The sequence below is a fragment of the Telopea speciosissima genome, chromosome 4, assembly GCF_018873765.1.
Source record: "Telopea speciosissima isolate NSW1024214 ecotype Mountain lineage chromosome 4, Tspe_v1, whole genome shotgun sequence".
NCBI lineage: Eukaryota > Viridiplantae > Streptophyta > Magnoliopsida > Proteales > Proteaceae > Telopea > Telopea speciosissima.
The window spans coordinates 13,679,214-13,822,386 of NC_057919.1; the positions used below are offsets into that span (position 1 = coordinate 13,679,214).

Below are 143,173 nucleotides of genomic sequence, written 5' to 3' on the forward strand. Positions count from 1 at the left end.
GAGGATGTCAGATAGGTGGAGATTCTATTTCATTGATCTCTCCATATGGGGTGGGGTGGCACCCCAGGTGGATAGAAGATCCAGACTCGGTCAGCTCCCCCCTCCCCCACCCCATCCCTCCTCTCAACGATCTGACATAGGAATCAGAGGATGTCAGATAGGTGGAGATTCTACTTCATTGATCTCTCCATATGGGGTGGGGTGGCACCCCAGGTGGATAGAAGATCCCGACTTGCTCAGCTCCCCTTCCCCCACCCCATCCCTCCTTAGTCCTAATAAATCTCTCAGTTATTTTAGAACGAAACAAGCCCGATGAACCCACAAGCAACGTTGGAAGAAATCATCAGTAGAAGTCGAAAGGGCATCATCACCTTAACGTTTATAATTGGGTCTACTTAATTTTATTATTATTATTATTTGAAATAAAATTAAGGAATTCAATTCCTTAATATGATATTGGGAATTAATAATTCATTGTTTTTCCATAAAAGATGTGATTTTAATTCATGTAATTATAAATTAATATAATAAAATTTTCTTTCTTTCTACTTGAGCATTGTGTTTGTGTATCCATAAACAAGCATTTTTTTTCTTTTAATTAAAAAAAAATAAAAGAATAAAACTGAGCATTTCTTGTAAGGATTGAGCACCTTTGCACCACCATTGACCTTTGTAAAAGTACAGAACAAAAAATAAATATAGTGAGAGTTTCTCACCCTGGATGAAGAGAGAATCTCTCTCTCTCAAACAAAACAAAACAAAACCATACAAATCCATAGGCCTTGTTTTCCAACTAAAGTTATATATTAGTTATTAAAAATAAAAATTGACTAGTGAAAAGAATATAATTTTGTACATTCCTCTAAGATTGAAAATTGTATGAGAATCAAATGCCAAGCAATAGCATGGTAGTAAACAAAATAATAAAATTTGGACCTAAGCCTAGTTCATCAAACGAATTGGGTATTTTGGCATTCATAGACCATAATGGGGAAAATAAATTGCGAAATGAAAAGACAACGATTTATAAATAATTCTTCTATTCAATATTTCAATTTGAGTGGTTGAGGGACATGAATTTTCAAGGAAAAAGATTTAAACTACACACAAAGTACACGTAGTAAAAATAAAATATATTCAAATTCATTAGTTATGATGATGGTTAATACCATAATAATCATGTTTATTATTATTATTATTAATTGATAAAAAAAATTCAATAAAATTGCGTTCTATGTTGTTACATTTGTAAATAAGGCAATAATTGATCAACATGTGTAACTATAACTTCTTCATAATATTTTCCTTGCATGGTAGAGAAAACATTTTCTATCTGCATTCCAAGTTTCCCCAAGGACAAGTTCCTATCATGATCTTCTAATTGGATGCAAATCATAATTAGTGAATTCAACATTAGACTAAAAACAAAAAAGACCGTAACCAATGCACAAAGCTTCCGCGTTTAGCAGGCTCTGGGTAACAAAAAAACTTGAGGAAGATAAAATAAGTTGTGTTTGTTCAACATAATTAATGATAGAGCCAAAAGTATGACTCAATATATGTGAATGCATAAAATAATGCTACAATTATTTATAGGGATTTTCTTATTGACGCACTTCAAGATAACCTTACCTTTTTTGTCATTTTAGTATGATACACAATTTTTCCAATGAGAATAATAATATCATTTCACATGTATACTTGAAAAATATACAAGAAAATAGAATTTTTTGATAATGACATAGTGATATGCCATTTTCAAATTATTTTTGAAAAAGATTTTATACCTTTACCGTAAAGAAACTTTTAGAAATTTTTTAAAAGAAAAAAAATTTGGCAATTAGAAGAAGAATTTAGCTCTCCTCAAACCATGGCAGGAGTTGGAGGATTCAGCCCAAACAAAACAAGGGTGTTAGGGTCATTTCCCAGGTGAGCACCCCCTATGAAATGACCAAACCCTGTTCTCCAGCTCCCCCCATGGTTGGAGAAAAACAAGGTCCTTACTAGGTGTCAAGTTCTACATACACTTATAGATATTCTCCAACCAAATAGTGGGCTCGATGCAACGGTGAGATTACTCCATTGCAACCTAGTGGTTTGCACGGGTAAGATTGCATATATTATGACCCACCTCAGACCCAACACTGATAGGAGCCTCGTGCACTGGTAAACCCTTTTTTCTCTGCCCGGTAGAGAATGTTCTTTTGTCAAGTAGCCTAGGCTAAAATCTGGGAAGGAAAAGCTTGAAGCTTCCTTCCCATCAAGCGGATGGTCCATTGAACCCAAAAGAATTAAAACAGCATTGCAATGGTTTCCATTGAGAAAGACAACAAAAACAGCTGAGACCAAGGGGCACAGCAACCACAAGGCCTTGGCCTGCTCCCCTCTCTTCTGTGGATGGAATCTGAGGTAGGACGGGGAGAGAAGGCTGAGTTAGCGGCTGGGCCTTTGGTTCCCAATCGAGTGGCATGCCATGTCCCATGGGGGAGGTCAGGTCTCCTTTGCATTTCTTTCCTCTAATATTTTCGTTTTCTTTTCAACCTTTCTTGCAGAGTAAAAGAGATCAAGAGGGGGAGAGAGAGAGAGAGAAATACCTCTTCACCATATGCATGTTGGATAGAAATGCTTAAATGAGAAGATTTCAATCACTACTACGCCTTTGACTGTGTATGTATGAATACAATGGAGGTGAGCGTTGCCGCCTTTGCATCCATTGAGGAAAAGTGGCGTGTTCTTGGGACCAAATCTGTCTCTTCAGCCGAAAAGTTTGAACGTTCAAAGGAATATGATTTTCATTCCTCACCCACCATCCATCTCGCCCCAGAAAGTGAGGCGTGCTTCGCTGCTAGAATAGGTTAGCTGAGCTGTGGAGAGAAGAAGAAGAAGCAACACCACAACCACCAACGAGCTTCAGAACAGAAGAAGAATAAAGTTATTTGAGTATTTTGTTCTTCTTTCTCAATGAGGAATGGAGAAGAAGAAAGGACAAAAAAGGGAAGAAGCTAGAACCAGTAATGGTTCAATAGACATTCATAGAAATTGGTTGATGGATATCTTAAGTGCACTGGTTACTGGTCAATCATACAAACTATAAAGCATTTCCTCTTTATGATTGCTTCTTCTTCATGGAATTCTTGTTATTGTGCATCCAAACCTTAAGAACTTGTCTCTTCACACCAACCTCTTCACAAAACTGCTGAACCTCCAACTCATCCTGCTTCTGAATCTTCCATCCCAACTTCTCAGCGAACTCAAGCATCCTATCTTTCTGATGCTGCGTGAACTTCGTCCGGTACCGCTTCTTCGAAAGGGCGAACGATGGTGTTGGCTGCGAAGAAGAAATCCCCCCACCATTGGACTTGTAAACATTGAGATCCTCGCTTGATGACTCCGTCGCCCCTGCTCCGCCACAACCACCACCGTAACCCATCATCATGGGCGGCGGGATGGAACCCATAGATGGACTGGTGGGCAGTCCCAGATGGAATTTCTGGTTCGGGGGAACCAGTTGAGGATGATGATGATGATGATGATGATGATGAGGTGGATGAGTATGAGTAGGAGGGATAGGAGGTGAAGAGATTCTGGTGTTATAGCTGTTCTTGTGACCTGAGTCGTAGCAGTAATAACTATTGGTGGCCGCGGCGGTGCTCGATCTGGGCTCTCCTTCTACTTCTTTCCGGTGGAAGTTACGGTGGCAGGCGCACGCTGCACATTTTAAGACCTCCGAAGTCCCTTCCTCGCCGCTCGGCATAAATTCGCCGCAACCATCGACAACATGGCCACCAACGGTCGCTGCGTGGTTCTTGAGGCATTCCCGATAACGGACGATTACGGAGCTCTTAGGGGTTGGTGGTGTTCTTGCTGAGTTCGATCCACCTGCAACTGCTGCTAAACTAGTTGAACCACCAACAACGATTGCCACAGGAATTGGATCTGGGTCTAATTGTAGTTGATGATGATGCGGATGTAGCTCGTGATGGTGATCTAGGGTTTGAGACGATGGGTTGAGAACTGCAATTCCATTCCCAGTCCCATCTCTTCTTCTTTCATCACCTCCACCTCCTCCTGCTGCTGCTGTTCCTATTGAGGAAGAAGACACTTTCGCAGATGATTCTCGAAGAAGAGGATTATAACCGAAGGAGCTTGGCATCCCTACTTGCTTGTCTTGTTGACCTCTTAATTCCATTAATTTCTACAGTGAACCTTCTTTTTTCCCTTTTTTTTTTTCCTTGATCTCCCTTCTAAATCATCATCATCTTTCATGCAACCTTCTTAATCCATGGATCTTTTCTCTATTCACCACCTCAACTCATCTAATCAAATCAAAGACAAGAAGTAATTGAACATAGAAATCAAACAAACTAAAAGTTTTTAAAAAAAAATTCTCTTCAAAAGAATATGTTTTTTCTCCTTGATTATGACCTTATTGTTGCTAAAACCCACCCACCAATTTCACTAATTTAAAACCCTTTCCTAAGAGATAAGCATCTAATTGAGAGGTTGGTGTGGAAATATAGATGAGGAGAGATTAATTCCCTTGTTCCAAGGAGAAGGGATTTCTTAAAAAAAATTTATTAGAAATGGAGATTGGAAATTCAATGGGGCCCAACAAACACTTCTCTCTTACCTAATTAAAAAGAAGAAGAAAAACTCACTGTAGAGAAAGCAAAAGAGAACTCAAAGTTAATGACCATAACTATCAAACCTCATCTGGTTACTGTTAATGTGTGGGAATGGGCTTTGCTTCCCATTGCCCATCTAACTCCAACAAGGAAAAAGATTGGTTTGGTTGTGATGAGGGAGGAGTTTAGGAGTTATGAACATAAAAGACTTGAAACTGATAAAGATTTAGAGGAAGGGGGGGTCTTCTGCAAAACCACCGACAAGGTCATGTTCATCCTTTGCCCAGTTCCCACGCTCTCTGCTAAAATTGGTCCCATTCGTAATTATTGTATTTTGTTATCTAGTGTTGTGTTGCACACCCAAGAGAAAGAAAGAAAGAATGTTGACGCGATGTTGCCTGGAAGGAATCGCTAATCCCATAAACTCCACTTACTCCAAAATCATCAATTTAAACGTGCCCAAAACATTAGAGTTTTGACTGATTGGGCAAAATGATCGCAAACCCAAGTGAACTCTCACCTAATTAGATGCTTAGGCAGAGTAGAGAAAACGTTAAAGTGGAAATTTCTTTCTTGGTCCACAGCACATCACATGTCCTCTGCTAAGTTCTCTCTCTCTCTCTCTCTCTCTCTCTCTCTCTGCACCTTCTGCAAGGCTGCAAGCCTGCAAGCCTGCAACCCCAGCTCTTCGCTGCTGCAATTCATGCCCTAACCTTTCTTCTGTCTATACCTTACCTTTTTTTCACTCAAAACTCATTCTCTCTCTCTCTCTCTCTCTCTGTTGGCAATGGTGGCCAATAGGAAGCATGGAGAAGGAAGCGAGGGAGATTAGATCCATGGAACAGACTTCCTTATTAAGCTAGACACTGTACGAATTGACCCCTTCTCATCTCAAATCTCAGACCCTTTTCTTATTTCTTTTTATCTCCTTAAACAGTCTTAAGCTTCAAGTCTTTAACAGCATAACACCTTGTCTTTCATCATTCTCCTCTTTTTGCATGTTTTTTAATCTCTCACTGAAATCTAAATCCCTTTCTATACCATAATAATAATATTAATAATGGCCACCTATGCTCTTAGTTGATTTTAGTGTAATTAAGGTCCCAATGCATCCTCCTCTTTTGCAATAGCTTTGTTTATTAATACTAATTATTTAAATTAATCTGACTCCCTAATCAGTAAGTTTGACAATCTAAACTAATTGTTTTTTTCAGACAAATAAGGAAACAAACTTGTTAGCTAATCAGTGAAGAAGTAATTAATTAATGAGAAATACTTATTTAAACAAGTTTTATCAGCTAAGCCTAAGCAGCTCCTTTTTGGGTACAAGTTCCAAGTTACCAGATTAGTTAAAGAAAGAAGATTTAAAGGGTTCGTATATTATATTAAGGGTAAAACTAGGGACTAATGAAGTTAGACAAAAGATGCAATCAAGACTGCCACAAACACAAGAATAGAGAGAAGGACAGGATATTGAGAACACGTGGCTAAAACCCAACCAAGTCTGAAAGATTCCTTTGGGTTTTTTCCTCCTTTGGAGGTCAAGTCATCACTCATCAGTCGTCACTCCCTGAGCAAAGGCTATGTATGGTAAGGGAAAGGACCAAAGGCTGAGACAAAGAAGGGGTCAAGGGCAGTGGGCACCTAGGCAAGGCAGTCAAGCTCATAGCTCATCACTGGCAGAAGCAGCAGCAATAATGGAACTGGCGGAGTTTGCGGGGAAGGAGTACGACCAGACTACTACTAATGTCTCCAGATTATATATCGGTTATGAATCGTACATTCGCACGAGCCCTTACTCCCATCGTGCAAGCCATTCTCGAACTTGTGGGAGCGCGCGAGTGTGTGTGCAACTTTGTTTCTGCGCACAACGGTGTAATCGTGTGTGTAAGAGAAGGAGAGGAGAAGATAAGGGCTGAGGGAGTACGAACCATTAGGTTTAATGGCCGTAGGGTCAGGGTTTAATGGGCTAGACCCACAGATCCATATACAGAAAATTTCTACAAACAGCCCACATTGGAGTTGAAGAGCTTAACAATTTTGGCCCTGCAGTGTCCATTACTCCAGTCTCCCAGTTCCAGCACGCGTGACAGGACACATGAAGACTATGAAATGGACACGGTGGTAGAAGTGGTGGTGAATTTGTGATGGAAAAGGCCAAAAAGGTGAAAAGGAGAAGCGTGTTGCAGATTAGATTATGGGCATTGGGATTTGGGATAGGATGGTGGCACTGGCAACCCTAATCCTTCCATTAAGGAATTTAATTAACACTGATTTAAGGTTGTTGTGGGATTTTTATCTTTTTTGCTGTTTGTTTGTTGGGTTGGGTCCACCCCTATTGGGGGCCCACAATAACAGAGTCTCTTGGGTTTTGTGAAGTTTGAGTCGTTTGACCGACCGTCCATTACACGATTCACGAGGGGCTCTGCGTTTTCTCAGATTCAAAGTTCTGTGGTGTAGGACCCATTCAAATCAGATATTTTTGAATTAATTTAGGAATTATAGAGATTCTAACTCTTCTCAGGTTCTTGCTCGGTGAGGTTCGTAGGTTTCTCTCATAGATAGGCCTCATAGATAGGCCTGTAAACGAATTGGATTCAGTTTGGGATACGGATCGGATGTAATCGGATTTGAATATTTTTTGGTCGAATACGGATATCTTTAAACGGATTCGGATGCAAATTAAATTCGGATTTTCGATCATTCGTTTACACCTCTGTCTTCTAATGGATACAATTTACTCTCAATCCATAGTTTTAGAGCATGATTCTCTTTTCCTCATATTCCAGAACCTGTTGAATCTTCAAAAATGTTATTTATTTAATTTTTTATAATTAAGTATTTGGATTCGGATTTTTATCGAAATATTTGGATTTTTTTCCGGATGTCTCCAATCGAATATGGATGCCCCTAAACGGATATAGATGCGGATTGAATTTGGATTTCTGATTATCCATTTACAGCCCTACTCATAGGGGTCAAAAATGACGACCTCACACCCTGTCTGAACACACCGCCCTAGTGGGATGAGGTCATCATTTCCGCCCTCCCTATGAGAGGAACCTACAAATCTGACCGGATAGAGAACCTGAGAGGAGAGAAATTCGAGATTATAATAGACGAATCAAATGAGGTTATAGGAATTTGAGTGGAATCAATTAATGTGATTGACGTAGCCAATCGAACTCCAATTAGACCTGATTTAGTATGATTTCTATTTCAATTTCATGAGAATGGTTTTTATTTTGGAAGTTATTTTGTTTAATTTTTGTATTTTATTTCTGAAATAATTGAGGAATTATTGGGCAAAACAATAATTTCATGTTAAAAATAAAACACTAACCTTTTTCTTCTCGTGATGATCTTACCACCATCATGCCACCACCACCCCCCTTTCCGAAACAAATATAAAGAATTTATCCTCAAATTTGGATCAAAATAAATTCAATTTCTTGATCAAACATCTATTTGTTGACTATTTTATGAAATCAATTTGAAATTGAAGTAGAAATCATATGGTCTAAAACCATATACATATAAGTGGTTGGTTACACATCGCCACTGACCATAGTTTCACACATGACACAATCGAGCTATTTGAAACTAGGCTGAATTCTTAGTGTCGAGCTCCTCTATGATGAGTCCGCCACTCAGTGAATGTTCAATGAGACCTTCAACAGCTGGGTTGGCTGGCTGGCACACATCTCCTAGAATACACCAAGATGTATGTCAACCAACCCAGCCATCGGATGCCTCATTAGACACTCATTGAATGAATTTCTCATTGGAGAGGAGCCGGATCCAAATTATTAATCTTTTTGAGCCCGATCTGATTGGCCGCTCTGGACCAGTTTTCTTCAACTTCAATGGGTTTTTAACTCATGTGATTAACCCAAATTAAAGGAAACTCAATAGCCAAGATATTGATTATCAGGTCTTCTGCTTGTCAATCTTATAAGTATTATGTTTTGGCATTCATATCCCCTTTCTTATCAATGCTTTTGCCGGAACAAACACTTCTCCTTCTTTAAGTGTTATTAGAATTTTGATTACTTAGAAGAGTAAAAAAGAAATGCATCTCTATCACCCTATTAATATAGTACTTTAGAACAAAAATGGGTCCACATTAATAGGTCCTCTGAAAAAAGAAAAACGGAAATATGCATGGCTGTGTACCGTTTATTCGATTAGGATAACTTGGAACAGAGGAATAATTGTCTATTTAATGGGTGTGTAGTCTAGAACCAACAGCCATCTTGGGAGGGGATTTGGGTCCTCTGTACTACGACACAGTGTGTAACGCACCATCTAACAGTTCTATTTGTTTAGGCATGCAGCCCAACACATAGGTAGGGTGTTGAGTTATGTACTTGAACAAACAAGGCCATTGAATGTGCGCTACACATTGTGTCGTGCTACAGAGAAACCCAACACCCTAGGAGATTATTGGTTAATTATGATTCTCCTTTCATCTTTGGAGGTTAAAGAGCTCCAATTAATAGAAATTTTCTTCTAATTAAGGTCTCTTCTCAGGGCATCATTTGGGTTTTCAATTGTCACATTATTATGATTGACATACAGCTTTTGTCTTAGCCTTGTTTACACTTATCCCAAAAAAGAAAGGAATCGGGTTTTTCTTGAGCCACAGTGAATGGATTCCCATTCACTTTGGAGCTTTAGGTGTCCATGGAAGGATATCGGGAGGATATTTTACGAAATATACTAGAATAGGTGTCTTTTTGGATACATGCTGGGAGAAGTCTGCTTTGAGAGGAAATCAAAAAATTTCTTGACAATACATGATCAGTTCAATTTTTTTTTAGGTAGATGGTTAGAATTCATCTGGGTTTGAATCCCTCCGAAAGTTCCACCGAAGATCAAAAATTGTTGAAGAACGAATAAGACGTTTATTTATTTTCTATTTTAGACGCTCGAAAAATAAAGAAATGATTGATACATTCAAAATGTAATTACATATTTACAAAATACTATCTCAATTCATCCTATATCATTAGATCTGATATATATTAATTAGTGGACACTTACTTTATTACAAATATCAATAATATCTTTGTTCTCTGCTCAAAAATGAAGGTTAAGACCAGAGTTTTGTGAAAAGAGCCTCTTGTCCGATTTGGATGGATGACTTACTCTTACCATGTGGTGTGGTGAACCTTCACTCTCTAGTGAAGGAAAACTTTCTCCAAAAGAAAAACTCTCTTCTTTGGGTTAGGTGGTGGAGTTTGGAGATGAGCTTTATTCACAAAAGCAGCTAAAAACAGTCGTTGTGATAGATAAGAAAGTCAAAGGAAGAAGAAATAAAGAATAAAAAATAAACAGAATCGATTCTCCATGTGCCTCATGTGTTCCAATCATTACTACTAAGGCCTCTAAAGTGCAAACGGATGGGTTTCCCTTCTACTCTTGCGAATGTCCATGCATACCCCTCGTAATCCAATGCAACCTCTGGATAGTTCTGAAATTTTATTTATGTTTAATTTTATTATATGAGCAATTTGATAGAACTGAAACTTGACATATGAACAGAAACCGGGCCTTAATACAAATAAAAGTTTATCCCACATGATCTCTCACACTAAAATAAATTCTTATTTGCAACAAAATATTCTCTGTGATTTCAAATAAATCAAACAACTTTAGTTTATGCTTATTATAATTTCAAGGAGATGAAATCAATGACCTTGCTATCTCATGATTGAGAAGATTCTCATGAACGAGATTCTCCTACAAAATTTAGAAGGAAAATGCTAACATAAACATATATATTAAACGACACAGTTTTCTTCCACTCACAGACAATGGTTCATCTATCATTCTAAGGTTCACAAACCCTTCCTAGGTTTTTAGTATATTCCAAAACACCCTCCTGATACCCGTTTCCGCCCTCTCCCATCCCTCGGTGAATGAGACCCATTCACCATGGGTGAAGGGAAACTCGGTCCAACAACTTTTGGGAATAAAAAAAAAAAAGGTGAGGGCAATGAACAAAATAAGGAAAAAGAACTCTGTTCGAGAGTGTGGCTTAACAATCCCATGAGGTTGTCTCTCTCCTCCCCATATGAAAAGACACTTGTGCTAGCATAGGTCACACTCCCAGATAGAAAACTACTTCCCAAAAACATATTACTTCTTTGTACAACATTTTGGTGACAAGTTATTCCGATGCGTGAAATCTACTGTGAGTTTGATAATCTTCTTCAAAATTATGTTGAAACTTGAAACATTAGATAATGGGCGCGTCAAGGCTAGCCGACAAATTAATCATGCATATTAAGTACAATTAAGATCATTAATATTTAGTTTATTCAAACATTTTTTTTTAGATAAATCAAAAGAAGAAAAATTCAAACATATTCACTGGGCCATTGGCATAGTCTGATATGGCTACGTAATGTCATTATTGCTCACAAATGATGTTGATTACAAGAGAAGTCATGGCCACACACCGGCGGTTATTGTCGCCATCCCTTGAATTGGGTACCTCTCCAGTGTGGGACAGTGTGCAGCACACATCCGATGGCTGCAGAGCCACGATACGCACACCAGCACACATCCTGATGCACATCGTGGCTCTACAGCCGTCGAATGTGAAGAGAAGCCGAGAGTCCCCATCCCTATTGTTTTGAGAGGCCTGAGCTGAGAGGCATCTCCACTTACAAGCAAGCGTGGGAGGCTTGGAGTCCATCATTAGAATTATTTCATTTCAACTTTAATCAAGAGCATGTTAAGTAAATCTTTTTCTCTTGTTGGGGAACAAAAATGATTGCTAACCTTTGCAACTATCATCCATATAGATTTTCTTTTGTTTTTTTTAAACCTATCTCCCATATAGGCATATAGATTGTTTTTTATTTAAAGAAAAATAAATAGAATGAGCATATAGGATCGAGTTTCCCTTCATCCATTATGAAGGAGGCACCAGTATCGTCAGTTGGATGCTTAAGTATAACTTATAATCGAAATCATTGTATCGGATCAGTTTCAGGATCGATCTCACTATTACCCAAAATCAGGTTGGTTTAGACGTATTTTCACCCTTGCTTTTAAAATTTTTTTTTAAAAAAAATCAATTTTAGTAGCTTTTTTATTCTTGGCTACCAACAAATAAAAAGAACAAGTGGATACCAATCTAATCCAACCAGAGATTACACCAGCCCTAATGCTTCAGAAGGCTAGGGATCTCTCGGGAAATTATCCTCTCCAATTCCTAAATCTTGATAGTGAGGCAATGCTAGGTGAAGATGCCGACATACGACAGCTTGGACCATTGGATCCTCTTACTATCACATATCGGCATCTACAGCTAACACTGCCACACTGCCGAGTTTAAGGAATTCAAGAGGATAAAACTCTGCAATCTTTTCTTAAAATTTTCCAACTCTACATCTCTCTATCTGAAATGGCAACTTATACACTTTATTCAATTATATAAAGTGTTATGAGCTGAATTTCAGATGCTCCACTTAAAAACTTAATTTGGTACCTCCCACACAACACACACACACAGAAGAGAGAAACGATTACACCAGCTGATTGGAGAACTTTTTCCCCCCAGGAGCTGGTCTACCATTCAGATCCTTTAAGCCATAATTTCGTAGCCTTTCGCATCCATTAAATTCAGCGCAACATTCAAACATTCCTCACTCCAATACCTATCTAACCCAATTTCATATTCAATCCCGTCGTTGGGGAAAAGAATGCTACCTGATCTTGTGGCCCAGATGGCTCCTGTGCCTCGACGCCGAATCACACAAAAGTACCGCATTGCCCTCATAGAAAAGCAGAAATCCCTCCCAGGGCGATGCTTGCACGCGTTCCCATTGGCCAGCATGGGTGTGCAGTCTCTAGAGGCCCAGGCAGCGATCTCTCTTTCCCATTTTATCAATAGAGAATACATACAACCCCAAATGGCAGCACACTAATAAAAATATACAAAATTGAAAAATAAATACATAACCCTAAAAGAGGGCCTGCAGAGACTACATGTTTATCCATGTAGCCGATCCCTAGTTGCATGCTCCTTTGCAAGACATTCAGCCAAGCATCATCAGAGATTGACCTCCATTGGAATGAAATATTCCTAGAGTGGAAGTTAGATCGGGCCTACCCGATCAAATGTGAATAATTAACGAAGACTTCTCCAGTTCCTCAACTCATCTATCTAATCACTGAGGCTGTATATCCTAATTCTAAATGTGAACCTTCCAATAATCGGGCTTGCAATCCAGAACATAAAGCCTTTGTTCTGCCACTGTTTTGATGTTAAAACCAATATAAACCCAAAACTCAATTACAACCCAACTCAACTAAACCTTTCCCAACTAAATGGGGTCGGTTACACAAATTTTGCTCCACCATTCAACTCTATTTAAGATCATGTTAGTTGTCAAGCCAAGTCCATCCATATCAATAGCCTAAAGTCAACAGAACATGAAAAAGACAAGACAAGTCTTCCGCAAAAACTGCCCCACACACCTGCCCTGAGTTACTATAGGTCTGCCATCAATATTCAGTTTCAGTAAGCGGGATACGTGAGAAACTACACACTAAGGGGAAAGTCTGAGGGAAGTAGGTCTAGTTACTATTCCCGTAAAATGTACTAAAATGGAAGACCCTGAAATGTGTCAAGTATTGATTCCATCCAGCTGCCCTCAACATAATGATTTAAACCATCAATACACTGATTTTGTTTTTTCAAATCCTGTTAACCCTTTCTTTCCATATTGTCCAGATTCTCTCCAGTATCATAACTCCCATAGGAGTTCACCTCTTTTAGCAGGAAAACCAAGCCCAACAAAACAAGCTGAATCAGCAGGAAAAACCCAAAAGCATTCTAAAGAGGCAGCAAAGAAAAAGTGCACAAAATTACAATAGATGACCAAGTGCTTGAAAGATCCACCTACTATTTGGCACAGATAAGACACATATGGAGAAGGAATGCTCAACTCCCATAGATAACTTCCCAAACTAGAATTTTATACTTTTGAGGGGGAGGGGGGAGGGGGGATGTAGGACAGCAACTGTCCCAAAAGTAGCAGGCCCGCATACTAAATGAAAGGTAGAGAAGAGGCCCAAAAGATGAGAAGAGGTATCTTTAGAGCACCAAACACATAAGCAGCATAGTAAAACAACTCACCTGCATTCAATAAAGCAAATCATAATCCAACTAAGGTTGGACAACCCCCTTGCCCTCACGTAGGCTGCAATGCTTCTGAAAAATAGAAACCCTGTGACTGACATCCACCTCTCTAACATGCTAAAAATTCAAATTCAAAGAACATTACTCTTTCAAGCTTTGTGATCCATGATTCCAAGTAACTACTTTGACTAAAAATATAAATTTAGCAACTACCATGAGTAAACCCCCCCCCCCCCAAAAGACCCCAAATAAAGAAATAGAAACATTAAAACAAAAGGTAAACTAAAACAACCTTAAACTTCCTTTTTGTTCAAGCATATTAACTTCCAAAAGCAGAATTCTCACCTAAGCACTATACCCTCAATAAATTTGCCATAACCTCCCAAAAACACCTCAGAATTGCATGATGTGGCACTCGTTGGTAAGGTAACTCAATAAACTTTCAAGTGGGGCACCTAATCATACCTAATTGATAAAGTTCAACCTTTCAGAAATTGGCACTCAAAAGAGTGGTATGAAGCTTAAGATACTCTTGCAAGGAAAGGGGGGCTTTAGATTTTCCAGTCACCTAGACAGGGAAAGGTTTTTGGTAATTTTGATCCTAATGATTAGAAATACATGTATGGTAGAAGGATTTGGGGTGAGAATTTTCCACAACAGAGAAGGCACCAGATTATCCAATCTTGGTCCTCAAAAGATTTTAGATAAAAAAAAAATAAAGGAAAAAACTCCAAATAAGATAATTAAAGATGTGATTTTCTCAAGTTCAAAATCATTCAAATATCTCATACAAACAACGCCTCCCCCCCAATAAGACCGCTTATGTCCGACATAAGGGGGAGGGATTGGTGGTAACTAAATGAAAAGTATTTTTGTACTAACACCAAAATCAGGTATTACCTCGACACAAAGATGACAGGAGATGGCAAAGAAAATGGAAAATTCGGGATCTCGCTATATATGGATATGATCCCAAGAGCAGCTGATCTGCATTTTAGTGACTAGTTTGTCATTACTAATGATTGGATCACACATAACCCCATTTTCATAGTATAGATACATTAAGATTCAGGTTTCTCTGAACATTTTTCTAGATCTCCACCCAAAGGTTTTTCTTTTCTTTTCTTTTCTCTTTTTTTTTTTTTATGAATCACCCAAAGGTTTACTTTTACCATTAAGATGCTACTCAAAGAGAACATTTCATTAACCATGTCACAATTGATGTTTGAAGTTCCAAGCCCTATCACTCTTCCAGCAATATATGCAATTCTTAAAGAAGAACCAATTGACTGATGTATCTCATAGTAGTTATGGTCATATCACATATGGTAGTACAACCTCCTACCTTTCAAGAAACATAAACATAGAACTTTTTCTTTTTCCCCAACTCTAACCAGAGCACACTGCCAGGGCCATAGGTTCAAAGAAAAGAAAAGTATTATTTTGCCCATAAGACAAGACAAACATAATGCATAAAGACACTTGCACACACACCACAGAAGTTTTCAAGAACATCTGAACAGAGATCTATTATTTTATACAGATGTGCTTGTTGTTAGAATATATGTACTCTAGAATACCGTGGGGATATTCTGGTCCTTTTGGGGGTATTTTTATGTTATTAAGTGTTATTAGCTTATGTTGGCTATGTGGGTTTTAGTCCCATTATTTGTAACTTCCCCTCTATTATAAATAGAGGGGCCTTTCTCTCATTAATACAATCAATTCCATTATTTTACTTCCTCTCTGTGACCCATGGTTCAACCAACATGGTATCAAAGCTGGTCTGATCTAGGTTAGAGAGAAGAAAAACCCTAATTTCTCCCTCCTTCCTTCCAATCGATCTTCTCTTCTTCTCCTTTTTTTCTCGTTTTTTTTCTGGTTCTGTTTTTCTCCCTTTCAGCCCAAAAACAGGGGCAGCACTAATGAGGTAAACATATGTCGATGATTTAGTGCTGCCCCCCCCTTTTCCTCCCATCGATTTTTATTAAAAAAAAAACCTGCTGGAAGCTTTTTGCGATTTGGAGTTCCTCCTTCCTTGAGATCAGATTTCGATACACCTGATCCTCTAACAGAGGAACACCCTGTGCAGCCTTTTTCCAGCCATATATTACCCTATTCCTACACCTAACTCCCCTCTTTTCTTTCTCTCCATCAATTATTATTTTTTCTAGCCTAGATCCCCAAATCGATTTCACCTTGTCAGGGTTTTTCAAAACCCTGACTCCAATCGATGTTGGGGTTTCCTTTGTCAAATGTAGCCAATATTTCAGGGATATTTCCCACCTAATCCAAGCACTAATTAACCTCAGTTTGAACCCAATCTGATGGCTGGATCTGTCCCTACAGCAAAAACTTTTCATCCTGCCTTTTTTGGTCCCTGTGAAAACCCTAACTCAAATTGACATTAGGATTCCAGGTTTAAATACTTGCTGTCTTTTTGAGGGATGACTACTCCACCTTTAGAGACCACTCTACCTCAGGTTTTTTTTTCAAAACCCTGAGCCATATCGATTTTAAGGTTAGGGTTGTTTGCTATGAGAATTTTTAGTTGGTGTTTCTAACATCAAGGACATTCTACTTCAACTATTTATGGCTTGAAGAAGGTTTACTGCCCAAGATTGCTGCTACCCTCTTTTTTGCGATTTTTGGTGTTTCTCCCACATGAAGATCAAGTTTCCATTACCAAGGAGTTTGGTCATTCGAACTGGAGATCCATTCCAGCAGTGGTGGTCAGTATGTATTACAATATGCAGCACCTTTAACAAGTCATCCTCTCTTTTGTTGAAGCCCCTTCCCTACAATCGATATTCCCTTTCAGGTTTTTTACAAAACCTTGGCTATAATCGATACAAGGGGTAGGGCAGTCCACTATTGCTGATTTTTTAGGAGAGTTTTATCAACCTCAGAGGAGTATTCAGCCCATGATTCAGCATCTTACATCAGGTTTTTTAAGTCAAAATTACTGTTCATTCTGGTGGCTTGGATTCTTCAATTTACAACCTATTTCACTTAATTATTACTCTATGGCTGGCTGCTTCATAGGCATGTGTCTGGTTGTTTATCTTAATTTGCTGGTTATTTTGAGCTTCACTACCTACCTTGCTGGTGTTATTGATTGGCTTCTGCAAGCATGACTGGTTGATGTGTTATTGCTGCCTTCATGTGGAATCTTGCTGCCCTATGCTTATGACTGACTTTCATCTTATTAGAGATCGAATTACTGCCATTATTGAAGACTCGAATCTGCTACCCTGGAGATCAGCCTATTTGGATTACATCAGTGTTCCACGATTTTTTTGGTTGCACCCATGAAGTTATTCAGTTATGTGAAGCTTCTCTGGTTCAAATCCAGCATACTTTGGAGCTTGAATACTAGCATAGTTACTGATTCAGATCTGATCCAGTTTTGTTGAGGCTACTTCCATTCATTGCTGTCCGGATATCTTCTTAGTACTGTTTAGCATGTGGGAGTTTCTACCTTGGAGTCTTTTGCACAACTGCTCCTCCCTGTTTGAAGATTGAACAAGCCTTGACAATTGGAGCATTTCCTTACTTCAAATCAGATTTGTATCTTTTTTCAGATCTGAATATTGGAGTTAGGAGTTTCTCCCATGTAGGGATTTTCATTCGAAGTGTTTGTTTGATTGATGGAAGAAGGTTGGAGCTTTCTATGTTACCCGAGTTAATCCTACTCCATTATCCCACTACTGTTTTTCTTTCACCACCTCCCAAAACATACCTTTGGCATTACCCATAACACCCTTGGAAGTTAATGGTATTCTCTTCTTTACCATTTCTTCTTTTTCCATTACACTTGGCCGCCATTGAACCATTCTGGAATGTTATGTTTGGCCCTATCTCTAACCTAATCTCTCTTATGTCCACGTGCACTACACGTGAGGGGGGGATTATATACAGTATACAGTATACCTGCAGCCATTGCAAAGAGCAGAACATGCAGGGACACTTAATGCAAAACATAGAGAAGGTCAGAGGTTTCACCATTGCCAATAAGTATCTACCTTGTTATTGGGTTACGTTTACCGTAAGGGGGAGGCTGGTGTTAAAAGCTTTGAAGATGTTTGGTTATTGCCTGCCCATATGAGGTCCTACAGTTTGGTTGTTTCCGCTGCTTGCTGCCCTAGTTACTTACCTTCAAGATTATCAGTCAGAGATTCATCCCTGGACAATTGTTGAAGATTGGTAACAATTGATCAAGTCTCCCCAAGTTTGAAGGTCTATTTTTTTCAAGTTCTTGAAAGTCTATTTGGGAGCTGCATTCCTTTTGGAGTTGGATTCTGCTACAACTTATTTTTCTCATTTTATTCAAGTTAGGCCTTATTACCTTGTATGCGCCAACTTGAGGGGGAGTGTTAGCATTGTTATGGAGAGAGTTTTTTTCTTTAGTCCACGCTGGATCTTCCTTCTTTCATATTTGTATAATCCAGCGTGAGGGGGAGTGTTAGAATATATGTACTCTAGAATACCGTGGGGATATTCTGGTCCTTTTGGGGGTATTTTTATGTTATTAAGTGTTATTAGCTTATGTTGGCTATGTGGGTTTTAGTCCCACATCGCATAGCTTCTATTATTTGTAACTTCCCCTCTATTATAAATAGAGGGGCCTATAATAGAGGGGTCTTTCTCTCATTAATACAATCAATTCCATTATTTTATTTCCTCTCTGTGACCCATGGTTCAACCAACACTTGTAAAGACGAATGACTGCATAAGCTCTACCCACAGACTTTATGGAACACTCGACTTCAGGCCGGGGAACTAAACTCAGGAACTTCAACTCTAGCAACCCTCAAAATAATCTGATTCCTCTTTCAAACAAAAACCCACTTTGATGACGGTGGAAATTTAAAAAATCATGAAATTCCAGTATCTGTAAGCTATTCCTCTTAACTACAGATATGAAGGCCTTTCGATGCTCCAGTACAGAGGAGTGATTTAATTCAGATTGAAGGAACTAAAAGAGCCAGGGGCAGACCTAAAATGACCCTAGGAGAAATGGTGAGGAAAGACGAGCATAGGTTAGGCCTTGTATCAAGTATGACCTCAAATAAGAGCTTATTGGAGGGCAAGGATCCATGTAGCCAACCCCATTTAGTTGGGATAAGGCTGAGTAGTAGTAGTAGTAGTTGTTGTTGTTGTTGTTATTGTTGTTGTGTACTTGGGACAATTCTCAATTTCATCCTAAGGTTAATGATATATTATCTTCAATATAGTGGCAAAGGTCATAGAATAAAAGGCAGTACATTTATAGTAAACATTGAAAGCATGCAGTTCATTTACAGCTGGCTACAGAAATATGATCAACCATTAAGTAATGAAAGCTTTCATTAAATTAGTCCTTTCAGAACAGCTAATGATTTTAAATAGGCATCTTATGACTCTTGGACAACTGATGAGCATATGCACTTTTATTAAGAGCATACTAAAAAATAAAAACCAGAGCATGCATATCTAAAAACCTCTTAAGCTTGAATGCGCAAGCTTTCTCTTCCAATTCCTTGGATCAGTCTCTGTCAAAATATTTTGGAGTACTAACGATACTGATTGAAGGACAAAAGCGCAGCAGAAATAACAGTGCAGACACATGGACCGTCTCTCACTACCCTTCCCAATCAATTCCCCACACGCAGGCCCTACGACACACAGTATGCACAGAACAAGCATTTAAGCAATGCAAACATCAGGGAGATTGAATGAAAGATATCACTTCTTGCTTCATGAGGAATCTGAAATTTTGACAATGATATCACTGATATTTTAAGAAAGAGTATTAATTCTGGCAGGGAACCAGATATCAAACAGCAAGAAGATTTAATATATTAGTGGAGAAGATAAAGGATGAAAACCCTGACATATTATTAACTAACTCTGTAATCAATGATCCCTAGTAGAGAGCTTAAGCATGAAGCACACAAATTGAAAGAAAACACGCACACGCACATAAGCATTTGTGATTTAAATTCTTGAATTTCCACAGATGAGCCTCCAGCATTCTATTTCAAGCTCAAACAGCAAATATATTAGGTAAATAGGTCCAACAGAATATATGAAATTGATTGCCCACAAATATAGTTGTCAAGGCGATGCCTAGGCATGCAGGTACCTTGGTCACCTTGGTTGCCTAGGTGGGCCCCTTGGTCGCCTTGCGTCCAGGCCCCCTCGGCCCCTCCAACACCTTGGATAGCCTAGACGCCATGACAACTATGGCCAACATTGCAATAGGTGAAACCACTCGTGTGTTGATTTATCCAACCTTCAATGGGAGACTAACAATTAACATTATAGGAAAACGAAGAGGGGACACATTACAATGGATGCAGAATGGAGATCAAAGATGAGATGTGGATTAGTAAAACATGGAAACATTACAAATATCTAACCCTGCCAACTCCCTATTTATAACCTCCAACATCTGCTCATACCTCTGGAAACCATAAATGGTATAACATAAGGCCCTCAAGAAGCGTGCCATAATTTTTTAAGCGTTTCCGTATTTTTTGGAGCATTGTTCAATAGCAATTTCATTAAACCTGAAAACCAATGTTGTATAAGCAATTTCTCTCACATAGGACAATTCTCATTACTAAGTGTCATATTAGGCCTGCCCAGACCATAGTTGTCACGTCGTCACGGCAATCCAAGTCGGTGGAGGGGTGTCATGTTGATATATCGACATGTCGCCCGCCATGGCGATCATATCGACCATGTTTTATTTTTTATTTTCTCTATTTTTAGTGTCATTTAGTATGCTATAATATATACCCTATAACATCAAAAATTAACATGAAAGTGTACTACTAATCTACTATGGTTTAATTCATGAAAGTGTAATATCCATTAGTATATATGAAATCATGGATTATCAAATAATTGATAGCAATAGTCTTGCTGATAATAAAGTTGAAAAATCATGAAAGTTGAGATATGATTCATATGAAAGTGACTACAAAAGTAACAAAACAAAAAAACAATTACAAGAACGTAATTTATATTGAGTGAATAAAGCTAATAAACAACCCATCTAAATTATAAAAAAAAAATTTGCTGATGTGAATACGTGATTGTGTATTAGTCAATAGTGTATTAGTGTTTTCTGTTTGATGTTTTTTTAATTTTTTTTATGTTAAGGAAAAAGCATTAAAATAAAAAATGGTTAAAAAAAATTATTGTTAAAAAATTAAGTTTTATAATTTGAAACAACCATTTCGCCCTGTAGTGGTATAGCGTCCATGGCGGCGCCATGGCGACGACATGGAGGCCATATCGGTCGATATTCTTACATCATCCATATCGGTGGTTGATATGCCCACTTCTCCAGGCAGCGCCATATGGCGACACCATGACAACTATGGCCCAGACACTGTGATGCAATTGTAATACACCCTCCCAACAATTGGAGATGATTTGAGTACAGAATACGAGTATTTTTAAAGAGTTTTGGAGCTGTTAAGCTTGGCATACGGGACTGGTGTGCCAGACCCAATTTTTTCTCCTCTTCTGTTTTCTCTCCTCTCAATCTCTTCCTCACGACTTCTCCCTCCCCCTCACTCTTGTGATTTCCTTTCCTTCCCATCCTGCGATCTCTTTTCTCTCCTCAAGCACTTCTGCTTCCCACTACCAGCAGATCCATCTCTCAGATCTGCATTACACTGCAGCTAATATCTTCCAAATGGCGTTAGCTAATCTCTATCTCCAATGTAACAAGATATTCAGAGAGGAGAGAACTAAGCAACTCTGCTGAAGTTTGGATAGATGCCAATCAAATCAGCAGCCTCTGAAAAACCATCAAACCACTGAACCTGACTCACATCAAGAATCCTCAATCTGTTGAAAAGGTAGCCAAAATCAAATGCAAAGGAGCCTCCAAAGAACCATGGTACAAAAACTCGTTATATTTCGGTCGAGATCTCGAGATTTCAAGTATCTCGACCTTCTCGAAACGAAATGCAACTTCGAAACCAAAATATGCAATATTTCGGCCGATATTTCAGTCATTTCGTGAAATTTCGAGCTTTTGTAACATCTCACCGAAATATCGGCAAGATGTTACAAAGTCACGTTATAAATATACAATGACTCGTGATTCTCAATCGAAATTTCGACCGAGAGCTCACAAGACTGCATTTTTTCGAGTTTTTGGTCCTTTTGCCACATTCTTCACTCATTTTTAGTGATTTTTTGTTTGTTCTTTGAATCTTCGCTGCATCTACGCTGGAAGCACTTGGAGAACACAAGATTGAACCTTCTTAGCACATCTGTGAAGTCTTTCTACTATTTTAAGTAAAACCATTTTCTCCCAAAAAAAAAAAAAATTGAAAAAAACATGATCAATACATATTTGTTTGGGATGAAATTAATATATGTCAGCCACCGGAGGCCGATCTACAACCTCACGGTGTCGAAATTTTTTTCTTATATTTATATTTCTGCTTCAAAATTTTGATTTTCTTACAACAAAAATCTTTAAAAAAATAAGGGTTATGTACATTGTATGGTGATCAATTAAATATATGTTAGACACCATTGGCCGATCTACGGCTTCACGCACGGTGTCGTGGTTCTTCACAGTTTGGTGACCCATATCCTAGGATAGGTTACCTTCAGCATGTTGATGATGCAATTTACATGGCAACTGTGGATAACTACACTTGTTTCTTCTCCCAGACTATAACGTGGCATTCATATGTCCTACAGTCAGAGAACAATGCACGTCGGCTCCATCAGACTATAAGTGGGGTCAATCCTGGACGGCGGAGTAATTATTATTAGAATATTTGTAAAAATGTAAGTCACTTGATAACTACTTGACTTGTATTAGGAATTTGGGATATTGATAACATCTTGTTATTGACTTATTGTACTTAATATTATGACTGAGGTTGGGATAAGGTTATGATTGTTGTTGTTGTTGTATTATGACTTTCATTATGAGTCATTGACTTTATGTTTCCAAGTGAATTTACTAGTTTAAATTGCTTATTAATTATTAATTTATTATGTCCTCTAGTACTTAAAGTCTTAAACATTGTGTATGTGTAATTAACTAAGTAATAAATTAGGATTTGACCGTATACTGCCAATCAATGGTGCAAATCCAAAACACCACTTTGGGTGACTATGTTTGCAATTTGAACATTGAAATGTGTTTATATAGCCTAAAATAGGGTTTCCATGAAGTTTCAAGCCTTAACTTAGCCTAAAACCCACCAAAATGAACTACCTAAACCTTACAGAAAAAGTTCAATATTTCGATCGAAATATCCGAAATTATTTCGGTTCGAAATACCAAAACGAGATTTTAAACCTTGCGAAGAACCATCAAACCACTGAACCTGACTCACATCGAGAATCCTCAAATCTGTTGAAAAGGTAGCCAAAATCAAATGCAGAGGCCCAATGTACAACTCTAATGAGGATCATATCCACCATTATCTGAACTGTTAACTATAATGAGATCCTGTCAAATTTCTCTTTTCTCAAATGGGCCAAAGGATTGAAACAAGGGTACATCTCAGTACAATCCTTTCCCATTTCCATAAATATACTCCAAAATTTTATATTTAAATAATACTATTTAAGAATCTGTAATCCAAACCAAACATTTTCATGACAAAAGCACATAAGATGAGTAGAAGCTTCATCGATTAGCAAGCTCCCTAAGACATTATGCAGAAAAAGAGGAGAGGAATGTAGACCTTTGAAGAGCTACTTCACAACATTTAAATTTTTGTCTCAAACTCAACTCAAGTAAGCCTTATCCCAACTGAATGTGCTTGGCTGAAATTCACATCCCAAAACCCATTTGAAATATAAAATTAGGTAAGAAGTATATATATATATGTATAGGAGAACCATGTGACCAATGCGATGAGACTTGGTGGTGGAATGACGAGGTCCAAGCTACCATCAAGACAAAAAAGATTGCTTCAAGACATGGCAAAGGACTAATGAAACAGATGATAGAAACAGGTATAATGAAGCCAAAAACGAGGCTAGGAAGATTGTGGGGATGGCTAGGGCGAAGAAATATGATTGCGGAGCAGCTTGTAAATAAGACTAATCACGGTAGAAAGATGGTAGAATACATCTCTCTGTCATATTCTCATACGGTAGAAAGATGGTATGATCCGAGGTAAGCCCGTCCTCGTAAGAGCGATAGGCACAGGTAGTAAGGAATGTTTAAACTATCAACCTAAACACAAAAGATGGGGGAAAAGCTATTTATAAGATAGCTAAGATGAGAGAAGGAAAAGTAGAGATTTCAATCAGGTATTCAGGTGAGGTGCATCAAGAGTAATGAGGGAAGAGTGTTGGTAAGGAATGAGAACATTGTGAAGAGATGGGATGAGTATATTTGTGACCTATCTTGAGTAGAAACGAGCCAGACGACTATATCATTTAACAAGACACCACAAAAACCATAGTTATGTACGAAAGATTAGTGTGGTGGAAGTTAAAGAAGCCTTACGAAAGATGAAAGCAGGTAAGACACCAAGCCCAGATGAGATGCCAATAACAGTTTGAAAAACCCTAGGAGATTGTGGGGTCTATTGGTTAACCAAGTTGTTTAATAGGATTATGAACACAAGGAACATGTCAAATGATTGGAGGAGAAGCATTGTAGTCCCGGTCTACAAAAATAAAGGTGATATCCAAAGCTGCAACAACTATAGAAGCATAAAGTTAATGAGTAACACTATGAAACTCTGGAAGAAGGTTATTGAAGCCCGTTTAAGAAGAGAGAGTCATATCCCTGTGAACCAATTTGGCTTTATGCCAGGTAGATTTATGACAGAAGTTATCTACTTACTGAGGAGGCTCATCGAAAGATATAGAGATAACAAGAAGGATCTCCACATAGTTTTTAATGACCTGGAAAAAGCTTATTATCAAGTTCCTAGAGATTTAATTTGGAATGTACTAGTGAAGAGAGGGGAGACGAGTATTTATGTGGATGTAATTAAAGTTAGGGTTAAATACACATGCACCTCCTAACTCCTAAGTCGTCCACAAATTCCACATGCCCCCCTAAGATTCTAACAATTCCACACACACCCCTTGATAATTCCACGCGCACTCCCTGCTTTTCAAATTATTCCATATTTAAGTCCATGCCGTTAATATCAAGCGTTAGACGTTAAAAATTTTGTTTATTGGCCAAACTACCCTTTCTTCTAACCATCCTTGTAATTTGAAAAGACATTTTTGCCCTTCCCTATTTGTTCTTAAGAAACTAACCCCACCTGCTGCCCCGGCGACCACCTTCTTCTTCTCAACAGAACCAAGAAAAAAAAATCAGAGGAAAATGAAGAAATCGAAGAAAGAAATTTCCGGAGAGAGCAAAAGAGAGAGTGCGAGACGATCTTTCAGCGGATGTTGAGAAGGTAATCTGTGATGGAGTCAGAGCCTCTCTAAACATGTGAAAGATGATCTTTCAGATCGAGCACGCAAGTGCGACCCCCCAGAGCAAAGACACGAGCAAGAGTCATCCACGCATCGTGTGCAGTGGTTGCACTCACGACATGTGAAATTGCAGTTTCAGATATGGATTATATGATTCAACTGAGGATCAGTTGATCCTGCCGATCCCATAAGGAGGTGGCTGCAGACGGATTTGCAGAGGCTTAAGCAGCAAGATCAGCCGACTGTCAGGGAGCGAAAGGTCGATATAGCCGATGAGGTTGTAGCCTTTCAACAGTGGGATGAACTGTGCACGCCATAGCATATAATTTGTGGAGGTCAGTTTAAGGGACAACTGTGGAGAGACGATCAGAGCAATCAAAAACGATGATGGAGCAACATTGGAGACCTAACTCGTTTCAGCAGGAGGCGATGCCATGGGTTGCAGAGAAAATAAAAACAGATATATTACACACACACGTTGCCAGAGGAATCCTAACGAACTAACAGAATACACATGATTAGTTACAACGGTTTGTAGGAGAACGATGTGACCTAAGGTGGCTTATCCACGTAACTGGTTTCTTCTGTAGTTCAGGAGATCTCTATCAAAACACCCTTTCTCTAACTTACTATTCTAAATTTTGATGGGAACTTTGGGTAGAATTCTTGGAAAGGATGAATACTAAGAATTATAAGCAAAGCTTTGGCTCCCAAATGGACTGGTTCTATCCTATCTACACAACACTTTATGTGAGGCATCTAAATTTTTTTCCTGTAATTAGTCTCAGGCCTGAGATTCAATCTCTTTAAAAAGTCAACTGTTTGGGGAAGAAGAGGTCGAGTGCAGGCAGTGACTTCTCTGTAATCTCTAAGGCTTCCAATGGGCAGGGCCTTCTTTATACATCTTGAATATTGAATGGATCCTATGCCTTTCTTTTGGGCCCTCTGTATATCCTAGGGCTCCACACAGACTGACACAAAAAGATCATTTGGATCTCAGTTACCACTAGTCAACTAGCATCCCATTACTAGTACATTTAGTCAAAGGAATTCTGAACACAAAAAAATAATCACGAAAGCTAGATATCAAAACCAGTCTCTAGTTTCATGACCATTACATTTCTACATGACTTCCAAATTCTTCTTCACAAGAAAACAAATAATTACAGTAGTTCCTTAAATAGAACAGAGCTCCATTTTATCCTGCTTTTACTTCACAAACTAAATAATGCTTTACTCTGCAGGATCAGCACTAAGGGTTGAAGTCACAACAACCTAATAACTACGTCCTATAGTTTTAGTTCTTGACCAGTACCGAGATTGATGTTAGAAGAACCTAAAATCTATATCTATTTTAGTTCCAGCATCAGTGTTTTCGAGTTTTAGATGATACAAGCCATTCTAGCAATAGGGCCAACTAATGAGGATGAACCAGATTTTTTTTTTTTTTTTTGGTAAAAAGGATGAACGAGATAATAGAACAAAAAATAGAGAAGCAAACATAAAGGATGAAGAAGTAGAAAACGCAAAACAGTACCATAAAGTAGGATAACTGAGCTCATTGCTTAAAAATACACATATACACATACACACATACTCAGTCACACTTATTTGGAAAACAAGCATACTACAAATCACAAAGCAAGGTCAACTACCCGAGGCTTTCAATGCCATTGATCGGATCAAGATGCTGATGTTGCTGCGGCTGTGGCTGTGGCTGCTGTTGTAGCTGTGGCTGACCGGCACCAACCGCCACTGCTGTGGCTGAAGCTTGAGCCCCTTTGGCTTCAGCAAATCTCCACATGTACCAGGTCCCAACAGATCGATAAGGCCTCCACTTCTCACAGAGCTGTTCCATTTGGGAAGGCCGAGGTAATTGTTCAAGACCATAGAGGAGCTGGACCCCCTTGCGGACGCCAAGATCACCGATGGGGAGAACATCGGGTCGGTGAAGAGAGAAAATCATGAACATGTGCACAGACCAGGGTCCTATACCATTGACCATAGTGACCATTGCGAAAAGGGACTTATCGTCCATGTCAATAATCGAGGCATCAGAAAGGATCCCCTTGCGGTACTTGCTGGCGAGGTCATGGAGGTAGCTGGCTTTACGGGCAGAAACGCCGATTTGACGGAGTTGGTGGAGAGAGAAGGAGAGGACGGCGTCGGGGACTACACCAGCCTCACCACCGCAGAGAGAGATGAATCGAGTGTAGATGGTGGTGCCAGCCTTGTAGGCGAGCTGCTGGTAGAGGATACTCTTGGTCAGGGCTAAGAATGGTGGGTGAAATGTGTCAAAAGACGGCGGTTGATAAACGTCGATAACACGCGCTAGCAGTGGATCCGCGGTCCTTAAATGCCGAATGGCGGCAGCAACCTCTCCTGCGCAAGATAATGTCTTGCCCACTATTCTCGGAATTACCCTAATCGGTTGTACAAGGATCATGTTGCTGTTGTGCACGACGGTTGTGGTGGTTACCATCTCAGAGGTAGCGGCGGCGGCGGCGGTGTTGATGGTGGTGGGGGTGATTTTACTGCCCCTGCTGTTTTTCTTGTTACTAACGGCGGTAGCGTTGGAGGTGACGTTGGTGGGGGGAGTTTGGGTGGCGTTATCCCCGTCGACGGCTTGGGGAGCTTTATTTTCGGAGTTATCTGTAGAGACGTCAGCGGAGAGTTTCCTGATCTTTCGAGACCGAATGGGGATCTTAGATGCCGAAGAGGAATTCTGGGGAGGACAAGCAACGGCGGTTGTGGCGTCTACCGTTTGAGAGGTGGCGTCCGGCTGAAGCTGAGGAGTATTACCGGGCAGAGGCTGGGTTTGGGTTTCGGTTTGGGTTTGGGTCTGGAGTTCGGGCTGTGGTTGAAGCCGAGACTGAGGCTGAGGAGGCTGGAGCAGGGGTTGGAGTTGAGTCTGAGATTGAATTTGGGATTGTGACTGGATTGGGACTTGGGGTTGAGTTTGGGGCTGATTTGAGGGCTGAGACTGGGGGTGGGGTTGAGGATGATGATGAATTTGCGTCTGGACGGGTACTTGGGGTTCAGTTTGCTCCCCCATAGACGACGTTAGCGAAACGGAAACCAATACCGGAGGCAGAAACGGCGGCGGCGGCTGTGGCTGTTGCTGTTGGTTCATGAGGAGCAGCATTCAAACGCAACCAGTCTATGAACCTACCAACCCACATTTATCCATCTGTCAGTCTCCTTCCTTCACTTTATACAGGAAAGGGAAAAGAGACAGAGAAAGATTTCTGGTCTGGATTTCAAAATGACCGGAGATATGGTGACGACAACCTGCGGGCTGCGGTAGTGGAAACAGGAAAGTGAGACAGAGACTTCAACCCCCTAATACGTTATTGCGTAATTACTGAAACCTCTCCGGAGTCCCGGACGGCCGGACCTCACCTCATGAGCTGGAACTGGATGTCTATTCCTTGCTCACTCCTCGTTTTGAAAAAACGGGAGACGGAAAGCTCGCTTTCACTACTTCCACGTCACCACCTCGGCTAATAACAGTTTTGATAGGGCCACTTCAGCACAAATCCAAGTCAGCCTACACTTGGGCCCTGTGAGCCCAAATGTTTGGGTCAGTCCACCCCTGGCCCAGTAACATACATTTGACAAAAGATCACAAGGGAGTTCCATTTATTGGTAAGGGTGAGCTTCTTGGGCCAATCCAGCGAAAATTATCCTCTTCAATTCCCTATAGCCCCGGCAATGCGACAGTGCTAGTGTGGATGTCCGACATATGGCAGTTTAAACATCCAACGGTCTGAGCTCAATCTAATAGCTCATTTTTAATGATAATGGGGAGTTCTTGGGCTAATCAAACCGCCATTATAGTTTGGATCTTGTTTCTCTCATAATTGGGAATAGGACATTCCACATATGCACATTGGTAAACCAGATTCATTCCAAGTGGTCCTCAAGATCCTCTTCCTTGTCCATGTAATCATATGGTTGATGATGTGGCAATTTTCAACAAATATGAATAGATAGAGTCTCCCATAGATCAATTACAAGTTAAATTTTATGGTCAAATTTAGGTTGTGTTTGATATGTATTCTCGAAAAAGATTTTAGGTCTATAATACATTTTAAAATGAGAAAAATAAAAAAATCGAATTTATGACAAAAATTTCTTTGAAGTTCAATTTTCTTAAGAGGACTGCAACTCAACAAAGAGGATGATGGTGTTAGTCTGTTAAAGGTGCTCCAACAGATCACAAGATAAGATTATAGTGATGGAATTCATCTATGTTAAGCTTTGCAATAATAGCACATGTTTGATAACTACCAAAAGAGAATAGGGGGTAGGGAAGAGAGAGATATGATAAAATGAGAAACATCTCCAAATGTATTCATCATTATAGAATTCGGCAAGTATGTTTTGTTTTTATCCTATAAATTTGAACGTCTAAAAACAAATTGTGAATATCTAATAGCAAATATATGAGAATATTATAACTATAAATAATTTATGCAATAGATGCATAATCTAGCGAGAAATGTTATCATATAGAGTGTGTATTAATTTCATGTCATGAAAGTAAGTTATTTTATAATCTATGTAAAGGATTTTCTATTTGGCACCCCCTTAAAGTGTCCAATAATTTGTAGCCTTATTTCACCAAGTAGAGATCTTTTTCGTTTTTCCCTTAGTTTAACAAACATCTTCCTTTTAGTAAGGGGTAAAACTTATCATTTCACCTGTGTACTTGAAAACAGTGCAAAACACTTAATGCTCTTGAAAATGACATATGGTAAATAACTTTCAAAGAAATTTGAAAATCCTTTTTATTATGCTTGACTAAAGAAATTTTGAGAATAAGGTAAGGAACGATCAAAAGATAGTTATATATTCTAAATACACATATAGACTATCTACCAAAAAAAAAAAAAAACACATATAGATTGAATTTTTATCTCCTCCAATTCTGACACCCTCCAATCCCTCACATAAGAGTTAAAATGATAACCTCACCCCACCTTGGGCAGTGTGTTCAGGCAGTGGGTAGGTAGTCATTTCAACTACTATGTGAGGGATCAGAGGGAATTGGAGGGTGTCAGAATTGGAGGTGATAATGATCCAGACTAGACTATAGAGATGCAAATCATACAATCCCTTCATATAAATACTAAATAGTAAAAAGAAAGAAAGAGATCTTTCTCTTTGCAATCTCAAAAGTCAGTTAACCTTTTGGGATTGACGTGAGGTTTGGGTGATTACCAAAAAAAAAAATGTAAAAAGAAAGAGAATTGTGGTGGATTTTTATCCTCTCAAGTGTGGTGCATTGTCCATTGCACCTCACTGTAGTGCACCACATTTGAAAATTCAACTGTACATCTAACACCTTAGAAGATAAGAAGACATCACTACCCATGTTGTAGCGGTTGGATTCTTAAGTATGGTGCACTGTTGAGAGAATAAAAATCCAATTGTGATAGACCAAAAAAGACAAACCGTCTCTGAACTATTAAAACAAAAAATGAATTAAAATACACTAATCATATTTAATGTTAACTTTCTTTATTTTCCATTGAATTTTAAAACGAGACAAAAAGTACACATGGGCAATGTGTACTTTCCTCTCTCCTTATCTCTCCTTTCTCACATTTGCAATGTGTACTTTCCTCTCGCAATATCTCTCCTTTCTCCTGGTTAAGTATGTGAGTCTTCCTTGTAGGCACGTAAACGGATCGGCTTTGGCTTGGATACGAATTAAATGTAATCGGATTCAGATATTTATTGGTTGAATTCGGATACCTCTAAATGGATTCGGATGCGGATCGAATTCGGATTTTCGACCATCCATTTATACATCTGCCTTGTGTAACCCAAACCTTCCTCCCCCTAATGGATACAATTCACTCTCAATCCATAGTTTTAGATCATGATTCTCTTTTCCTCATATTCTAGAACCTGTTGAATCTTCAAAAACCCTCAAGATCATTATTTACTTAATTTTTTATAATTAAGTATTCGGATTTGGATTTTTATCGGAGTATTCGGATTTTTTTCCAGATATCTTTAAACGAATTTGGATGCTCTGAAACGGATATAGATGCTGATCAAATTCAGATTTTCGGTTATCCATTTACAGCCATACTTCCTTGTCTCACCTCATTAAATATACTATTTCGTTCTCCCTTTTAAAATTTAATTCAATCTACATTTGGATAGATAATAGGTACATTTTTTGTTAATAATAACATTAACGATAATAGAGTATTTTAATAATAAATTTTATACTTAGACCATATCAAATAAGGGCAAGAGATGGTTGCCCGGTCTTATGGCCCATGCATCAATGCGGGGACCAATGAGAGCACACATAGGGGCATCAACATAGATAGATTTTTTTTATTTTAGAGGGGGAGGGTGGTAATTTTGCACCGTCCTGTGTTTGGTCGTAGGATCCACACAATCAAGCAACATTCTTTTTGTTGCTTTTTCCCAATAAGATAACCATATCAAGGGAGAAAGAATGTTGCCTAGTTAGGTGGTTCTTGCGCCCATACAAGAACGCGCGAAATTACCGTCCCACCTCATGTGAAATAAAAAAATTCTATTCATATTGATGCCTCTACGCATACTCTCATTTGCCCAACATTAATGCAGGGGCTAAACGATCAGGTAACGTTCTCTAGCCCTTATATTAATACTATTATAAGAGATTATTATTTTGCACTACGTCTATGGTCTGTTGCATATATTTGTTATTACAGATTTACAGTCATGGTCTGAGGTATTGGATATTAGAAATACAATGGGTTTCATCGAAACCCCCAACCCCAGATCTCCGTATAAATGACTAGAACACAATTAGATAAATAAAGAAACATAAAGGGATGTGTACCTTGCACCAACGTATGTTGATGAAGAACAAATGAGAATAACCCGAAGAACAATAATAATCCGATGAAGAATGATTATGAATTTTTGAATAATCTTGGATAACCGTGATGAGGATCTTCCTCAGTCTCCCAGATTCCCACAAAGCTCTCTTTCTTGTGGAGAAAAGAGAAAAAAAAAATAGTGACTGCAGGGACCTCTCATCAGTTGTATTTATAATATTCCTCAAACCCTAACTCACTTCCACAATGGATCAGGTCGATCTGGTCCATCTCAATAAAATAAGTAGCAAGTTACGTCAGCCCATGTATTTTTTTATTCACATCAATGATCAACTCGATAATTAATCAAGCCCACACATTGCCGTTGAAAAATATCTAACATTGGATCCCCAGTATCATATTAATATCGCTAGCCATCGTCATGATACCATGCTAATCCTGTATCGGTAGAATAAGACAAACCAGGGGTTAAACAATTAAAATATCCAATTTTTAATGCAAACCATGGGCAAAACTGTCTGATACAGGGTGATCAGTCTCCAAGGTGACTAATACCTGAATACCGTACACTAAACCATGATTACAATGGTGGGTTGTACAATCACTATAAATACAAAAACACCCCTCGTCACTGAATGTAATTCTATAAAAACGAAAAATTATCCTCTAATTCCTTAAAGCTCGGCACTGCTAGGTGGCGACGATCCGAACTGTCATATGTGGCATCTGCACCTAGCAGTCCCGCACTTCCGAGCTTTAGGGCTTGGAGAAAATACTAATCCCTATAAAAACTGTCGTGATCAAAAGAGGAGCAGAGATTTGCCTCTCCTGTCCGACGCGGAGAATCTTGTCCACGACATGATTAATCATTAACCACCAGTCTTAAGCTTCATAGCTTGGTTTTCGTAATTCTGTTATTTTTTGTTTTACTCGGCTTCGTTTTCCTTCTTAACCTCCTGCACCATCACCTGCGGTGCTCACTGCCCATTTTCCGACGATTCCTTGCCTGAGCTCCCCAGCGGCATAAAGACACATTCATCGTCTGAATAAGAGAATAAGCCAAAGAGAAAGGAGAACTTGTTCGTTTGTGCTTGACACTAGAGAGAGAGAGAGGGATCGGACTCGGAAGAGAGGAAGGGCAGAGAAAAATGAGTTTGAGAGACGATAATGAGGAAGCAAAGGATCTCCGGAAACCATTCTTGCACACAGGGAGTTGGTATCGAATGGGTTCGAGGCAGTCAAGCATGTTCGGTTCTTCCGCTCAGATCCTCCAAGACAACTCCGTCTCCGTTGTGCTCTGCGTTCTCATCGTAGCCTTAGGTTCTATTCAGTTCGGCTTCACCGTAAGATCCTCCACCCACGCACCCACTTCAATTTCTCTCAATGCTGCTTCGTTTCGTCTCTGTTCATCAGGATTTCCCCTGATCTCTTCTTTATTTCATTGTTTTTGTTCTATCGTTCAGTGCGGTTATTCTTCCCCTACGCAACAGGGTATCATCAAAGATCTTGGACTTTCAATCTCCGAGGTTGAATATTCTTCTTATCATTTCAAAAAACAAAAAAAAAAATTGGATCTTCTATTTCTAACTCATTATTGTGGAGATTTCTAGTTTTCGGTATTTGGATCACTATCCAATGTAGGCGGCATGGTTGGAGCAATAGCGAGCGGTCAAATTGCAGAGCACATAGGAAGAAAAGGGGTATTCAAACTCAAATCATTTCTAATTGTCTTTTGGTGATTTAAATTGTCTTCTTTCTCTTTAACATAATCTTTGTTCTTCCCACATTTGAGTTGCAGTCGTTAATGATTGCTTCTATCCCTAATATCATTGGATGGCTCGCCGTATCTTTTGCCCACGTAAGTAATAATTTTCTTCAAACAGTTAATATTTTTGCTTTTCTTTTTCCCTGGCTGATCAATTTCAGCTTTTGTGATTAGGATTCTTCGTTTCTGTACATGGGAAGGTTAATGGTCGGATTTGGGGTGGGAGTAATCTCTTACACTGTAAGCTCGATTTTGATTTCGTCTCTCTCTTGTTGTTGTTGGGGTTAGGAAACTACTTTCTCTACCTATGTATGCAACGCACAAAAATGGAAAATGGAATGTGCAAAACAATCGTGAACAAAAAAAAAAAAAAAAAAAAAAAAATCACATTAATGACAAGAGATTTACGTGATTTGACAATGCTGTCTAAATCCATGAAGTGATTTGATCTTGCACTAAAAACAAAAGAAGAAAATGTATTCCTTGTGATTTGATACCGAATTCAAAGTCCCTTGTTCATTCTTTCTCTCTTCTATTTTTTCTTTTGGTGTTTTTACACCCTTTTCTTCTCTCTCTCTCTCTCTCTCTCTTTTATCCTTTTCTTCTCATTTTCTTCTTCTTCGTTCTCTGATCTCACTTCTCACTTGTTCTTAGTAGAAGATCGTACCACTAAGCAGATGTAGGCGGTATTGCTAAACCGCGTAAATCTCTTCTCTTGTGTGATTTTTTTTTTTTCTTTTGTTTGTTCTCATTGATTTTGCACATGTCGTTTTTGTACGTTTCTCACATCGAGAGAGTTGTTTCCCAACTCTAACATCTCTCTCTCTATATATATATACATATTACTAATCCAATTAATTATGTTTACATTCAATAGGTGCCTGTATATATAGCAGAGATAGCACCTCAGAACATGCGAGGAACCCTTGGATCAGTGAACCAGGCTAGTTATCTCTTCCTTGCTTCATACATGGTTTTAAATTTTAATACAGGATTCATGTCATTATTATTATTAGTCTCCAGTAACCTTGATTACTGCAAACTAACCAACAGGATTGGTTATTCTGTGTGTAGCTAGCACTTACAAGTGGAATAATGTTGGTTTATCTTTTGGGACTTTTTGTTAACTGGAGAGTACTTGCAGTTTTAGGTAAGCCTCTAATGATGACTTCTTACTGGTATGAGGAGATGTTTGAATCAGTATTTTAGCCCAAATGTTAAAGGGTCTTTGGAACATCTGTATTCTTATCAAATCGAATTTGGGTTTTATACTGATTTTCAGGCTATGCATTTTTGTTTTGAATCATTACATACGTTATTTGAAGATTGAAGTAATGTCATAAAATTGCTTAGATTGATTTCTTAAAATAAATCAATAAATAGTTTTTAAGTGAAGACATTGAAAATTTTTGTTGCATCAATTTAAAATATTTTAAGAATAAGAAATTCATTTTTGTAATTTAATTTTAAGAATTGATTCTCTCTATTTATGATAATAGTGATAATGGATAATAAAAATAAAAATATTAAAAAGTAATAATAATATGATTACAATACTAGTAATAATATAAAAAAATAATAATATTACTAGTAATGAGAGTGTCCCATTCATAGGAGAGGTCGTTTCTAAGAATAATATTACTAGTAATAATATCAAGAACTATAATAAAACTACTAAAATCAATAATAATACTAATAACAATAAATAAGGGAAAAAGAACGCTGCTTGGTTGCATGGCCACTACATCAGCGGTTGGGTCAATGGCAATGCATGCAGGGGTATCGACCAACAAGGACAAGATGGTCTTTGCGCACACCCATGTGAGAGGTTGTTGAGGGTGTGACCACTGACCAGGCAGTAAATATAAATTAAGGGAAAAAGAACAATGGTTGGTTGGGCCCTATACACCTCTTACATGAGCATGCAAAAAGACCACTCAACCCCTCCTGGTCGATGCACATGTGCACTGCCATTGGCCCAGTCCGCTGATGCAGTGGCCACACAACCATGCAACGTTCTTTCTCCCTAACAGGTTTTGTGCATGACCAAGCATAGAGTAGGATCATGTTTGCAACCGTTGAATGAGGATGAGAGACCGCGTACTGTACACGATCATGCCCATCCAACGGTTGAAGGCATGGCTATGTATGAAAACTCTCTCCTAAAGATAATAAACATAAAATACTAAAAAATAACAACAACAATTAAGGCTTTTAAGGCACCGTTGGATGTCGCATCTTCCATGTATTGAACTCTCAAGGTCCCATTGCAATGCACTGCAGAGGATTTTTTTTCACTCATCCCTGACTTTATTCTATCCACTTCGGAAAATTATCCTCTCAGGTTCCCGATCCGGTACAGTTTGCTAGTGTCTCTAATAAGAGGGAGGGTGGCTCCACCCAAGCAATGTGTTCCGACAGGGGGATAAGGTAGTCATTTCCACCCTCTATGAGAGGAATCGTACGAAATGTACCGGAGAGAGAACTGAGAGGATAAAGATCCACGTCTACTTCTCTCGTGCACATTTCTAACATTCCAAAATGAAACTAAACAGAAAATAAGAGGGAGGATTAAGAGAGAAAATAAGATCCGTAGGAGGTGGCTCTATTTTCAGTTGGACCATTCCAAATGCACCAGAATCACCATTATTCTTCTTGTTGTCCCGCCCTCCTTTTTTCTCCCCCATGTAGACGTCCCTTCCGTTGCTTTCTCCTTCATATTTCTGATTGTTCCGCTGGAAAAGAAATCAGATCTTCAGCATGGGTTGCGGCAACTGCTAATCGGCTCCTCAAGTTGCAGATGCAGAATCGATAATGACAGCAACTAGATGAATCTGATCGTTCAAGTCATGCAACAGCGAACAATGCGGATTTTTCAACCTCCAGAGTTCATGTCCTCTCTCTCTCTCCCTCTCCTGTTTTCTCGCCATTTCTCGACTCTGTGGCGAGAGTGTTTTTTTGGACCACGATAGAAAAAAAGCTTGAACCATACACCCATATCAGTGCATTTAAACTCATTGGCTTTAACTCTTTCTCGTGCAGGAATCTTGCCCTGCACGATTCTGATACCTGGTCTGTTTTTCATCCCTGAATCTCCCCGGTGGCTGGTGAGGATCTTAAATGATATTTCAATTAAAGCTGAAAGTCATGTTACATATTCTGATATGCTCTATTTCTCCTGATTTTCAGGCAAAAATGGGTAAAATGGATGATTTTCAAGCTTCTTTGCAAGTTATAAGGGGATTTGACATGGACATCTCCACTGAAGTGAATGAAATCAAGGTACCACATTTAAAAAAATTTCAGATAAATCCAACACAGTCCAGGTTTGTCCATAAATTGTCTTAAATCTTTGACCAATTAATTGGACAGGGATTTAATATAAAAATCTGTTAGTTGATATAGTTTGATTCACCCTAGTTTTTATATTATTCTCTATCAAATCACTTAGATTTTATTTGTAATTTTCTTTTTACAGAGGTCTGTGGCATCATCAAGCAAAAGAGCTACTGCGATTCGTTTTTCCGAACTGAGACGAAGAAGATACTGGTTTCCTTTGATGGTATTATGAATTTTTTAAAGTATACTGGTGTTGCTTTTCTTAAACCCAAAAATGGATTAATGAAAAAACAGAGGGGAAGTAAAAAAGGAAAAGATCTTGATGACAAGAAACCTAATTTACCTGGATAATTGATATCTTGCAGCTGGGAATTGGATTACTTGTGCTGCAGCAGACTTGTGGAATCAATGGTGTGCTATTTTATTCCACCACCATTTTTGAAGCTGCTGGTAAGCTCATGAGATGGTGATGTCTTTGTCTCTTTTGGATTATAATCATTCAAACATTTAGTGTCTTGTATATTCCAACTGGCATCTTTCCTTACAGTGGGACTCTAGGTAGTGTTTCAGAGTCAAAATTTGGTACTTACTGTTTACCTTGATTAGTTCCAAGAGAAGGGTTCAAGTCTGGAAACAGCCTCTCTGCAAAAGCAGGGGTAAGGCTGCATACATTATGACCCTCCCCAACTCCACAGTGGCGGGAGCCTCGGGCACTGGGTACGACTTTTATTAGTTTCAAGAGAAGTGATGTAAAGTCAATGGTGCTATGGAAATAAATTATTAACTGATACTTCAGTTTTTCTCATCACAGCTTGAAGTGTCCCGACGCCTGAGTCTATTTGGAATCAATTATTAACTGATACATTCAGTTAGCTGGATGTATGTTCACAGTACAATGTCATTATACATACTGAAGAATAGTGCTGTTGTTGATATATGATTGCCTTTATAGATGTTTCTAAATAGAAATCAAAGGCAAGGTATTCAAATGCTCAATCTTTCTATCTTTCTTGTCTGGGGAATCAAACAAAACATTCCAAATGAAATTATCTTTAAACCTATCAGTAGAATGAGTTCCTTTCTGAAATTTCCAAAACCATCATGAAACTACTAAATTCTAACTAAATGCTTGAATTTTTTTTCCTCCTTTATTTTCATGTATTTTCCTTGTATTTTTATAATGCTCCAGTACTAAATCTATAAATCAGAAGGAGAAATTCATTAGAATTCAATATTTGTTGCCAAAGTCAAATTCTAAAGAACCAAAGTTTCACTAATCTGTAATCTGTTCCAGGTGAAATGTTTAAAATTTAGGTTCCTGGACCTCTGAATAAAGACCAAAATTTTCTAAAATTTTGGCAATGTTTGAAGGAAGAGGGAACCAATATTGACAGTCTAGAAGGACATTCCCAGACTATCTCCTATTCCTGCCATGTGGATTGGTTTTATTATCCTAAAATATACTTAGACATTTCAAGTTATAAGCCTTAATTCTGTCTGATACTTCATGTAAGCCAATGTGAATCCCAGAAATGGAATCTTTGCCGGACCCTAGTTGCATACTTTGCCATGTCCAGGTAAAATTGTTTTCTAATTGTTGGATAGATGGGGAGTTCCTAGATGTGCCATATGTCAAATTTAGCTACCTATCTCTGCTAAATAGCTGACTGCTTTTATGGATTTTCCCATCATTTATTCAATAGTCCCTATTCTTTGTTTTTCAAACAAAATTGAGTTTTCAAACAATTTGCAAAGATTTATTCTGACGAGTGGTAATGTTGGATTGGACTTGAGGCATGATTAGATGATAATGTGGACAACATAGAATGGCTTCAAAGTCGAAGTACTAACAGATACTGCCACATGGCAAAAAGAGCCAATGGTCTGGGAATACCCTCCTGGAGAGTCATCTAGGTTTTCCATCCCTGTATTTGATATCCTATTTTAAGGAGTTAGTATACTTCATACGTAAACATGTAAAATGTAGAATTTGATCCCATCCTTCACACTATGAACATGAACTGAGTTTTTCAAAATTCATTCAAGTGTATAATTTTGAAAAAGGCTCAATTTGATCCTTCAAACAATGAACATGAAGTTTTTCAATAAAACATCACTGAATTAATAGCAAAACAAAATGTAGGAACACATAACATGTTAGAAGGGATATGTTATACAACATCTTTAGTAGATGATTGATGCAGGAAAACCAAGGTTCTGCTATGGAATGATATTTGATGTACGATTAGGGAAAAATCCACGTTCGCATAGAAAAGAGCAGAGAATATAAAGACCACATCCATTTTTAGAAAATAGCTGATACTCACCATATGTAATAGAGAATAAATGCAGGACACTTTGGCTCTACTACCTAGTGATATGATGTAAGGTCAGGGAGAAGTCAGATTTAGATTTTTATAAAAGAGACAGATGACTTAGGACTTGTTGATTAAGGAAACAGACTAGGAAAATTAAATTTTAAAATCTTGTCCACAATTATGGGTTAATCGTTATCAGTAAAAGGTGTTAAACTGATAATGAATGTGAAAGACTTTTTGGGTCAGTTATGAATGGTGGGAGTTCATTAAGGGGCCATTGCTTGGAGCGAAGGTAAAAAGTATGGGCTGCCAGGGTTTGTCTTTGCTAAGAATCAAGTAAATCTTGGCCTCAACCTGAATTAGGCACAATGTTCTAGATGCTGGGTACTTGTGCTCGAGGTTTTCAAGCATGTGTCAGGCTGTTTTTGTTTTTGTATTGGTTTCAGAGTAGCAAGATCACCAGAGCTTGATCCACCCTGATTTCCTGAATTTTCCTTCCAAACTTGGGCCAAACTTGGGAAAAAAAAAAAAAAAAACAGATCCAATTTTTAAATCCTTGCACATAAGCACACCATTTGTTCCATTCTTAGACTTTATCCTATTATGTTCTATTGTTACTTGTCAATTTGTGCTTAAGAAATCATGTGCTGCCCTAGTGGTTTGATTGATGGTGCAGAAGCTGAATTGCAACCAATCTTGATGGGGTTGGATTGGGCAACAAATGTTCTTACCCTTAATAGTTGAGGGATACTTGGAAGGTAATTGTTAGATGGATGTTATTATGTTCCCTAGGGACAATGGTGCTTGGCCGGCTTGATAAGATGTGCTATGGCCTTGGCTGCATCCATGAATGTTCACTCAACTGGGTGCAAAAATCTAAAAATTCCACTGCTGATGAACTTGGCAAGGCCAGAGCCTGGAGGGGCTTCTTGTAAATTGGGGACTATCCAGTGCCGGTGTAACTCCCTTTTCTTTGTTTGTGTTGTAACCTTTGAGGTTTTGGATGTCCTGTTTTAACTATCCTGATTTGTTCTTAGCTTTGTATAATTGAGTTTGCCACTCCCTTTTACATCAATAAATGTTTTTGCTGACGGAAAATGTAAATTTGATATAAATTTGGTTTCTTTTGGCTTTCAGACATACTTTATTCATTTTAGTTGCATCACATTTGAACAGGTATTTCCTCAAGTAATGTTGCAACATGTGGACTTGGTGCTATGATGGTACCTGAATCATTGTGTCAAAATATTTTATTTGTCCAAAAATTAAATTGCAACATTATATGAGCATTTTTCATCAGATCCATCTAATGAGAGGTTATCCTATGCTATCTAGGTTATTACTATTGGATTCACAACATGGTTGGTTGACAAAGCTGGTCGTCGGCTTCTTCTTTTAGTGAGTGAGAGCTGAATGGTTTGTTTTCGTCAGTGATGATATCTTCTTGGAATATGAACATTTAATGATTATATCACTTGCTGCAGATCTCCTCATCTGGAATGACTGCCAGTCTTCTCCTTGTTTCAGTATCCTTTTACTCAAAGGTCAGTTACACTGTGGAACAAATGGATTTTGCATGATGTGTAGATTTATATTTCAGGGCTAGCATCCCCAAGAGTTTATGAATTGAGCACAATATGTTTCTTCTTCTGCTGCAAACAGAACGTTTTCTCTGAAGATTCTCATTTTTATAGTTTGATGGGCATATTGTCGGTGGTGGGGATTGTGGTATGTCTTTCTTCCCTTCAAATTCTAAAGTTGTTTCTTGTTTACTGTCTGTTGTTACTGATTCACAGTTTAACCAATTATTTTCTGGCAGACCTTCGTGGTTACCTACTCTTTAGGACTTGGACCTCTCCCATGGATTATAATGTCAGAGGTATGCCCAGTTTATTCATCTTGTTTCTCTGCCAAGAGAAGGCAATCTTTGCTGCTTAATGGTACATCTGACGTTTTGCTCTAAATCACATTAGAAAGGTTTAATTTTTCATATGGAATTGATGAAAAGTATTCTTCCACTGGCATTTTAGGTTGTTGTAACTGCTGTTGCAAAAAGGCAGGGTAATATAAGTTGAGCTGGTGTCAAAGGATATATGCATAATCTCTTGAAACATAGTTCAAGATGCCTGGCTGATTGCTATCCAATGCTTTTGCAGCATTCTGTTAGAGTACTTAGAGGCTAGGACCTACAGGTTCTCTGGGGAAACGTAGTCTCTGTGCTTCTGTAAACCTTAGGTGCCATTTGAGAACGCTCCCCTGGGAGCGATTCTGGTGGTTTTTCAGTCTGGGGAAAAACTTTGAGAGTGGAATTGCGTTTGGCAATTCTGAGTTGATTTTGGGTTCCCACGGAATAAACCGGTCAAAAAAACTTTGAGAACAAAAAAAAATTAATTATTTTTTCCCGATTTTCTGTTCTCATAAGTCATAACAGATTTGGAGAAACTCGATCCGGTTATCTCTCTATCTCTCTAATCCTCACTCCCTCCCTCCCTCTTCTCCAGCCGCCCTCCACCATCTCTCTCATCTCTTTGCAACTCCCAGCCTCGAACTCACCACCAATCTCTCAGATGTCACGGCTGCTGCAGGCACTGGCAGCACCACCCCATCAGAACTTGTATAGACTCCAATTAGGGTTTCAAGCAATTCAAGAGTTCAGACAACAGACAAAAAATAATTCAGTCCAACCATGGATAGAAGAGTAATCAATGCACATCACCTGATTTTCTGTGCTACAGTGATGTGATACCCTAGGGTTTATGTAATTTTTGTGCCGTCTCATTTCCTTGTTTGTTCTCGTTTTCTATTGTTATTGTTGAAATTATGGTTTTGCTCTTTCATGGATGAGTTTTGGGAAAAGGTCGTGGAAACGGCACTCAATGGCCAAACCGATTGTGCTTCTACTTATCCCCTGACCCTCAATGGCATAGTGAAATGCATCCAAGGCCGTCTCCCTCCAAGTTTGCTAGAGAAATTTGGGAACCTCAAGCACATCTCCATTGCAAACATTGGTGCGTCGTCCCTAGAGAAGACTCCCCGCCTTCAGAACCTGCAGAAGCTCATCCTTGCCAGCAGCCTTGAATTCCTTGTTGAGGCCGGTATGAATTCACTGCAGGACCTTGACCTCTCCGACATCAAATCCAATACCTTTAAGACCTCACTCCATTTGTGCAACTCAAGCTAGTCTCTCTCGATCTTTATGTGTCCAGTCATGAGGATCAAATATTACTAATCTATTAAATACTTGGACAAGATGGATGCTGATGAGAATTGAAATGATTGGGCAGTGGAAGCCGAGACAGGTATGAGCAATTTGTGAGAGCTGAAGGGGTCTGTGGAAGATTGGATGGTTATGAGTAGAGCAGAAGCTGTTGTAGAGGAGGAGGAAGCAGCGAGATTGGAGAAGGATTTGGAATCACTTCTTACGAGCCCTGTCCGAACACAATTCTACTCCTGCAGAATCACTCCCCTAGAACAAAATCACCCAAAAAAACACTTCTAGCTCAGAATACTCCTGCATAACAGAAATGTTGTCAAACAGCACCTTAAACTTCGGGTGTCTTTGGTATTACTGATTACTCGGAAACAATTGCTGGCCCAACAACTATTCTGAGCCAAAAATGGACGTTTGGTATCATTTCTGAACCCTATTTCTCTTACTCAACTCAATTCAACTCTACTCAGCCTTATCCCAACTAAACGGGGTCAGCTACATAGATCCTTACTCTCCAATCAGCTCCATTCAAAGTCATACTTGTTCCAAGGCCAAGCTATGCATGTCTTTCCTCACCGCTTCTCCTAGAGTCATTTTGGGTCTACCCCTGGCTCTTTTATCTCATTCAATCTAAATCAAATCACTTCTCCATACTAGAGCATCTAAAGGCCTCCTTTGTACATGGCCATGCCACCTCAACAACTTTATCGTAGCTTATCATGTATTTGAGCTACTTCCAAATCAGCTCTAATTTGATGACTCCTTATTTTATCCTTCCTAGTTTTACTACACATCCATCTCAACATCCTCATCTCAGCTACATTGAGTTTATCTATATGATGTTTCTTAACTGCGTAACATCCCGCATCATGCTATCCTTTTGTATGACTGTCTATAAAAAAATTTCCTTTAAGTTTTAAAGGAATACGTCGATTACACAACACTCCGGATGCACCTCTCAACTTCATCCATCCTATTTTAATTCTCGATGTAACATCATCCTTTATTTCTTCTTCTTTATTTATGATTGAGCCCAGATACCTAAAATAATAATTTTGTGGAACTCTATTTCTCTTACTAAGAATGGTATTTTGAGAATGGGCTTTAAGCACATTCTCTAATTTCTGAGAAACAGTTTCTGGTTTTATGCACTGAATAGTAATGAGTAAGAGGACATAAGGAAGAGTTGTTAAGATAGGTCAAATACCGCAAGGGTTATCTTGGGAATTGTGTATACATTTATTTATTATGTAGGGTTTAAAGATGTATCTGGGAAGAAGGGGTATATTTGTCTTTGTAATATTTCCTACTTAATATAATATCCTTGTGGAGCTCTCGGTTTAGTTCTTTTTCTTCTTCTTCTTCCCAGTGCATGAGGCTCCCGCCACTACGGGGTCTGGGGAGGGTCATAACGTACACAACCTTACCCCTGCTTTCGCAGAGAGGCTGTTTTCAGATTCGAACCCATGACTACTTTGTCACAGTGGAGCAACCTTACCGTTGCACCAAGGCTCGCCCTCTATTGGTGAATATTATAATATTATACAAAGAATGTGGGAGGAATGTGTATCAGCCCCTTACAACTGATTTGGAGAAGTTAAAATCTAAAAGAGCTGAGTTCCAAGTTGCTAAGTTCTTGTCTGGATTGAATTATGCCGATTGTTTAAAATCTGTTACTTGCTGGGGAGAAAGTGCCCTCTATCAATGACGCATTTTGACGTATTCAGCGTGTCGTCTCTCCCTCCCATTCCAGAGCTGGTTCTTCTTCAACACCTAAGAAAAGCTCCACTTTTGTTGCTGGAACTGGTGGTCGTGGCTGTAGTGGCTTTCTTGGGAAAGGGCATGGTTCAGGGGGAGGACATGGCATGGAGGTGGTCATGGTTGAGAGCGAACAGATCAGGTTCTTTGTCAGTGTACACATTGCAGGAATTCCAACCATACTGTTGGTACTTGCCACCCACCAACAATTTGTTAGTGTTGATGTTACTTTCTTCGAAAACACCCCTTGTTATTCTGTTGACGGGAAATATTTGGCAATTGACATTTTTCCATGTCCACCCATTCCTAAGGTAATACCTCTTACATCTACTTCGTCTAGTTCCTCGCAACCACCACTGCAGGTTTATCAGCGGTGTCAGAATGCACCAATTTCCATTTAGAAAGGTACTTGTTCTTGTACCCAAAAAACTATGGTTGCCTACACTATTGAGAAGTTTGTGCCCATTGCTCATTTACCAACCTGTTTGTACACCTTTGCATTATCCTAGTCTTCTCATACTATTCCTACCTATTCCAAGGCTTTGTCTTATCCTGCCTGGAAGAGGGATATGGATGTAGAAATGGAGGCTCTTCTTTCTCGTCAAACCTGGTCTCTATTTGACTTACCTCTAGGAAATTATTTAGTGAAGTGTCGTTGGGTATATAAAAACTATTAAGTATAACCCTGATGGCTCAATTGAAAGACTAAAAGTTCGCTTGGTTGCTAAAGACTATACCCAAACGTACAGGGTGGACTATTTTGAGACATTTTCACCTATTGCTCGGCTAAATTCAGTTCGAGTTCTCATCTCCTTGGAAATTAATTTTGACTGGCCGTTATATCAATTGGATGTCAAAAATGCATTTCTGTATGGTGATCTTCATGAGGAAATTTATATGGAGCAACCTCCTAGGTATGTTGCTCAGGGGGAGAATGCTCGATAGGTTTGTCGACTGCATAAGGCTATTTATGATTTGAAACAATCTTCCAAAGCATGATTTGATAAATTCAGTTCTATTGTTACTAGATGTGGCTTCACACACTGTTTTTCTATTCACTGGGTTTTTGTTTGCCAATGGGAAGTTAAGGTGGCTATTTTGATTGTATACATTGATGATATTATTATATTTGGTAATAATCCAAGTGGTATTGCAGAAGTTAAGTCATTTCTACATCAACAGTTTCAGATAAAGGATTTGGGCACTCTAAGGTACTTCCTTGGTATTGAGTGATTCAGAGTAAGAAGGGTGTCAGCCTTTCTCAAAGAAAATATGTTCTAGATCTCTTGTCCGAGATTGGTATACTTGCTTCCTAGTTGACACTCCCATGGACCCACAACAGAAGTTTGGGATAAATGATGGAGAAGAACTTGTTGACAAACATCAATATAGAAGACTTGTTGGCAAGCTTATATATGTTATTGTTACTCGGGCTGATATATCCTTTGTTGTCGGCATTTTTTGCCAATTTATGGAATCAGCTAAAAAGGGTCATTGGGAAGCAGCCTGCCATATTCTGAGATATCTTAAAGGTTCTCCTGAAAAGGGTCTTATTTATAGACATAACAAGTGTGCTAATCTGATTGGGTATCCTGATATGCAAGGTTGGATCTGAGAGTGACAGAAGGTCAACCACTGGCTATTGTACATTTCTTGGTGGAAATAAAGTCACATGGAGAAGTAAATAGTAGTCTACAGTAGCAAGAACATGTGCTGAAGCTGAGTATTGAGCCATGGCTCATATTGTAGTTGAGTTAATGAGGCTAATGTCATTTATTCAAGAGCTTGGGTTTCCAGTTACAAAACCTATAGATATGGTTTATGGTAATCAACCAGCCATTTAACTTGCAAGTAATCCAGTGTTTCATGAACCAAGCATATTGAGATTTATTGCCATTTTGTGTGAAAAGCTGTGTTGAGGAACTTGATTTCTACTCCATATCTTTCTTATGAGAATCAGTTGGGTGATATGTTCACTAAAGCTTTGTTTCGTCCAACATTTTTGAAGATTGTTCCAAGTTGGGCATGGGAGATATATATGCTTCAGCTTGATGGGGAGTGTTAGGATAGGTCATGTACCACAAGGGTATCTTAGGAATTGTATATACATATTTATTTATTTTATGGAATATTTGTTACTGTAGCTGAGAAGATAATGCATGGGTTTTAGGAAGGGGAAATCATCCGAACTTATGCCTACGATTCTGTATGTTTCTTATTGATTCGCCTCTTCTTTGATGGAGAAACGTCATTGCCCATCTTTTCTGTATCGGGCTTCTCTATTTTCAGAGTCCCATAAGAATAAGAATATGATGAGAAGAGGGATCTTGTCTCCACCTCATTGTGCACATTGCCTTCTTCTTTGGTCTTCCACGGATCATCATCTGCCTCATCAAAAGTATTCACGTCTTCTGTAGCCAAAGAAGTCTTGAAGGAGGGAGAATTGCACAATTTTCACTACTTTTCTTCTTAAGGGAATTGGGCAGTGAATTCTCCCTCTGGTTTTTCATTGAGGTTCCTTATTATGGAAGAAAGGAGACATCACTCTGGTCATGCAGTCTTTCCCTTTAAAAAGGGCATACCCAATGCACAAGGCTCCCGCCACTACAGGGTCTGAGGAGGGTCATAATGTATGCAGCCTTACCACTGCTTTCACAGAGAGGCTATTTCCAGACTCGAACCCGTGACCACTTGGTCACAATGGAGCAACATTACCGTTGCACCAAGGCCTGTCCTCGCAGTCTTTCCCTTTCTTCGTTGCCAAATCAACCTCCCTGTGTCCCAGTTTTGAAATCCTTATTTTTGTTCTATAATGATTCCCATCTTGAATTCCCATTCAATGACCAGAAATTGAAGTTCGGATGGTGTTACTTACCCAACCAAACTATTTCTCTTTCTTGCACAGAAATTGGCCCGAAAACTCAATTCTGAGAAAGAGCAGAAATGGTTCCTCAGAAATCAACGAAAGATAACCTTCATTTTAGGGCGTCATAAAAAGTAAATTTTCTGAAAATAGCCTTGAATTATTAAGATTTATTGGTGGGCAGAAAAAATCTTGTTAGAGTAGAAAGTACTGACTGATAACAGTATGGCTTTCTCTTGCACGGTTTGAGTCAGTTTTTCAACTAGACTTATGTTTCATGTGCTTACTGAACCTGAAATGACAGATAATGCCAGTGAATATCAAGAGTCTTGGTGGAAGCACGGCGACATTGTCCAACTGGTTAACATCTTGGTTGGTTACAATGACTGCGAACTTGCTTATGAATTGGAGCAGAGGAGGTCTCTCTCTCTCTGTGTGTGTGTGTGTGTGTGTGTGTGTGTGTGTGTCTAAAATAAACTAAAATGAGCCTCCATTCTCAACAGGTACATTCACTCTCTATACAGTTATGAGTGCTTTAACTGTAGTGTTTGTGGCACTTTGGGTCCCTGAGACAAAGGGGAGAACTCTTGAGGAAATTCAATGGTCCTTCAGATGATTTTTTTGTTAGAAGGTCTGGTTTCTCAATAGCTGCTTTGTAATGGACTTGCACATTGTGAAAAAGCGAATTGGTAATCTAGTGTGGCATCAAGCAAACTCTTGTGACCTCTTTTGATTGTAATCCAGGTTCTTAACCTATTTGTATCATGTATTGTTTTCTATTTGAAAACTTATATCCATTTCAGTGCCCATACTAAAAGGTACAATCGGGGTTTGGTTCTGATTAATCGGTTCGGTTTCTAACTGATTCTGGTCTCTAGAGGCTAAGACCATGACCGATCGATTAACAAATCAATCCCATATCTTGGGAGCATGACCATTAAATAATTGGTCAGTTGGTCCTGGTTCTTTATTTAGCTTCGGTTGAACGGTTCTCATTAGTTTTATTCTGGTTCAAAACCGGTTTAAGGATATTATCAGATCTACAGATTTAAAACTAAAAATTTAAAACCTGAGTAGTAATAATGTACCTCACTAGGTGACACCCCTTCTCAATGCTTTGCAGTGTTGCATTGTCTCCTAGTTGCCTGTCATAATATTAAGTGGGAGCATTTTCAATAGGCTGATGTATAAGAAGGGTTCCAAGAGGAATTCATTCATATGAAGTATGGAAGTCTGATGAGTGAAACATCTCTTGGATATGCCATGTACCAGAGATCAAATTGCAAATATAGTTTCAAGTCAACTTGATTAATAAGAGAATAATAAAAAGATGACATATGGGATGGCTTGGCAAAGATTGGTCTATGGAACCATATGCCAAAACATAGAATCACAAGATCTGCTTTGGGATTTCTATGTTTCCTATCCAAGAGGAAGCCCTCCATTTATTTGTAGAGTAGTGACACAAGGGGAGATATAGTGGCTTTCTGTGTCACTCTCCAGTCTTCCTCTTCCTGTAATTAAATTTGACCCTCACTTCAATCACCATAAGAGTAAGTGAACATACCTTTTCAGGCTCTGGGCAATCTCCATATAGAAATTTTGATCCTCCTCACCCCATAGGAGATGTATCCTCTGCACAGTTAAACGAATTAAATAACAAATAAATAATTGAAAAAAGGGTAGGAATGAGTGAAATGATAATCTGTTAGGTAAGAATATGAATCTTCTATGGCAGTGCTTGCTGTTAGGTACGAGTCTATCATATCAAATCCTCTTTGATACAGAAGATTCGCAATCCAATGGTTTTTTGTTACCCTAGGGAGTACAGTCCATGCCAATCCAAGAACAATCTGAAATTGTAGGTCTGCGTACATACTTGTTGCAGGTTGGGGACGGTGATGTTCTTTCTGTTACTGACCTCTCTCCTTTCTGTTGCTGAACATCACCTGGAAAACCAAATGAAAGTTACTGTTAGTTATGACGATGATGATGATGAAAACAAGTTTCGATTTGATTGATCATAATGGAGTGCCATAATGGTTTGGGGAGCTTTAATTTCGGAGTTATCTGCAGAGGCGTTAGCAGAGACCTTCCTGATCTTTCAAGTCGGAAGGGGATTTTAGATGTCGAAGAGGAATTCTGCGGAAGAGAAACGGCAGTTATGGCGTCTACCACTTGAGTGATGGCTTTCGGCTGAAGCTGAGGAGTATTGTCGGGCAAGGGGCTGGGTTTGGGTCTGGAGTGGGGTTGGAGGTGAGTCTGAGATTGGATTTGGGGTTGGTAATGGGATTGTGTCTGGATTGGGGCTTGGAGCTGAATTGAGGGATGAGACTGGTGGTGGGGTTGAGGATAATGATGAATTTGAGTCTGGACGGGGACTTGGAATTGAGTTTAGCGAGACTAAAACCAATACCGAGGAAGAAACGGCGGCGGCCGTGACGGCAACGGCGGAGTACCTTCAGGAGGTTGGTGGTGGTGGTGGTGGTTCACGAGGACCAGCATTCTAACGCAACAAGTCGACTAGCTTACCTACTTTTTCTTTACAAAAAAAAAAAAGAATCGACATCCTGTACTTCCCGCATCTGCGAGTGTGCCCCTCCGAGGTCGACATGTGAAAATGCTTCATCCAATTTTGTGAGTTAGATTGACCTAGTTTTTATTATTTTCCACCTCAAGCTCGGCACTATAGAATGTCACATCAATCAGACAGGATTTTTTTCCTTTCATCTGTCGGCCTCTTTCCAATTGTATTTGATACTAAAAAGGTAAATAGTATCTTTTATTGCCCTTATAATTTTGTTTATAAAGTTAAATTGTCCAAAGTTCGTATTAGTGGTATCAAAATAATCAATTCTTGATTCTAATCCTCTCTGTCCCCATTCGTTAGATGGTGCTTGTGTGGCGGGGGTGGGGGTGCTACCAGAATTTGGGCTTGAAACTCTACACAAAAAAAAGCAACCAAATAATGAAATCACTATTAAAAGGCTACTTGTTACATGCACTGGAACTTAGAAGTCTATTCTTGTGGTTTGGTATTTATGGTCTTCTACTCTTACTCATTTTTGTTTGGGAAAATTGTATATGGTTCCTTTCAGTCCATAGTTTCGTGAATTTGAATTTTACGATTATCGTCTGAATCCAAATCGAACCCAAAAGATTGAAAAAAATCGTGATATTTAGAGACTTATAAAAAAAATTTGTATTAATTCAATGACTTATAATTATCCGATAATTATTAGGAAAAAAAACACTCAAAAACCCTCTACGTTGTGGTTCAAATGTATAGTACCTAGCTATGCGTTGGGCTCCTCTATAGCGCAACAAGGAGTGTAGCACACATCCAACAGCCCACAGTGCTTGGGCACGTAGTCCAACACTCCGCCTGTGTGTTGGGCTGCATGCCCGAGCACTACGGGCCGTTGGATGCATAGTTCTAAGTATCGGTATCGTATCGGGCAATACGTACCGATTTTGCTAGTCATCGATATCGATACCATATCAGTAACACGGTACTCACAAAGGGTAAAATGGTCAAAAAATCTATTTAAAAGAAATTTAAGGATAATTTTGTCCGATTCAGGCCGATATCATATCCAATATTGTATCGATTTTGTGTATTATCGATACCTGTTGTAATATCATATATTAAAACCATAGTCGGATGATGCGCTACAAACCATGTCGCGCTACAGAGGACCCAAATCCACCTGAATCTGGATCAACTACCCACATGGGGATGGATGGGGATAGATCTGACCCCTCCATGGGGTGTGGGTCCCACACCTTAGAGGCGGGTCCCATACCCCATGGAGGATTCAGATCTGTCCCCACCCATCCCCATGTCTCAATCCACGTAGCTACTATACTATTTCGACTTTTATTTAAACAGGACAAGTGGTTCACGAAACCTCACCCATCATGGCAAAAATAGATGTGGTCCAGACTCCATGCAAGATTTCAAATTTGAAATGACATCCGTTCAAGTTTCTTTAACAAAATAATACAACATTATTATTAATATTATATTATGCACAATCATTGTACTTTGAAACAGTAGTGGAGTGTTGAGATAATATAAATTAGGGATAGAGAATGTTATCACGGCGTGTGCGATGTATTGCCCCTACGTCTAGACATAGGGGTATACAAAATGACCACCACACCCTTAGGATTTTCTATCTTTCCATGAGGTTGCGACAATGATTTCACCTGCCCAACTGTCCAGGCACAAGAGTGCACACCGCATGTGCCTAAGTGTTCTTTCTCCCTGTAAACAAAATATAAAATGATCTGATAAGTGACAAAGGTACCTATTTAATGCCATGTACCTGAGTATCTTGATCCATGTGAGGAAAAAGAGGGAAAAAATGTATCTATAATTTGATCGGAATAATGTATTAAAATGTTGAATAAAAATCCTACTAATTATTGGAAAGGTTGGGAGAGAACCTAGAAGGCAATTGAAATAAAACTGAAGTAGATGTTTTTACGCCCAACTCTTGCGTGCAAATAATCCCAAAGTTTAACTTGTAATCATTACAGGATTTTTCTATTGATTAAGATTTTTAATCTTTGTTATGCTTTTTGATTAATAAAACAAATGGTATTCCAATTTTTATACAATAACAACAATAAACTCAGTCTTATCCCAACTTAATAGGATTGACCACATGGATCCAAACAAAAACAAAATAGGGAAAACTAAAGCTTAAACAAAAAAAAAGGGGTGAGGAGAATGAAGAGAAGATAAATGAGATGAGAAATGAGAAATGGAAAATGGAAACAGACAAAGGAAATATGGGAAATAAAAAGAAGGGAAACTTACACATACCACCCCTGAGGTTTGACGAAAGGATATTTTCACCCCCCAGTTTTGAAAAATTCTGCGTACCCCCCTGAGGTTTGCAAACGGTAGCAAATAAGCCCATTCTGTCAGTTCATGATTAACACTGTTAAAAATTAGACTTGAACTGACGGAATTGCCCTTCTAAGAAGAACCCAAAAAAAAATGAGAGGTGAATGGACAAAATTACCTTTACAAAAGAAAAAAAAAACCCTGCAACTCATCTTCTCCAATCGAATTGGGAAGGATGAGTTGCAGGTTTCGGACTTGGATTTGTATGGTGTCAAATCTACTAGAGAGATATTGGAAAAACTAGACATGAGAGAGAGAGAGAAGAAAAACGGTATTCAGAATGCTTAGGTATCCATGGGTCCACAAAGAAGAAGACACATTGTTCGTGGATGGAAGGAATTTTTTTACAGGAATCACTAGTTGAAGTTTATTTGATTCTTAGGTCCAACGATAGCAAGAGGACCAGCCAGAAGTTTATTTGATTCTCACATTTGGAAAGGAATTAGGGGTTGAGATTCCTGGGGTTTGGTCACACAGAGGAGGGCTTCCTTCGACCCAAAAACCAGATTGAAAGGAATAGGGAGGAGATATAGTGAAGACCAGTTGTGACTTGTCGTAGGTGTCGTGCGAAGCAAGGAAGGGTTAGAAAGAAAGAAGAAACCAGAAGGGAAGGAGAGATAAAGAATGACAATTGAAGAAACAAAAGAAATAGAAAGGAAAACTAAGGGCTTACGGAGAGGAAGGGAAACCAGAATCGAAGGGGGCAAAGAGAAGATATCACAAGTCCAGCTTGGTTCCACATGTTATTGCAACCATGGATGGAGCAATCGATGGGGATACCTGTAACTCAGAGTTTAGGGTTTTCGCTATTCAAGAAATCCTTTAAGTGAAAAAGATATTTCCACAATCAATGAAAATTTTCGATAAACTCAAATCACTGAAATGCAGGTCCAACAACCAAAAACAGATTTCTGATCCACCGATAATTCCAATCTCAATGATTTACTTGAACCGAATCCCTAGTGAAAAACTCAAAATGTAGTACGCCAGAAACCCCTAGAGGAAAAAAAATTCTTCCCTTTCTCCCCGTTGAGAGTGCAGGAAAAGCGCCTGACGTCGAAATCAAAGATGGCGTCACAAAACAACTACTTTCTCCTTCTTCATAAGAGAGGACAAGAGAATCCGAAAGTTCCGGATCAGAGACGAGAGATCAAAGCATTCAACGTCCAGAGTAGTGACAGAAACAAAAAAACAAAATTTTTTCAGATCGGAAAAACACGGTCAGAAGTAACTCAAGAAGGACCAACCGTGTCTTCCGCTTTGCTTTCTCTCTGCGGTTGTTTTCAAAACCCTAATCGATGTAAGGAAGGCCGACCGGCAAACACCAGAACAAGCAGCAACGCGCTTCCTTCACCACCGCTGCCGCCACTAAACCAAACGCCTCAACTCGGATCCCCAACCTCCCTTTCTTCCACCCTTCAAAAAAAAAAACCCTTATGGTTTTGAAACCTGCAACTCATCTTCCCCAATTCGATTGGGGAAGATGAGTTGTAGGTTTTTTTTTTTTTTTTTTTTTCCTTTGTAAGGGTAATTTTGTCCATTCACCTTTTTTTTTTTTTTTTTTGGTTTCTTCTTAAAAGGGCAATTCTGTCAGTTCAAGTCTAATTTTTAACAGTGTTAGTCTTGAACTAATGGAATGGGTTTATTTGTTACCGTTTGCAAACATCAGAGGGGTACGTAGAATTTTCCAAAACTGGGGGGTGAAAATATCCTTTCTTCAAACCTCAGGCGTGGTATGTGTAAATTTCCCTAAAAAGAAAGATGAAAGTAATAGAAAAGAAGCACAACCCAGCAAGTCAGGAGAATCTCAGCTAAATGGTGTTTGTTATATGGATCCTTGCCCTCCAATAGGCTCTATCAGAAGTCATACTTGGTACAAGACCTAGATTATGCATGTCCTTCCACACAACTTATCTTTTAACCTCTTCAATCGGGATCATATCGCTTCTTCTTACTGAGGCGTCCCTAAGCCTCTGTTAAACATGACCATACCCTAAGACGACTCTCTCGGAGCTTGTCATTGATCGGGTCAACTCCCAAGTCAGCTCTAATACAATCATTTCTTACTTTATCCTTCCTAGTTTTTTTGTATATCCATCTTAATATTCTCATCTCTGCTACGTAAAGCTTCTCAACATGATACTTCTTAATTGCATAACATTCTGCCCCATACATCATAGTCGGTCATACAACAATCCTATAGAACTTTCATTTAGGCCCGTTTGATTGAAGGGGAGGATGTGGTGGGAATGTTGTGGGACTGGATCCACAATGTAGTGGGTTGGGAAACATGAGTGATATTTTTACTTTACCCATGAATAGTAACCACGGTCCTTTATTTTTTGTGAGACGTTTGATAGAATAGGGGTGGGATTTTCAGTGCCACATCAACAGACAAAGTGTGTAATGTTGTTCCCTGAGCTTTTATAAGTTCATCACCTCAGATTAAACAAACAAGGTTGGGTGGGATTTCGAAGTACCACATCAGTATTTTTCCACACCACCTAAGTCCCCGTCGAACAATGAGGCTTTAAGCTTTAAAGGAATAAGTCGGTCACACAATACTCTAGATGCACATGTCCACTTCATCCATCCCTCTTTAATCCTATGTGAAACATCATCATCTATGTCATCTTCTTTAGTTATGATTGACCTCAAATATCTAAAATAATCACTTTGCAGTATCTTTATTTTCTCAATTCACACCATGTCAATATCTATCATAGTATGACTAAAATTACACATTATATATTTCGTCTTTATTCTATTAATCGTAAAGCCTATTGTTTTCAAAGTTGCTATCCATAGCTCTAGTTTAGCATTAATCCCTGCTTTTGTCTCATCCACTAAAACAATATCATCGACGAAAAGCATGCATCACAAGATCTTGTCTTAAATGCTCTTGGTTAGGTCATCCATGATAAGCACAAATAGATAGGTTGATCCCTAATGTAACCCAATCGTAATTGAGAATTCCTTACCCTGACCTCCCATAGTTCTCACACTAGTCACAATGCCCTCATACATATCTTTAATTCCATTCACATATTTATTCGACACCCCTCCCTTCACTAAAACATGTTCAGTTAAATCTCTAGGGACTCGGTAACAGGCATTTTTCAAGTCAATAAACATCATATGGAGATCTTTCTTGCTATCTCTACATCTGTCCATGAACCTTCTCAATAAGTAGATAGTGTCCTGGATTTATCTAACATAAATCCAAATTGATTCACCGATATAACAGTCTCTCTTCTCAAAGGTGCTTCAATAACCATCTCCCAAAGTTTCATAGTACAACTCATTAGCTTTATGCTTCTATAGTTATTGCAACTTTGAATATCATCTTTATTTTTTATAGATCGACACTACAATGCTTTTCCTCTATTCATCGGACTTCAATACTTTTCGATAGAATTAAGAAAAACCCTAGAAAATTGTGGAATGCATTGATTAACCAATTTGTTTTAATGGATTATGAAAATCTCATTTATATATTATGCATACATGAATTTAGTGTATGTGTCCTTAGTAATCGATCATCTTTTACCTTCAACAACAGTTCCACGCACCGTCCAGCCGTCGGCTGGATAGTGTCACCTACCACACAATGACGTAACCCATCAAATCATTGGGCCAACCGGCCAATCCATATGGTCATTTATTTGCGGGTTTCCATCCAATCTAACACCATTTAAATCTTGAAGCAACGACAGCATTATATGATATATCTCACGAAACCAAGTCGGGTATGCTGACGTGGCATCGGTTGTACAGTGAGTGTAAATACAGAAACACCCCTAGAAGGATCATCGTGACAGTAGCGATTTCCCTGTTTTTCAGAACTTCCGACCAGGACAGGATCAATCATTCACTACAATAACGGCAGTGTTGTTAACCTCCCATTTCTCAGCCGGAGATCTACAGCGGTGTGGGTGAGAAAGAGAAGACGCCAAAGAGAAAGGAGAAGAAGTCATTCTTCTGTGGATCGGACAAGAGTAGAGGAGGGGGAGAGAAAAATGAGTTTCAGAGAAGATAGCGATGATGGAAGGGATTTACGGAAGCCATTCTTGCACACGGGGAGCTGGTATCGAATGGGTTCGAGGCAGTCAAGTATGATGGAGAAGCTCGGTTCTTCGGCTCAGGTCCTCCGAGACAACTCCGTCTCCGTTCTGTTCTGCGTCCTCGTCGTCGCCTTGGGCCCTATTCAGTTCGGCTTCACTGTAAGCTCCTCTACTCACCCAATTGAATTCTTCTCTCAATGCTGCTTCGTTTCTCTTGATCAGGATTCCACCCGGTCTTTTCTTTCTTTCATTGCTTCCGTTCTATCGCACAGGCTGGTTATTCTTCCCCTACGCAAGCTGACATAATCAGTGATCTTGGACTTTCAGTCTCCGAGGTTGAGTTGAATCTTCTTCTGCTCATTTATTTATTTATTTTTTTTTGAATCCTGTAAAAAAAAAATTAAGAATAAGTGTCCGATTGAATTTGAAAATTTGAATTGGATCTTCTAGTTCTAACTCATAATCGTGGAGATGTCCAGTTCTCGATATTTGGGTCTCTATCCAATGTAGGTGCCATGGTTGGAGCAATAGCCAGCGGTCAAATAGCAGAGTATATAGGGAGAAAAGGGGTACTCACTCAATCATTTCTAATCGACTTTGGTGATTATAAGTGTCTTCTTCTTCTCTTTAATATAAACCTTTCTTCACACCCCCCCCCCCTCCCCTACACAACTGAATTGCAGTCGTTGATGATTGCTGCTATCCCTAATATCATTGGATGGCTCGCGATATCTTTTGCCCATGTAAGGGATTCTTTCCTAACGTATTGTTTTATTTATCTCATGGTCCTTTTAAACCGTTACGTTTTTTGTTTTCTTTTTCCCCTGCTGTCTAATTTAAGCTTTTGTGATTAGGATTCTTCATTTCTGTACATGGGAAGGTTACTGGAGGGATTTGGGGTGGGAGTAATCTCTTACACTGTAAGCTTGAAACATCTTGTATATCTGATCTTTTGATTTCGTATTGAATGTGGGGAGCCTAATTAATCTCTCTCCCTCTCTCTTGATTGCTACCCGATTAATGATGTTTAGATTCTATAGGTGCCTGTATATATAGCAGAGATAGCACCTCAGAACTTGCGGGGAAGCCTTGGATCAGTGAACCAGGCTAGTTATCTCTTCCTTGCTTTTTTAATCGAGGATTCATGTTGTTATTATTAATCCTCAATAACCTTGATTACTGCAAACTAACCAACAGAATTGGTCATTCTGTTGTGTAGCTATCAGTAACAATTGGCATAATGTTGGCTTATCTTTTGGGACTTTTTGTTAACTGGAGAATACTTGCAGTTATAGGTAAGCCTCTAAAAAGGTTTGATTTGTTGACTTCTTAGTAGTACGAGAAGATGTTTGAATTCATCATTTTATCCACACGTTAAAGGGTCTTTGGAATATCTGTATTCTCATCAATCAAATTTGGGACTTACACTGAGTTTCAGGCTTTGTGGTCTTCATGTTCTTTTGTTTGAATTATTACATGTACTATTTGTTCTGATTATCAGGAGTTGTATCTAGTTTCAAGAATGTTTATTTTCCTTTCTTTCTAACTTTTTTCTCCTTGCTTCATTTTATATCTTTTAAAAATTATATTTTGTCACTTCTTTTTTGTTGAAGTTTGGATGAGACTTTAAATTTGAACTTGGTTTTAACTCAGTGAAGATTCAAAGTTTAATTAGTCTGACGGTAGGTCAAATACTTGTCAAATTTTAGAAAGATTAATTAGATATCTTGTGTCTCACAGACTTAAACATTTTTTCTTTGGGTGCAATATGATACTTTGTTTTATTCTCTCTCTCTCTCTCTCTCTCAAATGGTAAACTGAACAGACTTGTTAGGTGCTTGATTAAGTTTTAAAGGTACACAAACATTTTCTCTGGCATCACAGGGAAATGGTTGCTTCTTAACTTGACCGAAGTTTCGATAGGATTTACACACATGAATACTTTTTCAGATTCTCATCCCTACCCACAGAAAATCCTTGTTTGACTTTTTGACTATTAGATCTGAAGTACAAGCTTCTTCCCAATTAATCAAACCTCATCATTGTATTATCTGTTACACTGAGTGTTAAAAATCTCCATCTAGTTTTTAATGACTGTATTGGGTTGATTGACTGTAAAGTTCACCTTTTTGGCAGCTTTCTTTTCATTTTTCTTTGACTTCCATTGAATTCAATCAAACAGAAGAACCCCTCCCACCCAACCCCATAACGCCCCCCCCCCCCCCAAAAAAAAGAAGAAGAAGATGAAAATAATAAAGAAATAAACAGGAGTTGTCTGAATCACTTGAACCTTGCCCCCTTATTAGTGCATTTAAACTCACTGTCTTAATTCTTTTTCCTTGTGCAGGAATCTTCCCCTGCACGATTTTGATACCTGGTCTGTTTTTCATCCCTGAATCTCCCCGGTGGCTGGTGAGGATTCTGACGTAAATGATATTTCAATTAAAGCTGAAAGTCATGTTACAGACTCTTATATGCTCTCTTATGAAGTTCAGGCAAAAATGGGAATGATGGATGATTTCGAAGCTTCTTTGCAAGTTCTACGGGGATTTGACACAGACATATCCATTGAAGTGAATGAAATCAAGGTACCAAATGTAAAATTTTGTATGAGACATAAATCCATGCCCATAAATTGTTTCTTAAATCTATTGACCAATTTACAGGACAGAGATTCAATGTAAAAAGGTGGCAGATGATATGGTTTTTATATTATTATCTGTCAAGTCACTGAGATTTTGTTTGTAATTTTCTTTTTACAGAGGTCTGTGGCATCACCAGGCAGAAGAACTACGATTCGGTTTTCCGATCTGAAACGAAGAAGATATTGGTTTCCTTTGACGGTATTATGGATTTCTGAAAGTTTTGTGATGTTGCTTTTCTCAAACCCAATATTGGAGTAATGAAAATGAGAAGGGGGAAAAAAGGAAAAGATCTTGATAACAAGAGACCTGATTTGCCTGTACAATTGCTTTTTGCAGATAGGAATTGGACTACTTGTGCTGCAGCAGGCCAGTGGAGTCAATGGTGTGCTGTTTTATTCCACTACCATTTTTAAAGCTGCTGGTAAGCTCATGAGATGGTGATGTCTTAAGTCTCTTATGGATTAATCCTTCAAACATGTAGTGTCTTGTATATTCCAACTGGCATCTTTCTTCACAGTGGAACTCTAGGTAGTGTTTCTATGTCAAATTTGGTAGTTATTGTTTACCTTGATTAGCTCTAATTGATTCCAAGTGAAGGGATGTAAAGTCAATGGATACATGATGTGCCATCACAATATTTGGAATCTATAATTTGTTGCTAGTTCAGTTTTTCTCATCACAACAGGAAATTTCCTGAGTCTATTTGGAATCGATTAATGCAAAATATTTCCTACTATGTTAGCTTGATGTATGTTCATAATACAATGGCACTATACATACTGAACAAGGTTCTAGAAGTCGGTTTCAACTGAAACTTGGTCGAAACCCTGCATGTTTTGGTGGTTAGTTTCGTTTAACCATTTCGGTGCTCAAATGACCATATTTTGGTCCGAAATTTTAGGGAGACCCTAATTAGGCATCTATGAACATAATGGAATCTTTAGATTGTTGAAAAACACATTCAAAATGCTAGTTTGGTTTCGTTCCCTAGGTTGGTAGTGTAAGACGTACTTTGGTTGTATACTTTCTCAAATATAGCCTATGCTACACGTCTACACATAATTTAGTACTATAATTAAATGAAAACAACAAAGATATGCATTACAATTTAAAAATAAAGAAACATCATTTGATATTATTTAATGTCAAATGTTACAACTTATAAGTACACACGTACAATTGTTACAACTATTAGTGTACAACCGCCAACCAAGGTGAGACTAAAAATATCCCAATCCTACTCTATGTCAATACCACATAAAGTTCCGGGTGGCTCGAAAGATGAGAAAGATTGCTATCGTCGACGAAGTGCTCAAAGTCCATCACAGTAGCCTGATAGGTCTCATCATCATCATACTCTAGGTATCCAACCTCAGATATAGATTTACCGGGTCTGGAAGATGATGCAAATGTGGATCCACTATAGCTGCTTGGTGGATCGGACTGATATGGTTGTTGGGGAACTGGGAATGAGAAGATGCTATCTACAAAAGATGACGCACTCTATGACTGATCATCATGAGCAGTGGGGAATGAAGATAATGAAGAGGCAAACTGATCAGATGCACCATACACGACACTAGATGTCTCTGCAGGAATTGAGGGTGCACACCAATGTGTTGGCTGTCTATACCAACCATATCCACTACTCCCCTCCAGACTTAAGCCTCCAAGTGTGCCAGACAAGGAAAAAACATCTATCTACATGTCAATGTTGTCATCTTCCTCATCTGGTTTGAACCTGCGGCATAAGCCTCTGGAATAACCTGCACGTATGGGGGCATATGCACCATGGTCGGCATCCTGTGTAGCATGATCAAACCGAGTCTCTCCGGTGAATTGAATAGCCTTCAGCTTCACCTCTGCCTGGTCGTACACCTCTCGAAAGCTCATAAATCTATTGTTACCACCACTACCATCATCATCTCCACCACCAGATGGTGACGGTGTGTGAGTTTGGGAACTGGAATTGACCACTTGACATCTTCCTCATCCCCGCCAGGATAAGACTCAAAAGGTCGAGGTATTTGTGTGCAAACTCGACCCTTTCGAGAAGCCATGAACTCACTAAAATTGAAAGCCATTTGAGTAGCAATCTCGGGGTTGGGCCTACCATCGGGTTGAACCATCATGGGGTCACCTCGTTACCTTACCCACTTGATTGGATCTTGGTTATTGTCCATGCCCATGCATATGTGTTGCATCTTCATTCTCATGTTGTAATACACATACCCCAACTACTCCAAATACTTATGACCCAATCAGTTCAGCCTCTTGGTGTGGATGAGTGAAAACGTACTCCCATTGTGCTCGCATTCGGAGTAGGAACATGTTTGGGAGAGCACCGTAATTGCTATCTTCCTCAAGTTAGGTGCATCTCCCATATAACACCCACCGCTCACCTACATTAGAATATTATTGGTAAGTGATTGTACTTGGATACATACTTATATGAATTGAATTAAGAAACTAAGTTAATGGGCCTACCTGGAACGGTATTTTATGGACCGGACTCTGTGGCTGCATGCCTGAAAGTCCCAAGTACATCCTTGAAGTTCTTCATTTATGTCCATTTTAATCATCGATAATTCAATCTGTTAGTGGGTAATTGTATTGATTATAAATAGTTAAGAAAGTACAAGTTCATCTCATTGTTGCAGGCCGACTGTACATTTGGGTAGGCTCTATCTTGGCCACCACATCTTGCAATGCATCTATCAATTCTTGATTCACCCCAAGTTTGTGCTTGTACTGGTACTTGAGATTAAGATTGTAGGCTGAAAATGACAAGAAGAACTTGTCAATGCATATGAAATTATAAATGGAAAGAAATTTGACTTAGGTAGTGTAAAAGAAAAACTCACTAACCTTATGCAGTGGATGCATAAATTGCCTTTCCCAATGATCTTACACTATTTGAATGTAGCTCCTACCACCATGTGGTATTGCTGCTGCCACATGCTCCTTTGTCATCTCCAGTGCAACATACAAGTGCGGTAGGGTAGGCTTCTTCTCAGAGTTGCCCATCCTCAATATTGTCACCATTGGCTCAAGTAATATAGCGACCTTCTTCAAGTCGTGCCAGAACTGCTCACTAGATATGGTCGATTGGGTTGCTCTACCTCCTAGAGAACCTGATTCCCTCCAACTAAACTACTCTTCTAAAGCAAACATAGCTCTGAGTCCTACCTTCTTTGCCTCAAAGCTCTTTAGGGAAATTTAATTGGTGATGAATCAAGTAATGCTAGGCCTAACCAAATCCCCACCACACAGTTGAAATCTAAAGGTTGCAAGAGAACAAGGGAGCAAGAGAGATGATGTGGGTAGAAGGTTGACGAAGGGAGGTTGGGGTAGAATGTTGTGTGTAAGAGGATGGACTCTCACACACCTATATTGCTTTACTAACATGATATAAGGAATTAAATACACCACCCTAGGGAGGTAAAAGGAAAAATACAGTATGAGACAACATAATAATAAATCAGTTCCTAAAGTACCCCGATTACATAAACTCTAACCCTCCCCCTCAAGCTGAAGAATAAATGTCATACATTCTCAGCTTGCACAAAAGAGTACTGAATTGGTGAGAGATGAGCCCTTTGGTGAAGATGTCTACCAATTGATCACATGTCTTCAGAAAAGGGTTGCAAATGTAACCAGAGTCTATCTTCTCCTTGATGAAATGTCGGTCTACTTCAATGTGCTTTATTCTGTCATGTTGCACAGGATTGTGAGCAATACTTATAGCAGCCTTGTTATCACGATAGAGGCGCATAGGTGCCTCAGTATCAAACCCCAGCTCTTGGACTTGCCTTCTTAACCGTAGGAGCTCACATACTCTGTGAGCCATAGCTCTAAATTCTGCCTTTGCACTTGACCAACACCGAGAACTAAGGAGTAGATATGCACTGGAAGACCCAGTTAACAAACATTGGGGGAAACCCCATCACATTCATGACATTGACAATCCCATCAAGTTAGGTTGCAGTTTTGGGGCAGATGCCTGTTTTCTAATCTGAATATACCTTGGACTTGATTACCTCTATACTGTTTGTCTTTGCCGAGAATCAAAGACTTATGAAATCCCTTTCTGATTATACTTATGATTATACTTATGAAAGATAACTAGAGAATGCACCAATTTCAAAATCCCTTTCTGATTATACTTATGAAAGATTACAAAGCCGAAGCCTTTTTTCAGTAACCTTATTCTTCATTACCTCTATACTGTTTGTCTTTGCCGAGAATCAAGTAATCTTTCCCTCAACCTGAATTAGGGCACGGTGTTGTAGATGCTGTATACTCTTGCTCAAGGTTTCAACCATATGTCGGGCTGTTTTTTGTTTTTTTTGTATTGGGTTCAGAGTGGCAAGATCACCAGAGCCTGATCTACCCTGATTTCCTGAATTTTCCTTCCAAACTAGGTCAAACTTGACCAAAACCAATCCAATTATTAATCCTTGCATATAGGCACACCATTTGTTCCATTCATAGACTTTATCTTATTATGTATTGTCATTAAGTGTCAATTTGTGGCATAGTTGTCATGGTGCCTAGGTGACCCAAGGCATTGGAGAGGGTCCAAACTCAAGGTGACACCAACAAGGCAACCAAGGCGGCCACCTGGACGCCTAGGCGACACCTTGACAACTATGGTTTGTGGTTAAGAAATTAAGGCTGCCCTATTGGTTTGACTGATTGTGCAGAAGCAAAACTGCAATCTATCTTGATGGGATTGGCTTCGGCAACAGATGTTCTTACCCCTAATAGTGAGGGAGACTTGGGAGGTTATTGTTGGATGGATGTTGTTGCATTCTCTAGGGCCATGGTCTTGGCCTAATTGATAAGCTGTGCCAAGGCTTTGGCTGCATCCATGAATGTTTCACTTAACTGGGTACAGTGATGTAATAATTCTGCTGCTGATGAACTTGCCAAGGCCGTAGCCACGTGGCTTTTTATATACTGGGGACTAGTTAGTGCCAGTGTAACTCCCTTTGTCTGTGTTTATTTTGTAACCATTGAGGTTCTGGATGTCCTGTTTTAACTATCTTTTTTGTTCTTAGCTTTATTGAATTGAGTGTGCTTCTCACTTTTATATCAATAAATGTTGCTGCTCACAAAAAAAAAAAAAAAAAACAGTTGGCTTCTTTTAGCTTTCAGACATACCTTATTCCTTTTAATTGCATCACATTTGAGCAGGTATTTCCTCAAGTAATGTTGCAACATTTGGAATTGGTGCTATTCAGGTACCAAATGGAATCATTGAGTCAAAGTATTTTTATTTGTCCATATTAAATTATGACATTACATGAGTAATTTTCATCAGATCCATCTAATGAGAAAGATGGTATCCTGTGCTATCTAGGTTATTGCTACTGGAGTCACAACAGGGTTGGCTGACAAAGCTGGCCGTCGGCTTCTTCTTATAGTGAGTGAGGGTTGAATGGTTTGTTTTCCTCGGTGATGATATCTTCTTGGAATATGAACATTTAAAGATTTTATCACTTGCTGCAGATCTCCTCATGTGGAATGACTGCCAGTCTTCTTCTTGTTTCAGTATCCTTTTACTTAAAGGTCAGTTACACTGTGGACCAATGGATTTTGCACGATGTATAGATTTATATTTCATGGTTAGCATCCTCAAGAGTTCATGAATTGAGCACAATATGTTTCTTCTGCTGCAAACAGAGCGTTTTCTCTGAAGATTCTCATTTTTATAGTTTGATGGGCATATTGTCGGTGGTGGGGATTATGGTATGTCTTTCTTCCCTCCAAATTCCAAAATTGCTTCTTGTTTACTGTTTACTGTTAGTAATTCTCACTTTAACCAATTATTTTTTTGCAGACCTTCGTGGTTACCATCTCTTTAGGAATTGCACCTATCCCATGGATTATAATGTCAGAGGTAGCCACAGTTTATTCATCTTGTTTCTCTAGGCAATCTTTGCTGCTTAGTCTGACGTTTTACTGAAAATTACATTAGCAATGTTTAACTTCTCTTATGGAATGATGAAAAGTATTCTGCCTCTGGCATTTTAGGTTGTTGTAATCGCAGTTGCAAAAGGCAGGGAAGTAAAAATTGAGCTGGTGTCAAAGGATATGTATAATTTCTTGGAACAGAGTTCAAGATGCCTGGATGATTGCTATCACATGTTTGTGGCTGCAGTACTCTCTTGGAATACTTAGGAGCTAGGACCAGCAGGTCCCCTGGGGAAACCTAGTGACTGTACCTGTGTGGGCCTTAAACTTCATGTTAGGACTGGTCATAAAAAGCAGATTTTTCGAAAATAGCTTTGAATATTAGGATTTTTTGTTGGGCTAAAAAGAAATCTTGGCAGAGTAGGAAGTACTGATCAATAACAGTATGGCTTTCTCTTTCTTGATTTGAGTCAGTTTTTCAAGTAGACTCATGTTTCATGTGCTTTCTGTACCTGGCACGACAGATAATGCCAGTGGATATTAAGAGTCTTGCTGGAAGCGTAGCCACATTGTGCAATTGGTTAGGAGCTTGGATAATTACGATGACTGCGAACTTGCTTTTGGATTGGAGCACTGCAGGTCGGTCTCTCTGTCTCTCTCTCTCTCTCTCTCACTAAAATGAACTAAAAGGAGACTCCATTCTATTCAGGTACATTCGCTCTTTACACAGTCATGAGTGCTTTAACTGTAGTGTTTGTGACACTTTGGGTACCTGAGACGAAGGGGAGAACTCTTGAGGAAATTCAGTGGTCCTTCAGATGAATTTATTTGCTAGAAGAGCCGATTTCTCAATAGCTGCTTTGTAATGGCCTCGCACATTGTGCCAAAGTGAAATTGGTAATCTAGTCCGGCGTCAAGCAAACTCTTATGGCCTCCACCATTCACAGTTTTATTTCATGATGCAAATAAATTACAGATGTGAGCTTATTTTAGTGGAAATAAATCTTGGGTTGGGTTATATATGTGTTGGAATTTTAGTCAAACGGGTTTTTTTTTGTAATAGGACACTTTAATGGACTTAAAAATTATGGGTAGGAGGTAGGCATGTGGGATTTACTTTATTAGGTTAGTTTGAGATATTTTATTTCATTAAGTAATTGTTATTTCCTTGGTGTTAAAGATAATAGTTTCTTGCTTCAATAGAACCCCTATTCCTACTCTGCATAGAGTTTAAATTATGTTGGGCACCTATTCTAACTAGTTAAGATAGAGTTTTGGTTATAAGGGACCTATTCCTATTATGGATAGAGCTTCCTATTTCACAAAGCTTGGTTTTGCTCCAATGTTCTGTGAGATGCTAAGGTAGGGCTGATGGGATTTCAGTCTAGTTCCAGGGCATGGTTCATTCCCATTTATCTTTTTTCCATTCTTCTTCATCTTATCCACCATCAGATCAGGTTAGTAATTTTTAGCTTTCTGTTCAGTTATTTTTCATGTTCTAGTTGCTGGAAATTTCTGTTTCTCATTGTTTACATCTCAGTTTTTAAAATCAAACTTCAGATTTGACAATCGTTTAGTATTCTAAACACCCCCAGAGCTTTAAATTTTGATTTTGGTGCTAATTTCTTAGAGTCCACTTCAGTTGGATTTCTAGTTCTACCCTATTTTAAGATCAGATTTGACTTTCTGTTCTAGCTTAGTGATTTTTATATTGTAATTTAAATCGGCTGGTGTTTTGAGGCACTTTTGATTACTGTTTTGAGCCCATTAAAATTTGTTATCAGTAGTCAATTGTGGATTTTTATTTTTATTTTTATTTTTTTTTCTTTTTGAATTCTATCCCAATAAGATAACTTTATGACCCCACATCTGACCACTGGATTGGACTCATCTTTTGAGGAGCTGTTCTCTGGCTTTACTTTTAACCTTCCACCAGAATTTTAAAGCCCATCTGAGTTTCTGATTCTAGTTATCGTATTTCTCTTGAAGTCTGGTTTCTAAACTTATCATTGCGATTCTGGTTTCATTGGATTTCTGAACCTAGTAACCTTAGGCTTCTAGAAACCCATCAAGTGGTATCAGAGCTATGGCTAGCAATGAGCCTAGGCCTTTTGATATGGCCAACTTTAAAGATTCTATGAAATAGTTGGCTGAAAGAGTCAGACAACTATCTGACAATTTAGCTGTGCCGAAGCAGCAAGAGGGAGTGTATTAGAAAACAACACCTACTCCAGGAGGACTGATAATAATACAAAGAAGGTGAAGCCGGAAGTTTCTTACTTTGCTGGACAGATGAATCCATGGCTATTCCTTGATTGATTAGCTTCTCTAGAGGAATATTTGAACTGGTGCAACTTGACAAATGCAATGAAGGTTAGATTTGTTCATTTGCCCTTGATTGGTCGTACTAACAATGTTGGGTGATCCACGAAGCTAGGCTAAGAGTTGGAATAAATGAGTCTAGGACATGGAAAGAGATGAAGCACGAGCTAAAGAACAAACACCAAAAAAAATATATCCAAAAGAAGCTCTTCCTTTGATAAGATTTCAACCAAAAGGTCTTCAAAGTTGAGGAGTACTTGAAGTAGCCATCTATGAAATTCAATTTGCAAGTTCGAGAGTGTTGGAAGTCTTAACACCAATAATGTTAAAGCACAAACTAAGCTCAACCTTGCACTGTCAAAGGAAGAAACGAAGGAAATAGTTAGAGAAAGAGCCTACTACTTTGGATGAGCTGGTAAAGGAGAACCAAATTTTCCTACACAAATTTGATTTCAATTGTGAAAGAGAAATGAGGCAGCAGTCATAGAAGAATCAATGATTCAAGGTGAAAATCAAATCAGGTTCTTCGCAAGGCAAAAGATTAATAGTCACTTCAAGAGTTAGAGCCTATAGTTGTTGAAGTTAAAGATGAAGAAATCAAAGCAGCCTGCGATGACAAAGATGAGACAATACTTGAAGATTTTAAGAGATTCAACATGTAGAAAATTTTGCTGTGGAAAACAACATTGCAGAACTCAAAGAAGATAGCAAAGATGAGGTCATTGTTAAGGAAGGCTTCGAGAACAGTCCACATGAAGCTGTCTCCACTCCAGATGCTATTCTTACCATCGGAGAATTTATTGAGTTCGTGATTCTTCCTCACAACTTTGAATAGAAGGCTTCCAAGGTTGAAAAATTTATTCCTAACGTTCCTACATCACCAGAGCTTTGTTTGGGACTGATCAAATGATGCGGAGACAGCTACGTCGCATGAGGAAAGACAGGTTTGTTGGAGCTTTGTTAGTTTTTATTTTTCATTTAAAGTTGTTTAGTTTGAGTCCAAGTTGTTTTCGTTGGTAAGAGTTGCTGAGTCTATATATATAGTAGTCTTTTTTGATTGATCTCTAGAAGTTATTTTTAATGTGGTCTCAACCAATGATTGGCTGAATGCTGTTAAATACTAGTTGATTAAAGCAACAGAGACTCGACTTATCTTTTAAAACAATTTCCTGTTTATTGCTTGAGGATTCAAGTCAGTTTTACCATTCTTTGTTTTTTTTTCATCCAACTTGAACGAGATCAAGCTTCTCACCTCGTTGCTTCATCATCAAAGTTACCACTCACATGTTACCCTATCATTACTATAATACTCGAGGTCGATTTTTTTCAAGCAGGGGAGAATCGATGCAGATAAATCACAGATGTGGGCTTATTTTGGTGGACTACCTGCAAAAGGCGAAAAGCATTGAAGAGACCCAAAGCGAACTCTGATGCCTAAATCAGACTGCACAATAGTAAATTTGTAGGAGTATGGAGAGAGCAGTAAGTCTGAGTAAAGTGAAGTGAATTGTATTTGGGTTCCTCCTCTATGGCGGTTGCAGGAGCAGTTGCGGAGTCCTCATGTCAGTTTCCCAATTGTTCCTTTCAGTCATGCTTTGGCTTCTTTCATTGACAGAGCTTGAGTCCATGGATGACAATCGGGAGTCGGGACAGCCCGAACCAACTGATTAACTAATCAGTCTTATATTTTGGGACCAGGACCATTAAATAATTGGTTATACAAATTTAAAAATAAAAAACTGCAAACCTGAATCATAATAATGTATCAATATGTATATAGTATTTTTTTTGGTAGATAGAAGGCTATTCATTCATGCGCATCCATCGCCAAACAAAGGAAATCCAAATACATGAAAACAGATAAAGAACATGATAAACGCAAAGTATGTAAATAGTATTTGAAGAAACAATACGCTTATTTTAACTAGTTTTTGTTCAGTTGTTTTGGTTTTGGGTCAGATTTGGTTCTTATTGGTTATTTGGTCGAGACGACGTGTCATTTAATAGGTCCAAGACTGGAATGACTGATATTATCTACTGAAATTAATCCTCTTATAAAATTGTCTTTCGGTTCCAGCTTTACTAAATGATACTTAAATTCATCACAACTAATTACATAAGAATCTTCAGTTCTGCCAGGTTTTCCAAAATTCTTGACTTGTAAATGAAACTACAGAAAAACAGGAAACCAGTACTACAAGAAACATAAACATGAGACCAGAAGTGAAAAGGTGAACTTCATTGTTGGGTTGTAGCTGTATGCAGGGAAGCCAGGATTGCCTTGAGAAGCCTGTTGTAGACACAGGGTCGCTCCAGGTGAACGAGGTGACCTCCCTTCTTAATGCTTTGCAGTGTTGCATTGTCTCCTAGTTGCCTGTCATAATATTTAGTTGGAGTATTTTCAATAGAATGTATAAGAAGGGTTCCAAGAGGAATTCATTCATATGAGTATATAGGTCTGATTAGAGGGTGGACCTCGGTGCAACAGTAAGGTTGCTCCATTGTGAACTAGTGGTCATGGGTTCAAGCTGGGAAACAACCTCTCTACAAAGCAGGGGTAAGATTGCTTACATTATGACCCTCCCCAGACCCTGCAGTGGCGGGAGCCTCGTGCACTAGGTATACCCCTTAAGTATAGAGGTCTGATTAGTGAGGCATCTCTTGGATATGCCATCTCTCTCTTCTGTCCTTCCTCACACTGTCTCTATTGTATTAAATTTGATCCCTCCTTAATCACCATATAAGAGTAAGTGAACATACCCTTTCAGGCTCTGGGCAATCTCCATATTGAAAATGTGGTCCTCCTCACCCCATAGGAGATGTACCTTCTGCAAAGGTAACAAACAAAAAAAATAAATAAATGAGAAAGGGCAGGAATGAGTAAAACGATGATATACTAGCTCTTCCTGTTCTACACCCCAATAGAGCAGGTAACTAAGAATAGGAAGCATACATGGCAGTCCTTGATGTTAAGGCATGTGTACATACTTGTGTAAGGTTGGGGATGGTGATGTTCTTCTTGGTGTTGTCCAGATTTTCTAGTAGTTCACCTCTCTCCTTTCTGTTGTTGAACATCACCTGATATCAAGGAAAACCAGATGAAAGTTATGTTTAGTATGATGATGATGGAAACAATATTCTATTTGATTGGTCATAATGGAGTGCCATATGAATGTATTTAATTGACAATTTTTGTCTTTCTTTCTTTCTTCTCTCTTGTTTTTTAGTAAGGGAAAAGGCTGGGGGGCTCGCCGCAAGGGTGACCAGCATATATCATCCTTGCTCCTCATCTTATGGAAAAGACCTCTTTGCCCTCTTGTGTCCAGTCTTGTGATTGGTATATGACACTAACTTAACGAAAAGTACGACATACCCAACTCTCTCCCCTTTTATTAAAAATTTAACCAACCGTTGTCTCCTTATTTGGAGTAAGAGTAAGGGTTTACTCTAATGCCCGAGTACTAATTCTGGCGAATGGGAGGCATGGGTTACGAATAGTCAATAGGGGCTTTTAATGAAGGAGAGAATGTGGGGGGGGGAACCTCATTTTTGTGAGAGAGTGTGCTAAGGAATCCACACGATAGCGTCGTCATGTGGATCCATTTCCCTTGGAATAAAATTTACCAAACTAATAAAAGAGGGTGGGACAGTATGTTATTGATTGAATTGCAACCAAAATGGAATGTGAGATAGAGCATTGTTTAGCCAATTTGGTATAAGCCCTCTCCCAACTTGGGCCTTTATCCGCTGCTGTAACTGGAGCACTGTTGTGTGCATTGTGTGGTACAGCAACAGTCATGTGTGCATAGTGGGACTCGTTGTGCACTCATGGCCGCTGCTGCACCGCACGATGCGTCCAGTAACGCTCCAATTACAACAACGAATAAAAATTCTCCCAACTTACACCAAAAAATAAGGTGCAATTAAAAGAAAGGATAAAACTTCTTAATTCACCACTTTTTTTTTTTTTTGGTAAAGAATTCGGTGACAAGAAGTTGCACCCTTTATTCAAAGTAAACATTTAGTTATAACTAGTTTCATCCTATAATTCTATCTATGTAATGATGATAAATGCATCCCATAATTTGGTTAATCCATCAAACGGTCCAACCACCCCAATTGGTTCAAACGACTCAAAACAAAGTTTTTATTTTTTATTTTTCCAATATAAGCTGAAAAAAAATAAGTTTGCCTATTAATTCCTCATTTCTTAGGGGTGTGTGTGAAGGGATCTTTATCACCTCCGGTTTACTGACAGGCCCAGTTCCCCAGTTCCTCTAACAAAGGAGGGCTGAAATGACCTCTCTATCCATGTCCAAACATCCTGCCCGGGTGGGGTCCACCATCCCCCTATTAGAGGAACTAGGGAACTGGGCCGATCAGCAAACTGGAGGTGATAATTTTCCGTGTGTGAAGTGAAGGAAGGAGCATTTATGATGCTTCAGATAACAAAGTTCTGAAGCTTACAAAAGAGGAGTTCAGATCTGCTTTTTCAATCCAAAGAACAACAGGAACTGACCAATTTCGATCAATCAATCGAATTCAATCGAGATGTCACTGTTGGGGGTGTATTTGGATTCATAATATCCCCAATTCAATGAAGAGAATTAAACAATATTTATGAGAATTTTCATATGATGAGAAGAGAAGTTTCAAAGTCTTCAAAGTTGATACTAGTCATCGTCAATTCTTTATTGATAATGAAAAGTCAGTAAAAAAAGGCCATTATTCAGTGTGGGTTCCACCACCATCTCATCCTTTACAATCAGGACCAACCGATGCATGGGTCCCATAAAACAAAATGAGAATGATCTAACGGTTTCTATCACATGATAAGGAACACAAACACCCATTCTGATAGCTCTCTTTTTTTATGGGTCTCTATGGCCTATCCTCACAAGGTGGATGCTGGTTACTGTGGCTACAAAAAGTCGGACTGTCCAACATCTTTGACCTTTTTTTTGTAAAGAGAGCTCTTCTATATCTATCTAACACCTTCCTACTTTTAAAAGTGGGACCCACCTAAACTAATGATACTCACATTCTTATAATGGTATATGTGGCACGGAACATGAAATTAAATCATAACTAAAAAGAAAAATTTTATAATAATTATCTGAACTAATTATGTTAATTAATTTAAAATAATTCTAAATTTAATTATTAAATTTTAAGAAAGAGGTATTCTTGTTTAGACTAGACAGAGGATAGAGATAGACACGTGAGAGTGCTGATTTTAAAGCTTTTCGATAAAATTCTTTTTCCCAAAATTTTATTATACTCCACAATCAATCCCCTGATTTTAAAAAAAATAAATAAAAATCACATATGAAAATTATAAGCAATCAGTTTTCACACATTATTGATCGTGTGTGAAAAATAGGTAGTCGTTGGCCAGGCACATGAAAATGAGTATTCTTATCAACCTACGAAAATGTTGATTATGTTTTTAGGCGATCTATATGAAGGATCTTTATCTCCTCCATAGGTCTCTGTTTTATCTCCTCCATAGTTCTCTGTTCGGTTTAATTTTTCAGTTCTTCTAACATGGGGGTTGGAATGACCACCTTACCCCTGCCTAAACACTCTATTTGGGTTGGGTTCACCACCCCCTATTAGAGGAACTGGAAATTTTTATCACCTCAAGTATAATAAAACAGTACACCTCAAATGCATCAAAAAGGTATATCTGACGGTGCACCTTAAAGTGATTTTGTTTAAAATACTCCCCCAAGTGCATGTGTACCATCAGATATACCTTTTTGGTGCACTTGAGGGTATATTGTACTTGAGGTGATAAAGGTCCAAGAATTGGGGAACTGGAAGAGATAATTTTCCCTATCTGAAACCTTTCATCATGTATAAAGCAAAAGGTTTTATGCATAGCCGAGCAATGCACACAACTTGTTGGATGGGGACTTGTTGGATGGGAGATCAGATCTATGGTGCATCCCCTCACCCTCATCCGATGGTTGTGTTCTTGTGCTCGAAAAACGCCCTCCAAAATGTAATATGGGAGACCGTTCTCTGTGGGATGCGTGGCCCCTGCACGCATATGTGGACAATGAGAGGGGTACATAGGTAGCTTGGGGGTGGGATTTTCACCTTTCATAGGGGTATGGTGGTCATTTCACCCCCATTGTGTCTTTGCGTGGGGGTACACTCCTTCACAGAAAACTTTTCTCCATATAATATTAAACTTTCATCTATTTTTTTTTTGGGCAAAATGTTTCATACACAGCCATGCCATGCACTTTGTACGGTAGTGGCCCCCTCTCACATGAGACCTTTTAAAATGTCAAACCCCCTATTTACTAACCGTAATCCGTTACCTCTCTCATGTGATCATATAGTCGTACAAAAACCTTAGTCTTTTTTAGCAAAAGAATGCTATCTGATCGTGTAATCCCTGCATTAGCATGAGAACTAATGAGAATGCACATAAAGGCATTGGCCTAGATGGAATTTTCGATTTCATTGGGGTTAAACGATCTTTTCATGCGCTCCTGTTTCTAGGTACAGGAATCACATGACCGGTTAGAGTTCCTGTTTTTGTTTAAACTTACAAGGAAGGAAAAAAAAATTCACTCACAAGGAATAAAAAATAAGATGAGAGAAAACCTCGAGGTAGTCCTTGAACAAACAATCCGGAAACCAGAGCTTCTTGTGCATGGCGACTTTGAGAAGGGCCTTAAGACCCTTAATTGAAGTGGGCAGCAGCAGATCCGAAGACGAAGAGATCCCCAACCTATTCATTGTCTCATCACTGAGGGAGTCGGACAGTGCCGGATTCGTACCGGAAACCACCAGATACTTCACCATATCCGGGTGCAGCTCCGCCATCTTAAACCCCACCATCCCACCGTAACTGAACCCCACCACCGTACACGTGTCCACACCAAGCTTCTTCAATCCCTTCACCAAACATTCCGTTTGGAACTCCGGTGATCGTTCGGTCCTGTTAGAGATGGAACCCCCAAAGAAAAGAAGGTCAGGAATGTAAATCGCATACTTCCCAGTCAACGATCCTACCTGAAACTGCCACGTCACAATACCCTCGGCGGCGAAGCCATGTACCAATACCACTACTGGCTTCTTTGCTTTCCTCTTTTTCGAGGTTTTCCCTTTCTTCTTCTCCTCCTCCTCCTCCTCCACCACCACCACCTTATTCTCACATTGAGCTTGAGATTTTGCTTTCTTAATGGTTTCTGATGGAACCCAGAAGCTCATAGTTGTTCCAGGCTCGATCTCCACCATCTGGGGTCTCAACCCAGCCATCTTCATCAACCCATGCAACAATGGCTTCTGTGCTGCCACCAAATTCACCATTTCTCACTCTCTCTCTATCTCTGTTTCTCTCACAAGCAGAGCTTTGGTTTGGTACTGGGTTGCTCTCTGGTGTTTATGAAGGATCGTGAGTGGGGCCTAGTGGGCTCCATTTGGTTGGATTGATTAAAAAGTACAAACACTCCACAGCCCTACAGGAGATGAGATGGTGAGATTTGTTGGATCTAACTTCTAAGCTTTACCCATTAAAAAATAAAAATAAAAACCCATTTGCTTGCACGGAAACTAAGTTAATTCTGATAAATCTTTTCCTAGCAATCTACAAACAAGAACGATTGAAATGATGAAATATATTTAAGGAAAGTTATAAGTGTTTGATCAACTGCACTTCCTAACTTCTACCACATGTTTCTGTTTCGAATTCTTCTTCTTTCGTGTCCAATTTTAGATGTCGGGTGTGGATGTTTAATCTGCTTATCAGACGCTGCCAAGTGTTTGATAGTTTTGCTCTGATAGATCAACGGCCATTTTTCCCTATATTTTATGGGGATATTTATTTGAAGGCAATTATGAAAGAAGACATCATGGTTGCGTATTTAAATTAACAGATCTATACCAGATTTCCACCATCATTTGGTGGTTGTGGAATGAAGAAAGTATGAACCAATCAAATCATTTTTGGACTTGACTTAATTGCTCGATACTTTATGGGTGAGGGTTATCAGAGTATGCGGCATTGAGAAATCCACTTATGAAGAGGTGTAAAATGGCATCATACATTGGAAAGCAATAAGAACGGCATTTCATTTGAGAAATGCAGCGATATATAGATACAAAGATGTTAGTGTACCCTATGTAAGGGGCATAAAGAAACTTGTTAGGAAGTTGGGTCTCATTCTCAAAAGCTAATCGTTAAGGAGAGGGTGTCCAAGTATCGAAAAACACGTGGAACACATGGAGCCTGAAATCCTGATCTCTCCCTCCACGCGGGAACTGACGTAGAGCCTGAGGTCAAATCCTGAGAATCCTCAGTCAAACAAGAATTTCCATGCCCCGACTCTAATACCACTTGTTAGGGACTTGGATCTCATCCTCAAAAGCTAGCTGTTAAGGAGAGGGTGTCCAAGTACTTATTAATCGACCCACATCCCCTTTCATATTCGATATAGGACTATTCTTTTTTTTTTTTTCTACTTTATGCGTGGATATGTCAACAAAACCCACCTATGAGGTGCAGTAAAATGGTATCATACATTGAAGGCGACACCTCTTTACCTTTTCAGGAGGTGCATTGGTCTTTTTGAGTAGGATTGTGTCTGGACCATGCCGCACCGAACAACCGTTCCTCTTCCTATTAAGTAAAAAGCTTAATTATTATTTTGAAAAGGAATTAACACCAGTAAGGGGGTTTCTAGTAGAGCAGGTAAACATATCCAGCCACTACATTTTTGGCTATATTACCATACTTTGTTACGTTAGGTTTACATATTCCTTCAAGAAAATTAATGTTTTCTGTCGTTTATCCCTTGTAATAGCCACTGCGGTTATTGGTTTCTGCAGGTCTTGGTTTTCTTCACTAGCCCAAGAAAGAGAAGCAAAATGAGAGATATATGGTACGGGGACAGGGTTCTTTCTTATTGAAGAGGAGAAGTGGACAGTTGACATCTATTAATTTTGGATTCATTATTTCTTATGAGAAAATAAATAGATTTTGTCAGATGGGGCTTCTAAGTTCTAACTAGTCAACTGACTTAAGTGGTTGGATCTACCAAAAAAAAAAAAAAACCTTAAGTGGTTGGAGGGACTGATGGGACATAACTTCTACAATTGTTTATTTTGATTTGGGAAATGTTCTCTGTGGCCTGTGGGTGGGTTGGCGGGTGGTGTGGGGGCGAAATGTCCCTTAGGTGCCACAGTATACGTTCTCATTGGCTGCCGTGTGCATGTGACTTTTATACTCCCCTTTTTAAATTTGTTATGATTTATTTGAATGCATTCACTAAGGCAAAAGTTTTTCATTACCCAATATCCTCCATCTATGATGAATTGATCGCTATGATTGGACTCCTAAAACAGTAAATCTCATTATTAATTTCCACCTCTAATGATGAAGGTTTAAATTACCTTTCCTGGCCTGGGTGAAGGAAAACTGGATCCTTTAAACTATGTTATCGAAACATATATTATACTTTGGTTTCTATTAAAAAAAAGCAGAGCACCCATCATCACTTGATCAATAGCGACCCATTGGTCTAACAGAACTTTATGCGCAAAATTATATCAAGGTTGAGGTGACTAAAATGAAACAACTAAAACAACAAATTTTTATGCATGTTTAAAACGTCGAAGAATTGTTTTAGGGTATGGCGTAAAGTGATGAATTACATAGGCAAGGTGGAACCTTTAGTGAAATACCTAATTGGCAATGTCCTCATTATTTTCTAGTAGTTCGCGTGACCATGAGAGAGACTATCCTTTCTATTGCTTGCACTTGCTTTTCACTCTTAAGATAACACTCTCTCTTCTATAAAACGAAGCAAAGCACATGGCACTGAAGTGAAGAAAGCTCAGTAAACTTTATCGAACACGATGCAGGACATAGCATAAATGAGATTGCTGATCATATCAAACAACAAATTTATATGACCTTTTTTTATGCTTTTAGGTGACTCACCTAGCAAAGAAAATGTTTAATAAAAGAATCAAGTCCATGAGCGGAGAAGAAAGTCCTTCCACCCCAATTATTAGTAAGGTTGCGCCAGAATTTGGCTTGCCTTGTATTGACGCTAACATGCACTATGGAATTGTTTGGTTGTCTAAGGCCATTGTTTGTTAAATTTATCGATCCAACATTAGGTGATGGGAATAGAATGGAAGGTCAAAGTCTTTCTATTTTTTTCACTCCCATTCAATCAAAGAAAAACCATTGAATTAGAATGAAGTATTTTGAACTATCTTCACATTTAATCAAGTACTGCATAACCTCCAAATAACTAGTATAGCTATCGAGAGTGCCTCACTAATCAATCACTTTCTCTCTACCAATGAGCTTTAAAGTGACTTGCCCTTTGTCGATAACACTTGAATATTGAGAGTTACCCATGAAGATCTTGTCATCATAATTACTAATGGAGTAAGTAGTGAATAAATTTCGGTCTCTGCATATGTGTCTTGTAGCACCGGTATCTATCACCCAATCCACAAGAATGGCAACTTGATTGCCCTCCTATAGGGTAGAGGAAGTCGAACTAATTGTACATACCTAACCGTCTATCTTTCTGTACATTGACATATACTTCTTTGTTAAGGTTTTCAAAGTCCATGTGGGAGCACACAAACCATACACATGAAAAAAAGGAAAGACTCAGGCCCATTAGAACCAAGAGAGTGAAGAAATCATTGTCATGCGGGAATCACCCAGTGATTGAGGAGAATCGAACCCAAGATCTCTGCTTTCTTAGGCATGGTTCCTTGGCAACTGAACCCTTGAAGTTAATGATTTGATGTTGCATGTGATGTCCAAGGTGGGTCTGACATAAATGGCAGTGTGAGTTGGGCCGAAGTTTTGAAAACCCAGGCCCAGTCCAAGGTCCTCAGTGCTCAGCCCAAGTCCAGCCTTAGGTTGGGCTGAGATATTTCAACCCAAGCCCAGCCCTACCGGACTCAGGGCGAGCTGGGCTTAACCCTATTTGATTAGCCCAATAATAACTAAACTTTTCTTTGGGTAAATTACACATCACTCCCTGATTTTCAAACGAAACTCAAATCGCCCCCTGGATTTTGAAAAAAACTCAAATCACCCTTCTACAGTAACAGTATTAGTCTGCCCTTAGTTATTGGTGTGAAAGGACTATTTTACCCTTATACTAAAACATTAGAATTAAATTTACGATACTACTGTTCAAAATCTATGTTTAGATGTCAAGGGTAGTGGAGGAATTTAAATTTATTTAACTGACTGACATCATCACTTAACAGCATAAAACTATCGATAGGGACTAATTTGTCATATTGGAATCTAAATCAAGGGGTGATCTGAGTTTTGTTTGAAAACCAGGAGGTGAAGTGTAATTTGTCCCTTTTTTTTGGATAAATATCACCTTCCATTATTATACGGATAATGCATTAATTATCCAAAATTTTGTGTAAATACATATAGAACCGGGCTGAGTCGAGATGGGCTAAACCCAAGATATCAGCCCAAGCCCAGCCCAACCCTAATCTGGGGCCTAGAAGTCTCAACCCTGACTCACCCGGCTGGCTGAAAAGTCCAGACCAATCCCTGCTGAGGGAAAAATAACGGCCGCACCCCTGGTCATTTCCAGGGTTTCAGGAGGGTGCGGCGGTCATTTTGGGTATCCTGTGTTACAGGGTAAGGGCGGCGTGCGCTGAGCAGCCGGGTGGCGTTGTGTTTCCCAATTTTGTAATAGTAATCTCATTTTCCTTCTTTTCTTTTTCGTCGTTTCTTCTTGTTTTTTTCGTTAGATTTTATCGGTACACACAGATTGAATTTTAACTTCTCCTTCTGCTTTACAGTATGGAGGAGCAAGCATTGGGATCCATGAACTGATTGCTACAAGTAATTAACCAAGAAACAAGTGAAAGCAGATTACCTTCCAAGTTAAGAGACTAGAGAGTTATCCTTTCTGACTTCATGAACAGTTTAATTGACTTAACTTCTCCGAGAAATAACAAGAGCCAAGCAAAAATTACACAGATTACTAAAGAAGGTGGAAAAAACAAAAAGTAATAATAGAGGTTCAAGACCGACCGACATCACAGAATTGTTGCAATTTAATTCCAATCATGAACGAGGCTAGGCCTGTTGTTAAGACGCCAAGAGAGGAAAGGAATGCCGGTGGTACTTGAATCTTGATCTTCATCTTCGATAAACCTGAATTCATTCCCCATTGTAGCCGGTGACATGGAATCCATCTTCTGGCCGTGACCCCACGACTGGTGAGGGTGGTGTTGACCATAATATTGCGACTCCATCATCCCCGCCCCGCCGGTGTTGGTGGCTGTTGTGGTTGCTCTCCTCTCTTCTTTCTTGTAACGGATTCCACATGCATTGCATAGCGACTATAAATAAAATCAAATCAACATTAAAAACTAGCCGTTAAGAAGAGGATGACCAAGAAACTAAAAGTCTCGAATAATAAATACCTTGGGACCTCTGGGTCCGTTTCTCCATAGAGGAGTAGAAGTAGTATCGCAGTTAGCACATCTTCGAGCAAAGAGAGGATCTCCATTCAAGTTGTTGAGTATACTTCCACTATTGCCACTGCTTGAATGGCTGTTCTTGTGGCTGGTTGATGTTGATGAGTGAGACTTTTTGGTCTGGAAAATATCCCAACATAGATTAGACATGTATGAGCCAGAACGTCTATGATTGGCCATGGACTTGTCTTTGGTTTGACGAGTAGATGGAGTACCCAAAGAAAGAGTGCAATCGACAGAAGATGAAGGTGATGGTATGGTGTATGAGAAGCAATTCTCTTGAGTATGGAAAAGCCCACATGAACATTGAGCCATGGTAGTATTACTACTACGAGAGCTGTTGCATCTATGCATCTCTCTCTCTCTCTCTCTCTCTCTCTCTCTCTCTATTGGAGGAAGTGAGAGAAGAGAAGAAGTAATCAAAATAAAGATAAGGAGGAAGAGAGGTAAAGAAAGAAATATAATCTCTGAGGGTTTTGCAGTTAAGGAATAGTGGTGGTGGTATAAGCAGGATGATGACAGTGACAGGGAGATCAAAAATAGTAATCTAATGTTTGGTAAAGAAGGAAAATAGAGAAGTGTTTTGTCTCTTAGCTTTAAAAGCTAAATATAAATGATGGTGAAATACCAGTCAACACATCCAGACCACGTGGTCCTCACTGGTGATCAGATCAGTGAGAGGAGGGGAATCAGTTTGGATGAAATGAGTTGGTCTTCCGTCTTCCCTTGCTCTTGCTCGTGCTCTTGCTCTTGCTCTTGATTGCCTTGATTGCCAGTTACAAGAGCCAGAGTAGTCTCACTTAATTGAACACTGAAAACACAATATATATAGTTTGTTGCTTGTAGAGTTGTAGTTCTTCTCCCAGTATATATACACACACAAAGAATCTTAAATCTTGTGTAGCTCTCTACTAGAGAAAGAAAGAAAGAGAGAGAGAGAGAGAGAGAGAGAGGCGCAGGAAACAAAGCAAATGGGAGGAGAGAGGCCAGAGAGGCAGATGGGTTGGTCATTGGGTAGTCAAAAGAGCCCACGTGACTCGGGGGATGAAGATGGGGGAAGGAACAGTCTTCCAGGGATCTCTGACTTCTCCGATCACGAGGAGGAAGATCGAGTGTGAAGACTCTCTTTTCTCTCTCTTCTCTCTCTTCTCTCTATATCAGGTATCTCTGCCCACTGTCTGTCATCATCCTCCCAAGGAAAAGGAAAAGGAAAAGGGGAAATCTCTGCATCCATCTCTATGTATCATGTATGTGTGCATCTCTGCATGTCTCTCCTCTCTCATCATCTCCACGTCAACGTCTCTATCTCTTGTTCTCACAAGATTTCATAGCAGAGGAAAGGAAAAGGTACAAATTAATCACGTGAGGCAGGGGGATCTCATATTCTCATGGGTTTTGGTCATCTGGTCATGATCAGTACCTGAGGAGGCCACCTGCTGCTACAATCTCTACTACGTAAGTCCCGTCACTCACAAGCTTTAGCTCAAGATCCGCTTATCTAAGCTTTTTTGATAAGAAAGCGTATAGAGAACAACACAGACAGAAAAGAAAAAGGGTTTTACCATTTTAAAGTAGCCGCTCCAGTCTGTCAAGACCCATGACCATCAGATACGATACACCGCAATCATCATTCCAACATTACCATATTATTAGCGTATCCTTATTGAGTCAAAGATGTCATTGAGAAGTGAAAACCCGAAACGAATCCAAACATTTCTAGCTTTACTTTCTCTCTCTTACATAGATCTGATTTGATTAGATGAAGAAAAGATTCAAAAACATTTTGAAAAAAGAATCAGATCTTCTAGAGATTAACGCCGGTCGTTGGACAACCTGAGTACTACTACCGCTTTCCAAAAGATGCTCTCTCTCTATTTCTCTCTCTTTCTCTCTCTCTCTTACTCTGAACAAACGACGATCGACCCGAGGACGAGACAAGCATGACAGACAAACCCCTCACGATCAAATACGAATATATTTATATGGGAATGATGATGATAACTCGTGCGGTGTGTCTTACAAAAATCATTTCTGTTCATCTAATCAATTTATATAATCCATTCTTGTTCTGTGTTCTGTGTTCTGTGTTCTATTTATATGAACCTACTACTTATATTGTACTTAAATTCCACTCACCGCTTTGTAATCTTTTTAAATCCATGGAAATCGCTTAATCGATCCATATACTCTTAGAAGTGCTCTAATAAGGGAGGCCCCGCACTACCGCCACCGCCACACTCTTTCGCTAACTTTGGAGATTTTTAGGGAAACAATAAAAGCGATCGACTCCCTATTAATTAAGAATTAATCTAATTAAATGTAGCACAAATATTCACATAATATACATTGAGACATGGTATCCATGAGATCAATAATGATGAAGAAGATATGCGGGCGGCATCGTTAGATTCGGTGGGACACATTTCTCTAGTTTCCAACGCAGTCGATTTTGTCGGCATAGACTGGAAAACCAAATCAAGTACACCCTACCCTACGAGAATTAATAAAGAACTAGTAATAGTCCAACAACTGCCACGTGTATATCATGTGGATGTTCATGTTCATGTTCATGCATTGTGTGTTACACCCCAAAAAAAAAAAAAAAAAAAAAAAAAAAAGAGAGAAAGAGAAAATTTGCACATACCACCCTTGAGGTTTGACAAACAGATATTTTCACCCCTAGTTTTGAAAAATTCTACTTACCCCTGAGGTTTGTAAATGGTAACAAATAAGTCCATTCCGTTAGTTCATGACTAACACTATTAAAAATTAGACTTGAACTGACAAAATTGACCTTACAAGAGAAGAAAAAAAAAAAAAAAAAAACCTGCAACTCATCTTCCCCAATCGATTTGGGGAAGATAAGTTGCAGGTATCTTTGTAGGGAACACCATGGAATCGATCCTAATTCACTCTCTTTACGTTCGCTTGATAACTCTCAACCCCCTGATCGTCAGGATCTTCTCTTCTTTTTTTTTGTTGCTTTGTTAAAGCTTTAGACGAATGGAATTGGATGATGACGGTTGCCTACCTGCCTCACATTTCCGATGAACACTCTTTTGATTTTTCTCCGCCCTTTTTTTTTTTTTTTCATTTTCTTTTTTGACAAGTGAAAGTATGAAAGAATGTCTCTCTCAATCAATTGCAAATTGCAATCGTAAAACATATGGCTCTTACATTGCAACTTCTATAGTTTTTCACTCCTAAACACCGCCTACAATTGCCTTGTCTTTCTCAAAGCTTGTCGGAATTCAGAAATGGAGTGTGTGGACAATAAATAAAGAAAGGGATAAAAGACAAAAAGCGAAAGAATCATAGATTTTTTATGTTCAAATCCTCTGCAAAATACTTATCCATGTCATATTACTTCTTATAGTGGGAAAATCTCCTAAATTTCAATTATTTTGCTCACGAATTTCAATTTCCTTGATGAAATCCACTTATTGAGTACAAGGTTTGATCTGTTTTAGGGTTTTGGATAAGAGATTTGAAAGATTTCTGTATCGTTCTAGAGCGTTTGCTTTATCTTCTCAATTCAAGGTTCGCTATTCGCTTCTGTTTAAACTTAATTAATGGCGGCCGTGGCCGAAAGCCCTAGAAGTGCAGCCTCCATTGGTCCCTCAAAACATTCGCAGAACAGCAACTCAAAAATTCCCTCTATTCCGAGACCACAACTATTCTCTTCATATCATGACAACGCAAATAGCTCTCCGAGTGTGAAGATTTTCTTTGAAATCATCTCCAAAGTCCCTGTTCCTGAACTTGAAGTTGCGTTATCACGCACCGGAATTCCTCCATTGCCAGAGCACGTTGAAGAGGTACTGCAGTTCTGTTATGGGTCTCGTGCAACTACTGTGAAGTTTTTTAGATGGGAAAGCAAATGGAAGAGGGAAAGGAAAGAGAGTGAATCAAGATCGGTTCCATGGTGTTCCCTACAAGGATACTTATAACTCATCTTCCCCAAAATCGATTGGGGAAGATGAGTTTGCAAGTGTTTTTTCTTTTCCTTTTTTTTTTTTCTTCTTTTTTTTCTCTTGTAAGGGCAATTCCGTCAGTTCAAGTCTAATTTTTAACAGTGTTAGTCATGAACTGACGGAATGTGCTTATTTGTTACCGTTTGCAAACCTCAGGGGGGTACGTAGAATTTTCCAAAACTGGGGGTGAAAATATCGTTTCGTCAAACCTCAGGGGTGGTATGTGTAAATTTCCCAAAATAAAAAAGGGAATTGAAAAACCTTAGTCAAAGTAAAAACTTCCTCTAAGCGAGCGGTGTAGGAAATGCAAATGATTTCTATGTCTCTATTCTCCTCTTGCACTTGGCTCATAGTTGAAAAACCGGGTTTTTATTGGGGTGAATCACCAGAGTCAAGTTAAACTTTTGGAAAAACTAGTTAAGAGTCATGTAGACTAAGGTCAGGGTAAAAAACTGACGAGACTGGATCATAAATCGTCTGAGTAAAATAAGAGTTGGTATTTTAACCCAAGTCATGACAAACTCGACGAATTTAGTTATTTTTTAAAAAACAAAAAAACCAGGTTTACTTAGAATTTGAGTTATGTAAAATAATAAATTTGTATTCTTAAACAGTAAGAAACCCTCAACTCCTTGACTACCTTCTCTTGTTCAATGGTATATATTCAAAATGCATTGATTGAGCAAAAGAATTGGGGTGGGGATAAGCTCCATTTAACAAAATGTCTATTGCTTGAGCCAAAGGAAGCCAAAGATATCAGCAACAACATGTGCTTGATGAAAGGTATGGATACAAATTGCATCATTGAGAGGTCAGTAGCAAAATTTCTCTTTTCCTGACACTCTCTTCACATGCCCTTTAGGGAGATTTACACCAGTACAAGAGCCAATGAGAACATGCGCATGAGCATCAATATAGGTGAGATTTTTTATTTTATAAAGACGAATGGTAATTTCACACATTATTGTGTTTAACCGTAGAGGTCATGCGACCAAGCAGTGTTCCATTCCCCTACCCTTCATATGTGAGTCACAATGCCCATCTCTTGCATTCTTTTTATTTTTGGGTGAATAATTTTTTGCATTTTTTGACCATGTGGGCCCTCATATTGATGAAACCACTTTGTGTACCCAACTTCTTATTCTTATAATGAAAAAAAGTTCTCTAAGCTGACGGCAGAGAATACACTAGCACCCTCTTTCTCTCTATCTGTCCTCCTTAACATTAGAGATAACCATTCTCTCTTCTCATTGATATGCTCCTTCTATACCGTTTGTCTGTGTCTAGAGAACCTCTCCCTCTTACTATAATCAAAATTCATACTTTCCTTAAAAGCTACAAACTACAACTGGAATGAATCTCTCTACTTTGAGACAGCAAAGAAGGGGTTTTGGGATTGGTCTGGTTGGTGTGGTCGCATCTATCTTCTATGGGACCAGTTAATGTTATCAAAGTAATATTATCTTAACGAAAAAGGGTTAAAAGTGAGCTGTGGCAGAGGGACTCTAAGAGGAATAGAAGCTTAAAAGGTAAGAAAGGAAAAGCCCACAAGAAGCCTAACAGATACATAGAGTTATAGCATCTCGATTGTCCCTCCATTTAGGGGTCATACCTCTCTATGTGTCTTAACGAACTCTAACCAAAGCGTTCCAACTCACTTTCCCTACTTTTTAAAGTTCTTGCTTCTAACCCAATGCATGACTACCTCGATCTTCTTCCCTTTCAAAGTTCAAATTAAGACCCAAAGAAGAAGAAGAAGAAGAAGAAGAAGAAGAAAAAAGTTACATATATGTGAACCTCCTTGCCTTTGACTGCCTTTACTCAAGCAACCCTTATCACCGTTTGGGCCAGCCATGAAGGTTTTGCTGGCCTATGTGGGATTGTAGGTAGGTCCTATAGGAAAATTAACAGTACTGGCATGATAGATACCGTTGCAAGCCCATAATCTCTATAAGGCCCACAATTGTATCAAATATTGGATCATCATGCACCCATCTAGGGGTGTCAATTGGTCCAGTTCTGGGCTATCGGTCCGGATCCTTAATGGTTCCAATTCTAAGATGTCAAGATCATAACTAGACCAATAAGCTTATCTGATCCAAATCTGAGACCTAGGATTATTAACTAATAGGTGGTCTGATTCCGGTTCCTAATCGGTTTTAAACATTATTGAGCTCAAAACATGGACAATGAGAGTTTCTCTAGGAAAACGGGAACTTCATCATACATAGATATACTCATGTAGAGCCCAAAATATCCATTTCAAACTCAACTCATATATTGATGACTTAAGGGGCAACAAAAGAGCGCCACTTAAAAGTCTCAAGCAATGTAATACCACTACAAGAAAACTCATTTTTGGCGATGGTTTTTTCCCATTGCCAAAAATCCAAATCCGTTGCTAAAAATGATGGCGACGGTTTTCTATACCGTTGCAATCACCGTTGGCATAAATGGCGTAGCCAAAATTAGGCGACGGAATAAGGGGTTCCGTTGGGAAAAATATATTTGGCGACGGTTAAAATAATACCGTTGCCTAATTTTGGTTTTTAGCAACGGTTACGAATTTACCGTTGCGGAAGATAATATTATGGCAACGGAACAAAGTTTACCGTTGCAGAAAACTACATATTTAGCAACGCTATTAACCGTTGTAAATAATAAAAAAACTCCGTCGCTAAGGGCAATAAAGTTGGCCTTTTTGGCAACGGTATAAAAATAACCGTCGCCAAAACTAAAATAACCAAAAAAAATAAAATTAAAATCAGCATATTTCCTGTAATTACAGTCTCATTTGTATATTTCCTGTAAGTCATATCTGATTCTCGAAATTACAGTCTCATCATTTGTCTTAGAAAAGGAATTCAAGATTAAAGGCCCAAACAAGAAGGTATATATACTTCACTTGGTTGCTTCACCCTTGGAGTTGAAACTTCAGCAGATCTAGGATAACAGAAATAAATGAATTAATTATCCAGAGATGAAATCCTTGCCTCTTCTCCCTCTTTTGCAACTCTTAACTAATCAATCAATACAAATATATTGTAGAACATATATCTATATAGTATGTTTATTTTCTAGGATATCACAACATGAGAGATTTCTTGAAGAAAAAGTTGGAAACTTATGGAACTTATCAATCAGATAATTTTCCATTTCCATGTTCAAATTTTGTGAAATACAATTTCCATATATTTTTTGTTGCATAAAAATTTACTTCCTGAATAAAACCAGTTAGTACTGACCTCTTCCACTTGATGCCTGTCTTTGAATTTGGTTGTCCCTTGTTCTGGGCAAGGCCTCCTTAGAAGGTAAACCTGTTTGCTGATGAAATTCTCCATCATCAATAGATGAAACTGACTGCATTCCACCATCCATGCCATTGTGATTATTTGAACCAATATTGAAACTTTTGAAGATCCCTTAGGAGCTTGAGTTTCAGTTTTGTCTTGCTCTGGAGGGGCACAAACCAACAAACTAAAGTAAATAGATGCCTTGATGGACTGACAAACATTTATAGATAGATAGACAGTTAGTTAGATATAGATGCTTCAAGTATCTTTAGGAAGGTGCATGCAAATAACATGCTTGATTGATTTGAACCACACTTCAAACTTCTAATAAGAACATTACTTACCTCTTCCATTGATTGTTTGTCTAGGATCGCCCTACTCCGGATGAGTCCCCAGAAGAAATTTGTTTTGCATCTTCTGCCCCATTTACATTAATATATATATGCCTTTGGTTGTCAGAAATTCCACCACACTAATGCACTGATGTGCGTACATTCGAAAAAGAGGAAATGGTGGGCTATAAAGTATAAATTGGAAAGATCCATTACCCAATGCTCCTGTAGAAATTCCACCATATATACTAATGCACTTTAATTATAACTTTGAAAACTCTCTTTTACCCCAACTTAATGAACTTTAGGGAATAAGACAATGGGATTTTGAAAGAAGTCGATATCCTAAATACACCTATAGAAGAAAATCGGTGCATCAACTCCCGCACCTAATCAAAAGAAGAAAATCAAATCAAGATCGAAGGACACATAATTGCAACCTGAGATCAAAATCAAAATACGAGCTACATGTAGCCGAAATTCCTCATTACGCTTAAAATATTCAGTACTTCGAGATCAAGTGTAACCAAACAAACTAAGATTTGCAGAATAGGTAAGGCCAAGGAAATACTATACCCACAGCACCACACACAGAGAGGAGAGAGAGAGAGAGAGAGAGAGATCATGCATTTTCAGCACAATTCCACCTCCACATTCTATTAAAGATGCTCGTGTAGACATTTTCTCTTGTAAAAAGAGAAACAATCAATTCTATTTTTTCCCTGAGATTTTGAAGAAAAAAAACTTTAAGAAAAGATGAGTTGACCATGCGTATTCTACTGTTGGATTAGACTCTGAGATGTCAAACCCACGTGCTATATAAGCTTCTTCCTAAAAACATAGTGATTAATTCAAAAACTACCCTTCATGCCAAACCAATAGAAGAAACTAGGTCTGCACTATGGATTGGAATGAACTCCCAAGAAGTTGGGAGGTACTGACATATAAGTAGCCGTCATTCTCTAAGCAACTATGCCCCATGTCATCTAATTATAAAATTGAGTCGGGCTGGGGTTTTCCATTCAGATGAATCAAGTCTTAATACCATACAATGCCTCCAACTCAGCAATACTACTAGGAAAATAGGGTTGTAGATCCTAAACTAGTATTCCAATAGTTCAAACTCAGTATAAGATATCAGGTATCCAGAAAACTTTATTCAGAAAGTTGAATACCAAATCTGAGACAACAATAAGAAGTATTCTGGAAATTAGCACAACAAACTAGTAGGAAAAATTGATAGAACAGGGGAGCCATAGTTGTTTAGATGCTAGAATAAACTGGTCTTTTGTTGGGATAAATTAAGTTGAAAAATTGAAGAGATATAACAGGTCGGGAATTCACCTGGAATCCCCTTTGGCATCTACTAAGTTGAACCTAATAATCTACTCAGAGCAAGTACTGATTTGACAATGTGTAGTAGAAAACTGAAATATAATTCATAAACTTATTGGGGGGTGGGGGGGTTTATGCCTTTAAATCTATTTATAGAATTGAGTGGACAGTTTCAGACTCCAATATGGACTAACAAAAATCAAACCCAAAACTTAAAGTCCATAACTGAAAACAAAAACTAAGCTATCGACTGGCTGATGGAGACTCCTATTCCATCTAGAACATTAAAACAACTCTCGAAATTCAAGCTGGAATAATACTGACCTAATTCCAGCTTACATACTGAATAAACAAATCAAAAGTGACTCCTAATTACTACGCCAAGACCAGGACTGTATTAGATTCTTAAAGACAAAGAAACTCCATAGTAGGACCAGATCAGCTCATCCTTCTCTTCTTCTTCGATACTGCATCTAGAATAAATAAGTCTAGTGTAGTAAGAAAGAGTGTAACGGAAAATCTGATCTCCAAACAACAGGGAAGAATATAGAATTGACTAAACAAGAGAGCACTTCGAATAAATCTCAGATATGAAATTTCTGAGTAAACATATGAATAAATAAGAAGATATGATTTATAGAAGTTAACTAGATAAGAATGAAAACAGAGGTGCTGCAGGGTAGGAAATAGGCAGAAGACTAACCTGAGATGTTGGAAAATAAATAGAAAGTAGAAGATTGTAGAAGGGGAGAGAAGAACAGGAATCCACAAGGAACCTGAGAATCTACCTACAAACCCTCACAACACTCACAGAAATGAGAGGGGGTGGGGGTACTGGGATTCTATCTGAGAGAGGAACAGGAATCCATTTGCACGTTCAGATGCCTGGAATCCACAAGGAATCTGAGAATCATAGTTAGTAAGGCGGGAAAGCGACCATGGCGTTTTAGAGGGGCAAAATTTAAGGCGACACTGCCATGACGGCAAGGCATCCTCCATGGCGTCCAAGGCAACCAAGGAGCCTGGACACCATGGCGACGCCTTAATAACTATGCTAAGAATCTGCCCAAGCCACACTGCAAACCCTCACAGCACTCACAGAAAGGAAGTGGGGGGGAGGACTGGGATTCTATTCCATAAAATGTGGGGTTGACTTAGTAGCCTTGCAAGTTATTTGTAGACTAAGAAAAGGACCTTGGCCTCAATCAAATACTAATTAGGATTTCCTAAAACTAGTTTAAAAAATGAGAAAGCGAACTGCCACCAGCTATAGCAAGTAGCCTATCAGGACACTAATTAGGACTTAACATAGAAAAACAGGTCTAATCAACTTAGATCGATAGAGCAGGTCAAGTCCAGTATCTACAACCAAGTCTAGTTTACGAACGAAATAGGAGACATTTAGTAACCAAAGCAAGGTCATTGCACAGTCAGGTTCTATTTTTCTGTGAGCACTATTATAATCAGGTGCATCAACTGCTGCACCAGCAAAATAACACAGAATAAAATGCATAGAAGCCAAACAAGTCCACATGAGTTCGAAATTCTTTCAAAACAGCACATGACATGCAAATATGGAGGCAAACAAAGACAAATAAATTGTATACCTGTAGCCAGGTACTCTGGCGCTGCATATCCATAGGTCCCCATGACTCTAGTAGACACATGGCTGTTATCACCGACCATCCTTGGCCAAACCAAAATCAGAAAGCTTTGCATTGCAGCTTTGTGATTTTAATTTTCCAAAAACAGGTTTAGTGTTATGATATAGGTCTAGTAAAATCATTAAAAACATTTGAATCAATTAAATGCATCAATATTGAAAAGTATAAGCAAAATGTGATTTCACAGGGTTTCATATCGAATCTAGAAGAATGTTAGAAGCCTTAAAATCACGATATATAACTTTTGTCTCAAAGATCTGTGAAGAAATGCAAGCCCCTTTGCAGCATCGAGAGCAACCTTCATACGGAGGTTCCAAGAAAACGGTTGGAAGTAAGAACCCTCTGTTCCATTCATTTTCAGAAAATGTTCCAAGTATCAACATCTGAGGAGTTCAAATAGCAAAACATCAAAGCACCAAAAACTTATGAACCCGAGTGAGTCTGTTCTAGTATTGCTTCTATATAGATCGGCTCCCAGTAGAGAAAGACATGACAGTACCCACAAAAAAGAGAGAAGAGTATATGTTTCATTTTGAATGTAGGCCCTTAGTCTTGTTGGAATACCAAACTAGTTAATATCCAAACAACCTAGACTTAGACTACCTACCCTTGGCTTAACACCAGATTCGTTCCTTTATGAAGGAGTAACCCTAGTCCATTGTTCGCCCAACCCAATGATGGAATGCTGTATTTTTTGAAGAAAGAAAGACAATGTTTTGAAATAAATCAGTTAGGTTTGTGTGTGGACCCAAGCAAAAGTAATGGGCTTTGCTTATAAGCCCTAAGGGTTGGTGTTCGAACCCTTGACTCGAAACGATGTGTGGAGGATATGACCTCCGGGCTAATGGACTAACATTGTACCCATCCACAAACTCAATTTACAGACCTAAGGGCCACTTTAATGTAAGCCTTAATGACCTATTGTTGAAAATCAAGAAATGATTCAACTTTAAGATCCATGGCTAAGAAAGAAAAAGGAGAGAAAAAGGAAAATCTTTTGTTTTTATTGAAAAATACATTTTGAAGGAGAAAGAAGCCATTAAAGAATTTTCATTGAAAATAGACTGCCCAGATCTAGACTAGATTGACCCCACAAATGAAGAGGAAATCGGTAAAACAACACAAATAAAAAAAAATCAGAAAGATATTTTGCTTTAAACCCGAAAATCAATGGTGAAACCACATGAATGCATCAAGGTACAACAATAGGGTTGTTGTGACATGAATAACTAATATAGCAATAAAACTTCATGGATGTGAATCTTTACATACCAACATGGTTGCATGGATTCGATTATATCTCATCTTCGTATCGCAATATTCTCAAAATAAGTGGGACCTAAGATCTTTACCCGCAATAAAATCCAATTCCAAACCGATTAAAATCAAGAAGAGAATGGCTAAAACAATTGTCTATTGGCCAAACCAAGAGGAAGGACCTTCCATATATATCCAAAATAGGTTTTAATTACATCCAAAGTAAGTTCAAGGGGTGTACCACCACCCAATCTCCTTCCATATACTAAGGTTAAATTGAAAAAAAATATACCAAGATAACTATTCCACTATAAGAAATGTATTTAGAATTACTTCCATATCAAGATTCCCAGTTCAAAACACTTTAGACCTACAAAAGATGCTAAATTTAAGTATTCAAAAATTTTTCCAAAATGGGAGCCATTGGTACTCCAGTGGTCCTTCTTTTCCAAGTTACCAAGCCATCCTGCAAATCAAATTCAATCGAGATATATTATTAACCAAAATAACATACAATCATTTTGGCAAACATCAATCTTGTTATAATTAAGCCCCAAATCCTTGACAATTTTTTTTTGTTTCGTATATATTCTTTGGCAACGTATTTGGCTCAGGAAGTGCCTCTTGCAACAAGTCTAAAAGCATTGATAATGCTTTGTCGGTCATTTTATAGAGGCACTTTATATGATAAAGACAAAGAATGAAGGACAATCTAGTAAATTTCACACACCTGGATACAACTCCTTTCCTGCGTCTTCAATCAATCGCTCAAATTTATCTGCCTCTATACTTGCCCCGTCGGTACGATCATTTATATCATAATCTTCAACTTCTTCATTTGTATTTCTTCCCCGCAGCTCATCTAATATGGTGTGTGTAACATCATTTGTTTCACTTTCACCTTGTACGATAGAGTTAACACAGTGATGTGATTGTGATGATGTACCTCCCCCATGGAAAATCCATTTTGTATAATTCCATAAAATTCCATCACAAATCAAATGTTCTAACACTTCATTTCTATTCATCCACAGTTGATTTACACACTTTACACATGGGCATAAGATCTGATCCCCTATGGATGCATTAGAAAATGCATATTCTATGAATTTGTTGACCTCAACTCTATATTGTGAAGACAACCTGAAAGATGCATCCCTTGAACTTCCAATCCAACTCGTAGACATTGTTTCCACGTGTAACTGCTAAATAGAAAAAATCCTTAATATTAAATGTCATTTTGCATATCTCCATGTCATGCACTAACATGAAGAAATAATATGGTTAAGACATACAAAGGACACTAAATATTTGAGGAGCTAGCAATACAGATCTGTATGAGAAAGCTAGAAAAGGAGTATTTGAATGAAGAAAGTAAGATTGAAAGAAAGAAAACAATACAGTTACAAGCAGAGACCATTCTAGTAATTAAATGGTCCCACTTCTATCTTGGGCTGTCAACCATAACGGTTACTAGCAATAGTAAGGCTGAGAAGGGCACCATGAAATGTGTGTTAAACTAAAAATTAAAGAGTTCTCATAACTTTGAAGTGACAGCCTTGTTAAAGGAAAGAGGCCATGTGATTGGTTTTTGGACTGTTTATCAGTCTAGAAATATTGTTCCCACATGAACCTAGGGTTGTTAAATAGCCCAGTTTTAGGCATGCCCTGTCTCGATGTACTACCCTACTAATCCCATCCAAACCCTCCTAAACCAAATCAAGACAACCGCCTACTAAAAGCCTGAAACCTTTCCAAGTAGGGTTTTGAAAATCAGAATTGAATCGGTCTCCACACTGGAATTCTAGGATTCAGGTTGAATTCGACGGATTCAACTCAGCTGAGACCGGTAGCAAAATACATTAACATCTAAGACAAGAGTAAAAATAAGTTGAAAAAAAACTCGAACTTCATCTTAGCCTCTTTGGTACATATCAATCCTTAAGCTATATACATCCACAATCCCACTTGCTCCACACCTCAAATGCAACTTACATTCATCAACACGATATCAAAATCAACCTCCATAAAAAAGATATGGGAGAGAATGAGGCGCCAGCGTAGGAGCCAGTGGGAGCGCACCAAGACATCCAACATGGTGGTGGGGTGGTCATTTTGCCATCCCTGTGTCTGGGTGAGGGGCACGCAACCAGACATTTCTTTATATCTATTTTCCAAAAAAATATATATTATCATAATCAACCCAGCGCTCTCTCTTTTTCTTTATGGAACCATAAAAAAGCGTATTTCTAGTTTGGTAAATCAACCAGAAATGGAAACTCAATATCAAAACCATATCCTGCAGATTGTCATGTTTGATCAGGAGAGAATTAACTTTCATTGATTTATTTCCTACTAGGATGAAACGTGCTTGAGATTTAAATTTTCAGTTGTGGTGGTGGAGATGAGATCTCAAACAATGAGATAGCTTTGATATATTTTACCTTTTCCATATGCCTTACCAACCCATGGAACTTATATTAAGTCAAACATGAGTGGTCTTTTAGCATTTTAGAAATTCTAGACGGAGATGGATCACCTTGGCCTTGAATTCTATACAAGCCTTCTGATTATTTAATAAAGATTTGATATTTGACTACACTTCCATTGAACTACTAGTTTCTTTTGCACCCTTTGGCTTTGACAGGTTCATAAAAATAACTTTAACCTCTATACGGGTGGTGGGGAGCTTAAGCTGGTTTAAGGAAGCTCCCTTGACCTGAGGAAGATAATGGAGGGAGAGGGTTAATTTTCTCTTAGTTTGAAGTCCTAGCTAATGGTGGAACTTTATCCTGGAATGCCTAGATCAATATCATGTACATTTCTCCATATTTTTTTGCATTGCACAATCGTTGTGGACATTTCACTGTGATGAATTATGTCTTTAGAATTCGTATTGTTGAGGGAAAAAAATTTGACTCCATTTTGAAAGCTTGATCAATTGTGGTCAGTTTGGTTATGTATAAGTTTATACAAGCAGTAACCTGAATGTGATTCTAGCGGTTAGTGCGCTAAATTTTCTCGAATTTTCTGCAGAGTTCATGGCCTATGCATCCCACTATGTCCTCTGTCCTCAACTATCTAAGAAAATAATGAAAACCATATTTCTCTACTTTACCTATTCAACAAGGGCACTTCAGAGAACCTTGAAAACATTGCTTTATTCTTGAATGAATCAGGGTACCAAAAGAATAATCCAATTGGGTAGAAGGAAAATTGGAACATGCTTTAAAAAGTATGCTGCAAAAAAGGCTAGTGTCTTTAACAGAAGAATGGAAAAAAACAAAGCTTCAGAAAATTTATTGAATCCATCTTAAAAAGAGCAATCATGGATACATCCAATTCACATCCATTTTAATCAAGAATGGAAAAAAACAAAGCTACAGAAAATTTCTTGAATCCATCTAAAAAGAGCAATCATGGATACATCCATTTTAATCAAGAATTAAAAAAAAACCTACAGAAATTTTCTTTAATACATCTAAAAAGAGCAATCATAGATGCATGCTCCTATCAATTAAAGCGTACATCAGGAGAGAAAGAATGAAGCATGCTCCTATCAATTGACTGAAGGAATTGAAGCTTAATGCCATAATCTTTACTCTTTAGGACTGAAGATCAAGAGAGAGAAAGAGATGGCATCAATGATGTAATCCTTGATTCAGGTTTAAATATAATTTCTCTGTTTTTAAATCTCTACATCTATGCTTCCGTTGACATAACCCCTTAAGCTTTTTTCACATCTGAAACACGAGACAGAGAGAGAGAGAGAACCTGTGATATGATGATTTCAACTTGTGGTCTCTTGGATGGATGAATGCAAGTACTCCCTTGGCCAATGAATCTCCTCAATAGCAAGTGGAAGGTCCCCAGCAGCCCGCAGCACCAAAGAGCGGAAGAATGAGAACCTGAAATCTAAAACTTGCCGTCAGCCTTAGAGAGAGAGAAATATTGAGAGAAATATTGAATGGGGAGAGAACCCAACCTAATACCTTCTGATTTTTTCAATTCTCTCGTACCCCAAAGGGTTGGGACTTGGGAGAGGGTTATAGAGAAGGGGTTTGAGCAGGGATTAGAATATATCCTGCGTCGTGCGAGTCGCTCAGAGGAGGAGGCCAACTGTAGAGAGTAACTGGTTAGGGTTGTTGGGGTTGAACAAAGGAGGGTTTCCGAGAGGGAGAGCGAGAGAAGAAATGTCGATTGAGATTTGAAGAGAGAGAGAGAGAGAGTTTGATTCGCGCAGCAATATACAAGGCGGCAACAAAAAGGTGAAAAATTAGCCGGGAAAAAATTAGAATATGCTACGGAAAATAATCTTCCGTTGCACTAAATTACAAACGGTGACGGTTAATACCAAACCGTTGTCATAAAAGCTAAATAGCAACGGTTAGAATTTTAACCGTTGCTATAAAAAACATACAGCTTTCCAAAATTAATGATATTAGACGACGGTTTATATTATACGGTTGTCCAATATAATATTATACAACGGTTAGAATTTTAACCGTAGTTAAAAATATTTATGGCAACGGTAATTCTATTACCGTCGTGATAAATAATATTTTGCAATGCTCTTATATTTCCTGTCGCCATAAATGGGACTTGGCGACATTATTTTGCATGTTGTCGGTATAAATTTTCTAGGGCGACGGATAATATAATACCGTCGCTCTAAATTATATTTGGCTACAGTTATACTTTCTAACCGTCGCCACAAATGCTTTTTGTTGTAGTGTACTATTAATATGTTAGGGTTTAAAGCCTTTTAGGGTTTTACATTTTTTATTTCTCATTCGATTTATTTACATTGTCCAACGGTTCTGGTGCTACTGGATCCTTAATGGGCTATCGGTTCCAAAGTTTAAACCTTGCGAAAGCATGGTTGTATAGTTTGAAACGAGTTGATATTTTTTCAAAGGGTCTTAGGTCAAGTATAAATTTTCACTATTTGCCACTTAACACTACATGAGTTAGTACATGTGATAAAAGGCCACACATACATCTGAATAGCCAGATTTTAGTCCAAAGTAAGCAAGGAAAGTTGTTCAATCTCTTATTCAAAGTTTTGGTAAAATTGTTAATTACCAAAATGTCATCAAATGGAGATGAATGTAAAATACAAAAGGGAGAGGGTTTCCTGCACGTGTAATGTGTAATTTCATGCCTTGGAGGAGAATTATTATGGAAAAACACTAAAAATACGGGGAGTATATCAATATATGAGACATTTTACAGGGGGTGGTGCTACTGTAATTTGAGTCTTATGAAAGGTGCTCGCATGCAATTTTGAAGTTAAGTTGGCATTGCACAAATCTTTTACCCAATCCAAAATGTCATCTTTTGTAATTTTAGCTATTTCATCTATTCATTATAAGTTTAAATTGTACCAATGAGATTCTTGCTTGTTCCTCTATTACCTAGACTAAACCATGTACTGGCATGTGATAAATAATGAAACTTTATACTTCACTAGAGTGACAAAGAAGAAAATCTTTTTTTCAAAAGCAAGATGGTATAGGGCTATGGTGGCAAAAATTCTGATTAATATATAGAAGGAAAACTATTCCGTCTCCCCGAGGGACCTAGTTAGCTCATCTATTTAGGGATGTCAAATAGTCGGTTTGGTTAGTTAAATTTTTTACATAGACCAAGCTAACTAGATGGAAAGGTTTGTATGTGAAATGGGCATATCCCGTATAGTTAGCATTTCTTTCCCCTAAAGTCCCTTATAAATTTGAGGGAGAATTGTGGACTAAAAATGATGATAAACTCTATCTGATTACAATTCCATTAATCATGATAAACTTAATTAAACAAGATTAATTAGTTTATATTTTAAAAACAAAGGGAAAAAAAAAAGATAAAATTCGATTAAAATAGGTTTTTTTTTTTTATAAGTTTATCAAGGTGGCTTACCAATAATGTTTTGTCATGTAACAGAATGATATGGTAATTATAGACGCTGAATAGCTAAGTTTAGAATTGGATTGGCCACATATCAAATTTTAGGACATAATTCAATCAGATACCTCCCATGGGCCATCTGGTCATGTCCATACATCTTCTTATAGTCTCTAGATTTTCAAAGCTTCATTTTGTCACTTGGGAAACTTTATCTGGTATAAAACTCGAAGCATAGAATGGGGACCTTGAAGTCTATCTATCTGATCATAGATTTAGGTCCTATCCAATATGCCATGTGATAGAAACTTGAGCTATCCTAACAAGCTTGTCTTGGGTAACATAACACTAGTTGTTCTTTTGATAATATGACTAGTGATCATATTAGATTATGGGAGGGGGTTCTCTAAGCAAGCAGGTACTCTACACCTTCTCACATTGTTTAATTTTTTAATTATTATTTTTCTTTTTTAAAAAAATAGATAAAATAATACATATGAGGAGACAGTGTATGCATTAGGCTCAGAGAACCTTCTCCCTTAGCTTATATTCCTACTTTTAAAGTTTTCCCTTATTTAGAGAATATCTCAAGTTTAATGTAGAGTTCGGCTATATGGCTATGGATCTTTAATTCCCGTATTTCTTTTTGCCAATCTAGTCTAAGTTGTTGTTATTAAATCAAGATATCCTGATCCAGGCCCAAAGTTGGTCTAGGCTCAAGGTAGGTGATCCAAGGAATGGTCCTTCCACGCCCACTTCACAAGCCTAAGGCTGGACTGAATTGGAGCCTCAATGGGGGCTTGAAGACCAAATTAACTTGGGTAAAAATTTTCATTGTCTCATTTGGCTAAAAATGTTATTAACGCAGTTAATTTACATCAATAGTTTTCTTCCTCTAGTTGTAATAATCCTTTAACCAGTCACTTGCTGAAAAAGCTATGCTATAATCTTCTTTTAATTGTTCATTGTCTTATTCTCAAAAGTTATTTAATATAGTATTTACTATTTAATGTAGGATAAAAAGGGGTTCAAAAATTTTTTAAGTTATTTAATACAATATTTATGTGAAATAACAGAATTTGCCCTCATTGAAAATATAAGTGTTATCTATATAGAACACACCCAAAAAAAAAAGAAGGATTATTCCCCCCAATGTGGTGCACTGTCCAATGCACTACACTTGAGAATCCAACAATAGTTGCTTTTAGTTTTTTTTTTTTTAATTTAAAAAGAAAAAAAAAAAAAAAAAAAAAAAAAAAAAAAAAAAAAACAATGTACATGCTGATTTACAACTCTTAACGTCAATACCTATCAAATATAATTTGGGTACATGACCACTGTCCAATGGTTGTTACTTTGCTAGTGGACTTAAAAGGCCAATGGTTGTTGCTGTGTTTACTGCAGACATTTTAAATAAAAAGTTACATATATATCAATCCTTTATCAAAAAAAAAAACATATATATCAATCCCATAGCTAGTGTTATGAACACTGCTTGCTCAATTGGTTGGTGGTTCGCTAGTAGTGTGCATGCCCTTTGGAAGTCACGGACTCACGAGATTAACTCTCATGTTTCACATTTGTGCCATAAGGCACCCCCTCCCCTTATAGTTATGGTTAAAAAATATCTCGTAGTTGTAGTTAAAGTTCCATTATGCAATAAAGTTTCTCAAATTTTATGGACTCGTTATTTATGCCAAAGGCATGCTTCATTCTATGCAAATGGGCATCTCTCATTTCATTATCCTCTTTGACTTACTCTCTCCACCATTATGGTCATCGGTGGCAGCATTGGCACATTCTCGAGGATATCTCCGAGCTTTCTCATCATTTCACGACGGTCAGGTATCTTTTTTGCTACAAGGAATCTAAACACTGTGCTGATTGGCTCGTGAGTGTTGTGGAATGTTTTCATGAGTACATCTTTTGCATAGATAATCTTCCCGGACTCGGCTCCTGTCCAGCACCCTGCCCAGGCTGCAGGTGCGGTGTGAAAAGACTTCCTCACCCCTGCCCGAGGCCTGAGCAGGGGTGAGACGGTCTTTTCACACCTCACTGTGTCTGGCGCTGCACATGCAGCACGATTAGGGTGCTGAACGGGATCCTTTTGGTAATCTCTCCCCCACCCCAATCCCTTTAATGTTAGGGGATATAATTACATTAGGATGTAATTTTTCTCTTGTTTATTGATACTTTCCTTTTCCAAAGAGAAAATAAATAATTGTAATACCGCGTCATATCTCTCGAATGAAGGAATAATGTAGTAAAGTTAAATGGCTTGATTCCTCGTTATATTTAAAGCTGGGCACAACAAGTTTGATGGGTCAAAAGGAACTGGCCCAAACCCATCTTTTCTCTTGTGATCAAATGACCCATAAATATCTTTTTTATGGGAGAGGGGGGGGGGGGTGGGTGGGTGGGTTGCGGAGTGGGAGTGGAATTCTTTTATTGGAGGAGTATTTTTTTTTGGTTTTTTTCCTTTCCCAGTGGTTGGCAATTCCAGTACAAATATATATATATATTTTTTTTGATGGGAAATTCCTGTACAAAAAATTGCGGATGTTGAACAAAAACTTAAATTGGAGTAAGGGATCTTGGGATTTACTTGTACACAAAGTTAAGTACAAATGGATTTATCACCGCACAAATCTAGACATTCATTCATCGTTTTTACTTATGGGTTGATGTCTACTAGGACTGCAATAGGGTCGGGTTGGGCCAGGCCTTTTAAAACCCCAGCCCAACCCTGAGTCCCTTAGTTAGGCCCAGGCCCGGCCCGGTCCTGACTCAAGGCCAGAAAAATCCAACCCTGACCTGTCCTCATGGTCAGGCCGGGCTGACCCTGATTGGCCTTAACCATGGAGGAAAGGGAGGTGCATGGGCTGGCCAGGCTGAGAAGAAGAAAGAAAAGAGAAAAAAGAGTAAGAAGAAAGAACACGGTCCGGCCCAACCCTAGGCCTCAATCCAAGCCCAATCCGACCTTGATTCAAAGCTAGAAATTCCCAATTCTGACCCACCCTCAGGGCCAAGACACCTCAACCCAGGCCTTGTTCGGGCTTAAGACAGGCTCGGACCATCAGGGTCAAACTTGCACCTCTACATCTACCAAAACTGCTCTCGTTATTATTTTAGTTTCTCCCCTCCCCTTGAAACCATCAGCACCAATTTTGGAGCGTTTAGATTTTGCTTCCAAAAATACCCCTTTTGTGCTCTACATGGTAGGAGATGTGACATGTGTCAACCGTTGAACCTAATGCAACAACCCCCTGCCGGAAAAAGTATTTTTGGCCGGTTGGTTGGTTTGATCGGAATGAATCGATTTGGGTTGATAATTGGCCACAATGAAATCAAACTGTTAAGCCATAAGGGTTTCAGTTAGGGTCCAGTTTGGATCGGTTTTTTTATTGGGTTGACGTAGCAGGCTCTTATGGGTCTACTACCTATTTGGTATCAGTTTTTCATATATATGCATTTAAAAAAAACTAAAATAATAAATTTTTTATCATTTTTTAATGTTATTTATTTTGATTTCAATTTTGGTTTCATAAAACCAAACCAAAATCAAGCTTACAAGGGTTCGAGTTGATTGGATTCAGTCTCAACAAATCAATTTCAGGCGGTCCAACCGGTTTGGACTGGAAATTGACACTATGCCTTCTATTTTTGGGGTTCTTTTGTGTTTTTCCCCCCGGGGGGCTTTGTTGGTTTGGAGCCGTCCAAACGGACCCTAAAAGATTCGTCTCTGTTCTTGGGCCTTTTCACTCCCTGTTATCTCCCGCCACTCTCAGTTTCAGCCCTAAAGCATCCTCAGCATCAACTTGCTTCAGCCGCAAAGCCAAACTACGAAGAACGAAAAAAGAAAGCAATGGAGAGTTCTACTGTTATCATGGACCCAATGGACTTGAAGATGACTGAGCTCCTTAAGGAGGTCCAGCTTGACTACTCTCCAACGGTGACTCGCTTCGTCGACGAAACAGTTTCCGCCATTAGAGAAGCTATCGACAAAATCCCTGAGGACGTCAAGGTCTGTACAATCATTAAATTTCCTGTTTTGAAACCCTAATTCGCGTTTTCAATTCATTATCTTCTTAAACCTACTATTGATACCTCCCAAAACTGTGCAGGTTAGTGCAGATGCAGCTCCCGGTTTTATCAGAGACATTGGTGCAGATAAATATGAGTTCACTTTCAAAAAGCCAACATTTTTCGAAATCAGTGGTAGTTATTCTACACGTTCAATCGCCAAGCCTAACGTGAATGTTGATCTCCTCATTCGCATGCCCAAGGTGCCTTCTTGTTCACTTATCTATCTCCTTACTTTATATATAACTCGTTATTTATATTGAATAAGCCGATGCCACTTACAAGAAATTAAGGTAGTTTCAAAATTTTTTTCACTGTGGCAGGAGTGTTTCCATGAGAAAGACTACCTGAATCACCGTTACCACGCCAAAAGATGCCTTTACCTCTGCATCATTAAGAATCAACTGATATCATCCTCCCAATTCCGCAAGGTTGAATGGTCGACCTTCCAAAATGAGGCACGGAAACCTGTTTTGATTGTATACCCAGGTGCATTGCTCTGTTTTGCCACTGAAATTTATTTTTATCGCATTGAATGACTGTTATGTGTTTACTCTTATGTTAACACATTGAATCAGATAGAGAACATCCTTGATGGTTTGATTTTAGCCTCTATATTGACTCTAATCATATAATTTTTCTCTTTCAAAAACTGATGACAACGGTTACGACCTGATAGTTCAGGAGCTCGTTGAACTTCCTGGGTTTTTTGTTAGGATAACTCCAACAGCAACTTCCTTGTTTAATGTTTCAAAGCTAAATTTGTCAAGGAACAATGTTCGTGCACTAAACGAAGGTAACTCTCAGGCTCAGCTTCTTTTCTTGTCAATGCGACTAAGATCTCAGAGTTGAGGGTTGAGGAATATGGTCTTCAGTTACACTATTGACACTGTTGTAATTCCAGTAGAAGGGCAGTATGTTCCGCGGGCTGCACCAAAGTATAACAACAGCATTTTGGAAGATATGTTTCTAGAGGATAATTCGGAATTTGTGACGAAAACTTTTCTTGGGTGGAAGGAATTGGGAGAGGCTTTAATTTTGCTGAAAGTATGTTTTTGGTTACCTTACTATTTGGAGAAAATTCATTTTTGTTGCAAGTAACAAGTGATGCAAATCCTTCACCCACAGTAGAGAAGTAATTTTTTCTCCTATTGATGCAGATTTGGGCTCGTCACAGAAGTACTATATACGTCCATGATTGTTTGAATGGATTCTTGATCTCTTTCATTATGTCATACCTTGCTACGGAATCTGGAGGAAATCGTATTAACAGGTCAATGAAGGCGAGGCAGATTTTTCGTGTTACATTGGACTTCATAGGTATGTTTTACATCATTATTGCCACTGCTTGCTCAACAGCAAAACACTGTGGTATGTACTGGATTTTATTTTTTTTTTTTATTTATTTTTTCCATAATTCATGTTTATTAGACTGGAAGTAAGAAAACAAAGTTGGTAACAGGAACCTGGATGGGACCCAGCACTATCTTGGAAGGGGGGGTTTTCCAATCATTTATTGATTGGAGATTAAGTGTGCTCTTCCCCCCCCCCCCCCTCCCCCTTTTTTTTTTTCTTCTCTTTAGCCTGAACATTTTCTTAACAAAATATTCTATTCCAAAGTGAGGTTTATTGTGAAACGATGGAAGATAAATGCTAGACTATGCTTGGAGCCCACATTAGGTGTTCATATATTTTAAAATGTATTTTGATGCTCTGTACACCCAAGTGGATTTAGAAAAACTGACATGGTTTTTCTTTTCTTTTCTCTTCTTCTTTAATGTAGTTGCATGATGTAGGCAGGTGAATGTAAACTAATGCTTTTTAAATCCTAGTTATTGGAGATGCATTTTAACGATATGATGATGGTAACAAATGTTGAGATGCCTTCAAAGATTGAATGGCACCTAGGATCTCAGACGGCTGTCAAGATTTGTATATTTTTAATCAAATGCTGTCGGAGTTAAATATTCAAAGTTATATTTTCTCATATATTTTGACAAATTTTTTGGGCGAAGGTATAATCAGCAATTTACCATATTTTTTTTAGCATCTCTTGTATTCATCTTTTAGTATTTTTCATAATCTTTAAGAAGAAATTTAGGGGGAGAACCTCTGAAAGAGTCAATGTATTATGTATTGATTATATGGAATGTTTAAGGAAGAAAGAAACGAAAAATGCATTACTTAATGATTGTGGATATATACCTTTGTGTGTGGAGTGGACCTTCTTGTTCTGGACATATATAATAGTGCATATCACTAGGGATTACTCTTCCTTAAACCATTATAAATATCACTAGGGTTAGGGGTTGGTGTGGGCTCTGTGGAGTTTCTAGAAACGGAAAAAGCAAAGCTAGTGCAACATTCACCTATTACTGTGGTAAATGCTGAGATACTTAAAAGCTGAGGTTCTTTTTAATGGCCTTATATGCGAAGGAGTTACACTCTTGGCTATAGTTCGAGATTTTGAATTCGACCTGGGTACAATCCAGGTCAAAACCAAAATATTTTGGATTTCAGTCGAAATTCGACTGAAATCTGATACATTTCGGTTGGCCATATTAGTGTTCAAATGGCCAATTGGCCATATTTTGGCCCGAAACTTCAGGGAAACCCTAATTAAACATCTCTAAACATATTTGAACTTTTAGACTGTAAAAAAAATCCATCCAAAATGGTAATTTGGCTTTGGACCCCAAGTTGGTACTGTACACTGTATGTTTCAGTATCTTCTCTTATATAACCTATTCTACACATAGTTAGTACTAGAAAATACCACATTCAATAAAAAACAATAAAAATATTTATTAAGAATGAAGAAACACCATTTAATAGTACACCAATGTCAAAAAGTGTCATCATAGACAATTAATAGAGATTGCCTATTTAAACGTGTTGACATATGCTTAAAGCATTAGATTGGAAAAAAGAACATCCAAAGTGGTAGTTTAGTTTTGGACCCTATGACATATAGCGGCCCTATTATCCTCTACCTGAAGATTCTCTCAAAGTCCATCACAACAACCCTAGATGTGGAAAATTTGAAATTTGAGAAAATTTTGCCAAATGATGCTTCAAATCCATGCAAATGTTGCCAAATCTTAATTCAGTACTTAAATGAAGGACTTCACAAAAAAATTGAGATTTTCTAGTAGTTCTGGATTTCTCAGGCGAAAGGGGGTGAAATCTCGAAATTACATTGGAACGAGTCGAAATGTCATGGAGTTCTTGCCGAAATGAGTCAAGTTTGCAACCCCTTTTTTTTAGGCTTCTCGAAACCAAAATATTTTGTGAAATTTTGGTCATTTTGAGTGAAATTTCGATCCATGTTCTTGGTTTTGAAGTGGAGAATGAATCTCTATTTTTGTAAATGTGTTGAATTACCACGTTCAGCTGGCTTGGTTCTTAAGGTACTTTCATAGGAAATTTAGTGTTTTCGGATGAATAAAAGATAGGGGTGTAAATGAATAGCCGAAATCCGTTTCCGTATCCATGTCCGTATTTGTTTCGCACTATCCAAATCCGTCCGAAAGCTAAACGGATGTGGATACGGATAGGCTATAGCTATCCGAAAAGCTATATTTACATGTAAACGGATAAAATATCCGATCCGTATCCGTTTAGCACCATCCAAATCTGTCCGATAGCTAATCGGATGCAGATGCGGATATAGCACTATTCGAGCCGAATCCGAGCCTAATCCGATCCGTTTACAACCCTAATAAAAGATTTGGACATCTCATAATTGTAGTGAAACATTGGGGTGGCTAATGATTTGCCTGAATTAGTTTCTGTCTTCTATGTGCCTTCTGGGCTTGGCTGAAGTAAAGGTGTTTGAAGAGATTTTAAGGGTGTGTATGACAACGTTTCTAGTCCTAGATTGGTAGAAGCCAACTAGGAGCCAGTAAACCAGGGTCTGTTATGAATAGGTGAATCGGCTAGGTCAAACATAGGGTTTTTGGTGAAATTAGGGTTAGGGTTTGATGTGACCTAGGGTTTGATGGGACCTGGGATTTGATGGTAGGGTTATGTCAAGTTCATGTAGTGGAGTCTATTAGTGATGGTTACGTTAAATTTTAGTGGTTGGAAGTGAGCTCAACTGGAATTGCAGCAATTTAGGGTTAGGGTTGGGTTTTTGAAAAGGGAACAATGGTGGAATCTAGGGTTTAGGATGCGAAATTAGGGTAGGGGTTTGGATCAAGTTCACCTTGGGGTGAGAGGGAAATTCGATCCAAATATGGTGGTATTTTGGTGGCTGGTTTGGTCTGGGCAGAATTTGGTTATGGGAATGATGTTCAAAGATGGAGGGGATGTTAGGGTTTGGTGGTTTAGAGGATTAGAAGAAGAAAGGTTAGAGTTGGGATGAATCAAACTCACTGTTGTTGCAGAATTCCCTGGCAGCAGTTTGTTTGATGGAGAAACTTGAATAAACATTGAATCTTTAGCTAGAACTTGAAGGATATCTTCAAAGAACTTGAAGGAGAGCTTCAAAAGAACCACCTGGGCTTCATACCGCAAGGTGTCGACTGGATCAAACACCAATCCCACCAACGAACCACCCAGGCTTCCCACTGCAAGGTGTTAGTCGGATCAAACACCAATCCCACCAGCCTTGATCAAACACAAGATAAAAATCTTCAATGGAGAAGAAGAGCAGCAAAAGCTTTTCATTAATATCAAAATTTGTGTCTCATGTTTGCCCCCCTTACAATCTTATATATTACACTAAATAGGAAAGGCCTAATCCAATCCTTAACCTATTAAGTAATTTAAACTGACTAGGAAACAGAAATATATTCAAAATAAAATGCTAATTTAGCCCCATTAAACACTTAAAAGAAAACTACTAAAACCACTTAAATTGAACCATTGGTTGAACCGGTTCAATTTATGAACTAAAACTACAAAATAAAACTCTGGAACTAAAACAACTAATCCAGTATGCAACCTAATTACCCATATTTTAAGCCCATAAAAGTTGCCTATTACATAGAAACCCATGGGATCAAAGGCCCAACATGTATATAACCCAACCCTAGACTTATTCCGAAGCAAAGATGCCCAGTTTGATGATAAACTTTGCATCGTTTCTGTTCCAAATTACTGTTCCTGAGTCGGAAACAGTTTTTTTTTGTGTTTTTGTTATTTTGGAGTACTTTTGTACCAACACTGGAAAAAAAGTATTTTTGCCACTACAAAACAACAGAAACACGTATGGATTGCATATTAACAAAAGTATATCTTCTGTTCTGTGGCGGTGGCGGTGGCGGTGGCGGTGGTGTGGAGGTGGTGGAGGTGGAGGTGGAGGTGGAGGTGGAGGTGGAGATGGTGGGGGTGGGGGTGGCTGCGGTGGTGGAGATGGTGATGATGATGGTGGTGGTGATTCGTGAATATCGCGTCCATCATCGTGCGCATTTTCGCTTTAAGTTTGTGTTCCAAATGTGTTCTTTTTTTACCAGGTTCAATTAAAAAAAAGTCTGGGCATCACATACATGTTCTGTTCCAAATGTGTTCCAAAAAAGCACAAAAACATCAGAAGTATTTTTTGGACGTTGCCATACAGACCCTAAGCTACCAAATATATGAGTTGGCTATTTTTGCCCCCAATTATGGTCCAAAAATCATGGGTGGTCATTGTTTGACCTTTGACCAAAAATATGTTGCTTGAGAGTGCTAAGATTACACTACATTCATAAAGCGATGGTGAGATCCCTACTGTTTGTCATTTTATGCACCCATTGGATTAGCATTCCTCGGTGATTTTCCGCTCGACTTTACAAACCAGCTCAAAAGATACAGCTATAATCCAACTCTCTAGTATTTATTTGTTTTGAATTTTAGGAACAAGAATGGGACTTTCCGGTCTTCTTTCTGATGAAGTTCAAAATGATAGTAAACTTGACCATAAGGATACTGATTACAGTCCCTGTTTTATGTTTTTGCACTTTTCTTCTTTTTAGTGCTGACAAAAGATACAGAGAAAAAGGATAAAGCTACAGGAATGAAATTCAATATCAGGCAGTACGGTTTTATGCACTTCACTTTCTTTGATTCCCCGAAGCATGTTTTTGCTGGTTTGCTCGAATGTTCGGCCTGAACTTGTTCTGCTCCATTTTTCAAAATGATTTTTACTTGACTATTTTCCCCTTGAGTGAGTATAGAATTGCAGTTGAAGCCCTGCCATCTTGAACTTATGATTTTCTGTAGTTGATTGTAATTCATATTTCATGTTTTTCTCATCTTTCCTTTCAACTGAAATTCATTAAGTTCTTCCTGTTCACTCTTTCTTTGGACTTGGGTTTTATCTTTTTGAGTTTACAATTATGATATGATTAGCATTTTATACTATTTTGTTGAGGGAGTAATGAGTTGAAAAGCTGAACTGCTTATTTCTTCACAGCCATTTCAAAGTTATGGGAGAAGGGCCTTCTGCTTCAGCCTCAAGGTCGACCCAGTATGTCTAAGGAGGTTTGTTGCTTATTTATATGATTGTATTTGGTAGAAGGGTTTAACGTTGTTTCCTCTTCTTATTTTTCTTCTTATAGTTTGCTATTGGGTCTCGGTTTGATTGTTCATTAAGTTACTGTGGTCTGCTCATTGCCTATAGAGCAGACAAGTATCTAGGAAAAATTTTCCCTATTATATTTTGATATTCATTTAGAGATTGGGAATTCCAGGAAAGAAGTCAATGTCTCCAATTATTTCCAGTAGTATTATGTGATTCGTCAGCTCATTTTAACCTGACATTCCGAGTGACAAGGAGTGGTTTCTTAGAGGTAATTTTACATCTGGGATATATTCTTATGAGGAAGATGTTGGATCTCATTGTTTTTGTTCTTTCGTTTCTGTCTTAAGCCTTGGTGCGTTGTACTAATCTGATAAAATTCAAATATTCAGCTTCGAGATGAGGCTGCTGTGACACTTAATTGCATGGATAAATGTAGAGACGGTGGATTTGAAGAGGTTTTCATGACCAAGGTCGACTTGCCTGCTAAATATGATTATTGCATAAGGTGTGTTTTCATTGTTAATATTCTGAATATTTTCAATGACATGATACCAGATATTACCGTATTAGCACTACTTTATTTATTCTCTCTATATGAGCTTTTAATTAGATTATGTTAACGTGCTTGAGCAGTGGTTTCTTCAATCAGAACAAACCCTTGTTTTTTTGATATGATGCTGGATGCCATTTTCATTATGAAGTCACTGCTGGTTCTGGTTTATTGATCTTTTAGTTGGCATATTAGCTGAAATCTGAACTTTGATTGTTTTGTTGAGTTGGAAGCTAGGGTTTGGGTCTCAGAATCAAATTTTCAAATTGTTGGGCCTGTGCTGTCAATTATATTTATTACATAAGGGAGAAGATGTATTTAGGGCTATGAAGTTTAAATTTAGTTAATGCTGATCCCGTTTAGTACTAAATAAGATTGATTTTTAAAGTGTAATTTCTTGTTGCAGACTTGCAACTTAAGTTGGCTTAAGGCTGCAAAGGCTGGGGATTTCTGAATGTATATATACAGATTTGCACAATATATGAGACCTGATGCAACCTAGGATTTCAAAACCCTGATTTAGATGCTATGAGCCCACCAAAGATAAAAACTCAAATAACATGAATTGTGGCAAACTGTAATTATATTGTAATTTTTTGACCCCTTCAGGTAAGAATACAGATTCAGAGACTAAACAGGAAATAGAATTTGAACGGAAGGACGTTTCTGGAATTTTAAAACAAGAATGGGAATGAAATAGAACAAACTCAGAAATAGAGGAGCTTTTGAGTAATTTTGTAAGAAGCTGTCCTTAATTGTAATTAACAAGACTTGCCCACCCTACCTTAGAATTGTGAATAACAAACCAGCGGTAAGCACGGACTTGAGGAAGGTGAGTTCTCCTTTGATACACCTTCTTTGGACTTGAAACTCTAGGGTTAAGGTCCTAACTCTTGGGTCTCTTGCTATTCAAGTTAGGGATTGGAGTTGTGATCTTAGTCCTAAATCCTTGCTTGGTTGAAATCGTTGGTGAGGGGGCTGAGTTGATTTCAAGAGAAACCTCTCTACCGTGTTGGCTTCTATCAGGAGGTTGAAGACAACCTGTTTGCATAATCACAAGTTAGTCCTCCCTCTTATTATTATTATTACATAAAAGTCCTTTAAACCATATTCTGTACCTGTTTAACCCATTCTTATTCTAATTATCAGAAAATCCCTCTATGAAATTTAAATGGCTGTTTTGCCCTAGAAACCTTTGTTCCTTCCTATAGGGTCCTCATTGTGCTGAGAAATTACGAAATTGACATTAAACCCTTAGCTTGAGTTATTTATCATTTTTGTGGGCCCATAGCGATCCAAATTTAAGTGTTTCAAAACTCTGGGCTGCATCACTTAACTTAGCCATTACTTATATTTTAGGATTGAATTCTCTATATGGGCAAGTAATGTTAATTTAATTGCTAATATGCTGCAGTGATATCATGCAAGTTCTACTAGAACTGCAATTATATCTGTTTATTTTAGGCTGTGCCTGACAATGGACTCATTTGACAGGTTGACCTTCATAAAGTTATTATATTTGGTTTATACAAGTTTTTGCATCATATATTTGGTTTATACAAGTTTTTTCATTCCCTTATTGCTGATCTCCCAATTTTATTTTCTTCATTTTGTATTAAGGAGGGAGACCCTAAGGTGAATTATTATTTAAATGAATCTGTGTTGAGAGCACATTGCAACATTTTCCATTTGCATTATTGCTGTGCTGTCAATTACGTGTCTGAGCTAACTGCATGTATATAAATGCTCATTGACAAGTTTGATGGCAGTATATTTTTGTTGTTAGATCTAATTAGACATCTTTGACATATTTTTTAGGTTGAATTTGAAAGGAAGAAGTGAGGTTTATGCATCTGGCTTTTGCTTGGATGATGAATGTTGGAGAATATACGAGGGCAAGGTACATTCTCTTCTAGAGCAAGGACTAAATGATAGGGCAAAAGTTATTCGTGTTACCTGGAGAAGCACTCCTCCTGACTGGACTATGGAAGAGGTATTGTATCCAAAGCTCAACTTTTAATCTTCAATTCATGGTATCATAGTATGCCTATGTTTTAGATCATCAAGTCAATTCTAATATACATGTGATTCTAGGGTTTCTCAAAGTTTGATAGTGAGCCGTTGGTTGTTGGGATACTAGTTAGTTGTTCTGAGAAGAGTTTTAGAGTTGTTGATGTTGGCCCACATGCTGAGAACAAAGAGGAGGTATTTCGCTTCTTCCTCTCCCCTTTCGAGCCCAAAGCATATTCTGAGATACATCTGCTGACAGTATCATCTTGTGCACTAGGTTCTCAAGTTCCGAAGGTTTTGGGGAGAGAAGGCAGAGCTTCGGAGATTTAAAGATGGGACTATTGCAGAAAGCATAGGTGATGCATCCACTGATTCTTTCCTTCGTCCCTGATTTCATTTCTGCATGTTTAAAGGTGAACTACTGCTGAGTCCTATTTTGCCGATTTGACAGTATGGGAGTGCGAGCAATGGGAAAGACATCTCATTATCAAAAGAATTACTGAATTTGTTCTTACTCGGCATCTTTCCCTGTCAAATGAGAATATGGTACATTTTGCAGATCAGCTTGATTTCAGTCTTCTGCATGGTGTTCGAGGTATCAAGCACATTTTCCCCTTTTCTTGCATGTCAATTGTTTTTGCCACTGGCTGGCTTGCTTTCAAAGAGATCAGTAACTGAAAGGTGCAAATGGGTTTTTAACCCCAGACCCATTCCTCGACAGTGCAGCCTCAGTTATTTTGTTTTAAAGTGAGTGATGGTTGCAAGATCAATCATTGCCTACCTGCTAATGGTTTTTGGGGTCTTTCTTTTGCTTTCATCTAAGAAACATGAATCATAAAAAAGAATGAGAAATTTGTGATTATTTTCAGATCCAATCTCAAGTTCTGGAAGTCTTCTTGCGGCATATGAAGCTCTGGCAAAGTGTTTGCGTGCTCTGGATGACATTCCTTTGAGGGTATCCAGTGTACAGCCTTTAGACTCAGGTTCTTTCTCTGAACTAGCAGAGCCATGTAAATATTGATTGAAAATATATTGCCTTTTAATGCAATTCTTGTATCATTTACCATTTATGGATTTCATCCTTGCACATCTTGTTTTATATTTTACAAAGACCATATCATTTTATTGTGCTTGATTTATGGTTTTCTTACATTTGATTTGTGTTTGTTAAGTTTGCATTCATTTAAGGCATAGAGCATGATTGAGATTCTGAAGGTTGGATAAATGATCTTCCCTAATATGTTGAAGGGGCCTTGGAAGTTCTCTGTGAAACTGGGCTATTAAACCTTGTTGATGAATTCCAGAAGTAGGTATTTAAACCTTAGCCTTTTGCATTTTTGTTGGATTTGAACTCCTTCCCTTGTGTTATTGGCAGAATTTTCTGGTGGTGGTGGAGAATGAATATTAATCAGTGCCAATTAGGGTACATAAAATAGAGGCCTGGGATAAGTGTCATGTCTTTTTGTCCACACCCTTCCATTTATAAAGTCGTGTGTAGCCAATGAGGGAAAAATTGAGTTAGGGCATTGATGTGGCGAGCAACCGGTTAGCCTGGTTTAAGTGTCGTATTGTGAATTGTGATTAGGAGTGGGAAGATGCTCCATCATTGGTTGTCAACTGATTATGTTCCTTTTCTTTTAAGAGCTAAAAATAATTGCATTCAGCATCATGGTGAAATAATTCCATATGGCATTACAATTGTCTTAATGCTCCCAGTTTTATCTTTCTTCATCTTTTCAGTAATAAAATCCCATTTGTGATTTGATTTCTTTTTTGGTAAATTTATATGTGGGTTCAACTTTCTCCTGTTTCATACAAGTATAGAGGGGAACTTGGATCAATCCATTTCCTTGTGCTTATAAAAATTTTTCCGTTTCGATAATTAAATGGTCTTCACCTGCTTGGGATCTCAGAGAAATTTGAAGGCTCAGAGGATTTCAGAAAACAATCGTATGTCTAGATGCTGTGCAAATACAGTGTGGATTGATCCCACTACTCCCTTGCCCTTTATTTCAGTTTGTAGTTTGTCTTGAAAACTTATTTTCTTCTAATTACTTTTGGCAGGCATGAAACTGTCTTATCATGACTAAATGCTTTGTAACATGGCTCCCATTATATTTCAATGAAATGTAGGGCAAATCTTGGTTGATTGAAAATTGTGATTCTCAGGATCCCTGTGTTTGTATGTGATGACATTTGACATCCAAATCACTCAGAAGTTTTCTTTCTTGCAATTATTTACTAAACTTGTGGTATTTGGTTTGATTAGACTTGTAAATGCTCTTAATGCAAGTTCACTTATTTAGTAATTTTTCTCCTGATGTTTAACAAACTTCCATATCTTTATTGATTCAAACAGCCTTCAGGTTCACATGTGTCTTCCCTCCTGAACCGCATCCCCTGGCAAATGAAAGGGTTGTTGCCAAAAAATTACCCAAGCTCACTTCAACTTGTATTCAACCACTGGAAGTAATGATTCAGGCAAGAATCTGGTGGCTTTATATGATTTTCTGGTGCAGTAGTCTATTACTATTGAGTCTGAAGGCTGCCCTTTTCTTTTTGGGTTTTAGTTGGAGGGTTCAGGGAACTGGCCAATGGATGATGTAGCAATTGAGAAGACTAAATCTGCTTTCCTCCTGAAAATTGGAGAAAGGTGAGCCAGCTAGAGATTCTTCATATCACAGAACTACTTTGTTAAAGTTGTGCATCCGACTAACACTAGAGTTCTTCTTGACTTGTCAATCTGATGATATTTCTTCTGCAGTCTCCAGAGCAAATGGGATATGACTTGTATTGCTACTGAGGATGAGCTGGATGTCCTAACGTCTGGATATGCATTTCGTCTTAGAATCTTGCATGAAAGAGGCCTGAGCTTGTTGAGAAATCAAGGTGAGGAATTTTAGGCTCCTATTCAACATCTATCTGTGTTGCCATGTAATGGCTTATAGGGCCATTGCCCTACACTATCAATTACTCTTTTCAAATTTAATCTCAAAGTTTGAATTCCTTACTAATTGCACCCCATAATATTTTCCAGTTGGAAATGATAAAATGAAGCATGTCTCTTCTATGGACAAGGAACTTTTTATACACGGTCAGCATTCTAGCATGATAAATGGTTTACAAGGTCGTTACCCTACATATGGGCCAGTTGTGCGGTAAGGATCTGATTTTTATCCTACAATGTCTGTTATGTTGAACCTTAATGTTACTTATTTTATTTGGTTCTATGCGAAGGCTTGCAAAACGATGGGTTGCTTCACATCTATTTTCTGCGGTCCTAGCAGCAGAGGCAATTGAATTATTGGTTGCTTACCTCTTTTTGAAGCCTTTGCCATTTAATGCTCCTTCTTCACGGTTAACTGGATTTTTAAGGTTCTGTTCCTCATTCCTATCCCTTTTTTTTTTGCCCCCTTTTAACCACTAACGGAATTAAACTTCTCATTACTATCACTTTTGCAATTCATTATAGTAAATCATTGCATTGTTTTTATGTGTGTGGAAATTAAAGCTGATTGTGCTTCTTGGTTCATTTGTAGTTTCCCTGGGTTTCATTTCAACCCAAACATGCATCTATTGTTTTAGGAGACAAAATATTGGGTTGGTCATTTATTGCAACTTTGCTGGTGCTGGACTGAGTAACCTATTGTGAAATTGAGACATTTTTTTTGCGGGTCAGCTACCATTCCTTCTGATCCAAAATAAAAAAAAGAAGCAACCATTCGTGTGGGAATGGGTCTGCACTGCAAATAACATGCGTAAATTGAACAGACACCACACTATTCTAGTCAAAATGTCAAATAAGAGGCAAAATTCGGAGATTTCTGAATGATCGATATATGCAGGAACTCAATGTGATTCAAATACAATCAAATTACAAGGTCTAGGAGGTGGGTTTGAAAAAAGGTTTATTTTACTAACTTGGTGCCTGGCCCATGAAAACACCCAGCCCAGAGAGTACACTTGGCTAATTAGGTGGTATACCATAGGGGGGGGGGTTAGGTAGGATGAACCTTAGGTTCAGGCTGAAGTGCTGAACACCTCCCTTACAAGATCCCAAGCAAACCCTAATAAAAAGGTCAACAGAAGTCAACCTTCTCAGATGAAGGTCAAACGCTGACAATTGCTCAAAAATAAATAGGATAGGTGATCTTCAGAATACAGTAGCAATCCAATGGTTGGATTAAGAGTAATTAGAAAATAAGCAAATCTGAAACTGAAAATTCAGCAAATAAGAGATTTCCAATTAATCAAAATCAGAGAGTTGGATCACCCTAATATTCAGGTCGAATCTCACTCCAGGCTGGTCATATCAAACCCCAAAATATAAATTAGACTGAAGGGTCAGATTTAAAGTAATCGAAGAAACTTCAGTTCAGAAACAGAAAATAAGCTGAAACAGGATATTTTTAATGGCAGCAGATCAGATGTTCTGATCAGCTTGAATCTCTGGTCAAAGAGTTCTCTAAGGGGGTCCTTTGAAACCCTAAAAGATGGAAAGGATCCGCTGGACAGATTACCTGATTCAGCAGGTCTCGAGATGAGCAATAAAATCCCTAAAACAGGGCACCTGCCAGGTGCAACTTGGGGTGTCTATGCTGTAAAGTAAACCTTACTTCTAGCAGCATATATTCGGCAAAAACAACATAAGATACCTTTCCAAGTCAAACGAAATCCAAACCCAGCAAGCACATAAAGAATAGGTGATAACAGTACTGACTTGAGATGGAGAAAACAGAGTATAGAAGAAAATAAAATAACTATGGCTTCCCACCAAGAACAAGGAACAGAATCTCACTGCCCTCCAAGGATCTCCCACCCTCTACTGAATCACACTGCACTCCATTGAAGCAAAGCTCAATTTTATCATTCATGAAATCGTCTGTAAGCCTTGGCTCTTTACAAGCGATTTATAAAAACTAAAGCATAATCCTTATCTGATCAGGAAAGTAAAATTCTATTGCTAAACAACATAAATAAGAAGCATAATAATAAAAGGAAATCTTCTCAGCAAGATGAGGGAATTCAAAGCCTATTAAACAACTTTAAATAAAAAAGAACTAACTAACTAAGCTTAATCCCGTATGCCTACCTTCTACCCATATTTTAGGCCCATTAAAGTGTCCCTTTACAATAAAAACACATGTGATCAAAGGCCCAACATATACATGCCCCAACCCAAAGCTTATTTCTAACAAAATAAGCCCTTTAGGTAACTTATCTGCATCACCATATAGGTGACACCCATCCTTACAGTGGCAACGACTCAACACTATTCTTTTTTAAGTCATCACGCGGAAAGTAATTAGTTTTGATGGTTTGGAACTTGTGGGGGGCTGAATGCAAGGGGATTAAATCACACAATTAGGCTCACTCATATTGATATGGCCTTATTGTAGATTCAGGACAAGGATTTGAACTTGGTTGATCTCTATGCATAGACCCTCAAAATAGGTTTTCAATCTAGCAGGTAAACTGTACTGTCAACCTACTATTGGACTCAAAAGTCAAAACTATCAAACCATGGTTGGAAATAGGGTTTTCATGCCAAGTGCTAACTAAAAAAATAATCAGTCTTTTCAAGTTGGTTGATCTTTGTGCATGTGCCTGCTGTTCTATGAGCTGACTAAATGGCAGCACCTCCGAAGAACAATGTGAAACATAATTGGGCATGTATCTGCTCGGGTTGATTCATCCATGAGGTCTATGGCTTCAATAACAAGCAACCAAGAATGCCTTGGAGAAAAGTCCAGCAAACGAGAAGAACCATGAGTATGATAGTTTGCACTTCAAGAGCTTTTTTTTTTTGGGGGGGGGGGGGGTGTTGGGTTACTGCGGCTACAAGCCTACAACCAACACAATGGAAAAGGATGAGAGTAGCTGCAACTATTAACCCACAAAGGAGGCTGATCAATTCCTTAATCAGTTTTTGTTAATAACCAGAAAATTTTATTACCAAGGAAGAGACATGCTACAAAACGAATAAAAAACAAATAGGGTAAAACAACAAAACCAACATCGCAAGCCAAACAGATCAGGTGAACAGCCACAGGGAAGAAAAGGAGGGGTTAATTATGAATTTTTTTCCAGTCAGGTCATGGGATTTTTTTTTTCCAGTCCTTGTTTTGTTTGTTTTTTCTGACCTGGAGTGCTAGAATCATGAGGTGTTTGATTGGAGTTAGTTTTCAGTTCATGCTCTGTTTTAAGAGTCCTAGCATGATTAGGAGTTAGGACAACTTCTTATCGCTTGTGACAGGTCTGGTTTGTGGTTTGAGTTATTCTCAGCTGTGATTGGTATGCTTAGTTAGAATTCGAGTTAGTTTGAGGCCTATGACTGTCTTTAAATAGTTGAAAGAGCAGTTTTCTGGTGAATTTTGCTGAGAGTTTGCAGTGAGCTTTAGAGGATTCTCAAGTGGCTTTTGGTGGGCTCGAAGGGATCCTTCACAGGTGGTTCCTGTTTCCCTCTCTCCTATTTTCTGTTCATTTCTTCTTCAAAATCAGGTCTCTCTACTCTTCCCGAACAAGCAGTGCCCCTGTTTTCGAATAACTATCTGAAAACTTCAATTGCTCATATCTCTTCATGTAGTTGTCCGATTGATCTGAAATTTAATACCTGAACTTATTTGTTTAGTTCTATTGATTGCCAGTTATTTTACTGAATTTTGAAGCCCAAATAATTAGATTTCATATCACTGCTCTGTTTTCCTAGTGCCACTAGGACTGCCTCTGCACACCAGATGTCGGAGATCTTTTACCAGCAGACAGCCCTCACTTAGAGGACCACTCAACCTGAGTTTCAGGTCAATCAGATGAGTCCCCTTTGAGCTATTAAGCTTCTCCTCTCTTAATTCTGGACTTTTCTGGGTAAGCTATTTTTCAATATTCTGTTCGTCGGGCAGTTCTTATCCCCTGAGTCCTTTGCTTGGGCTTAAGAGGGCAGATTTGTCATCACCAGGCCTACACAATATAGGACTGCTTCTTGGGGGCAGTTTTCCATAATAATATTGGAATTTACAAAGGGGGAGTGGCAGGACCGTAAACAACAAAAACTTAAAAAACTCTATAACTCCATTGCAAGAAATAATGGCAGTTCAGTAATTATATTGGAGTTTACAAATGGGGAGTGGCAGGACCATAAATAGCCAGAACTTAAAAAACTCTTTGGTAGTAACAAAGAGGAGGACACAATAGCGATTTGAATTATAGATTGAGGATAGATTTGGAATGAAGTTAAAAAAGGGTATGGAGTAATAAAGTAGAGGGAGCAGTAATTTTGAAACAAGGGACAAAAACTATAGATAACGAATTAAGGAAAGGGGGGGGGGGGGAACAAGAATCGTCTTCAACCTCCCGCAAGGGAACCAGTTGTGGAAAATTAGGAGCTCTTCAGATGAGAGAATTCCCTCTAGAAGACACCCATTGAAGTGGGATTTTAGGAGAAGGATTCTACTTTGTTAGAGTGTGTGTATCGGTTGGAGGTCCATGGGGGTCCATTGACCTCTACCGTGGGATGGTTTTTTTATCTAGTTTTTATCCAAGTAGGTTTCAATTTCCTAGTATAGTTAGATTAGACTTTACTTACCTATTGCTACTATGTTTTGCTTTATTAATATAAATTCAGTGGGCGGGCAATAGATTGATTGATCTATCACACATCCCTTTCTTCTCCCATCTCTATCGAATTCTCCTCTTCTTCCTCTCCTCTCATTTTCTCTGTATTTTGATTTCTTAAGTTCTGAATCCATTACATACTTTAATACGCCACTGAATGCAGGCCATAGCAGCTCCATCGATCAACAACTGACATAGATTTAAATCACTGAACGTATAGCTGGCGGTACCTCCAGGTTCAGACCTGAAACTCAACTCAAATCTCTCAATAATGGAGGACTTAGGAACTGAAACTGGAGGGCTTGAGTCACCTATACCCAAGCCACTTCCACTCCAAATTTAAAAATGGAACAATATGACACAAGGGAGATCAAGTTGCTGAAATTAGTACTGCCAATGGGACAAAACTTGGACTTGCGTTTTGATTTGAAGCTCCCATGTTCAGCAAGGTTATGGAATAGGGTTTTGCAATCAAGATCGCCCAGGGCAGAGCTACCTACGACTCAAATCTCAGATTGAAAGGAAAAGGGAGAGAGGGATCTACACAAGCTTTAGCAGGCTGCTGTTAACGCCAGGACAAAAAGGGGTAGAATGAAGAAGAAGTTGAAGAAAGGAGAAGAAAAGGATGAAAAGGAAGGCCAGGGCTTCAGGGAAGGAGGGGAAGAGAGTGGGGGAGAGGACGATAGCTAAGCTGCCCTAAGCCGCGCAGGCTACTACCAAACAACTCAATATTCCATTCATCAAATCTACCCAATGAATTGGTTTACAAGCATATTTATAAAAATGAAATTGAAAGTTTCCTAATTGTAGTCTAATGCTGAAATAGAAATCTAACTCTATCACCTAATTATTGAACCTAAATCTAAATCTATAATGGAATCAAACTCTAAAACTAAAAATGGAATGGAACTCTAGTCTAAGTGAAAGACTACAAGATAAATTCAAATGGGTAAATTAATAAACTACTAATATCCTACTAGGCCCAAATCCCAATTCAGGCATGGTTCTCGATCGGAACTCTCAAACAGGTTCGGTCCGGTACAAAGAACTGCTCCTGCATTAGATGGTTCAACTATAGCACACTCATAGGATTTTTGATATAATTGATTGATCTTCTATTTTTAGAATTATGGCATGCTTCTTAGAGTAGTTTTTCGGTAGATGGTCAATAAGCAAGATGGGAACTTGGGAAGAGCTTCCAAAATAGACTGTTTGCCACTCATTATTGGTTTATTGATGAATATATATCCTTCTTTCTTCCGCAATATTAACCTCATTAGAAGCCTTAGAAAGTGTGGAATTCTTCCCTATCCCCAACATAAAATTCACATAATGCCTATATTTAACCTACATTTTCATTGTTGAAAACAATAGCTTCTGTTATATAGAAACTGGAAATATGGCCATAAATGAGGATTTATCCTGGATTGAGTAGCCAATTTCCTTTTCCATTCTGATGTATGCAAAGAAACATAATAGGCGGTGTATTGGACAATTCTTCTCCCACTTTTGACCAATCCCCATTTGTCTCCTATTTTCCTTGTCTAGTTTTCTTTTTGTTTTGTGATTTCTAGCTAACCCGAATGCATGGTACAAGATCTCGGCGAGATCTTGAAAAGACTCGGTTTCGTGAAGTCTCGAGACGAGACGGTAGGTGATATAGGATTTGTGCAAAATCTCGGTATCTTGCCGAGATCTCGTGGTATATCTCGACCTCGATTCGACTCGATCAAAAACCAAGCTATAAAAAGGCACCCTCTGGGCGAGATTTCAACGTCAACTCGATATCTCGCCTCTGTCTCTCATCTCTCGCTCTGCTATGAAGGAAAATTACTTGGAGGTGAGGGTTTTGGTGCTTTTTTTTTTTGTCAAATCTCCCCTCAAATGAAGATTAAAGCTTCAACATCAAGAGAGGGTTTTGGTGCTTTTTTTCATAGATTCATGATCAATACTTGCTTGTTGATTATGTAGTTTTTATATGTGATACAATGTCCACCGACACTCATTTCATTACTAGCTACTCTCAAATATTAGGACCTGTTACACCCTTACACTTGTATTTGTTTAATTTATGTCTCTTTCCAAGTTTCTAACAATTATTAACAAACCGTCAAACCATCACCATTTATGATTATGAATTTGATGCACTAATGCTTAAATGGTTTATGGTTTGATGTTTCTTAATTCCTAATGCTTAATTAAGTTGTTTTACACCTCTACTTTAATTATGTGTTCTAAACATAGTACTAAAACTCGTTTCGTCTCAGTCGAGATTTCGAGAATTTCGAGTATCTCGGTCGAGTCAAAACGAAATGCAACATCGAATTGAAAAATGCAATATTTCGAATTTTTCGAAAATTTCGGTCATCTCGTTTCGGAAATTTCGGAAATCTCGGTCATTTTTGGCATTTTACACCCATAGAAAAAATACCATATTTCGACGAAATTTCGGTATCTCGGAAATTTCGGTCTGACCGAAACACCAAAACAAAACGAGTTTTAGTACTATGGTTCTAAATATTGTGTGGAATAGCTTAGGGTAGAGCTCACCTACGCCATAGACTACCGACCTAAGGTCCCAAAGTCAAAGTACCATTTTTGGGTTTGAATTTGTAAAAATTAATGTTTCCATTGTGTTTAGCTAAATAGGGTGGGTGTCAAGTTTTAGGACCTATCTTGGCCATATGGTCAACGAAACCCACCACCGAGTCAAGACGGGAAAAAATACACCAACTCTCCGAGATCTCGGCAGAACTCGGTATCGTGGCCTGGCAAAACTGAGACCTAAAACCTTTCCCGAATGGTTCTTAACTATCATTGGGAGGTTCCAGTATCTTCTGGACAATTAGCCATTTCCTGTCAACAAAATAGCAACTATAGGTTGCTTAGAATATGGGTCCACTCACACTCGCTGATCTGGTGTGTGATGCTGACCAGTGTACCTCAGCTTTCTACAGGTTTCATGTGTTAGGAATAGGTGGGGGAATAGCAAGTTTTTCTGATCCATTTTTCACAAGTTTTAATTCATTTACATACCAATGGACCCAATGGACCTTATGTAATTGATAAAATGCTCCTTCCTTTTTAACTATAAATTGGGTTAGACAATTTCATTTTCACCAAAAAAAAAAAATAATAATAAATTGGGTTAGGCAGAAGCATACCTTTTGGCTTATTTTTGCATCAATAATAGCTTATTAGCTTCTTCTGTGCCTTATATTGGAAGATATTTGTAAGTTACAACTCATTTAGCTCTTGCTTAATTAGGCTGCCTCAAGTCTTAACAGATATCAATTTGATGGACAGGTTCTTGCGGTTGCTATCAGACTATGACTGGACCTTTTCTCCTTTGGTTGTGGACATAAACTGTGATATGTCATTGAAAGATGAAAAAGAGATTAGTGTATGCATTAATATGCATGTTTATTCATACAAAATTTTATGAGTTTCTGCTTCTTAAATAACAAATGGTGATGGTTTAATTCAACGATACAGCCACTCATTACGTATTTTAATGGCACAGGAAAACTTCATGTTAAGCAGAAAATCTTATGAAAAAAAAGCTGAAAATTTGGAACCAGCGATGTTTTTGGCTACAGCATATGACAAGGCATCTGAAGCTTGGACCAAATGCTCACCCAACACATTTGTAAGTAGTATCCCATCTTGAATTTTTTATGCTGAACAAAAAATTACCCCAGGCTTTGCACTGAATGGAGTGGGCTCCCCCCTCTTCTTTTCTTCTTTCCTTTAGTTGGAGTATTTGGCCTGTAGGGCCAACATGAGGTCTTGTTAGGCATGAAAATTATCAGTTGACAGGATCCAATGATTAGTGTATGGTTTGTTATTATTATTAGGCAAATATTGTTGTCACGAAGGTCTTATCTTTTCCAAATGTCACTAAGCATCTATTCTGCCATGTAGACCAATGATATGTCCATTCCAACCATTGGATAGAGAGGACATGGTCTAGATTAGCCACGTGTCAAATTCAATCAAATACCACCTTTTTCTATTGGCACACATGCTGTGCATGTCCATGATGTACCAGTACTCTAGACATTACTGTGCACTTTCCTAACTTTGAGTGGGAACAAATGGTTTAGATTTAAAAAAACGTAAAAATGGATGGCTCAAATTTGTTTTGTGATTTTTGGAAACATCAGCTTCAATTGTTACATGAATAACTACCCTTATTATTATTGGATTGAAAAAAAAAATATTGATTTAAACAAAAAGACAATTACAACGTGAAAACTGCTTCCATCAGCCAAGGAGGAAGGAACCGACCAACAAAATTCCAAATCAAATAATGGACCAAGCAATGAAGCATTTCTATGGGCCACAGATACAGCATGTCTTTGAGCAACCAAAACTCAACAGGAAAAAAATTTAATAGAGAATGTATATCAGAAAATAAATTTATCAGCCTCCAATTGGGTTCCACATTTCTTTGACCTTCAAGATGCAGTCAAGTCCATTTTTAGATATGATCTTCTGGATCAAGTTCAAATGTACCAGTTCGTAGGAGTGGTCTATATATTTAGACCCTTATTTGTAAGAATCCTTTCCATTCTGATATATCCCTGCATAAAACTCACATTCATCGATTTCTAGGTGGGAAATATTCCTTAAAAATGCATTTTGGGAAAAATTGTCTTCTCAATTAGATTGCTACAAAGTCATCTACTAAAATTGTGTGAACTGTGAACGTAACTATGAACTCCTGTTAAAAGCTTGGTCAACTGTTGCTGAACAAACTAACCATTGGGGCTATAAAATTGTTGTTTTAGATGCAGATCAAGGCTTTAAATTGGTACTAAACGCAGTCTTCAATAAATAAGTTATATCTTGGCCTGGTCTTTGTTTGGGGAGAACTTGAAATATGGAATGTAAAGTAACTTTACATTGCTTTTAGCAAACATTTCTATCGTTTTCTTTTTATTTTTTAAATAAGATTTGAAGTAAAACACAGAGCAATTTATTGTTCAAAGACAATGAATTGTGGAAGGCAGATTTGATCAGAAACATACCTTTATCACGACAAAGAAATCTTTTGTTGTAAGAAGTTTGCTGGCTTTCGTGAAACCATTGAGTGCATCTAGTTGATTGAATAATTCTTGTAGTAATTCTGAGTGGAGATTTTATTTGTTTTCAAGAAGTTCACAGTTTATTGCAAACATAACTGGCATTTGGATCTTGTTGATGTTGAAGGAACTTAAAAGGATGATGGCCTATGCTAGAAGCAGTGCACACTTCTTGACAAACCTTGTCCTGCATGATCAGATTAATTCTCATAGATGGGAGGTAATTTTGACCCCTTTTTCAAAGTCCTTTTTGAAATTTATTTACACCTTATTCATCCTTTGATTTTGTTCTGCAGTGTCTGTTCCGAACCCCTTTGAACAACTACAATGCCATTATTCTTCTCCAGAGGGATAGGCTGCCTTATCCACAACGTCTCCTTTTCCCGTCTGATATGGAACAAGGTGGTCTTTTCACCATTGATATATTTGTTTATCTACTTGGCACTAACAGTGCCATTCCATGCTTTTTGGTTTTACTGGCTCATGATGTGCATATGTTGTGCAGGGAGATGTGTGGCTCAAGGGAATGCAAGCAAGCATTTCCATCCCTACATGTTACCAGGAGACATGCATCAAAGTTTAGTGGAAATGAAAAACAAGTTGATGGTGAACTTTGATCCGGTGAGGTGCTTTGTGGAGGACATGAAGGTATATCTCTCTCTCTCTCTCTCTTTTTTTTTTTTTTTTGGTGGACCTTTTATTGGGCCACTGCACTTATCTGGGATGCTGATTTCCCTGTCTAATAGTTGCATGTTTTCTATTTTATAGAGAGAATTCTCTGATTCATTAAAGGTGTGGTATGATTCTCTTGGAGGTGATGCTATTGGCCTAACCTGGGAGAGACAATGTTCAAAGGTAGCCAAATGTGTACCCCTTTAACATAGTGGGAAAACTTTCTATTTTCTATTCAGAGCATTAGCAATTTTCCTTATCTATTTGTTTTCGCAGAAACGGGGTCGAGAAGAAGTGGAACCCGAAGAACAAGATCCAGTTGACATGTTGAAAGATGTCGGCAAGGTGGGGAAAGGGTTTGTAAGAAGAGTCTATTATCTCAAGGCTCCTAAGTTAAGGAGCTAAATGGGAAAGAAAAGCTCAGAATTTAAAAATCCATCTTCAAGTGTAATTCGTTTATTTAAAATTTTGTTTTAGTTTATTGGATCCTCCCCCTCTCTCTGTGTGGGAGGGGGAATGTGTTTGAGTTGTACCAATTTGTGGGATTAGATTAAGATTGTAGCAGAAATTCATCAGTAAACTTTGAGGGTTGTTTTCACATGAACGATGTACCTTTTCCTTAAATTTGTGTACAGCCATCTCAATTTTGGAATTTCCCTTTCAACTCAAGTGCAAATAGTTCCAATTAAAATTTTGCAGGAGGATAATCAGCCCTGTTGAAGAGAATGATGCACCTGAAAGCATGTACGGGACCGGTGCATAAGGTTCTGTTTGTAAATTTTATATAAGGAAAATTTTTTAGGGTTGATCATACAATTTTTGGATATTTTTTCAGTAACTTGTATGTAAATTTTTCCTCATAAAATTTCCAATATCTTAAGAAAACCCTTTGTTGCCTTGATGATTCATGTATGACCTGTGTACGTGGGTTTCATACATTTATGGTTCTCACGACAATATGACTAAGAGATACATAATTTCGAATTTGTTATAATGATATTTTTGTATATTATTTTCAATTATTTTATCATGTAAATAATGGCAAGCAAGCAATGGAAAATCTTACAATGACATTTTACATCATATTTTACCTCTTATATAACAACAGTTATTTTTTTTTACATGTAAATTTTACCTCTAATTTTTTTTTCATATAAAAAGACAATTTTTCTGTAGATATAGACCTTTTCTTTTAGACCTTAGGCAAACGGTTCTCTGTTCTATATAGATGAGAAAATCTTACCTAATTTGCTTAGTTGTACTACATGAGAAAGTTATTTGGTCATTCTGACCTTTCAATACTAGAAAATATACTTGATTGGCAATGTGTTAAATTTCGTATTCAATCCAATCGTTCATCATTCTTCGTATGGCCATGCACCTTTTGTATTTTTCAGTCATCCATGCATTGGCATACTCTTATATTTTGCCACTTGGCTAACCCCATTTGGGCTGAAACTTGATTCATCATCCAGGGAACTTGGTGGCTACCTATCCATGTCACATCTGTAGAAAACTAGAACCTAAAGCGATGTCATCTGTAAAAATCTAGAACCTAAAACGATGCAGAAAAGATTGAAAATTGCAAACGATAATCACACAATGCATACAAAGATTTATGCGGTTTGGCAAGATTATCTACGTCCGCAGTAAGATGAGATCTGTTTCATTATCAATGGAGAATAGGTTACAACCCCTCGTCTTCATGGCTCTCCCAGATTGATTAGAGAGGAAGAACTCTTGTTACAAATATATAGTGAAACCTTATACAGGTAATTTACTGAAATACCCATATAATCCTAGAAAAATTTTACTTAAGAGGCAGCAATGACCAACATAGACCCACTAGCTGGCCAAGGGGTCAATAAAACAGATAAATGCCAGGCAGGCTGGAACAGCAAGAAATCTGTGTACACAAAATATTTCTCTACTACGAGGAGTGCATGAGTCTTACTATATGGACTAATTTGTCAATTTTTTACGCGGGAAGATATGTTATTCTAATCTGAACAGGAAATTAGAAAACTCCCAATAATTAGAAGATGTTATGTGTGTCTCGAATTCTTGAATCCGTTTCAAAGTTAACTTGTCCCGCTCCAACATTTTTTGTGGTGACCTGAAAGGAAAATTTTGTAAAGTCTGTGATTGACCCGACTTGCAAGAGTATTTCCATGTTTTATTGTCTTGTTGGTTCTCAGACATGAACAGTTAGGTTCATAGGAAGAATCATCTAGGCAGGCAGTTGATGATCCAAATGGTCCAAGCGTTGGCACCATGACCCAAAAAAATTAGCCTTGTGATGGAAAATAAGTGTTTAGCCCATAATTCCAATAAATACTCATAACTCAAGTTTTAGTTCACAGGTTCATCCCCACCATTTGTACTGATAAATCAATAGATATGGTCAGGTACAACAGCAGCAGCTACAGGGCCTCTTGAATGAGTTTCTCTGTTAGAGCCTTTGGGAGACCCATCACACTATCTGTAGTCCCTACCTGCACAACACCATCAAGGGATGTGTAAGGCTTAAGAAGAACTAAATGAAATACAAGTCTAGATCCATTCCATTATATCCAGGCAAGAATATCAGAAATATTTAACAGATTCAAGTGCCATGAGACACCCTAATCAATTAAACTCAATACCCGAAATCACCCATCTTCAGTGAACAGCTCAGTCAGCCACCTCCTTCACCCCACACCCCCTTCATGGTAGGTTATTGGGATAATGATAGGATTTGGTTCCCAAACCTTCTTGAGTCACCTAATGAAGACCATAGGTGACCACAGAATCTTCCACAAGGCAATCTAGTTGGTAGGTTAAAATAACTTGGTATGTTGGCTATGGCAACCTCCAAAAACAATTAAATTACACTACAAAAGAACAAGAACTCAAAAAGAACAGAAAACAAACCACTGCTTCAACCAAAGGTAATATCAACGGGTGTTCCACTATCAGGCCCCCTGCAACTTTGAGCACAATTCCCTCCTCGAGCTTCGAAAAAAGAGAAAAAAATTGATTAGCACAAAAAATGGACAAGCAATAGTAGCCAGAGCAAATTCATTGTTTTTCTCAACTTTTACCAGATTATCCATAACCTCGTCCGGAATTTCATGGAAATAAATCTGCACCAGTATAACAGAGAATATTCATTCAAAATTTATGGCTCAAAAGAATCTAAGAAAATGAAACAAATGTAGATTTCCAATTGTACTAATTATATATAATCTGAGCAAAAGATTTTAGCAGCCAAGTATCAAAGATTCAAAAACGACTTTATAAGAAGAAATTTTGCACTTGATATCAAGATATACCAAGAGGAAACCCAGGATATTCTTCAGAAGACCAAACATCCTGTAAAATAACTACTGCTGAATGTTGACCACACCATGGACCCCACCAAGTAGATCTGCAGCTCTAACAGCCAAATATTGACTGATTAAACACGCTTGCACCAAAAAACAATTCATGGTATTTTGCCTAACCATGCAATTGGTAAGTAGTGGATGGCTACGATTGTCAGATCAAATGTAGTAATACACTTGGAGATCTTTTAGGTGGGCTCCATGGATCGGTGTGAATTTTCATGTCTACTAGTTTATAATACAAACAAAAATTCCGGTAATTCTTCTTTTCATAAAGTGTGCAAAAGAACCAGGCTTCCTGATATAGTAAATTAGATAAAGCAATTGGAGATTTACAATACTTTCACCCCCTTCCTACATATGCACAAGTGGTTTAAGATAAGAGGTTGCATCAAATTGAATAAGAGAGCATCACCTCTGCTTTGTCCCATCCTCCTTTTCTGGTACCTGTCTTAAGGTTAGTAACAAGCACAGATCCAAATGTTGCACAATGCCCACCAGAATAGTCTATATGACGTGGGTGATTGTCAGATCCAGCTAATCCTTGTAATGAGAAAGATGTAAGAGAAAGAAACCACAAAGCAAACCTTTGATAAATTGACGTGCTTCTTCCTTGCTTGATGGCTTTTCTCTAACTTTCCCTTCATAGACCACCACCTCCACACCAATAAAATATAGAAAGTAAGTTTTACCCAATAAGATTAAAAGAAAAATGCATACACACACACACGGAGGAGAGAGAGAGAGATGAAACAATGTTTAGAAGGAAAATGTTCCGCCATTAGTGGGCCATCTATGATCAAGGATACCCAAGGAGAGAGAGCTGTGATAAGACATGGCAGTCCAAACCTAACACACTGACATCTCTAGGCTAACATCAGATGTCTAACAAAATTACATTATAAAATGTGTGATTCTAAACCAGGCTGACATCTCTAGGCTTACATGAGATGTCTAACAAAATTACATTACAAGTGTGATATTAATGACACAATCAGAAAATTTTGAGAAATCATCATCCCCATCTTTGTCGTACACCTCTGGATGGAGGTCAATCCTACCATTTAATTTTCAGAAATCATCCTCTAAAGCAACCAATAACAATGTGTTTCTTGACTATTTACTGTATCTCTAGCTATCTATAATAACAGACAGGGTTGTGACTTTGCTCATCAATCTTGGGTTGAAAGTTTGCCTAGGAAATGCCCCCATGTGGAACGCACGCAAGAGTGAAGTCCCTGCATCCCTGCCAAAAGTGTAGATGTTTTTATAAAACGAGTAACTGGATAAACACAGGTGTCGGACATTGCTTGGCATGTCTTTGTCCTCGTTATGTAGCTATGATTTGATGCAAAATGAACATATGTTATAATTAAATAATGTATATGGCATTGAGAATTTTTCATAAAGTGAAGTGTCTGTATCTGCATGGATGGATGTAAAGTATGTCTTTAGAGACTATTTATCAATCCTGGAATATGGATTAATGAAAAAGGACTGGCAGTATACTTGGTCAGCAGTAATTAATAGTGTTTCCTCGGCATCATTCTCTGTCTGAGAAGAAATTTACAATCAACTGAGGGAGAGATCAAATCAACCCCTTCCTCCATTACTCCAAATTTCCAATACTAACCAATCCCATGATAGAAATGACAAACATAAAGAAAGATGTTGGAAGATAGACAAAAATCTAACAACCAGAAATAACCACAATGAATCTACCTATTAAATTATAAGGCATTTAAATGTCTTTAATCCAGCACAACACTCACTCCAGTTAATTAGGTTGTTGCTTATTTTGAGCAAATACAAGCTAGGAAGCATGGATAAACATGATAAACAAATACACAATTATTAAGTGTTGTTAAAGGCATGAAGTTGATTCAATTGAAAAGTCACTCATCACTTTCCTTCTACCTATCTATCAATACTTAATAGGTGTATAGTCTATGTTTCAATTTTAAACATAAAAGAAAATCTCAGACAGACTGTGAGGGGAGACATGCAGAATAACCACTTTTGATTGTATCAGCAAATCAGAGGTTTCAACTGTGTTGAACATGACAGTGGATGCAAACATTTATATCAAGCTTCCTGATTTTTGTGAGTAACTATGATGTGATTTCGTTCATAATGCATGAAATCACATAACAACATAGAGCTGGATGGTGGTTATGATAGTTCTGGCTATAAAAGGTCAGATTAGGGTCAAATGTACACACCAAGGTGAATAGCATTCAAAAGCCTTAGTAACCCTGTTAGCGGAATAACCCAATACAACACTGGTTTCTGTACACTGCTTCAACTATTCAAAGATATTTTATAAATATAATTTATTATTGATCAGTGAATATGGTATATCTACAGGTTTAAAGACAAGAAAAAAAATATTCAAAAGACAACACATAAGTAGAAATACATTCAAATCAATAGAGAAACTGATTGTGTGGACTGTCCTAAACAAGCATAGGCCTGACACATTTCACATTCTAACACTCCAAGATTCAGGTGTAGTACTTCTCTGTTCTTCATTTAAATAGAAATTTTCTTGCTTGGTTTCTAAATCAGGGAAACAATACCATGAAGCCAATACCAAGGTCTTACATACTCTGCAATCTTATATCCATCTGAGACGCACCAGACACAACTTGGAATCTTAAGCCCATAAACTTTAACTCAGCAACATAGATAGAATATCCAAAGTGCAAGCTTAAACACAATAACATAAGAAAAAATGTAAAGCCGGTTAAGAGTTACATTAATTATACTAAACAACAGAAAATGGGGGGGGGGGGGTGGGGGATCAGACAACCCATGTGAAACTTTAATGAATTGATCTACTAGGTTCCAAAATTGTGAATCCCACATCCATGGTATTTGAGCTGTGCTGCTAACAGAAAGTCAGAAACCAATGAGGGCATGTTCCACAGTTCAAATCACATGTAATGCGGGGATGATCCATGTCATCAGTACCTGCTCATATCAGCTCTCTTTCCAGAACAGGGATGTATCCTTGGTACATAGATGGCAGTGAATGATATTGGAATCTGCCAATGTCCCAATAAAAAAATGGCAAGGAATTAGGGTGTACTGTGTCAGCAGTGAGTAGAAGTGTTGTGTCAGCATCCTTGTCTTGATAATCAATGGTTTGAAGCTTTGCTATGATGGCATCTGCCTGAAAAGAAATTTCCATCCAATCAAAGTCCCTTATTATGATGCTAGAACCAGAAACACAAGATAGAAAAAACAAATAACATCTGACAACTGATAATGGGAGAACCAACGGGGAAGGGAGGATACAGATATAAGCAAGGAGAACTTGAAAGAATTGGGAGCTAAAATCCACAGCACATCTGACACATGAGGATGGAAGTAAAAAAAAATATGTAGAGAAAACAACAATATATGACATTTAGGAAGGAAATTTTAACTGAGAATTTTTATTTGAAGGAAAATAGACATGAACAAGAGAGGAACAGTCCCCGAGAATGAATATCAACAAGATTCCAAATCATCATTTTTGTTATAAAATGACTTTAGACCATTTTCACCAACATTATTATTGTTTCCTGACATGGAACCACAGCCAAAAAACATTAAGGGTCATATATAAAAGAAAAGAGCAATGTTTGTAAATTTTTTAATATATTTATGTTTGACACTATTCACATTGCAAAATTTTGAGAAATGAAATTCCCTTGTTGCACAGTCTGAGAGGTGCACATGTACATATGCACAATGACAAACTGCAACTATATTGTCTAGTATCATTATTTTCCAAAACCAGTAAAATTTGCAGCCTGTATTATTTCATTTCCTTAAAATGTCCCTCAAGTTATTGTCATCTTTGCTACCTAAAAGTGACTTTTATTATACCAATGTTTGATTGTCTGAAAGCCCTTGTGTTTGGATGTCCATCACAGTGTTGTGAATTTTAGGGCCCATTCAATATTTGCTGCAGAAGAACTCTCTTAAATCAGTCACAATAGCTCAGAGATCCACACTAGGTGTTTGAAGTTAAAGCTATTGCTTAGGTTCTAGCTTTTATTGTTCCATGATGCAAAGTCTTGATAATTGTGACAAAACCAGGTAAACAAGAACCAGAATCTACGTATAGCAAGAGAAGAGAGAACAAGGAGAAAAGAAGAGAGGATCGATTAGGGTATGTTCTGTTCCCTAACCGATAGCAACAGGAATTTTTATAACATGAATGAAATATCTAATTACTAATGTGCCTTTAAAACAAAGGAAATGCCAAAAATCCCCCTTCCCCACGGTAACTACAACTTTAACACTCCCCCTCAAGCTGGAGCTTAAATATCTCTCATGCCCAGCTTACAACAACCTTGAAAAAACACATTTCGAAACAAAGCTTTCGCAAACAAGTCAACAAGTTGATTAGCATAACTGACTAATGCAGTTGAGATCAACTTCCGCATTACAACATCTCTCACAAAAAGACAATCAACTTCACTATGCTTATTCCGTTCATGAAAAACAGGATTACAAACAATGTAGATAGTTGCCTGACTATCACAATACATGTCAACAGGGTTTTAAGTATCAGTGTGTATTGTATCACTCAATACATATTTGTATTGGGTGGGTATTGATACGATACTTACAAATATAATACTTATTTTTAAAAACAAATATTATCGACTGATATGGGTCGATATCGTCTGAGTCGGATCGACTAGGTAAGATTGATGCAATCATTCAGGTTGTTTTCACTATCCTAGTGATCCATTGCACCCAAAAAAAAAAAAGCGACATTAAAAAGTCACTATTTGAGCAAAAAAAATAAAAGTTTTGATAGAAATGGATTTAGAGCATTCAAATCCATTTTCAGATTTGGTGGATATGAAGAGATGGAAATGCCAATTCACACTGACCATTTTGTACCTAGTTTAATAGCTAGTTCAAGAAAGGCACTGCATGGTGCAACTGTGCAATGTTAAAAGCAGGTTGCAGGTTCTAGTCTGAGGGTAGCCACTTAGTGCAAAAAAAAAGTGACAATTGGTAGGTACTAGTCTGAGGGCAGCCACTTGGGGCAAAAAAAGTTGACAATTGGTAGGACCAACCCCTATCCACCCCTCCAAAGACCCTGTGAAAGCAGGACATGATCCCCTTTATGGCCCTTAATGAGTAGCTAGTTCAAGGCATTTATTATTGATGTGAGTTACTTTTCATCTTCCAAGAGAGATGTCGAAAGAATATTCAACAGGGATTTTCTCATGAGAAGCAAAAGGACCTTAAAATAAACAAAGGAAAAATCAAATTACAAAGGCTGATCTCCCTTAATCCGTCGGTTCTGGATGCTTATGAAAAGAAAATAAATAAAGCCCTAGTTATATTTTCATAGAAAAAAACTCTACCTTTTCCTCCGCTAGTGTCATCACCAATTCTTCTGGCTTTTCCTTCCGAATACTTTTCTCATCTATATCTGCAGTCTAAAGAATAAGCCAAGTTAAAATTTTCAGGTTTATAGAGTCTGCAGCAGATGGATAGGATTTGGTTGGCAATACCATGACTGCAAACTCATATCCCATCTCAGCTAGAATTTGTCTACGAGCCATAGATGATGATCCCAATATTATCTGTGTCATAACTCATATAAATAATTGTCAAAAGCATAATATAAAATCATAAATCATGCAATGGAATGAAATGACAAGTAGGAACTTTTCCTACTCTAAAACTCGTGTAATTAAAGCAGTAAGTTTGCATAAGAACTTTCATATGTACCAAAGCATAGGTATGGTGTCCACATTGAAACAACCCTGACCACCCTATGCATAAATCACAGTCTGAAGATTGTTATGCATGGAAGTAACCCTGTTTTGTATGTTTGATATAGTACCTTCTAGAAAAAAGAGCCACCAATAAGCTCTCCACCCTGACCATTGAGTGAAGGATCTTAGTTAAACATCAGGATAATTTTGATCAGGGTGCCAAAAGGCCAAACATCGGACAAATGGAAATCACAACCAACCTAACAGATGGCTATCTTGTCCTTCGTGAACAGAGTGCCCTCCCTCTCCAACCCCCCCCCCCCTCTCCCAAAGTAAGAAAAATAAAAGGCCGTTCTGTCAATGTCTTTTGACCAAGTCTGGTTTGTTCAAAACATATCTTTGAAGACCGAGGGGAAGACAGAAGATTTATGTGCCATAGAGAGGAAGGAAAAGTAGAGTTATACAGATTCAAAAAATTTGCTCAACAAACATATTTGATAACTGGTGTACCCAAAAAAAAAAAAGTTTAGTAAAATTACTTGTCAAAGAAAACAATATCATATGGTTGGTTGACTAAGTATAAAGTAATTCATCTCCAAATGAACACATAGACCCACCCTTATTGGTGCTATACTAATAAACAAACCAAGTGAAATAAATACCTCATTACAATTTCTAACATAGTTGTCAAGGCACCTAGGCGAACCAAGGCGATCGAGGAGGTCAAAAACCAAGGTGACACCAGAAATCAAGGCGTGACAAAGGCGCCTAGACGCCTAGGTGATGCCTTGACAACTATGATTTCTAATACTGAGACATTTAAAAAAAAAAAAAAAAAAAAACTCAACCAAATAATTAAATAAATTCATAAAATGAATTATGAACCTTCAAGTAATGCACTGAATTCTAGGGAAAAAAATTTACAAGTTCCACAAGGATCTCTCTTTATCACTCACATAGAAGTATTTTCAACTTCTTAGCAACAGTCAACACTTTTAGCAGCTCCAACTGTCTGCCAGTTTTGCAGATTCTAGATAACTCCCAAAGGTGAAAATGCACCGTAAATACAATAAATTAAACAAAAAAAATCATCAAGTCATACTAAACAAGCAACAAACAGAATATCTTATCTAGAAAAGGCTAACAAAATTTTGTACCATGGAAAGGTTCCTCCAATTAATAGAGAGAATACTGATTCCCTGAAAGATGGTGTACAGATGAATAAAAAGATTTCCATATTGAGCTGGTTCATAAGATGAATGGGGGATGGCCGATTTGGTTTTTGTTATGTGCCTAATGGGACTCGATCTAGTGTATGTGCGCTAGATTGGACCAGCCTAGTAAAGGATAGGCTAAAGGGTTTGATTTTACGCGTTTCATCAGCTCTGGAGCTTTTGGGTTTGTCGTATCGGTCAAGTACCTAACATTTGGTATCAGAGCCAGGCACCGCATCACTTAAGCAGCTTTGAAGAGTAGCAGGTTTCTTGAGGGCTTTCACTCTACTCCACATAGCCTTTTCCATGACTCAAACCCATGACAAATTTATAGGCGATCAAATTGAGTTGTTAAATTGGACTTCGTCTTCACTCTATAAGGAACTCTACACTTCTTATCTTTAATTAAGATGTTATTAATGGCTACTAAATTCAGCAAGTCCGCAAATCAGAAATCAATAAATATTGGAAACACATGAAACGTCTAACCTGACAAAGTTTAGCCTAAAACCCTTCTTTAATGCTACAACAACTTAGCAGAGACTTTACAATAATCCCACCAGCAAGAGAAAAAGATGAAAATTTACCCCAAAAAAATATGTTAAAGGTCAAGTTTTCTACTTTCTATATGTTCAAACAAAAGAGAACTGGGTACAGGATTAGCAAATTTATGTTATAGATAAGGTCTATTAGTGGACTAGGAAGAACGGTTAAGATAATTTGCAAATTGCAATGCTATCAGTTGCGAATGACACTGACCTTGAATGGTTTAGTCTTTGCGGCCATCTCTCTCTCTCTTCCAACCCCACCCTCTATCCTTTGTCAGCTCTTCTCAAATTTAAAAGCTAACAGTTGAGAGCCGGAGGAGAAAGAAAACTTGGCAAAGAAGAGCCACCACCGTGAATCCTCTGAAAGTTTACATCCAGCGTAGGTGTTCGAACTCCGAAGTATCTGGAACTGAAGGCTTGACGGTTACGCTACTTCTAATCTTTATCGCTTCTGCCCAAAATCGAATTCGGACCGGGACGATGGGTCGAACCGGATAGCCAGGCCATGACGGCAGGACCAGTTTTGTCAGGAAACTTGATTCCCAAGCCATTCCTCCCTGAAAAGGTCACAGAAGGCGTGAGAAATAATCGGCGTTACCTCTTCTCGGTTTTCTTCTTCTTCTTCTTCATCTTGAGCCAGCGAGGTGAGTCAGTTTGCTATCGTTGGTTTATTCGTTCTTAGGTTCTTGTCTATTTGGCTTATATAATCTAATTGTTTTCCAATTCAGGTTTTATCAATTTATAGGTGTTTGATCAATTTATCAATCTTGCAATCATCCTCTGTAGAAGATTTTACCTATTTTCCGTGTTAGAGGATCGAAATTAGCTGCAATTTGTTGGGAAAAATATAGCAAACTCTGTTTCTGTTCTTCCCTCTCCACCCTTTTAAACACCGGATTGTTTTTGTCGGGACATAGTAAGATTTGGATGATAGAGTGCGAAGCCATATAGACTATTGCAGAGAGAAATAGTGGGGGGAAAGTAGAATTGAGGCTGTGGAAGAAGCCAATTTGGTTGATTTGTTTGTATATTTTGGTACATAAACCTATTGTATATGGCTAATTCTTATTATCTTGTGCTTCACTCTGAACGCAACTGTCAATGGTTAAGACTCTCTTTGAAGGAGGTGGGTGGAGGAAAACTAAAAGAATTCTATATTACCACACTTTAAATAGCTTAGGGAACGATATGAAGCTGCTGCAAATTTGGTCTTAAATTGGTCTTGGCTCGACTAATTTGCTGCCACTTTCGTGTGGAAGTTTATATTTTACTTGTGCTCATATCACAGTATCACTATACTCAAAAACAGGAGAATTCCATCAAAATTTAAACCCTTTCGCTGTATTGATGCCTTGCCTATATGCGAGATTCGGTCTGTATCGAAAATGTGATAGTGCCTTTCTTGATAACCTTTGGTACTACAAAAGCTTCATGGATGTGAGATCAATCTGACTAGTTTTCTTTTTCATTTTAATTTACTTCGCAATTGAGTTTCTGCTCTAGTACTGTCGGAACTCGTAATTTGGTACGCTTTATCCATTTTCTTTGCCATTCCCGGGAACATGACAAATAGAATCTGAGACTGAAAGAGGTGGAATCATTTAAAGAGAAATTTTTTGAAATGCTTCCTTCACTGAAATCTTCAATGCCCTTACTTTCGTTAAGTTTTTGTTGGTAATGGAATCACATGCTCACTACAAACTTTACATATCAATGGGCATGAGTTGGTTCATATATTGCTTTAAAATTGGTTGTAAGGTCTTATGTTATACTAGGCCTTATGTAGAAAGAAAGTATTGTTAAGTGTTAACCACTAGCATTGAGATGTTACATAGCATATTATCATAACTAGTTGAATCCATGTTTTGTATAACAGGCACTTGCCATCAGATATTGCACTTACAGTAACTGTAGCAACCCAAAACCCTTTACTCTCCCCCACTTGCACACACATTGCTGTATGGAACTCCTGGGTCATATATCTTAATGTTGGCTATGGCCTTTGGCTCTGTATGCTTGAATATGTTATAAACATAAATGGGAATCTATATTCTACATTCTTTTGCATAATTCAGTAGATTTCATTTTATTTTTTCTGTGCACTGCACCACTGCATTACTTAGCCATGAGGATGCATCATAAATTCGGTTCATCACTTTTAGCTGCTCTGACTTAGAGGTTCACTTCGGTTCAAAATAAGCCCATCTGAATGACCATCCACCTTTCCATTACACTCATTTTAGCACTGCAAAAAGTAAGTGAAACAACTCAAGAAATAGGTCAGCATCAGATTTGGAATCACTTTTTATGCATATCTTGGGGACCACTTCAATGTATAAGAGTCTACATATCTGTAAATAGACCGAGGGATAAGTAATTTGACCCATCATGAATGTTTGGAATCTATGTTATGCAAGGAGACGTTGCTTTTGCTAATTTGAATTGAAGGGTGATATTGGTCTATTTTCGGCATCATATACTTAGTTATCACATTTGTCATAGTTAGCAGCTAATTTTTCTTGTTTTCTGTATATAAAAATATAAATCTATGTGATTTTATATTGAAAAAATCTCCAATAAGATGATAATGTCCGTGACAGGTTTTCTCAGGAATGGACTCCCAAAAAGGTCAGTCTGAACAACACCAGCCTTCTGCTACTACCCCACCTATAACTTCTTGTCGAAAAAAGAAGTCAGATGATGCAACTTTCTTGGAAGATATGAAGGACCATATTGACGAGTTCATTCATGCATCTGTGGATGAACACACAAGTTGTTTTAAGAAGACCATTTCAAAGGTTAGTAACTTGCTACTAAGTGAAGAAAAAACTGACTTCTTAAACCTTTCTTTTACCTGTATGTTTGTGTGCCTATGATGAGATAGCTCTGGATGCATTTCAGATGTTTGGAATGTCAAAGATTGTTGCAGAAAGGAGTTCAGAACAAAAAGAAGTTGAAAGCACTCTTCCCCTTCGGACAACTGTAGCTGACTAGAATATTTGACATCCTTTTCTGATCAGAGGAACATGAATATTAGCAATGGAGGATTTTTGTCAATGTCTTCCAATATATATTTTGTTATCAGTTTTCTATTTTGACAAAAGTACATGAGAACTATAATAATTGCCTACAAGCACATTGAACTGTCTAGCTCATAACATGTATGGAACTCAGGCCTCCGGATGATAGGTATATTTTGGAACATCATCTATTCCAAACTTACAGCAGATGCTTTCTCTTTCTGATAAGGCTGAGTTGTTGTTGTTTCTTTCTCTTTCTGATACAATTAGTTTTTTAGTGAATTATAGACCCCATTCTTGGGAGTTGACATAATTGGAAACTTGGAATGTTACTGTAATTGGTATTCACATTGTAAATGTCCATTGCCATCCTGAATTTCCTTGAAACTGTGATACAATTTCACGTTCTCGACCATTACGAATATAATACCACTCCATAGTGTTATATAGCCGTCCATATTCGTAGCGTTCTTCATACTTCAACAAATCTCTCATATATATGTATGTATACAGGCACTACAACTAGCCCGGTGGTCTACGCATCTTTTTAGAGAGATGCTGAGGAAATTATGGATATATGAGAAGGTTTTGTAATGATGTAGCTTCCAAACTTCCTCAGCAGGGTGGTTATATTTGGTCCCGGATTTAGTTGGTTTAGAGGATCCGAACTTGTAAACATGGTTTTAGGTTATGACTCTTAAGAGGACTTGGTTGGCTTAGGTGATTACATTCAACAAGACTCTTTTAATTATATTTATAAGACCTATGGTTGATTTTGCACCACCATCTCCTGACCAGGTTAAGAACTCTGTTTGGGTCCAAAGGGATACTTTGAAAGACCAACCGATTACATTCTAGCCAAATGGCATAAATTAACATTGTTCCCTTGATTAAAAGAATTCTCTTTAAATCTAGAAGAATGTCATCAAAGATAAGTAGATGAAGAACTAGGTCTTCAAATTTGTATGCCTCTATCCCTTTATTCTAATACAAAGATCCAAAGGCAAACCAAAGTCTTTTAGATAAGGGACATGAGATAAGAAAACATGCCAAAGTTTTTCCTGTGAAGATAGACAGAATGAGCAAAATATATGTTAGGGTAAATGTTCTCTGTGCCAAGCCTACGCCTAGACACATGGGGGTGGGTGAAATGGCCACCATGCCCCCCTGAATGGCAGACCCATGTGTCTGAGTGCAGGCTGTGTTGCGGCACAGAGAACATCAGCCCTATATGTTAAGACCCTGGTGAGTATGCCTCTATCCTTTTTGTCCTTGGCAGCAGGTAAACTATCTCTTGGAAAATATTCTGCCTTCAAGACCCTCACCCATAAATCATCATCGTTTGCGTTCCCTAATTCCTAAGCTGCCCAAGGTTTTTGGTACACAGATCCTATCCCAAGACAATGGACAAGATATCTTTTTCTGATTGTTGGAAGACCACCAAATTTTATTTTATTTTTTTTGTAGTTTTTGAAAAGGTATAATGCATATCTTGTGACAACCAATTTATTGACATCCATATGTCCAATATGTAGGAATTCTCATCATAACCGACTGAAGATCGAGTTTTCCTTCATCCGGGCAAAGGAATGATTCTTTTTTATTAAAATAATAATAATAATATCATTCGCGATCAATAGGTGGTGGATGAGACTAGTTTAATCATTGCAGGGTTCACCATATCACTCTTTCACATGGCAAAACTAGGAATGGCCCCGCTAATGAGATTTCATCCTAAACAACCATGTGAAAAACTTTTTGTTCCTTATTATTATTAGGGAGCTGACAGTCAACACTTCAGCCATCGGTTAGGCACACAAGAATCAAGTATTCCTATCCAATGACTGAAGTGTTGATCGTGTTCATACACATCGTGTATGTGTATGGAGCCTTTCACCTTATTATTAATTTGGTACATTCAAAGGACTGAACATGCCAACTTTTAGGTTTCTACCCTTTCTTTCCTCTCCCCCTTTCAACCCCTCAAAATGAATAAATAAAATATAGAGACCGCTCTACCGTTAGCATCTACAACAACAATCTCAGCCAACCTAGGTGGGACGGGTTCTATCAAAAAAAAACTTATAGGGGTCTGGGGACATTTCACATTTCATGCCTTCTCTCCAACAAAGGAACACCGGGCCGATTGTCTATCCCAGTTGATAGAAGTATGGAGTGTAAAAGCCGACCCTATTAGGAGGTCTTGGGTTCCAACCTCCTGGTTCTCATCTTCCCTCCCCCTCCCCCCTCCCCCCTCCCCCCTCCCCTAGAATAAGTACCTATCCAAAAATTTAAAGAGGGCGGGGGGGGGGGGGGCGCAAGGGAGTCAACAACATCATTGGTTTCTAGAAAAACATGAAAGAATCAAACTATGAAGGCTCTACATGCATGAGACTTGCAAACTAATAACCTTCCATGCATGTATAGGATTGAGTAAAGAATTATTATAGCATAATACACTTGAGGATTCCATTGAAATTTCTAAATTTTCTAAGCTTTAAATTAAATAGAGTTTCATAAAAAATTAAATAAATAAATAAATAGAGAAAAATAGAATTGCCGCATGTCTATCTTAATTCATATTCATATATATTTTGCTTGAGTAGTGATTCTATTTCAATGTTGCACGAAAACTGGTTGAAGTAAGATGCTAGAGTTTTTTGTTTTAGATTGATTCTAAAAAATTATAGGGAAATTTACGAAACACCCCTTGAAAATAGATCGATACTCGGATCACCCCCTCTTATTTGAAAATACTTAGATCACCCCCTGCATTAGAACCCTATACTCACATTAGTCCCTACTGTTAGTTTTACACTGTTAAATATATTTAAATCCCTAAACTACCCTTGACTAGTGTAGAGTTACTATTTTACCCTTAAATCTAAAACCCCCAATATCCATCTTCTTCTTCACATGACCTGCAACTTAATCTCCGCCTTTCCAGTCCAGCCATGCTCTTTCCTTCGCCTTTCACAAACCCCAAATACTCTTTCCTTCGTCCTCCCCCCTCTTTGTTTGTTTTTGTGGTCTCTATTTCTGTTTCTGAGTCATCGACGACTGAAGTCGACGACCGATCGTGTGCAAACAAACAATTCGAAGATATGATTTTCCTAGAACTTCACCTGAGAACAATTTGTTCTCCCGAGATATATAAGCTTTCATTTTGCTTTTAAAGTTTGTGGGTTAGTTTCAAAACATTATTCTCTTCTGGAGTTTTGCTTCTCTCATATGAATTCCTATGTATAGTGACCCTAAGGTAATCAAGAATCAAGAATTTCAGTTTTTGAATGATGGTGAAACAAGGGATAGTTAAGCGAGGATGCAGACATCATAAGTACACAAAGGATAACTACTGGCTGAAAGCTTACTTTGTTGAATCGACACAATTCTTAGTAGCTAAAATGCAAGATTTTAACAATAAAATGAAATTAGTGGACTAACCAATTCTGAACCGCTAGAGAAAATAATCCCCGCACTTGCAGAAGCGAAATTCACTCCATGGATCATATCCTCAACCGTCCCACTCTCCCCGAGGAACGCAGGAACAAATGGGAGGCCAAGACGCATTGCTAAGCAAAATTAACAAGAAAAACAAATACCGTGTCAGAACTATTTGGAAAAACATACAAATCTTGCAATCAAAATTTATCGATCTATTTCTGGAATTCAATCAATAAATGAAGAAAAAACATTAAAAAGAAATATGAAAATTCAATCTAAAATCTTACAAGAGTGGTAAGAGATGTAAGTAAAAAAAAAGAGAGAAAAAGAAACCAAGAAGGTTGAAGGCTACCAAGAAAATCTACAGGGATCCTTCCATTACAGAACCTCCCAGTGGGTTTGTGAGTGTCGAAATCCCTTCCATACAATAAGAAATTAGCACGAGTGAAAGTCCCAAGATAGTTGTTCGTGCCGCAATCGACGGTTGAATCTCCGATAACAAATAGTGCCGGAACCAGAGAAGCATTCGAGGTCGTTGAATTGGGAGATGGCGATGGCGATGGCGATGCATTATTAACTTCAGAAAGATCGAATGAGAGACTTTGAGGTTCTTGAGGCAGTTGCAACGCTCTTAGTTGCAGAAACAGGGCGAAGAAGACAATTAATGCGAGTACGAAAAAAGATCGGAGTGACATTGTTTGTGGCCTTCTCGTGTTGTAGCATTCCGGTCTGGGTCCGGCGCTCATTGACGTCGGCCGGTTGAGGTGCTGCCAGCAGAGTTGCAGGAAAGGGGTGGGTATTTTAGGTTGAAGACGAAGGAAAGGGTAGTATTATAAATTTAATTCTAGAGTTTTACTACAAGGCTAAAATAGTTCTTTTACAATAATAATTAACAGCACATTCATATCGTTACTGTAAAAGAGGTGATATGAGTATTTTCTATTAAGAGGGGGTGATCTAAGTATCAATCCATTTTCATGGGGTGTTTCATAAATTTTCCTAAATTATATCAAGAATCAAAATCCATGAAAGTCGATTCTATAACCAATTCCACTTTACTTGAACCATGGTACACGGAATTACATTGTTATGGTAATCCGTTAGGTAAAAAGTTGCATGCATGGTTGTATATAAAGGTAACAAAGACCTAGAGATTTTAATGAGTCAAAGAAGAACAAAAATCATGGGCATATAAGATTGTCTGGTTTAGATTTAATATTCCATGGTATAGTTTTATTGTGTGGTGTGCTTTAATCTTATCTCTCTTTACCTAGGAGTTTTTTTTCAAGAGAAATTTGTCCATCTCGAACTATTGTCTTTACTGAAACTCTTCTGAAAATGTGAGGCACCTCTTATTCTTTTGTTCTTTTTCTAGTTTTGTCGGGCAATGCATCCTTAGAAGTGTTGACCTCACCATAGAACCATTCTTCCCTCTTGAAAAACTCTAGAGGTAAATCTAATTGTGATTATGTTGGTAAACTTGTCTTTGGTACTGTGATTTATCATATTTGGTGGGAGTATAATAAAAGAAAATAGACATCCTCGACTTGTATGATTGATTAAATTTGGGAAGTCATCACTTTCAAGATCAAAAATAGGTTTCTCCTGATTCAATCCGCAAGCCCAAACACTTTAAGAAATAAGCATATTACCTCATCTTGGGACTTTCTCTTTATTTCTCCTCATCCCCATAATTCTTGATGTATCATCCTTTGTTAGTTGTTTCTCCCCCTCCTGGAGTTTTGATGTATCCTCCTTTCAATTTTGTTTTCTTTCCCACGTTGGTTTTTATGTTCCATCGTTAATTAGTTAATTATTTTGTTTCTCTTGGTTCAGGCCTCTCCCTTGGATAATGTTTTTGACTTTTGTTGTTCT

The 143,173-nt window shown here is 38.2% G+C and overlaps 9 protein-coding genes and 1 long non-coding RNA gene across 17 annotated transcripts; 4 read left to right on the forward strand and 6 right to left on the reverse strand.

Moving 5' to 3' along the window:
- Positions 1–3,095: 3,095 nt before the first annotated feature.
- Positions 3,096–4,520, reverse strand: LOC122660282 (zinc-finger homeodomain protein 5-like). Its single transcript, XM_043855518.1, has one exon. It carries the CDS (start codon positions 4,187–4,189, stop codon positions 3,107–3,109), a length of 1,083 nt encoding a protein of 360 aa, XP_043711453.1. The 5' UTR covers positions 4,190–4,520; the 3' UTR covers positions 3,096–3,106.
- A 14,514-nt stretch (positions 4,521–19,034) lies between these two features.
- LOC122660280 lies at positions 19,035–28,435 on the reverse strand. 3 transcript variants are annotated; one of them, XR_006332660.1, is made up of 4 exons: positions 27,823–28,435; positions 26,975–27,735; positions 26,841–26,933; positions 26,698–26,808 (listed from the first exon to the last, which is right to left on the reverse strand). XR_006332660.1 is itself a non-coding variant. In XM_043855516.1 (3 exons), exons 1-3 carry the CDS (start codon positions 28,355–28,357, stop codon positions 19,409–19,411), a joined length of 1,437 nt encoding a protein of 478 aa, XP_043711451.1. In that variant the 5' UTR covers positions 28,358–28,435; the 3' UTR covers positions 19,035–19,408. The 3 variants fall into 3 exon arrangements, 2 of the variants coding, with proteins under 2 accessions (XP_043711451.1, XP_043711452.1); XM_043855516.1 differs by lacking the exon at positions 26,698–26,808 and adding an exon at positions 19,035–19,442 and having other exon boundaries at positions 26,868–27,735; XM_043855517.1 differs by having other exon boundaries at positions 26,841–27,735.
- Positions 28,436–33,152: 4,717 nt separating this feature from the next.
- On the forward strand, positions 33,153–48,041 carry LOC122660285 (sugar transporter ERD6-like 6). The gene is made up of 18 exons (XM_043855523.1): positions 33,153–33,409; positions 33,530–33,592; positions 33,677–33,766; positions 33,865–33,924; positions 34,006–34,071; positions 34,709–34,774; positions 34,906–34,981; positions 36,874–36,938; positions 37,021–37,113; positions 37,310–37,393; positions 37,536–37,620; positions 40,665–40,711; positions 40,824–40,886; positions 40,973–41,032; positions 41,151–41,216; positions 41,308–41,367; positions 47,625–47,739; positions 47,824–48,041. Exons 1-18 carry the CDS (start codon positions 33,215–33,217, stop codon positions 47,934–47,936), a joined length of 1,467 nt encoding a protein of 488 aa, XP_043711458.1. The 5' UTR covers positions 33,153–33,214; the 3' UTR covers positions 47,937–48,041.
- LOC122660284 (sugar transporter ERD6-like 6) lies at positions 34,046–66,085 on the forward strand. Its single transcript, XM_043855522.1, has 20 exons — positions 34,046–34,050; positions 44,997–45,001; positions 56,243–56,461; positions 56,575–56,637; positions 56,782–56,871; positions 56,986–57,045; positions 57,157–57,222; positions 57,343–57,408; positions 57,522–57,597; positions 58,650–58,714; positions 58,798–58,890; positions 59,065–59,145; positions 59,284–59,368; positions 64,147–64,193; positions 64,313–64,375; positions 64,462–64,521; positions 64,636–64,701; positions 64,793–64,852; positions 65,391–65,505; positions 65,576–66,085. Exons 3-20 carry the CDS (start codon positions 56,258–56,260, stop codon positions 65,686–65,688), a joined length of 1,473 nt encoding a protein of 490 aa, XP_043711457.1. The 5' UTR covers positions 34,046–34,050; positions 44,997–45,001; positions 56,243–56,257; the 3' UTR covers positions 65,689–66,085.
- Positions 48,421–49,243, reverse strand: LOC122660286. The gene is made up of 3 exons (XR_006332661.1): positions 49,200–49,243; positions 48,888–48,955; positions 48,421–48,465 (listed from the first exon to the last, which is right to left on the reverse strand). It is a non-coding gene; the product is annotated as an uncharacterized LOC122660286 (long non-coding RNA).
- Positions 66,086–69,278: 3,193 nt separating the features above from the next.
- Positions 69,279–74,698, reverse strand: LOC122660283 (putative aminoacrylate hydrolase RutD). 2 transcript variants are annotated; one of them, XM_043855521.1, is made up of 5 exons: positions 74,378–74,697; positions 73,810–74,302; positions 70,177–70,266; positions 69,949–70,016; positions 69,279–69,562 (listed from the first exon to the last, which is right to left on the reverse strand). In XM_043855521.1, exons 1-5 carry the CDS (start codon positions 74,515–74,517, stop codon positions 69,427–69,429), a joined length of 927 nt encoding a protein of 308 aa, XP_043711456.1. In that variant the 5' UTR covers positions 74,518–74,697; the 3' UTR covers positions 69,279–69,426. The 2 variants fall into 2 exon arrangements, with proteins under 2 accessions (XP_043711456.1, XP_043711454.1); XM_043855519.1 differs by having other exon boundaries at positions 73,810–74,698.
- A 4,571-nt stretch (positions 74,699–79,269) lies between these two features.
- LOC122658995 (GATA transcription factor 18-like) lies at positions 79,270–80,049 on the reverse strand. Its single transcript, XM_043854162.1, has 2 exons — positions 79,642–80,049; positions 79,270–79,557 (listed from the first exon to the last, which is right to left on the reverse strand). Exons 1-2 carry the CDS (start codon positions 80,047–80,049, stop codon positions 79,270–79,272), a joined length of 696 nt encoding a protein of 231 aa, XP_043710097.1.
- A 21,121-nt stretch (positions 80,050–101,170) lies between these two features.
- Positions 101,171–124,432, forward strand: LOC122659751 (nucleolar protein 6). Of its 4 annotated transcripts, none has more exons than XM_043854871.1 (26): positions 101,171–101,475; positions 101,576–101,737; positions 101,858–102,023; positions 102,214–102,330; positions 102,439–102,581; positions 102,695–102,854; positions 107,935–108,002; positions 108,212–108,310; positions 108,432–108,547; positions 110,411–110,585; positions 110,687–110,797; positions 110,880–110,958; positions 111,054–111,197; positions 111,472–111,585; positions 112,962–113,083; positions 113,173–113,255; positions 113,367–113,491; positions 113,640–113,760; positions 113,840–113,977; positions 121,520–121,616; positions 121,737–121,862; positions 123,428–123,520; positions 123,597–123,705; positions 123,806–123,948; positions 124,069–124,155; positions 124,249–124,432. In XM_043854871.1, the coding sequence occupies exons 1-26, from the start codon at positions 101,317–101,319 to the stop codon at positions 124,375–124,377; spliced, it is 3,186 nt and encodes a 1,061-aa protein (XP_043710806.1). In that variant the 5' UTR covers positions 101,171–101,316; the 3' UTR covers positions 124,378–124,432. The 4 variants fall into 4 exon arrangements, with proteins under 4 accessions (XP_043710806.1, XP_043710807.1, XP_043710808.1 ...); XM_043854872.1 differs by having other exon boundaries at positions 123,597–123,702; XM_043854873.1 differs by having other exon boundaries at positions 102,442–102,581.
- A 1,859-nt stretch (positions 124,433–126,291) lies between these two features.
- On the reverse strand, positions 126,292–135,237 carry LOC122659744 (7-methyl-GTP pyrophosphatase-like). Its single transcript, XM_043854862.1, has 9 exons — positions 135,046–135,237; positions 132,866–132,937; positions 132,716–132,790; positions 130,429–130,512; positions 127,925–127,994; positions 127,753–127,844; positions 127,056–127,097; positions 126,886–126,966; positions 126,292–126,467 (listed from the first exon to the last, which is right to left on the reverse strand). Exons 1-9 carry the CDS (start codon positions 135,070–135,072, stop codon positions 126,396–126,398), a joined length of 615 nt encoding a protein of 204 aa, XP_043710797.1. The 5' UTR covers positions 135,073–135,237; the 3' UTR covers positions 126,292–126,395.
- Positions 135,238–135,424: 187 nt separating this feature from the next.
- LOC122659745 lies at positions 135,425–138,075 on the forward strand. Of its 2 annotated transcripts, none has more exons than XM_043854863.1 (4): positions 135,425–135,478; positions 137,435–137,632; positions 137,736–137,866; positions 137,901–138,075. In XM_043854863.1, the coding sequence occupies exons 2-3, from the start codon at positions 137,447–137,449 to the stop codon at positions 137,826–137,828; spliced, it is 279 nt and encodes a 92-aa protein (XP_043710798.1). In that variant the 5' UTR covers positions 135,425–135,478; positions 137,435–137,446; the 3' UTR covers positions 137,829–137,866; positions 137,901–138,075. The 2 variants fall into 2 exon arrangements, with proteins under 2 accessions (XP_043710798.1, XP_043710799.1); XM_043854864.1 differs by having other exon boundaries at positions 135,431–135,478; positions 137,445–137,632.
- The last annotated feature ends 5,098 nt before the right edge of the window (positions 138,076–143,173 follow it).

Coding starts and splice junctions, on each gene's coding strand:
- LOC122660282 (XM_043855518.1), bottom strand. CDS start 4,189: ATGGAATTAAGAGGTCAACAAGACAAGCAAGTAGGGATGCCAAGCTCC.
- LOC122660280 (XM_043855516.1), bottom strand. CDS start 28,357: ATGCTGCTCCTCATGAACCAACAGCAACAGCCACAGCCGCCGCCGCCG. Junction 27,736..27,822: donor CCAAGCCGTCGACGGGGATA/ACGCCACCCAAA, acceptor GTAAAATCACCC/CCACCACCATCAACACCGCC. Junction 19,443..26,867: donor AATGGCATTGAAAGCCTCGG/GTAGTTGACCTT, acceptor TGTGTGTCGTAG/GGCCTGCGTGTGGGGAATTG.
- LOC122660285 (XM_043855523.1), top strand. CDS start 33,215: ATGAGTTTGAGAGACGATAATGAGGAAGCAAAGGATCTCCGGAAACCA. Junction 37,114..37,309: donor CTGAAGTGAATGAAATCAAG/GTACCACATTTA, acceptor TTCTTTTTACAG/AGGTCTGTGGCATCATCAAG. Junction 40,887..40,972: donor GTCGTCGGCTTCTTCTTTTA/GTGAGTGAGAGC, acceptor CACTTGCTGCAG/ATCTCCTCATCTGGAATGAC.
- LOC122660284 (XM_043855522.1), top strand. CDS start 56,258: ATGAGTTTCAGAGAAGATAGCGATGATGGAAGGGATTTACGGAAGCCA. Junction 56,462..56,574: donor CTATTCAGTTCGGCTTCACT/GTAAGCTCCTCT, acceptor TCTATCGCACAG/GCTGGTTATTCTTCCCCTAC. Junction 64,194..64,312: donor TTGGAATTGGTGCTATTCAG/GTACCAAATGGA, acceptor TGTGCTATCTAG/GTTATTGCTACTGGAGTCAC.
- LOC122660283 (XM_043855519.1), bottom strand. CDS start 74,517: ATGGTGAATTTGGTGGCAGCACAGAAGCCATTGTTGCATGGGTTGATG. Junction 70,267..73,809: donor TGTTCAAGGACTACCTCGAG/GTTTTCTCTCAT, acceptor CCTTGATATCAG/GTGATGTTCAACAACAGAAA. Junction 70,017..70,176: donor CCATCCCCAACCTTACACAA/GTATGTACACAT, acceptor TTACCTTTGCAG/AAGGTACATCTCCTATGGGG.
- LOC122658995 (XM_043854162.1), bottom strand. CDS start 80,049: ATGCATAGATGCAACAGCTCTCGTAGTAGTAATACTACCATGGCTCAA. Junction 79,558..79,641: donor ACGGACCCAGAGGTCCCAAG/GTATTTATTATT, acceptor TTTTATTTATAG/TCGCTATGCAATGCATGTGG.
- LOC122659751 (XM_043854871.1), top strand. CDS start 101,317: ATGGAGAGTTCTACTGTTATCATGGACCCAATGGACTTGAAGATGACT. Junction 101,476..101,575: donor AAATCCCTGAGGACGTCAAG/GTCTGTACAATC, acceptor AAAACTGTGCAG/GTTAGTGCAGATGCAGCTCC. Junction 113,084..113,172: donor CACTGGAAGTAATGATTCAG/GCAAGAATCTGG, acceptor TTTGGGTTTTAG/TTGGAGGGTTCAGGGAACTG.
- LOC122659744 (XM_043854862.1), bottom strand. CDS start 135,072: ATGGCCGCAAAGACTAAACCATTCAAG. Junction 127,845..127,924: donor AGCACGTCAATTTATCAAAG/GTTTGCTTTGTG, acceptor CACGTCATATAG/ACTATTCTGGTGGGCATTGT. Junction 126,468..126,885: donor TACCTTTGGTTGAAGCAGTG/GTTTGTTTTCTG, acceptor GGTGTTGTGCAG/GTAGGGACTACAGATAGTGT.
- LOC122659745 (XM_043854863.1), top strand. CDS start 137,447: ATGGACTCCCAAAAAGGTCAGTCTGAACAACACCAGCCTTCTGCTACT. Junction 137,633..137,735: donor TTAAGAAGACCATTTCAAAG/GTTAGTAACTTG, acceptor GATGCATTTCAG/ATGTTTGGAATGTCAAAGAT.